The sequence below is a fragment of the Notamacropus eugenii genome, chromosome 7 (genome assembly GCF_028372415.1).
Source record: "Notamacropus eugenii isolate mMacEug1 chromosome 7, mMacEug1.pri_v2, whole genome shotgun sequence".
In the NCBI taxonomy this organism is placed as follows: domain Eukaryota; kingdom Metazoa; phylum Chordata; class Mammalia; order Diprotodontia; family Macropodidae; genus Notamacropus; species Notamacropus eugenii.
In genome coordinates this window covers 151,612,820-151,734,715 of record NC_092878.1, presented here as the reverse complement: position 1 = coordinate 151,734,715, position 121,896 = coordinate 151,612,820, and the positions used below count along the sequence as shown (strand labels likewise).

The window sequence follows — 121,896 nt, the reverse complement described above, 5'->3', positions numbered from 1 at the left end:
GGAAGCAGAAGTGTAAGTGGGGAGAGAGGGGGAGGGGAGAGCGAAGAGAGGGAAAACGGAGGAGAGGCCTTCTGTCTGTCAGGGTCCCTCCGAGCTAAGAGCGCCTTCAGGCTTTCCTGATCCTAATTAAGCTCTCTGGCCGCATAGTTTGCACCTGAATACCGTGCCTGTTAGATAACAATAGGTGTGCCCAGATCCAGGACAGTCTCGAGGGGGATGCTCCTCCCATCACGTTTCTCACGGGAAGAGGTGGAAATACACGAGATTGCTCAGTTTCACTCCTCGATTCCCTGCTGTTTTCTGGGGGGCCTCATGAGAACTCTAAGATTTAGAAGTTCCCACCTTTACCTGCCCGAGACTGTCCACATGGAATTGAGCTTCCACCCCCAACAGCTAGCCTCATTTCCAAAGGTATTTCTTCTCCTCTTTCCCTGGCCCATGAAGGGCCTTTTGTACAATCCCTTCAGGCTCCTGGATTTCTTCACAAATTCGTGATCTAGACCTGTATGATGGAGGAGTAGTGGGAGGAGGAGATTCCTTCTTCATACTAAGTTTTTGTGTGATGCACTCCATCAGGTCTTCCTCCTCTCTCTCATAAGTTGTTTTAATACCCTGTCATAAGATGCCTTGTCTCTGTCCTTAAAATGTGTCTGTCCTATTTTTAACCTTACATTTGCTATTTACCTGCCAGCTCTGATCTCTTATGAACAGAATCTGCTTTTTGATTCTGTAACACTGTGAGTTCTTCCCCGTATAAGTCTGCAAATTGCTGAAGTCCCATTGTGTCTGTGTAAATGCTCAGATAAAGTGAAATGCCACCAAAGAGGCTCTCAAGCCTTCCCCTACCTTATGTTGCTTTGGTACAACACAGAGCTCCTTCTAGGGGGCCACTATCACCAAAGGACAAGTCCCATTCCTAGGTCAGGTCCCTGTTTGAGGTGCCAGATGTAGGGGATGGCCAGCATCCCCAAGTGGCTTGGTAAAATGGTGATGAAGAAAGATATGGGCAGGCGGGAAAAGATAAGACAACTCTGTTTATTGATCTGAGGGTCAGAGTCTTTAAAGACAAAGACTACAAGTATACATGACAAGTTGCTCATCCTCAGTCCTAGTCTTCTGGCTAGTTCATTCTTCTCAGGAAGTTATCCTAGAGGGCATCCATTGATTTTATATATCTCCTCGTACCTGGTAGTTCTCTGTTTATCTCAAGGAGACAGCAATATCCAGGGGATATAGAGAGCAAAACTGGATGATAATGAGCACAGTCTCAGAGAACAGGTTTCCCCAGACTTCTAGCCTGGACTTGATACCTCACTCCATCCTTGCCCTCAACATTATATAATAGATAATTTTGATTACATGATGTTCAAAATGTTTTGCATATACAAAACTAATGCACCCAAACCTAGAAGGAAAGCAGGAAAGTGGATGAAATTTTTACAGCAAGTTTCTATAATAAAGGCCTTATTTCTCAAACATATAGGAAACTGAGTCAAATTTATAAATATGTAAGTCATTCCCCAATTGATAAATGGTCAATAATTGACTGATAATTGATAAATGAGAAAGCAATCTTCAAAAGAAGAAATCAAAGCTATACTCATATAAAAATTTTCTAAATCACTCTTGATTAGAAAAATGTAAGTTAAAACAACTCTGAAGTACTACCTCACATTTATCAGACTGACTAACATGACAGAAAACGAAACTGACAAATTCTGGAGGAGGTATGAAAAAATAGGGACACCAATACACTATTTGTGGAGTTTGAAATTGTTCCAGCAATTCTGGAGAACAATTTGGAAATATGCCTGAAGGGCTATGAAACTGTACATACCCTTTGACCCAGCAATACCACTACTAAGTTTGTATCCCAAAACCATCAAAGGAAAAGGAAAAGGGCATATAGGTACAAAAATATTTATAGCACCTCTTTTCATAGAGTCAAAGAATTAGAAATTGAGGGGATGTCCATCAATTGGGGAATGTCTGAACAAGTGGAGGTATATGATTGTGAGGGTGCACTGTTGTGCTATTATAGAAATGATGAGAGGGATAGTTTCAGAAAAACCTGAGAAGAACTACAGGAATTGATATAAAGGGAAGTGAGCAGAACCAGATCACTGGACACAGTAACAGCAACGTTGTAACAATGATCAATTGTAAAAGCCTTGCTACTATTAGGACTCATGATAAAAAGTGCTATTCACCTCCTAAGATAAAAATGATAAACCATGAGTGCAGACTGAAGAATAGTGGGGATTTTTTTTTTAACTTTCTTTGTTTTCCTTGGGTTTTTTTACAACATGGCTAATATGGAAATATATTTTTCATGATTTTGTATGTCAGGTCTTGACACATACTTAGTATTTCTTAAGTGTTTATTGGCTAACTGAATACCCGATATGGGCAGAATCTAAGGTTCCAGTGGGAGGGGGCTGAGGAGGAGGGCTGAAATGAAGGCACAAAGTGGTCATCGAAGGGCCGGGAAGTCCTACTCAAGGCATGCCTGGAAGTAACTGATGCTGTACTGGCTTCTAGGGAGGTATTTCATAGGTAGATGTCTGTGTTTTGATTGACTTCATGGGTATAATGGGTACCATATTTCTTGCCTTCTCAATGGGTGGGGAAGAGGGAGAGGGAGAGAGAATTTGACTCTGAATTAAAATTTAAAATAAAATTTTTAAAATAATAAATTAAAAACATAGATAGGTATGTTTTGCATAACTTCATATGCATAATGGGAATCATATTCCTTATCTTCTCAAAGGGTGGAGAAGGGGTAGAAAGAGGGAGAGAATTTGGCACTGAAAATTAAAATTTAAAATAAAATTTAAAAAATAATTAATTAAAAATAGATAGGTTATGTTATTATTTTTCATGGACTTATTTGTTTGACCTGAAAATAAAGCTTTTGTGACAGTCACCACCACCCTCACACACACACACACACACACACACACACACACACACACACACACACACTCACACACCAACACACTCCAACAGCTAGATTCTGGGTCCTCTGGCTTCTTCTCAACGCTCTCTCTTTCCATGCAGAGACTACTGGCAGCACAAAACAATGTCAGATATCTATATCTGTCAGTACTTTGTTTTAATTGATTGCTCACTAAAGCAGATATTTTTGTGGGAAGAAAGCATTAGGATATAAAACCATATGTCTCAAGGTCCCATAGCAAGAAAGGGCACCCCCAGTCTCTCCTTGTTCCAGTAGGCACTTTTTTCTGCTCCCATAACAGATATGGATTGTGTAATAGAACTCCCTACGTGTAAGAAAGGTTAATAGATTCGTAATGACCCATCCTAGCGACACTAATTTTCACCTTTGTGGTTACCAGTTACACCTCTATCATGACTGGGTGATCACACAATCACTCTCCTGTCTTGAGAAGTATTAGATTAGAATTGTATTACTTGGAATCTATGGGTATGATTATTTAGGGATAGGAAAGGCTTAGGATAAAAACCACTTTGCCTGGTTGCTTGAAGGGAAGTACTTTTTCCACAGACCTGGAAAGAAACAATTAACTTAAATCTCAATCATTTTAGATCAACCAAGAAGAAAACCATCTCACCTAAGACGTGCCAAGGAACCAAACTGTTGTTTGTTGTGGTGCTGTATTTTCCTCACATACGTTCAACTCTGGATGTCCTGTTTTCATCATTCAAAGCCCACACTTTGCCTCATCTTGCCCTCTCTCTTTTCCCTTCTCTGTCCCTGTCTCTCTGTTTCTCTTTCTCCATATGTGTGTCTCTCTCTGTCTCTGTCTTTCTGTCTGTGTCTCCAGTCGTCCTGACCTACATCTTGCCACTGGATTCCAATGACTAGAGGACAGGGTGAGGTTGATGATGACTTTGTACAGCTCTGCCTCACTTAAATCCAATTCACTTGCAAGTCAAGACATCACCTCCTGGTGCCACTGATTCTCTTCAAGAACAAAGGATGAACGACTCTGTTGTTAGTGCTCCCCTCCCTCTTCCAAATGACTTTGGATTACTTTGGCTAATTGTTATATATTTAACTAGATGCATACTTTTGCCCCTAAGTAGAACTTAGTTCCTTAAGGGTAAAGACTTTAATTTTTGTTTTTGTAGCCCTAGTACCTAGCAAGGTATAGATGGCACCAGTGTCCTGTGGATTCTTTATATTGTGATTTATTTGGATAATTCTGGAACATTTTCTTGAATGATGGCTTGAGAAATAGGGTTCAGATTCCTTTGTTTAAATAAATGATTGCTTAACTGAATTGAATTTTACAAGGGTCACATAAGTTATATGTATTCCAACAGATCTATTCTCCCCTCTCCCTCCCCTACACCTTCAGCTAGGTGAATAGTGCCAAAAGATCTGAGTTCAACAGAATGAAGCAGACTGTTTTCTCTTATTTTATGTTTCGTTTTGTTTTGATTTTGCTCTTGGTGTCTCCCATTCATTTTAATTCGTTTATGCAGTATGACTAATGTGAAAATGTGTTTAATAAGAATGTATGTGTAAAATCCATATAAAATTGCATGGAGGGGAGGGGATGGGGAACGTTAAAACTGATGGAAGTGACTGTTGAAAACTGAAGTTAATTAAATATTTTTTTAAAAAGAACATCTGAGTTCAAATCTAGCCCCAGACATTTATTGGCTATGTGACTGTGTTAACTTCTTCCTCAGTTTCCTCAGCTATAAAATGGGGGTGATAATAATAGCATTGACCTCTCAAGGTTGTTGTAAGGATCAAATGAGATAATAATCGTAAAGCACTTAGCACAGTGCCAGACATAAGTGGATATTTTCTCTTCCTCTCCACATCTCCTTTCTTTTTGGAAAACTCAAAAAAAAAAAAAATGTCCACCCTTCCCACACACAAAACAAAAACAGCTATGGACCAGATTGCTCTATCAACGTGCCAAACATACTGTATTATAAAGGTTCTTACCTTGGGGTCCCTGAATCAATTTGCTAGTTTTAAGTTTTGACTACTGCATTTCCATAAAATTGGTTGCCTTTGAAATTCTATATATTCTGTATCAAACATTACAAACATTAGACTTCATCAGATCTCCCAAGGTGTGTATGACACAACAAAGTTCAAGAACAACTGACTTCTGATGATACTGGTAGCATCATCGGAAGAATGGATTGATGTTTTCTAAATAGTCCCAGCGGGTTGGGGGTGGGGTGGTGAAAGCTGGAGAAAAGAATTTCTGATTTCAGGTAGCTGAGCAGGGCTATTTTTTCCCTATGAAATTGTCTGACTTATCCTGGGAATCTAATCCTTAGTTCTTTGAGTTTTGTGAATCACCTTCTTGCAAGGGGAGTTGGTGACAACACACTTATCAAAATATTACATAAGGATGATTCCAGATTCCAGGAGCAATGAACTAGGGGAGTAAAAAACCCCCAGAAGTCCACTTAGGCCTTTGGTGTTGTGTAAGATACAGCGGCTATGCCTGATTAGGGTCCCTCACTCCCTCACTTCTACTTGTAGCTTTCAGGATTTTTTCTTGCTATTTTAGTATTTGTTTCTCACACTAACACTTCAGGAAGATGTACTTTTTGAAATTTGTCCATTTGGTTGAGAGAAATAATTATTAGCAACCAATGATTGGGAAGAGTCAGAGTTCCCCCTTTTACTAACTCTCAGTTTCTGAACGTTGAATTAACTTTCTCCTCAATCTTGGTCAGATCCCACTCAACCTTACAAGGAATTTAATCTAAGGTGGGAAAGCCCATTGTGTTCTACAAATTCTTTGATTCGATTGCCCAAGGCTGGGAAATTCACTAGCCTCTCATTAGAATAGGTCCAGACCCTCATTGTAATATTCATTTTCTCTCATTACTCGTTAACCAGAGTTGATTGGCAACCTCAGAAAACTGCACTCTACCAAGGGCATGTAAACTGTGAGCCCACCACCATGATTTATCCTTGTCATTCTAGAGTGTCACTGACCCATTTTATTGATATAATTCTAGCACTGTTAATAAAATAATTAATTATCCAGAAATAATGTCTCTTGAACTTTTTGAATGTCCCATATGTTTTGCGGATTCTTCATATTTTTATCTATTTGAGTAATCCTGGAATATTTTCCCAAATGATGTCCTGAAAAGTAAGGCTCAGATTCTTTTGTTTCAATATTCTGGGATTAATGAAATAACAAATACTTTTTAAGTACCTGTTCTGTGCCAGGTACTGTGTTGGTACTGGAGGAGATACAAATATAAAAAGTAAAAACATATTGTCCTGAAGGAGCTTACCTTCCATGGAGGAAGAAACAAAATGTTTGTATAAAAGTAAATAGAAAATATACTTAAATAACAAAGTCACTTTTTAGGGAGGATTGTTGAAAGATATTTCTTTCAGTGGAGATGATGGAGATGAAAGAAACTGGAATACTTTGTTGTATCAACTCACCTCACAACAGCTCTGTGAGAAAGTCAGACAGTACCTCGAAGCCTACAGTGAACTAAAGGGAGCTGAACAAAGTCATCACATGTCCATCACTACAGCTGCTCCTGATGAATGACATAGGGTTATTGACCTTGCTACTGCTTTTTCCTCTATTCTCGCAGCAGAGACTAGTTAGAAACAGTGAACTTTCACCTGGGAAGAGATCCAATAGCTCTTTGCCATCCTTCTCCAGGGCTGTCTGAACTTTCCCTTATACTACTACATTATGCTGGACAGAGAACTAAAAGAGGTCCCCTTCATAAAGGCATTGATGTATACCACTACATTAATGACATAATATTGACCAGGATAGATGACGTTACAGTGATAGAGGCTCTAGATCAGACAGTGGCCCATATGAAGGACAAGGGGTGAGAAACCAACTCTAAGAAAATCCAGAGTCCAGCCCACTCAGCTAATTTGGGAGGAATACAGTAGGTAGGAAAAACTCAGAGGATCCCAGCCACAGTCCAGAATAAGCTTAGATACTAGTATGTGTCCCATAGGGCTAAAGACAAGACAGCTATTTCTTCCCAACTGGGCTGCTTGTGCCAGTTGGAGTACCCACCTAAACCAACTAGCCCCTCAACTTGTCCCCATCTGTCAAAATGCCCCTCTCTCATCTCGGGGCAAAAAGTAAACAGATTCATTGTTTGCATCTGACTGCCTGGGTCTGATGTCCTACATCCCAGAAGCCATGTCTATGATAAATCAATGCCACCTTGGGAAAGATAAGGGCTCTCAGATCCAATGATTTCTGAGATCTAGTTTCCAGGAAGACACCTGATAAGAAGAGATTTATTTTTTTTGGACATAGCTCGAGCTGACCCTCACCAGCCCTTCCTTATTTCTTTCCTAGTACAGAGTCGCTTTGATCTCACAGTCCTTGTCTCGGGGGAGAGGGCTCTTCACACCTTGGAGAAGTAGCTCAGATTCTCAATTGGCAATTAGCAGGCTTCCTTACCTCTGTGATAGTTCACACAACTTCCCAGAAAGGGCTTGGGGGAACAAAGGGTGGTATTGTTGGCACGCACCTTGTATTCCTGCATGAGGCAGATAAAACGGTCACCATACACCTATTTATTTATTCGGAAGAAAAGAGTTCCCTTAGCTGATTGAGTGGTAATTCTGAGTCACTAGATGGGGTGAAGGAGAGTCCCTTTACAGCCTTCAAAAGTCTCTCAGGGGGCAAAGACGTTATATCATACCCTCGATCCAGCTCTCTCAGAAGGAGGTGTGAACTTAGATCCTGGGGCCAGTTATGTGCAAAGGCTGACGATATCTTGGCCACTTTCCTCCCGATGACTTGATGTATGGTGTCTGTTATCTGTGTCAGAAGTGCCCCTGCTAGAGCCCTGGCATCCATGGAGCTTTTCTTGCTCATCACCATCACCTTACACCACAAAGAATCTGCGATTGCACCAAATATGCTATTTGTGCAGTGGCTCTGATCTTCCTGGGGCTGCTCCTGTTCATCTTCTCCACCCTGCTTTAGGAGACCCACCATGAACTGCAGCAATTTGGAATTATCCAACACATGAACCAGACTGCTGAGAATTAAAACTTGCTCTTTCCAAAGACAGGAGGAAAAGTCAAGGATCTCTGGTTTTTGTTCTCTGCATTTTTTTTTCTTTCTCATTGTGGTGAATTCAGGAGTAAGAGGGGGATGCAATGTTTTTTCTCTTTTCCTCTTAATATTTCTCAAGATGGGAGTCCTTGCCACCAGGAGGTGGGATGTGACAAGAGCTTTTGTCCACCCACTCCCTAGCTATAACAAGGTGAATCCTCTTCTTCCCTGTCTTTCCCTGAAAGAAGACAAAGTTAATTCAGGGACCCACTTCCCCAATATAGTTTCCTGGTGATCAAAGGACATAAAAAGTCCCCAGCCACTTGGAGTCCAGGCCCCTTCAATTTAACAGATTTCTGAACACCACACAAGTCACCCTATCCTTCACTATATTCTGCCCTAATGATCAGATAAATTTCCATACAGAGAGGTTGAGAGCCACATCTAGAGACACCAAGTGTCACTGAATCCTCATTGCATATCCTTCCTGTGTTTGGGCTGTTCTGTTAACTGTTGATTGACTTGTTGAGTGACTTATTTCACACCAATATTGAACCTAAACTAAACAAGTGCTATTAGAATTACACACAGTATTTCCAAAAAGTTGTACCAACATTTATTCTTTGGTTTTCTTATTTCCTTTATGATAGTCATGTATATTTTTAATTTTTTTCTTTGGTTCTTAACCCATTTTCTTTCCCTTAGTCTTTTTTCCATTTTTTTTGGAGGGACATGCTATGGTAACCAAAGGGTCAAAATGATAACAAGATAGGCCCAGAAAAGAACTGCCTCATCTCCAGAAATATGAAGTGTAATAACACAACTGGTGGGTCTGAGAGCTACTCTTTTTCACCCTGCCTAATCCTTGCTTGGTAGGGAATGTAGCTCTAAGGTGTGATGACTGATTATCTGGGAACTGAAGTGGATGGTTTGAGAAAGAGAAAGGTAGAAAATCAAGAATTATAGTTACTGCTAAAAGAGAGGGTGAAATAAAGGGAGGAAGGGGGACTTTTAAACAGACTGTGGGCAGATCCAAGATGGCAGAGTAGAAAGACGTATATACTCTAGCACTTCCCCCACAGCCCACAATATACCTGTAAAAAATGACTCCCAACAAATTCTAGAGCAGCAGAAGCCACAGAACAACAGAATGAAAGAAGTTTTCAGCCAAAGGTAAACTGGAAGGCTGACAGGAAAGGTCTAATATCTCATGGGATGCTGAGCAGAGCAGAGCCCAGCCCTGGCCTCATGGCACTGAGAGGAACAGGACCTGAATAGATTTCTAGGGCAGAATTCTCAGCAGGGAGGGTTCCAGATCCCTCAACCCACAGGCGACAAAGAAACCTCCAAAGGTCAGTGTGGGAGGGCTTTCCCAGTTGGACAAGAGAGAAGTGGGGTCCCCCCAGCACTGACCCCAGGTGGCGGCAGAGGCAGTGGCAGAGGCAGCAGCAGTAGCAACACGAAGCTATGGTGACTGCAGAAGCAGCCTGGGTCCATTGTCCAGGCAGCTCAGCTTAAAGCCTCTGGGGGAATTGAACAGCTGATCTGAATCTCAACTTTGAGCACAGTACTGGGGGGAGGAGAAGCACTAGGACCCTCCTTTTGACAAAGGATTCAGAAGTCAAGTAACTAGCTGGGAAAATGCCCAAAAAAGGGAAAAAAATAAGACTATAGAAGGTTATTTTCTTGGTGAACAGGTGTCTCCTTCCATCCTTTCAGATGAGGAAGAACAAGGCATACTGCAGAGGAAGTCAAGGCTTCTGCCTCCAGTACCTCCAAAATGAATATGAAATGGGTTCAAGACATAAAAGAGCTTGAAAAGTGAGTCAGCAGCTTTCTAAAGGAGAACCAAAAAAATGCTGAGGAAAATAACACCTTTAAAAATAGGCTAACTCAATTGGAAAAAAGAAGTCCAAAAAGCCAATGAGGAGAAGGAGGCTTTAAAAAAAGCAGAATTAGCCAAATGGAAAAGAAGGTTCAAAAGCTCACTGAACAAAATAGTTCTTTAACACTAATTCATTGTTGGTGGAGCTGCGAGCGCATCCAACCATTCTGGAGAGCAATTTGGAACTATGCCCAAAGGGCTACAAAAATGTGCATACCCTTTGACCCAGCAATATCGCTACTAGGACTATAACCCCAAGAGATCATAAAAATGGGAAAGGGTCTCACATGTACAAAAATATTTATAGCAGCACTCTATGTAGTTGCCAAAAACTGGAAGTCAAGGGGATGTCCATCAATTGGGGAATGGCTGAATAAATTATGGTATATGAATGTAATGGAGTACTATTGTGCCATAAGAAATGATGAACAAGAAGACTTCAGAGAGGCCTGGAAGGACTTATATGACCTGATGCAGAGTGAAAGGAGCAGAACCAGGAGAACTTTGTGGACAGCAATGACCACAGTGTGTGAGAGTTTTTTCTGGTAGACTTGGATTTTTGTAATAACGCAAAAACTTCTTATAAAAAAAAAATCCCAAAGGTGGTTCTCAAGGCAAGATGCCTTCCACACTCAGAGAAAGAAATATGGAAGTCACTCACAAAATGTAGCAGATCATGCTTGTGTATGTGTATGTGTTTGTGTATCATGTTCTGATTTGTTATACGATTTCTTTCATTTATTTTAGTCTGACTACATAGCATGACTATAGTGAAAATATACTCAATAGGAAAGTATATGTAGAATCTATACAGAATTGTATGCAGTCGCGGGGAGGGAGGGAGGTAGTGGGGGGTAGGTGGGGGGGGATAAAATCTCAATTGTATGGCAGTGATTGTTAAACATTAAAAAATAAAAATAAAATTAAAAAAAAATAGTTCTTTAAAAGAGAGACTGGAGTTCAGGGAAGCTAATGACTATGAGATAAACCAAGAAGTTCAAAAACAAAACCAAAAGATTGAAAAAAATAGAAGATAATGTGAACATCTCACTGGAAAAACAACTGACCTGGAAAATAGATACAGGAGAGACAATTTAAAAATTATGGGACTACCTGAAAGCCATGATCAAAAAAAAAAAAAAAGCCTACACATTATCTTTCATGAAATTATCAAGGAAAACTGCCCTGACATTCTAGAACCAGAGGGCAAAATAAATACTGAAAGAATCTACTGATCACCTCCTGAAAGAGACCCAAAAAGAGAAACTCCTAGGAATATTGTGGCCAAATTTCAGAGTTCCCAGGTCAAGGAGAAAATATTACAAGTAGCCAGAAAGAAATAATTCAAGTATTGTGGAAATACAATCAGGATAACACAAAATCTAGCAGCTTCTACATTAAGAAGGGCTTGGGATAGGATATTCCAGAAGTTAAAGGAACTGGGATTAAAACCAAGAATCACCTACCCAGCAACACTGAGTATAGTACTTCAAGGAAATAAATTGCCATTCAGTGATGTAGAGGACTTTCAAGCATTCATGATGAAAAGACCAGAAATGAATAGCAAATTTGACTTTCAAACATAAGAACCAAGAGAAGCATGAAAAGGTAAACAGGAAAGAGAAATCATAAAGGACTTTCTAAAGCTGAACTGTTTACATTCCTACATGGAAAGATAATATTTGTGACTCTTTAGACTTTTCTCAGTATTTGGGTAAGTGGAGGGATTATACACACACACACATATATAGACAGAGAGTACAGGTTGAGTTGAATCAGAAGTGATGATATCCATAAAATAAATTAAATTAAATTAAGGGGTGAGAGAGGAAAATATTGGGAGGAGAATGAGAGAAACGGAATGGGGCAGGCTATCACTCATAAAAGAGATAAGAAAAATCTTGCTCAATGGAAGAGAAAAGGGAGGAGGTGAGAGGGGAAAAGTGAAGCTTACTCTCTTCACATATGGCTTAAGGAGGAAATAACATGCTCACTAAATTTGGTATGAAAATCTATCTTAGACTACAGGAAAATAGGGGAGAAGGGGACAAGTGGGGTGAGGGGGATGATAGAAGGGAGGGCAAATGGGAGAAGGGAGTAATTAGAAGTAAACACTTTTGGGAAGGGACAAGGTCAAATGAGAGAATAGAAAAAAAGGGGAGGGACAGGGTAGGATAGATGGCAATATACTTAGTCTTACACAACATGACTATTATGGAAGTCTTTTGCAAAATGACACATATATAGCCTGTATTGAATTGTTTGCCTTCTCAGTGGGGATGGGTAGGAAGTGAGAGGGAGAGAGAAGTTGGAATTCAAAGTATTAGAAACAAATGTTGAGAATTATTATTGCATATAACTGAGAAATAAGAAATACAGGTAATGGGGTATAGAAATTTATCTTGCCCTACAAGAAAAGAGAGAAGATGGGGATAAGGGAAAGGTGGGGTGTGATAGAAGGGAGGATACATTGAGGGAAAAGGTAATCAGAATGCAAGGTATTATGGGGTGGGGGGAGGGGAGAGATAGGGAGAAAAATTGGAACTCAAAATTCTGTGGAAATGAATGTCGAAATCCAAAAATAAATAAAGAAAAAAAAAGAAACAGACTGTGGAAACATAACTATTGAGGTCTTCTCCCATCCCTCCTCCCTCTTTAAGCTACATATTACACAACAGCATTAGGACAATACTTTAGTCCCACCTGTAAGAAAAAAATATATATAATCTGTTTATGAGAAACCTTTTCAGTCTCACTTTAATTATCAATTCAGAAATTATGTCCTGACCTAAAATGTCTTTCATATTATTTTTTATCAAAAGTCTAACAGATTTTTAAAGGACTTCATCAGCCCTGATGTGACAAGGGTGGTAATTGGACAAAGACATAATCCCCTTTCATCCAATCCATTTAAGAACAGTCCTCATGTTCCATATTCCTTGACTGAATTAGTGAAAAGATTCTCCAAAGTGCATTCCAAGGAAGGGAGATATCCAGTACAAAAGCTGATAGATGAGAGATGGAACAGAGAGAAGGTCTTTTTGTCTAAACTGCAGAGCATGACAACGGAGGAATATCCAGTGAGTCAGGAAATACAGGTCAGGGTGGAGTTTGGAAGGGTTGTTTTGAAAGTGAAACAGATTATATTCTATTATTTTCATGTATCTTTGAGCTAAGAATGGTTTTTCCATTTTTAAATGCAATAAACTTTCTTTAAAATGGAAAAATCATCCTTAGCTCTCCGGACACACAAAGCAGGTGACGGACTGGGTTTGGCCCAAATTCTGTAGTTTGCCCGCGTCTGTTCTACAAGGACGATGTATATATGGGTCTCCTTCCTGGAATCTCTATATGAGGAGAGGCTCTTGCCAATCAAGCTCCTTGCTAATCCAGTTCTCTTCCAACGCCTCCTCGTAGTTACCCCGGGGAGGAGGAGGAAGCGAGGAGCTGCAGTGAAGGATTCGGGCAGTGCCCTGGGGCTCGGAGTCAGCTGCGCTGCCCACAATACTGGCAGCGGCGGTTCTCACCCTACCACGTGGGACAGACCTTTGACTGTCGCTCACGGGTCTTTCCCCATGCCAACAGCATGCAGGGTGGTGAGATGGGGGAGAGGAAGGATGGGATCTCAGAAGGAACACAACTTCAGTCATCTTCAGCACATCCCAACTACCGCCCACAATATCGAAGGGGCCCTTCTCGACCACGCCCTGTCCTAGCTATCGGAGAGGCAGAAGACAAGGAGAACCAGTATGGGGCCGATGGCCCACAAAAGCCAGCAGCTCAGCATGGTTACCAGTGCGGATCTCGTCCTCCAAATGCTTCTTCACAAGACAGCAAAGAGGTGGCTGAAGCACCAACTGAAAACCCTGCTCCAACCACTCAGCAGAGCGGTGCTGAGTGAGGTCTGACTCTCTAGAGGCACCTTTACCATTGCAGGTGTACTAAAACAGCGACAAAAAAATGAAACCTTAAACGCTTTACCAACACCAAATTAACATCCCAGCAATAAAATGGAAGAAAAAACTAACCAAGATGTTTGAGAAGATTAAAACTTTTTTATTCTTAAACATATGAAAAAAAAAAACCAACCTTACCAGCAAGCTGAGATCCCAGAAACATCTGCACAAAAGATAAAAGGAACAGCCTCCTCAATTTTAGCAGCAACTGCGGTTTTTTCTGGCTTTACCATTTTGCATTGAAAGAGAAAATTTTGTCACCAACTCTAAAGGGAAGGACCCCAACGAAAGAAGTTATAGTAAATGCTTTGTTTTTATTTTTATTTTTATGCTGGTGCTAAACCTTTGCAGGTGTGGTTTAATTTTTTTCCTTTGCCAATCCTGTTTTCTAAGGATGTGGGGAGAAGTTTCCTGCTCTATACTAAGAGACAGTTATTGAAAAATGGGCAGCATGAGTGACCTTCCTCAGAAATAAAATGATTTCACTCTCTGAGAGGAAAAAAAAAAGAGTGAGGTAGAGGAAGAGATAGGAGACAGAATAAAACAGTGGAAAAGAATCAGATGTTCTGGCGTCAAAGGATCTGGGTTGCAGTCCTACCTCTGGTGGTTACTATTTAGATGACCTTGGGCAAGCCTTTCACCTTCTCCTGGACTTTTATTTCCCATTTGTAAAATAAGTAGGTCGGACTATATGACTTCTGAGGTCTAGCTCTTATGATCCTATGACAGAGATATTTGAGAACCCAAGAGCATGCAAGGTGGCACATTATGGCTAATGGTGAAGCCTGAAGTATGACAACATTAAGAGCAGTTAAGGTAAAGATGTAGGTCATGGGAGGTGAAGAAGTTAAGGAACTGAGAAAGCAGAGTGCTTGAGTGGACATTAATTTATATACTAAAATTTCAAGTAGAAGGGCAGGCACTGGGATGGAGGTGAAAGCTACAAGGGCCAGGTTTCAACTCTTAGAGAAAGCAGAGAGTGACCTGGAGGCTGGCAAGATGACAGCAAGTAGTTGATGCAGCTGGATGGAGTGAACCTCAAAAAAGGGAGAGATCACAGAGCACAGGTGACAATGGGAATATTTGGGATCACAGTTGGAAGTAAGGAGTATGTGGACTCCAGTGTGCTGGAGACAGTGGCCAGAGATGCAGAATCTTCTGAAGAGAATCAGTTTCCATGAAGGTTAGAATGTGTGTGGGGGGGGGAGGGGGGGAGGGGGAAGGAGTATTTAAAAGTATGAGGAGCAAAGATCTAGGGATCTATGATTGATAATACAAGTTCTAAAGGACATCATGAAGAGGCCAAATAGGACTTGAGAAGAGGCAAGCCTGAGATTGATAGAGAATATGAAGAAATAGGGCAAGATAAGAGTGTTTTTGGCTCTGAATCACAGGGATTATGAAAGAGGAAAGTAGGAGTTTACTAATTGTAGGGCAAGAGATTCTGCATTAAGAAATCCATTCCCTCAAAGAACGGGAGAAGGGACAGTAGCTTTGTCCCCTTGTAAATGTGAGATGTGAGAATTTTTAATATTTTAATGGAAGAAAATGGGAGTTTCTCAAGACAACATAGTAAGTCTTTAATAAGCTTCAATCAAAGGATTTCTAAGGTGTCTGAAGGGAAGACATTGTTAAGATGCTGTTAATCCAGGCCTGGGCAGGTAGAGAACAGAATCTTGGTTGTCTGATCCTGAATTGTATTATGTAGTTAAGGTAGCTTTTAGATCGTAAAAAATAAGGTCCCCCAAGACTCTGCCCCACAGTAGAGGTTGAGCTCCATCCACATTATGCAACGATCAATTTTGATAAAACTTATTTCTTCTCAGCAATACAATGATCGAGGACAATGCCAAAAGATTCCTGTTGGAAAATGCTAATCACGTCCAGAGAAAGAACTATGGAGCCTAAATGCAGATCGATGCATACTATTTTCACTTTTTGTTTTTTTATGATTTTTTTGTTCTGTTTCTTCTTTCCCAATCTATCTAATCTAGAAATATGTTTTACATAGTTGTACATGTATAACCTCTATCAGATTGCTTGCTGTCTTGGGAGAGGAGGGAGGGGAAGACAGGAAGGGAAAAAAATTTCGAACTCAAAACTTTACAAAAATGAATACTGAAAACTATCTTCACATATAATTGGGGAAAAAATAAAATACTATTAAGGAGAAGAAAGGATGCTGGGTGGTCCAGGCCACAGAGGAACCTGTGACATGAGAGTTTCAACAGCAATGGACTATTCAACTAGGAATGGGGGTGGGGGAACCAACAGTAACAGTTTTGAGAGGCTCAAGACCAGACAAATGTCCAAAGGCATCTGGGACAATAAGCAGAGTAGTTGGACCAGGATGTATCTGTTTGAGTAGGGAAATGAGCCTGAGAGTTTGCTCCAGGTCCTGGATCCCAAGACCACTCTGCCTTAAAGCCAGGACAACACCACTAAGAAGAATGTGGCTAATCCCAAACTTGCTAAACTCTACAAATTTATTAATAGTATTAGAGCCTTGGCTATGTCCTTGGTAATTTGTGAGATTCCCTTCACTTGAGCAGACCAGATCTGACACCAATGGGGAGACCTTCATGTAGAAAAGCAGAGAAGTCAACATGGAGGAGAGCAAATCTGTGTTCAAAAGTGCCTCAATTTTTATTTCCAAGATGAACTACTTCAGAAAAGACTGGAGGGATCAAGATTAGACCAAAGGCTGGGAGAGGGTGGGGAGTCCCAACCATATTATGAGCCTCTGATGCCCCTACCTGAATGACCCCTACCTGAATGACCCCATTGGCATGACTGTTCAGAACAGATAATGATACTGAAAGGAAGCAGATCTGGGAGATTATAGGGATCAACAAGGTTCCAGTGAACCCCTCACAGCTGTAATTCTGTACAACTATAAGCATGTAGGCTAGCAGGGGCAAATCATCTACAACTGGCAGGGGCTTGATTCCAGCCAGGATAAGCAAAAATCTTCAAGGGACAGCTGAAAGAAAGCTTCAGCCCATCAGATGAGTCTGGTTGGTGCTAAGTCCATTATAAAGGAGACAGGCACTTCCAGAGAGTGCGCAAAGAGTTCCTACCAGCACCTGTTTTTTAGTTCCCCTTAAAGCAGCTCTTCAACTACCTAGGTCACCGACATAAATCTGGCTTTCTTAATCTCCCACAGAATTTAATTTACATAATAAAATTAAGACATTTACAAAATTTTAATCAATATTTATATCCTTTTGTAATTTTTTGAGGAGGAGGGAGGTATAAGTAATGTCTCCTCAGAAACGACCATCAATTTCTTGGAGCAGAAATATTCATCTTTAATAACATTCATAGCATCCAGCACTTGTATGTTGGGTCCCCCAATAAGTATTCACTAAATAAAACACTTGTTGAGGTGAATTCAACTGAACTGTTAAAGAAAATTCTGGTAAAATAGAGAACATGATTCATGGTCAATGAGAGTGGAATAAAACAAGAGGGAAAAATAGCAGTTTCAGGAATGTTTTTGCTGTTCACTAAATTTACTGGTGAAGGATTCTCCACTGAAGCGTGACAGCCAATAGTATAATTTGTTTAACCGCTGCAGGATGTACTCTTTCTCAGATTCTTGCTTACTTTAGAAAACTAGAAAATCCACTCTCTCTCCACTCTCTATATAAAGAGGACTATGGATCTGGTACAAAAGGCCCAAACTGAAGGGGCACAGATAAATGTGGTGGAGAGGAAAGAACATAGATGAGCAAGTTAGCTCGGTGGCTCAGTCACCCATCAACCAATGTCCCTGGCAAGTCATTTAACATTTGAGCACAATGCAATGGCTTCATTTGTAACATGGTGGGCGTGGAAGGTGAGGCCCTCTTACATGAACCTTTCCAAATCTAAAATCCTATGATTATAACTGAATGAGATACTCAAAGAAGAAAGGACAATACGAAAAGACCAGGTGGCCCTGTCAGAAAGCTACTTTAAGGGATCTCATCAACTCCCATGAGTCTAATCATCATTCCTTTGCAGATGATTCCCACATCTATACAGTCAGCCTCAGACCTTCTCCCTAGCACTATCTCTCCATTTACTTAAGTTCATAACTTTTTTCACAATCTCCAACTCCTCACTGCCACTCACCCTGCAACCTAATCAGTGACCAAAACTCATCATTTTTATATTTATATACAAGAGATCTGTATAAATCTTTTCTCCAATAAGTGACCACCCTAGTTCACATCCTCCTCACTTCTCACTTGGTCTATTGCAATATCTTTCTAATTGGTCTTCTTGCCTCAGGATTCTTCCATATCCAATCCGTTGTGCACTCCCAAAAGGAATGCCTTAATGCATAAGTCTGACCATGTAATACCACGACTCAGTAAAATCCTGTGGTTTCCTATTGCCCTTCAGGATCCAGAATACTCTCTAGTTCTTCATAATGTGGCTAGTTAGTATTTTTATGGTCTTTTCATTAATCCCCATTCACAATCCAGCCATACTGGTCTATTTGCTCGTCCCAACATGTACACTATCTACCCTCTGTATTTTTGCACTGTCTGCCCCAATGCCTGGAATGCTCTCCCTCCTTAAAATTCATGGCTTCCTTTAAGATTCAACTCAGAACATTCTGTTGGCAGGGACATCAGAGACCATCTAGTCCAACCTAAACCTGAATATGAATCCGTCTTCTGACACGACCAGCAAGTGGTCATTCTTTATCTGAAGACCTCCAGTAAAGGAGATCATATTATTTCCCAAGATAGACAACTGCAATTATGGATTGTTTCTGAGTTTTGTGTGAATCATTACTCCCTGACCTGCTCAATTCATGGTGAAGAAGCATTTCTGAGTGTCAGACCCTAGAACCATCATAACCCTAACATATGACCTGGGTTCAAATGTTGACTTGGCTCCTATATGACCTCACGATATATCCATAAAATCAGAGCAAGTTAGATGATCTCTAAGCTCTCTTTCAACCCTAAAACTCAATCTTACAACTCAGCCATCTAATTCATTCCCTATATTCAGGCTTTATCAATGCCATTTCAATCAATACCAAGGTAGCTCATTCTTCTCTTGCCATCCCAACTACCTCCACTCTAGGTTTCTTCACATATGTATGCTGTCTTTGATTCCAGTCTCTAACCCAGCCTATATTAGTCTGTCATTGTTAAATTGGACTTTCCTTAAACACCGTTTGCAGTCTCTTCTCAAGAGTCCACTGTATCAAGTTCGAGTTTTCAGTTGGCTTTTCAAGGCCCTCCTCATTAATTCTGTCCTATTTTCCAATACCAGCCTTTTCCCTCTAGTCGAATCACTTATCATGCTCAGAGCACACTATTCTCCTTAGAGTTAATTTCATTTACTACTGATGGAGTCTCCAACCCTATGAAGGCAAGGAATATTTCTTCAACTCTAATATCCTTTAGTGGCTAGTATTTAGTACTGGGGTGCAGAAAGCTCACATTTGCTGTCCATGATTTTGCCCCCCCCCCCTTCTCATGACTTATTTAAAACCATGCCCAGGAAGCACATTAAAACATTTCTTCCATTTTTGAAAAAAGCTTGGAGGATAATTTCTGCCTTTTAAGTAGAGTACGAATACAAAGTAAAATTTTAATAACAGACACTTATATGGTACTTCGAACTTTGAGGAATGTTTAACATGATTCCACCTCACAGTCATAGAGACTGACTCTGGCCAGCCCTGCTTCTAGATCTACAGATAGACGCTGGGGTCAGGAGGGTCACTTTCTAATCTTTATAGTCAAAAGGCAGCACTCACTTATTGACTCAACTAGGATTTATTGAACGCCTATGCAGATTCTCAGATCTATTTATCCAGCCCTATTCTCTCTTACGAACTTCAGTCTCACTCCAACTGCCTATTTGGATCCATTATGCCACATCAACCCTGTTAGCATGCCTCTCCCTCAAAATCACAGATCATACCACTGTAGATCTAGAACCAAAAGAAGAACCAGAAGCTACTAAGGTCAGACTCATTTTATAGATAAGGAAACCAAGGCCCTGCTGGGGAACTCAGGTGGTATGGGATGCAAAATTTAAACCAAGGGTCTCTGACTCTAAAATCACTCATTACCTGAATTTAAATAGACATGTTGTGCGCCTCTCTGATGCAGTATAGAGTTAGCGCTACTTGAAATGAGAGATGGCCATATCACAGACCAAGGCCACGAAAGCAAATTAGTAACAGTTAGGACTAGCTAAAATACTCATCTCTATTTTCTATATCTTTTCAATTTAAAAAGAAATGGGGTTTTTGAAAAGCTTTTTTTAAAAAGAAAAAAAAGCTCTTTTAGAACTGATTAACTTGATCATAAACATGTCCAGAGGACTGAAGATGAATCATGCCAGCCACCTGCTGCTGAGAAATGAATTGGGAAATGAGACATGCATTTTTAATATGGACCATGTGAGAATTTGGTTCACTGGGCTTTGAATGTTACATGTTTCTTCTTTTTATTGTTCAGTGAAAAATTGGGGGAAATTGGGAAAAGAAATGGGAGTAAATTTCATTATTGTAGGTCCTCTACTTAAAAGAATTTTTAATTTTTTGAAATGAATTTTTTGTGGACATGTACTTTACACAGTCTCTTTCTAGTCTCCTCTAACTTGGTTTCATCCTATCATAACCAACAGGTATTAAAACTTGATAATAAAATCCTCTTACGGGCTGAAACTGTGCAAACCCCAAGTAAATCACATCTAGGTTGTCCTCAATAGGACAATGTTACTTTTCTAATAATTCAAGAATTGTACTTTTAAAACTCACAGGAAAACATTTTATAAAGGAATTGTCTAATCTGTTAATTTTAATTGCCCCAAATCATAATTTATCATCTTTTGACAGTACCCTATTTATTTATTCCTACTTTTCCATATCATTCTTCCAAATAATAAAAAAATTATCTTCTAATTAAAAATCCATGTTTACCCTTAATAATATAAATATATCCCAGAACTTCAAAGTGTCTATTCTCAAAAACAAATCACAGTATTCCATACTTAAATTTAGAACTCCATTCAGTAATTCCATTTTAGTATTAGAAAATCCTTAGGGTCACGGTAACTGCATGACACTTTATCCAGGGCATTACCTGCATATTAACACAAAAAGTGGCTAAATACAACTCTCCCATTTTAAAATATTTTAAAGAATAACCCCATGTCCTATTTCACTGTGCTTTTTTGAAATTTTGTTAAACATCAACTCTCATATGCATCATCAAAGGTTTAAGAAAACAATGCCAGTGAATAGCATGATTGAAATCCATTAATTTGCCAGAAATAGTAAGAACACCCACACTAACCAGGAAGAAGGTTAGTCTCTGTTTCTAGTCTTCTGGGACTGGAAAAGTCAGTAATTTATGTTACTCAATAACTTGATCCTCCACAACTTCTCACAACAAATTGGTGTGGTCCTTCCCAGTCCATATACATATTTTCTTCCTTCCCCAAAATCATGTTCTTGAAAACCATTCAATCTAGGTACAGCAAAAGATTACTATCTTTTAAAATGAAAGTAAATTCAACATATTAATAAAAAATGACAACCTAACAAACAGGCCCAAGATTAAGGTAGTCCTCTCTATTTGGCTTTTCTACCACAATTTTGTCAAAGGTAATACAAGTAACTGCTCTGGTTCTTTTACTGAACTGAAAATAAACTGTCAGGAATATGTGATCCATGAAAAGATATTTCACTACATCTTTAAAAGAAAAAATACATCTTAAAATAGCTATAAAAGTACACAAAAATCATACATGCCAGTAATTCTCATACGATTTGAAATAAGGGATCTAGACAACCCACAGAATGGCTACAGGGAAGTAACTCACGGCGAATTCTGCACCCAGAGGCCACGGAATATTGGAGCGAGGGAGATTTCTGTTCCGGAGAGACCTGCAAACCTCTCGCGGGGGGTCCTTCGCACTGCGGACTGGGCGCCGGGACTGGGAGCTGAGCGCAGCCCTGCCGCGGCCGAGGCACCGAGAGGAAAAGATCCGAGCGGGCTTCAGGGATGGGATCTCCAGTGGCCACGCGGGTCCCTCCACCCACAGAGGGACCTGCAAACCTCTCGCAAAAGGTCCATCACGCTGCAGACGCAGAGCCCAGCCCAGACCTGCTGCGGCCGCAGCCACGGCACCGAGAGATACAGATCCGAGCAGGCTTCAGGGACGGGATCCACAGCGGCCGCACAAGTCCCTCCACCCACAAGTGATGGGGGTCGGTGAGAGAGTCTCTTTGGCGGGTCGAGAGGGGAGTGGGGTGCCCCCATAATTCAGGCCCCCCCGGGAGGTAGAAGCTGAGAGGCGGCTGCAGACAGGGGCTCCCCAAGCGGGCAGGAGCCTGGATCCATTGTGGAAGGTCTGTGCATAAACCCCCTGAGGGAACTGAGCCTGAGAGGCGGCCCTGCCCCAACCTGACCACCTGAACTTAATTTCACACTGAATAGCAGCCCTGCCCCCGCCAAAAGCCCTAAGGCTGGAAGCAGCATTTGAATCTCAGACCCCAAACGCTGGCTGGGAGGATCAGGAGGGGAGGTGGGTGTGAGGAGAATATTCAGAGGTCAAGTCACTGGCTGGGAAAATGCCCAGAAAAGGGAAAAGAAATAAGACTATAGAAGGCTACTTTCTTGGAGAACAGGCATTTCCTCCCTTCCTTTCTGATGAGGAAGAACAATGCTTACCATCAGGCAAAGACACAGAAATCAAGGCTTCTGTGTCCCAGCCCACCCAATGGGCTCAGGCCATGGAAGAGCTCAAAAAGAATTTTGAACATCAAGTTAGAGAGGTAGAGGAAAAGCTGGGAAGAGAAATGAGAGACATGAAGTCAAAGCATGAACAGCAGATCAGCTCCCTGCTAAAGGAGACCCAAAAAAATGTTGAAGAAATTAACACCTTGAAAACTAGCCTAACTCAAATGGCAAAAGAGGTTCAAAAAGCCAATGAGGAGAAGAATGCTTTCAAAAGCAGAATTAGCCAAATGGAAAAGGAGATTCAAAAGCTCACTGAAGAAAATAGTTCTTTCAAAATTAGAATGGCACAGATGGAGGCTAATGACTTTATGCAAAACCAAGAAATCACAAAACAAAGACAGAAGAATGGAAAAATGGAAGATAATGTGAAATATCTCATTGGAAAAACAACTGACCTGGAAAATAGATCCAGGAGAGACAATTTAAAAATTATGGGACTACCTGAAAGCCATGATCAAAAGAAGAGCCTAGACATCATCTTTCATGAAATTATCAAGGAAAACTGCCCTGAGATTCTAGAACCAGAGTGCAAAATAAATATTCAAGGAATCCACAGAACACCGCCTGAAAGAGATCCAAAAAGAGAAACTCCTAGGAACATTGTGGCCAAATTCCAGAGTTCCCAGGTCAAGGAGAAAATATTGCAAGCAGCTAGAAAGAAACAATTCAAGTACTGTGGAAATACAATCAGGATAACACAAGATCTAGCAGCCTCTACATTAAGGGATCGAAGGGCATGGAATAGGATATTCCAGAAGTCAAAGGAACTAGGACTAAAACCAAGAATCACCTACCCAGCAAAACTGAGTATAATACTTCAGGGGAAAAATTGGTCTTTCAATGAAATAGAGGATTTTCAAGCATTCTTGATGAAAAGACCAGAGCTGAAAAGAAAATTTGACTTTCAAACACAAGAATGAAGAGAACCATGAAAAGGTGAACAGCAAAGAGAAGTCATAAAGGACTTACTAAAGCTGAACTGTTTACATTCCTACATGGAAAGACAATATTTGTAACTCTTGAAACATTTCAGTATCTGGGTACTGGGTGGGATTACACACACACACATGCACACACACACACATACATAGAGGCAGAGTGCACAGAGTGAATTGAAGAGAATGGGATCATATCTTAAAAAAAAAAATGAAATCAAGCAGTGAGAGAGAAATATATTGGGAGGAGAAAGGGAGAAATTGAATGGGGCAAATTATCTCTCATAAAAGAGGCAAGCAAAAGACTCATCAGTGGAGGGATAATGAGGGGAGGTGAGAGAAAAACATGAAGTCTACTCTCATCACATTCCACTAAAGGAAAGAATAAAATGCACACTCATTTTGGTAGGAAAACCTATCTCACAATACAGGAAAGTGGGGGATAAGGGGACAAGCAGGGTGGGGGGGATGATAGAAGGGAGGGCATGGGGAGGAGAGTGCAATTCGAGGTCGACACTCATGGGGAGAGATAGGATCAAAAGAGAATAGAAGTAATGGGGGACAGGATAGGATGGAGGGAAATATAGTTAGTCCTATACAACATAGCTATTATGGAAGTCATTTGCAAAACTACACAGATTTGGCCTATATTGAATTGCTTGCCTTCCAAAGGGAAGGGGTGGAGAGGGAGGGAGGTAAAGAAGTTGGAACTCAAAGTGTTAGGATCAACTGTTCTTGCCACTGGGAAATAAGAAATACAGGTAAAGGGGTATAGAAAGCTATCTGGCCCTACAGGATAAAAGAGAAGATGGAGACAAGGGCAGAGAGGGATGATAGAAGAGAGAGCAGATTGGTCATAGGGGCAATTAGAATGCTTGGTGTTTGGGGGGGGAGGGGATAAAAGGGGAGAAAATTTGTAACCCAAAATTTTGTGAAAATGAATGTTAAAAGTTAAATAAATAAATTTAATTTAAAAAAAAAAAAGAAATAAGGGATCTAAATTATGTATCCATATCAGATTTTACAAATGTCAAATTATCATCTATGCCAAGAGACTTACGTAACTCTCCCTTTTGATTCTCCAGTGCCTCTTGAAAGACAGTCTAGTTTGGCTCTCGAAGTTGAACTCAGTAGGTAAACTAGAGAATCCGGGATTCTGGGTTTCCTCCTCTAATAGATGAAGGAGTTCTTCTGATATTTCTTATTATTTCTTCTATTCAACATTCTTAAACTTTTACCCCAGACCACTTTTTCTCCTTCTGAGCAATTTTTTAAAAATTTCCTTTTTCATATGTAATCCAGAAGCTATCGGTCTTTGAAAACAAGCTAAACTGAAGGCGATTCCTTCTTTTCACTTTAAACAAGGCTATGTGAAATGCAACTTGGAGAAATATAGTTCTTAAAAACAAAAATCTACAGATTAAATTAAGGACATAGATAAATGCTGCAGACATCAGTAGTTTATTGTATGTTTAGTCAAAACACATTCAAAATGGAAACTCAAAGAATACTTTCCACCGGAAACAATTAACTAGCTTCTACGAGCATATAATGCTTAACACATTACAGCAATAAAGATGGTAATCCACTGTCTTCTATACCTAACTCAAGCCCAAATGGTAAAGCCAGTTGTGTTGAAATGGGATCAGAATAATGGAAAACTACCATTAACAAATCAGCAATTAACAGTCATGGTAGATGAGTCTTTGCTTTTGCTGAAAAAAAGGGGGACAAGAATGTTAAAGTCCACAGTACAGTAGGTGAGCAGTCACCATGTAAACTTCTGTTGGATATTTTCATTAATGATTTAACCATGGTTCTCAAAGAAGCAATACTGAAGCGGAATGGCTCTTTGCTGTTCTAGGTTTCTACACTTCTGTTTGTAATTACTCCTGGTGCCAGAAAGAGTTTATATGGTGGCCGGGTGATGATCAGGCATTAGGAATAACCAAAGGAAGAAAGAGAAGGAGAATGTGGGGTACAAAGGGAGGGGGTGGGGAAGGGCATGAGATATGGGCTAACAGGCTTGAAAGGAAACATGGGTAATAAACTACTTTGAAAAACAGTTTGAAGCAAGGCTTCAAAACTCAAGACCAAAGTCATGTTTTCTGGTGAGGACTTCAAGTACTATACTGAGCTTCTGAAACTGTGAAACAGCTTCAAACAAAAAAAAAAAATCCTTAAACTAGAAATGGAAACCATGAAATGTGTCCCCAAAAAACATATTGAAATAGTGCAAGACTTCCCATCAAACATGGAAGACCTCAGTTTTGGAAAGAAAAATACTAGACAGATATAATTTCACTCACATTACTTAGTACAGGAAAAACAAAAGATGTGCATCATCTGCCAGTTTACTGCAGAGCAAACAGTTGTATAATTCAGAAACAAATTGCTACTCTACCATATGCATTAAAAAAAAAAAGATTTACAATGTAATGAGGTCTTCCATGTTTAAAAGCAGCTTTAAGTGGTCCATTACACTTATCCACTCCACTCCACTCTTAACCTGAAGCATCAGATACTGGAGTTTGCGAAATACCACTGCATACAACTGGGTAATATCCTTTGCTGCTTTGCAGTTTCATTAAACTTTCTATGAAGGCAGGATAGCAAGTAATTCAGTAGTTGCGAACCTTCCTCACAGAATTGCTTAAGATCCATGTAAAAATAAAAAAGGACGTTGCCCCAGCCCTAAATTCTGAGCCACATGGGTACTAGTTCAAGAATTGTGCAAAATGGACAGTTCCCCTCCCAAAACAAGATGCAAACCATTATAGCTGCCCTCTGCTCTGAAAATTGCAGTATCCTCATTTTATTTTAATTGCCACATATAGATCTGATCACTTAAAAAATTATTAGAAATGTACATTAAGTGGATTGACTTTTCAAAAGCACCTCCAAATGCTAAAAGTCAACATTCATTCATCTTCATGCTTTTCGAGTGAAGAGGCAGACCTGGGGACTACTTGTATGTCACCCTCGTCTCCCACCCCTCCCTTATGCCACCGCACCTCCCTCCCACAAAAAGCATCACAGCTGTTAACTGAAGCAAGGGAAAGAACATGCTAGTCACTTTTACTGATTGAAAGATACTGCAATTTTTATACATTTCAATGATTTCTTTGAACATTTTGCAGCTGTTTGGCTTTGCAGCACAGCAAACCATACACTCTACTGTACAGAATCACCAGCGAGACTGGAATGATGTATTAAGAGAAGGCACCATCATGCTTATTACATTACCAGAGAACTAAAAATACAGTAAGGACAATTTTCACTGTACACAGCTTAAAGAAAGGACGAAGGGGAGGAGGAGTGTGTTGAGCAGCCAACCATCCCTGGACTGAAGAGGGGCAGGTAGAAAAATCTTAGATGAGCTACTGCACTGGTCTAATATTCAAGACCAGAGCAATAGAGTTCTGGACCACATTATTTAATTCACACCTAAATGATTTCCCTCTGGAATATACTTAGAGTCTTGTTAAGGTTTACACGTGCAGCAGACCGAATGCCTGCATCCATTTCAGAATCTATTCTCTATCTAGAGAAGAAGTAGGAGGACTCTGTTTTCCTGCTGCCTCCTCCTGCAGATGTCAACAGAACTGCGTTCAGAGTACCCATTAGTGCATTCTGATAAGTGCATAACACGAGTTTGTCTTTGTTTTTTCTTTTGTTGTTGGTGGTGGGTTTTGTGTATTTTTTTAGCCAAGTGTTCTTTAAAAAAAAAAAAAAAGGCAATTCTCCAATTGCACAAATTGCACTATTGATGTTTCCAACAGTAATAGGCAGAAACAGTCACACTTAAACAAAATGTGCAGCAGAGGATTTCTGACTGAAAAGGACCCGAATTCAGTTGGGCATGTCTTTTAGGTTCACTTTTGATGCAGGTCATTTAAGATACTGGTCATTTCTCAGTCCTTAATTCTCCAAGTCTAGATTTATAAATTAACAATGTGAATCCTGCTGTGAAATTGGGGAAAGAATGTCCACCTCAATTTAACTGGTAACCAAAGGATGCTTTTCACATCAAAGAAATGATCAAAAAGGCTGTGTCACATTCCAAAGCCAAAAAAATTAACAAGAATGCAAACACGACGAATAATGTACCACTGCCAAGACTGTCTGCCAACAGTGGGATTTCAGCGACGCTGTCCTGTGAAACGGCCTTCCATCTGCCCAGTGCCTCTTCCAGAGCCAAGTTTCTGTGCCATGCCGCCTCTTGGAGGAGGTCCTCTTCCATCCCGGTCACGCATCATTCCACCGCCCACCAGGCCACGAGGACCTCCAGGACCCCGATCATTGCGCCGAAGATCTCTACGGTCATCACCTCCACCTCTAGTTTCTCGCTCTCTTGCTGCTCTTGTTTTTTTCTCTTCTACATTCAAGCGGACTTCCCCACGGAACATAATTGGCTTTAAAAAGGAGAGAAGATTTAAGTAGTTCAATCAGATACTCAGTCACTAACTTCCACAGAAAAAGGAAAATTCTTTAATAAAAAAAAAAAAAAAAACAGCAACAGCCAAACACCAAGGCCCAATCAACCTTCCCACTTCCCTTGTTAGCAATCCTGAGGTTCTACCTCCCACCCTCTCCAAGTACTAAAATACAGATAATTATGTAGCCTCCTCACTAATGGCAAGCTATGAAAAACACATTGATATTTGATAACTTATTATTCACATAATTACCAAGGAATGCACTGATTTGTCATAGGATTGTAGTATTTAGAGTTGAAGAAGTTCATAAAGTTTTGAAATTATGCTCAAGATTACATAGATAATAAGGAACAGAAATGGATAATTCAGCATCTTAATTCCAAATCCACTGCTTTTACCTCTCCACCCCAAAGATGTCTACAGTAACAACCTCAGAGGAGTTCCTTCCAACTCTTTATCTATGAAACTATGAAACTAACAAATTTCATCAGTGCTGTAAGACAGAACAGAAAGATCACACTACTTCAGATAAACGTGAGATAACTTACTTTTGCAACTAAGATTCTCTGAACTGGCTCAGAGTCATCAAAAACCACAAATCCAAAATTTGGTAGCTTTCCACCAACTCCTTTAGTATTAATGCGAAGTTCCACTACATTTCCGAAACCTACAAAAACAGAATAGCGCATAGGAAGCCTAAGTCTTCAATCCTTAAAAAAGAAGAGTTTTTAACACTTCTCAAAAGTTTTCATTGTACAACTTAAACATTTTAATAGTTTTATTCTAAACTGAAACAAAAGATAGTTTTAGACAAGGAAACACGGTTATCCACCTAACTGGGGACAACTGAAGTTCAATCCCTACTTTTAATGCTGAAGAGAAGACTCCTAGAACCAGCTCAATTGTGGAAGGAGGTGGCAGCAACTAATAACAGTCAGTATCTGCACCTTACTGTTGACTGCAGTCAGGAATTCCTGTCTTTCCCTCTAAGTCCCTGCATGTCTGCAGAAAGTCCATACTCCTGATTCTAGTCCCACTCCCCTGGCCCATCTGCATATACTGAACTACTTTACTCAACTCCAAGGTCTATATTCTTTCTCCATGCTCCCCTATCTTAGCACATGTCACAGAAGGTAGCCAGAATGGTGTGTCATGTTCTTATGATTTTTTGAAAAATTGCCAGAAACTGGCAACTTTCTGAAGAAATAGTAATGGGCAAGTGACAAAATATGAAAAGGAAGCAAGAACTCTGCCTCACTCCATGGCCAAGAAAAGTCAGTACTTCAGCTCTTCCTGGAGTGCCTGTGCTTACTTTAAAAATAAAATAAGTTGTTTAAAAAGAAAACATTTAAAAAAAAGAAGAAAACTTACTCATGAAGAATTCCTTCAACTCGTTTTCATCAATGTCGTGGGGCAAGTTACCCACAAAGAGCTGGTGACTGTCTGGGTAACGGATTATTCTCCGATTATCTGACTCGTTCTGCTCCATATCTCCTCGGCCTACGAACAAAGAGGGCACAATTCTTAGGAGTTCAAAAATTGTCACTGTCGTGCCATTTATTTCTGAATGTATCCCTCTCTTCGCTATTCAACAAGCTATTGAACAGGTTAAAAAAAAGTGCAACAAAACAAGCCAACAGGTCAAGAGTCTGACATGACAGAGTATACAACATTCCCTATTCTAAAGTTCCTCATCTCTGCAAAGGAGGGGAGAAGGGACATTTTCTTTCTCTCTTCTCCTACATCAAGCTCAGTCATAAATTCCAGTATTCCAGTTTTCTTTTCCTTCTTTTGTTTCATTTACTTTTTTAAAATTCCTCAATCAAGATATGCTTTCGATTTCTTCAGAACAGGAAAAGTCCTCACAGAAGAAACAAAAATTTCTAAATGGAATTTTACCAAATTATATTGACTGTGTTTGGTATCTAATTAAACATCACACTCAGATGAAAAATGTAAAAAGAGCACTCAACTTGGAATAAGAAAGACCTGGATTCCAATTCTGCTGTTCAGCCTTACAAGCTGGGTGATCCTGGGTAGGTCTCTTCCCTTCTCTGTGCCTGTTTCCTCATCTATAAAATGGGGGAATCAGACTGCATGATGTCAAAGGCTCCTTCCAGGTTTGAAGAGATGACCCTGGGACAGCTCTAGAACTCTTTACACTTCTCAAAGTATCATAACACAACATAACCTCCAAAAGGTGCCCAGAGGTTCTAGCATATTCTGACGCCTGCTCTACTGATTACTTAGGAAAAAGTCATGGAGGCCATCAAGAAAGGAAAAAGAGGTTCTTGGCAGCCACGTCTGAATTTTCACAATCAAATTTTAAAGAGTCTGTCAACAATTTTCTAGACCAGTCCACTGAAGGGGTGGGGAACCTGCAGACTCAAAGACACAAGTGGCCCTCTAGGTCCTTAAGTGCAGCCCTCTGACTGAACTCAAACTTCACAGAACAAATTCAGCTATTTATGAAGAGTTAAGTGGTTACGAGCTTTGGTCCCAGAGCTGAGGAGACAGAGCAAAGGCACCAGAGAGAGAACATGAATCCATTCATTAGGTGCAGTGACCGCCTCGCATGATGCTCCTTAGCCATTTCTCTGTTTCAAGGAAGCATGCAGGGAGAATGGGAAATGGGGGTACAGTCAAACAGCTGATATAAAAACAAAAGCCAGCAGTGGAATATTCCTTGCAGGGGAGGGTCTGGACCTGTGATTCAGTCAATGCAGGGAACTTCTCTACATTTTACTATCCACAGTAAAACCTTTTTTTGGTCAACTCGTTGTCATAGTATGTGCTTGCTTTCAGCAGATTTTGCTGACCACAAAGTACCAAGCATTCTCAATTAAGAATGATTTTTACTGAAAATGCTTTAAATGCTGCTTGCCAAAACCAACAAAAGAGGCTTACCTGGCCTTGGTCCCCTGGGTGGGAAGCCAGGTCTCTCTCTCGGACGCTGTTCACGCACACGAGGCGGCTGAGATTGAGCTTCAGATTTAGTTTCAATTCTTGGCTGAAATGGGAGAAAAAAGTACTATTACACAATATGCTAACATAGCACCTGAGATACAGCAGGTACTTGTAAAATTTAAATAATTATAAACAGCTCACAAGTATCTGTAATGATAATTGAGGGAAGAATTCAATATAAAGACCTATCAATGTGAAAAATAATCTTTTTCAGGTATTCTGTACCAATCTAGGACTGTAGGGTAGTCTCTCTATTCTTCACGGAAGCCAATTAAAAATGAATTCTGATTTATTATGGCTGGATCAAGGACAGATCCAATAACAAATTAAAGAAATTCTTATGCAGACAAATTTATACAAAGTAATGGGCTTCCAACCAGATTGGTAAGAAAAACATGCAGAAGATAACATGGAATTGCACCATCAGTCATAGTCCATTAAGAATTAACTAAGTAGCAAAGGAAAAGAAATCCAAACAGTTGTTCTACTTTCCCAATCACAAATCATCAGATAATACCAGAAGATAGCAAAAAAAAAAAAGGTACATCTAGAAATACTCTCAAACAAGCTTAAATACCCATTCCACGGAAAGATATTTTTAAAACTTATACACCCCCTATTCTTTTAAAATTAAAAGCAGACCACTAATTCCTTCTGAAGCCTAAATACTACAGGTTTTAAGTCTGCAGGTAAAGGCAGAAGCCCAATAATTTTGTTATGACATCTCATTTGGTCAAAGAGAAGTTCCTTGATATTGTTAAATTACTAAGACTGATTTCCCCCTCAACTATTTCCTTACTGTTCTTTCTTACACAAACTGATAACTATTCAACTGTTGACTCTGCTTTGCTTAAAATGTCCAGAAGAAAGTTGGAAGGCACCTTAGGTCATTTAATCCAACTCCTGCTCCATTTTACAAATGAGGGAACAATGTTATTCTAGTCTTTGAATTAAACAAATAATGACTATGAGTGATTCTTGCCTCTGAACAGAGTTAACAGATCTAGTCTTCTTATTCCTGCTGCATAGTGACATGGAGGACCTTCTGCTCTCCATTAAAAAAGCCACCACTGGGATCATGACTCAATTGTAAGGTCTCTTTCAAAGAAACAAACTGCAATTGACTGCTCTAGGCTTTCAGAATACCACTACTATAAAAAGCACATCATTCTTTAGCGTTATGGAACAAAAACCCACAAACCAGTCTGGAAGCCAGCGTTCAAACCTAGTTTCTATTGCATCAACTGGACAAAATTCAGCCAAGTCACTGTACATCTAACCTCAGTTTCTTCAATTCAAGGACAGCTGAAAATTTATGATAATAACTTTTTGAAATCTAACAAATCAGAGATGCTAAAATCTGTGTAATCTAAAATCAGAGAAACTGCAAAGAATCATAACTGAAGATTTTAAATAAAACTATGTCAAAGTAGTATTCTGCTTTTGGATAGTAAATACAGAGCTGGTCTTTGTATCAATAAGAGCTGAACTCAGGTCCTCCCTTTGCCATGTTCTAGCTATTGGACCATGAATAACTCACTCACTTGGCCTCTGAGGGCCTCAGGCAACCCTCTGTGACTTTTCAGTTATAGGTGAGTTGCTTATCTGCATCTGAATCAATGCAGTTTACCTTTCAGGAGCTCCATGAAATACCAGAGTTTGAGTTCTAGCTCCTCGACTTTAATTAGCTTTATAACTCAGGGCAAATGACTAACTTTTCTGAATTTCATTTTGAGCAAATCCTAACAGCCTCCAGACAAGCCTATTGTGAGGATCAAACAAGATCATATGCAATAAGAAACACTACACAACAATCATAGGATTTCACTAAGAACTGTTGCTACACATCAAAACAGGTTTTTGTTTAAAAATGATTAAAACAGCATCTTAATGAAATTGTCATTTGAAACTCACATGAGAAAACTAAATTTCTTTATATTTCTTAAATGCACCTTTTTCAAGTTTTATCTTTAAAAACAGGACTATAGAACCCTTAGCTGATACTTTCTCTTCTGTGTTCAAAATGAACTAAGTAAAAAGAATTACAAGTAAAACTAAAAAGATCACAGTGTGTATGGACACACTCAACCCTCTAAAGGGGGAGAAGCCTCAAGCCACTATCCAAAATCTGCAAATAAATTCCAAACCTCATCATCACTGATGTTTCATTACTACATCCATGCATACTGATGCCCTGAATAAGGAGGGGAAAAATAAGCCAGAAGGTGAACAAGGTTTCTTTTAGTGATCTTATAGAAGTGCTAATGCTGTCCATTCTCACTCATTTTGGTTTGATAATTCAATGAAAATTGGCTGACAGTGAGCTTAATAATATAACTTCAAACTCTGGAGTATTACTGGAAAAGGTGGGGAGGAAGTCATGTGGTGGAAGGTGGGAAACACTAAACATTTTGCCTGAGTGTTTGTAAAAGTGCCAAGTCCTACAAATAGAGGTCACTATCAAAAATGACTATTTAGAGAGCTTCAGGAAAGATAGAGATGGTAACCAGTTACTAGTCATTAAAAAACAGCTGAACATATACTATTTTATATGAACTAGTCGATTTCCAGTAAATTCTCTCATCACCACATTAACTTGCTGATTTGTATATTTATACTTCAAGTACCCTAGAATTTTGTATCATTTGATATGACCATACACACACACACACACACACACACACACACACACACACATATGCATTACATTAGAATCTTATTCAGAGTTTCTGAATAAAACAACAGCTTTTTAGAAGACAAATATCCATTATCTTGGAAAAGGTGACTGACAGCAATCCACTTGTGTCACTGGCAAGGACATATTTTTCATTTGCTCCCAGTCCTGGGAAAACTAACGTTATGTCCATGACATCAGACTATATAAGGACAAGAAAATCCTTTTAAATCACTATATATGCTACAGCTAAACAAGTGCCTTTAGAAACCAAATGAGGTATTTTAAAAACATAAAGAGAACATAAAAATTTTAATAGAAAAATATTAGCAAATATGAAGTTAATTTCCCTTTTCAGTTAGCTGAGAAACCTAGAAAATCCATGAACACACACACACACACAAACACACAAATAAAATTGACAAAAAGAAAGGTTCTATGAAAACTGAGCAACACCACAACAAGTTTAATGGCAGTACATTATCACAAGGAGTATGGGGAAAAAAAACCACACACAATGGTTTTAAAGACCCAAAGGTCACATTATTTCAAAGAGTTCTTGCTGAAAAAATGTCAGAAATCATTCAGGAGAACTTTAAAGACTGAATTTTAAAAAATCACAGGAAATTAGGCTAGTTATTTCAAAACTAAAAACCAATTTTGATGCTTGATCTAAAATTCTGCCTGGATGGAAAGCTCAATTATCTATTTGGAAAATACTTCCTTAGCATAAATGTGACCATCGATTCTGATATGACCTAAGACAATGCCTCCAGAAACTTTGTAATGAGTTACATTACCAGTATTTTTCAAAGGTCTGACACTAGTCTGCAAAATACTTGAGCAGTAAATGAACACTACAGTCATAAGTTGGTACAGGCTCCATTTTATAAGATGTGAACCACACATGACTGACAAAATAAAAGAAATTTTCTATTTTGACAATTTGTGCTTTTCCAAAGTAATTAAATTCCTCACAGGCTGAATAATTAGAAGACCCAAAACTCCTTGCTATAAATTTTTTAAAATGAAAATTAGCACCTCTAGATATTTTCTGAAAAAGCCTTTAAGTTATAATATATACTCTGGAGGCCAACTTAATCTGCATTCTCAACACTCATACCTCAAATACCACCTATTCGTATATAATGGAGATTCAGCATTTAAAGTGAGTGCATAAACATGTAAGACAAGTTGGTTTTTTTGTATGCTTAAGCAAATGACAATTTCTGAGTGACTTATAAAAAAGTAAGCAATTGGCAATGTAACAAGGATACAATCCAATGTGTTCACAGATTGGTTACCTGTGAGACTGGTGCTTTAACATGGGGTGGAATTCCAGAGGAAGAAACAGTACCACTAGGAGGCAGGTTTTTACTGGTCACTGAAGCCCAGGAGAAAGCCTGCAGGAAATGCAACAAACCTAGACTACTAATCATGGAAAACCACCAACATTTCTATAGGGAAACTTCCAAACACATATTTTCTGTTCATTTCTAAACTATTTAGTTATGAAGACAACTCAGTACAGGCATACACATGCCAGCCTATGTGCCCACTTTCAAAAGCTCCTCAATTACAAGAGCCCACTTATTAAATAATGAATGATTCCAAATGTTTAGATTACAACAAGCTCCTCCACGTGGCACACCACAAAAAAAATACTATGGAGGAGTGAGCGGCCAACAAAACCATACTACTGCTCTTGTAGGAAAATCCTGACCCTAGTGATTCAAGTAGTGCCCCCCACTCCACCTCCACCTCACCTTTTATCCCTTCAGAGAGAGATAGGTGGGGTGGAAGGGACAGAGTAACTCACTGGAAAGACTGGCAGACATTCCCCAATCCCTTATATGATGTACTTCCTCCAAGAGTAGCACACTTTCCCATTACCCAGAATAAATCTTAGTCTTCCAAAAATCTCAAGAAATAATTTCACTACTAGTTTTGTTGAATATAAATCACATTCAGAAAAAGGGATTAAAGTAGATTTAAATAATAATCTATGAATGTGAAATCTGTCCAGACATTTTTATCAACTTGAATATAATCTTCATTAACTAAATGCCTAATCCAGACTAACTGGTACCATAAGAACAAAAAGAACCTCATTTAAAAATGGAAACAAGACTTATTTCCAAAATTTTCTAGTAAACTCCTTTGTTTAGGAAGGGTCTGTGTTATAACTTCAACTTCTCAGTTCAAATTTTCGTCTGTGTCCAAAGGATGCTACAGTATACAGTGAAAGAGCCATTTCGTCTTAACTGCAGAATATCCAGATACTGTATTAGATGCAGCACGTTTGTGACTGAGCATCATTAAATCAATCATTACAACACTGTCTAGGGACCTTTTAAGAAAAAACAAACACAAATATGAAAATCTATGTTCAGGTATTTAAGATCAAAAGCTCAAACAGCAACTTTCCAATATAAAAATGAATATCCATGAATTCCTGTATGCATCTTAATATATTCACTTCTTTAAAGTAAGCTGAACGTATGTACTGCACTGTGGAGGAACACTCAGTGCTATCGATCTACAAAGAGACCACTTTGATCTCACCTTTGGCGGTTCCTGGGGCAGAGAAACAGGCTCGGCAGGAGGTGGAGAAGTCGACTTCTCCTCTAGTTCTTCCAAGTTCTTCTCCTCCACTGAAGGTTTAAGCTCCTCAGTCTTTGTCTCCGATTCTGGCTCCGGTTCAGGATCATGAGAAGATTCTTCCAAAGGCTCCTCTATTCCATTACTATGACAAGATATTTTGTTCACTCGCAAACGTCTAATTGAAACTACTGGTTGAAATTAAAGAGCAATCCAATTTCCAATCTTCAGTTTCATGGGTGTTTAACTACGCATAAATGGGTTTTGTAATTCTTTTGGAAGAAAATGACGAACAGCAAGGGCCAAAGAATAAATGATTGGCAACATTGCTCCACCCCAATCAGCTAAGAAAGGAGAGTGATCCCCTACTCGTCAGCGTCTAATTACTAGTGGATTTACACTGTTTTCAGTCCAGAGTGTCAACTGTCAATTCCTCAACTTTACAAACATAGTAAATTCAGAGTCCATGATACTTTTTTCTGAAGCTTAATAAAAGTTTTATATGATTGTGCATTAAATTAATGACCCCAGCTCCTCTAAGAAGGGGGACAGAAGAAGACATGTTGCACTTAGCACATAGTAGGTACTTCAATGACATCTGATTGATAAAGTTCAACAACTGATGTATTAATTTACCTCTCCCACCTCCATGGTACTTCTACAAAAACAAATGCCCTTTGGCACAATGTAACAATGTCAGAGCCATTCTTACGTTACAGGGTGACTTTCATAGTAAGCGCTGCTGGCGTTTTCTTGCACTGGTTCAGGGGTCGGCTGACGTTCTTCCTGTTCCTCTTCTACTTCCTCTTCTGACTCTGACAAACATTATATAAAACATAGCATCTCTCTCTCCAGGAAACAGAAGACCAAATTTTTGAAAAACATATATTTTTAATCTCCTTAGGAGACTGATGTGAATATTAAAAAGACTGCTTTTGTAATACCTGCCAATCAACCTGCCAATATCGCAAAATTTTTCATCTTTCCACAAAGGTAAATTGTGAGCTCAGAACATATGGCTTTCAAATTGTACCCCACACTCTCTGCCAGCTGGCAAAGTGAATCATTTTTGTCATCAAGGTTGTGTTTCAGAAGATTTTTAACAGAATAAAATTGTGAGTGTGCAAAGGTAAAAAAAAATTTCAATTTTAAAAAAGTGGGACCCAATAAGGATTTAAGTTTTAACTCAGAATCTTGGATGCTTACTTATTAATTACCCTTACCCTCATCAAGTTCAGGTTCAGAATCACAGAACACTTCATCCTCATAACGGAACATGTCATTATGAACATAAAATTTATTTGGAACAGATCCCTGCAGGAAAAGGATAAAAAATCCATCAGTAACCATGTACAACATTGAAATTCAAATATATATTTTGAAACCACATATATACATAACTGAGCTTTCATATACAATTACCAAATTTTTTCTTAAATTTCAATAGGCAATTATTTCTACTATATAATACAAAACATTACCTAACATGCTGAACCACTAAAACTTCTGCTTTTGAGTTCTACATGGTGCAAGCATATCCCATATCATTTGTCCCAATCAAGTTTCACCACTGTGACACTTAGCCATTATAACCAGACCCTACTGAAACACTACCACCTAATAATTTGAGACAGCACTTGGATACCCAAGCATCAGTATGCAGTCCTATGATTTACTGCATATTGTCTTTTGCATTTTTTTTTTTTGCCTATTTCATGTTTTCATAGAACTGAGGACACTGGGTTGGGAGTTATCACTTATGGAGCACTTTTTAATCTGGTAGATGGAGACCTTTAAAAATAAATAAAAGAAGAAAGTAATTGAATTCAAGGACTTTGAGTAAAAAAAAAACATCAGGAAGGAGTAGCTTACTGGACAATGTAATCATTTAAAAACATAACCTGTTATAGATATAGCAGAAGAGTCACTGGATTATTTTCTGAAAACTTAAAATGATCTATTTAATTATTTCTAAAATAATGCTTACTTTTCAATTTCCAATAACAATTACAAATTGATAGATGCCATGAATTATACTAACAGGCTCCAAATATATCTTTTAAAATTAGCAATATATTTACTACCTGTATGACCTTGGACAAGTTACTTCATCTCCTAAAGGCCTCTGTTTCCTCATCTGTAAAATGAGAGGATTGGAATAGGTGGCTTCTACAGTCATCCATTCCATTAAGGCTTCCAACTCTAAATCTATGAGCCTATGACTTTAATATAGAAATTGAAACAAGTGGAGGAGATATTTTTTGCATGCTTAACCAGCATTCAGTTAGAACCGGGGGCACCGACAAAAATGAAAACTCAAGGAACTTACTTCAGGAGCCAGGACAAAGGTTTGCATAAACTTCCTGTCTGGTTGTCCACTATTGGAAAGCAAACCCATGACCTGAACAACTACTCCATCACTCAAGGTTGCATGAGCATCCACATGACGAATCTTAGTATGACACTCACTGAACTTCAGAGACAATACCTTATGGTGAATATCCTTTTAAAAAGAGAAACAAAAAAGCCAAGACTTAGGAGAGAGTTCAGGGGGAAAAATACATTCATATATTGCAACTCAAATCATTTTGCACAGCAGTCTGGTAACATAGGGAACATTTTTTTTTTTTAATTAAACCTTTTGATGCAATAATCCACTATTGGGAATGAAGTATTATCATTTGTAATGGCAAAAACCAAACAAAGCTGGAAACAATCTAAATGCTCAAGAAGAAGGCTGAATAAATTTTGGCTTATTAATGTAAAATTTGGAGGTATTTTGCTTCAGACTTGTGATTTCATCAATGTAAGGGGCTCTCTCTCATTGATGACAATCGCTCTACCAACACAAATCAACAAATACAGTGGAACAATTAAAATGGATATGTATGAAAAATATAAAGAAATCTGGAAAAACATATAAAAAGTAACAAACTCAAAGAAGAACACATTCCAGCTACGATTCTTTTAAAAATCAGAATAAATTTATAAGGATGAGCCAAAAACTTGAAGGAGATGGAATAACTGATATTTGAATAAAAAATAACTTCAAAATTTAATTTTGCTGATATTTGAATATAAAATTATAGTAAGATTTTAATACATTAGACATGAAAAACATAACACTGAACAATGCCCTTGTTTATTATTCCCTAATATAGCCCTTCATCACTTATGATCTAAATTACCCAACTCCCTTCCAACCAATTTACTTTTTGCATACCTCCCACTCACCCAAAATCAATCCCACCAGATAACTCTAAAATCATTGCTTTTATCTTGTTACTCAAGCTCAAAAACAGACAAACAAACAAATCCAAGGCCCCAAGTGAATTCCAAGCAAAGCTATTTATCTGATCTACTGCCTAATCTTACCAACCATTTCAGGATACTCCAGGCAGGCTCCCTCAGTACCTCTGACTCACCCAAGAGACACTGGCACATTCATATTCACTTTCATGACAGTATTCAATCAGTTCCTCTTTTTTCAATGCTAACTCTGACAGAGAATCTAAATCTTATCCTCCTCTCAGGGCCTGGGTGAAATCCCACTTCCTCAATAGCCTTTCTTCATTACAAAATGCAATAAGACATGTAAAGTGCTTTGTGACAGGGATAGTAGACTTTCACATGTTCTCATTTGAACCTAACAACCCCGAGAGGAAAGGGCTATTATTACCCCATTTTTAAATTGGGAAAACTGAGGTTGAAAAGAGGTCCAAGGGTCACACAGCGAAGTATCTGAGGCAAAATTTGAACTCAAAGTCTCCTGACTTCAAGTTTACCACTGTCTACTATGCCACCCAGCTACCCATCACCATTCACTACCCATTCACTTTTGCTTCTTTGATTCCTATAGCGCTACTGCCACTGCACAATTTGGCTATGAGGTACACAGTGTCACACACGGCTCTCAATTAAACTCATGTGACTGTCACTGTTTGTTCTGTTATTTGTACTCAAGAACAAGGATCACATCTGCTTTTGTATCTTCAAAGCACTTGGCACAGAACGGGGCACATTAAATACTTAAATAACTATATTCAACAAATACTTTTGAATGTTAAGTGTTACGCTAAGTTTTCATTTTGTCCAGCCATTCCAACCCACATCTCTTGGCAAGGAAGAAAATTCACCTACGTTTTGGCCATATACTGCTTCCTGGGGTTTCCCACTAGCATCCACTCCACCATGAACATAGGAAGAATTCCTACCATAAAACCTGTAAAGACAATGGAATGGTTATTACTGCATTCATCAAGTATTTTTTCAAACTATACTATGGCAATATTAACAGTTCATCAAAAAATTTAATGTATCATATAAACATGAGAAGCCCACCTTTTGCCAAAGAAAATTGAGAATATTTGCCTTGGGCTCACCCTTCTACCCTTCTTTGCATCACAAAACCCCTCACTCTCTCCTCTTTTCTTTCAGTATCTGATAATGGAGGCCCTTTTTGTTATGGGCCCTTGATCCAAACCTCGCTTGTCTTCTTCAACAGATTGCTACTCAACCTATCTGGTCCCCCCCATCCTGAATCTCTCCCATTTGTTCATTTCTTCCTTATTATATTCAAATATATCCACATCCAAATGTCCTCCATCTTAAAAGCTGTCTACACTTATGATTTCTACTTTTTCTCTTCTCACTTACTTTTCAATCTTTTGCAGTCTGTATTTTGACCTCATCAATTAACTGAAACTACTCTCTCCAAAACTGCCAACAATCTCTCCAGTGCCAACTCTGAGGGTCTCTTCTTAGTCTTCCTTCTTAGGTTGAATGACACTGTTCTCAAACTTCTTCTGGCCCTGCCCTCTTCTCTGAGCTTCTGTGACACTCTCCTCTCTCCTGGTTCTCTTTCTGAGTATCCTTTAATGGTGCAGCATCTATATTATGTCCCCACCAACAGTGGTTCTACTCCAAGGCTCTGTCCTGGGCCCTTTTCTCTTATACTCTTCAGCTTGGTGACCTCAGCTTCTATAAACTTAATTATCATTTCCATTCAGGTAACACACATCAGATTTTCTAGCATAAGGCTCTTTCCTAACCTTCAGGTCCACACCTCCAATTGTCAAATGTTTATTTCAAACTGGATGCCCCAGAAACATCTCAAATTCAACAAATCCAAAACAGAACTTATTATTCTTCCTACAAAGCCAAGCCATCTTCCAAACTTTCTCATTTACAAGGAAAAGGGCTTACCAGACTGATACTGGTTAAAAAAAAGATTAATCTGTGGAACAGATTAGATATGCAATATACCAGAAGCAAACAACATAACAAGAGTGCTTTATGAATCTAAAGAGACAAAATAATGAGTATAAAGATGCACTATTTGATTAAAAAAAAACTGTTGGGGAATGTAGAAAACAATACAGCAGAATTATCTCACACCACTTTACCAAGAAAAACTCCAAATGGATACATGACTCAGAAGTAAAAGATTACATAATAAACAAATTAGAGGAACAGGAAAGGAAATAAGCTTTTCTAAGTATGGATGGGGGAAGAGTTCATGACCAAATAAGGACTAGATAGGATCACAGAACATAAGATGGACCATTTGGGATTACATAAAATTCAAGATTTTGAACAAATAAAACAAATGAAGCTAAAATTAGACAGAAAACAGGTTAACAGGGAAAAAAATTTTTGCAAAGATCTCATGTACGAGATATGAAAAAAACAAGATTCATTCACCAAATAATCAGGATCAACAACTATATGAAAAAAATATTCCGAGTAACTAATAATTAATGAAAAGCAAAATAAAAGAATTATGAAGTTCTACCTCACATTTATCGGGATGGCAAAGATGACCAAAAAAATGGAAAACGACAATTTTTAGAGCCACACTAATGAATTATTGGCATAGCTGTGAATTGTTCCAGTCATTCTGCAAAGCAGTGTAGAACAATGTCCTGAAACTGTAAACTGGGCATACCCTCTGATCCAGTGATACCCCCAAAGAGATTAGAAAATGAAGAAAACGGTCCAATGCACAAAAACATGTCCAGTATGTCTTTTTGTAAAAGCAAAGAATTAAAAACTAAGAAGGTGCGTATCCACTGGAGAATAAAGAAATTATGGTATAGAAATGAAACTTGAGAAAAATCGCATGAACTCATGAAGACTAAATTGATCAAAACTCAGGAAAATGATTCATCCTACAAGAAAAACAATTCTGAAATAATTAAGAACCCTGATAAGGCAACGACCTGGGGAAGAATGTTACCCACCTCCTGACAGAGAGGTGATAGACGTATTACAGAAGGAAACATAATATTTCTGAATAGGATCAATGTGGGAATCTGTTTTATCTGACTATGCAGATTCGTTTCAAGGGATTTGCTCCCCCTCACCCACACCAATCTGAGGAAATGGCAGGGAGAAGGAGACTGGCAATACATCCAGGGAAAAGTGTCATTTATGCATTTTTTTTAACATATAGAGAAGTGATAATGAAAAGAAAAAGGCAAGTTGAAAGTTCTGTTGAATTAAAAGTGGTATGGTGGACAGAGCTGGCAGCAAAGCCAGGAAAACCTGGGACTGGGTCTTCCCTCTGACACTTACTTAACCATTAAGTGTTCTAACCAACTAAGACTCTAAGTTGATGAAAAGGTACAGACCTGCATTGCTAGGGAGAGTTCCTTACTGGAAGCACCTTACACCAGGTACTCTCCCTAGCCCTTAAAAGGAAAAATAAACTTCACTTTGCTAGTTTTACACAGTATTTGTTAATTTCACTATAAAAATTCTTAAAACTTCCCCATTTCTGTAAAAAAAACCCAAAACTATCATCTTCCTTACTGATTGCATTTTCCTACATTTATAGCCTCAACTCTTCTCCCTCACCTCCCACATCCAAATGCACTGCCAAATCTTTCTATGTTTACCTTTCTCCTATTTAACACCATCTCCCAACACAGTCAGCATCAGAGCTCAGGCCTCCATCATGTCTCACCTGGACAACTGCAGCAGTCATATTCTGTCAGTGTCTCTGTCTCTCCCTGCTCCAATCAATCCTCCACAGAGCTGCCAAAGTGATTTTAAGTGCCCCCAACTCAAATTCCGACAGCTTTTCTACTGATTCCGTGATAACACAAACTCTGTTCAGCTTTTAAAGCCCTTCTCAACCTGGTCCCAAGCTCTCTTTCTAACTTCATGATATACTCCTTCCTTTCCTGCCCTCTACAGTCCAGCCTAACTGGGCTTATCTCCTTCAACCAGCTAGACAAGACTTTTTATGACCTCCCATCTGCTGGCGCCCTCCATCCCTAATTATTCTGTATTCACTTTAGATGAACTTACTGATGTACATACATGTGGTCTCCTTAGACAAAAGGCAAGATCCTTAAGTAGGAATTGTTTCCTATTTGGTCTTTGTATCCCTGGCATTTAGTTCAATGCATTAGGAAAGACTTACTGATTAACTGAATCAAGTCTTTTGGGTTTTCCCCCTATATACAATAAACTCTATGAATCCAGAGAAGGTAGAAATAAAGCATTTGGATTAGTGTCAATATTCTGAAAAGAGATTCATAGAATTTAGAATAAAAAAATAAAACCAGGGGGCACAAGTTAAGGTACCACATTCAAGAGTGAGAGAAACTGATAGATAAAAACCGAAAGAAAGGAGGGCTGAATAGAAACGCTAACTATCCAAGGACTTGAGTAACTCAACGCAGTCTCATATGATACTGAGCACAACAACACTGTCTTTAATTTTGACTGTGTGTTTTCTCATTACCTGTGCAAGTATTCTGGAGCCTTATTCAACAGAGTGTAGTACTGCCTCACAAATTCCCGCCCAACGAGCAGGGGACTTGGCTTCTCCATCACCATTTCTTTGCTGCGCAATGTCGAATGCTGTAAGAGAAAAACAAGAAGCGTAACTGGACAAGCCATGACCTTGGCCATGAGACAAACACACAGGTGACATGATGTGGAGGAGCCAGACTCAGACAGGGAAATCATCAGAAGGGAGTAAGGGCCTAAATCAAGGGCAGCAATGAGTTCATCTTCACAAACTAAGACACAGTGCAGAGACTATTGCTGTGAACCAGTGTTTAAGCACATGTTCCTATGCTGCCTCAGGATCCTGTCTCCTCTCCAGGGCCTTCCCACAGAGCCACACGACAGCCAGGGATCTGACATGTCCATCTCTGCTCTGTCTTTCTCCAGGACCTTTCCAGCAAGCCCCCATCAGGTCTGTGTCAGCATGGGACTAATTACACATTTTTAAGATGTCCTTCCTGCAAAGCCTTATACCGGAATCCAGTCTTCCCCTTGTTACTTTCTCCAGGGCCATTTCCTCAACAGCCATTTCTAACTTCCACTGCTAGCTCCTTCCCTCTCGTTTGAACTGCTCCAGCTCTGCCTACTATGAAGTGGCCTTTGCACAACACAATATCACAAGCCATCCAGAGGCTAGATGTCAAGAAAGGATCCTGAACTTTCTAATCACCTGCATCCCTCAAGTCATTCCTCTCTCACTTTACCTCAGCAATACAAAAATGATTACAACCTTGGAACTTCTCATCACACACAAGTGTCCCAATATTCTGTTCAGGAAATCCAAACTTCCTTTATCTAATCATAATCTTTGAATTTCTTTTGCCTTTGTCTTACAATGTATTAAGCTGTTTTTGTCTTCCCCATATTGATCTCTGATCCCTCCACCCCTCAGGACTTTCCCAGACTGTCAACCCTACAGTGCATCACTGGCTTTCCTCTTCCCTAGCATCCCTGCCCTCTTGTTCTATCAATGATCACACCTTGCCAAATCCCACCGTGGATTATTCCCACCATCTACTTCTTTTATTCCTACTCATTTGCTGATGAAGAGAACTGTAGAAAAAGCACAAAATTATAGACTGGATCCACTACAAATTTATATGGAGTAATCTCAACTGGATTCTTATCTCCTATTTCATTTTAAAAATTGAGACCATTTGCCAAGAGGTTCCTTTTCTAAACTCCTACTCATCTCACAAACTTGGACACTTCCCCCACTATCTCCTCTCTTATACTTACATCGCTTGCAGTAGCGGCCTTTTTGCCAACACCATTCTCTCAACATGCGCTCCAGGATCCCCTCCCCTCACCTTCTCATATAGACTGACTCCTCTATTATCTTCACTTTCTCATTTTTAATCCCTCCCTATCTACCTGCTCCTCTCTGCTGCCTACAGACACAAGCATGTCTCTATTCTGAAAAAGCTGTCACTTGATTCTCTCTCCCTTAAGTCAAACAAGTCAGCCACCATGCTGAAATCGAGGAAGGTTACAGTCAACCTATGGACTACAAAAGTTCAAGTCTCGGTAAATTTAAAGAGGAAGCCTGAAAAAAGCACATTCAAAAGTTATCCCCTTAATGCCAAAAAGTTTGGAAACTATGTCACAGGAGAGGCAGATGAAGAAAGTGGGAATATTTAATATGGAGAAGAGAAGCATCAACAGGATACATCAGAATTCTCCTTAAACTTCTGGAGGGCCATCAGCTGACATTAAGTTTATTCTGTGTTACTCCAGAGGGTAGAACCAGGAACAATGACACAAAGGGACAGGGAGAATGTTAACAATTAGAACTTTCAAAAAATGCAACCAAATAGACACAAACACATGATCAAAATCAGTGCTTGCCTAATGATGCCCAGGATATGAATCATTTTCAAAAGAAGGAATTTCAGAATGTTAATAACCACATAAAAATACTCAAAATGACTAAAAGGGAAAAAAAAATACTTTACACCTAAGGAGGCAAAAGATTATAAAAGAGCAAATAGTTAATGTTGAGAGAGACTGTGGAAAGAGAGGCATAGGAAAATACTTGTTTGTAGAACCACAAATTGGTCCAATTGGTTTAGAAAATGATTTGGTATTGTGAGTGGGATCATTAACCACTCATATACTCTTTGACCCAGAAAATACACTACTCAGCAAAGACATACCAAAATACTCACAGTTCCACTTTTTGACTAAACAAATTGTGCAAATAATGAAACACAGTATTACTGCATGTAAGAAATGAATGAGTACTTCAAAGAAAAATGGGACCTTATAGGAAGTGATGCAGAGTAAAGTAAATAGAACCAAGAAAATACATACAATGTAAATTTAAAAAAAAAACAACCCTAAAGCGGTGTAGAACTCAAGAGTAGTTGAAGTAATCAGTCTCTATCAGGAAGAACATATGATAAAACACTTCCTTCTTCCCAACAGAGGTGGGGAATTTAAGGGTACCAATTCCATATGCTGTCAGACTGGTCACTGTGTTGATTGATTTTGCTTAGCTATTTGTCAAGAAGAGACAATTTGGTGAGGCGGTATTCGAAAAATTATTGTGGTCTGCAAACAACTAAATATGGCTAGGAAGTCATGCTAGAGAGTCATGTGGTGAGCCTTATACATCAAGCTAAGGAGTTGTATTTTATTCTATAGGGTAATGGGGAATGAATGAAAGATTTTGTATAAGAAAGTGACAGTAAGACCAATGTCATTAGGAAGATTATTTAGGAAGCTGTGTGAAAGATGGATTGGGAGAGAGAGACTAAATTTGCTTAGAAATGACTTAGAAGGTTTTTAATGATACTACATAAAAGGCAGGATGAGAGCTTTAATTAACTAGGGTGGTGGTAATGTGAATGGACAGGATGGGGCAGATTTGAGAAATACAGAGATACAAATAGAAGGTGCTTAATAAATACTTGTATTCAACTAAATTTTTAGCAGAAATAATTTTGCCACCAGAGCACACGGTGCAAAATATTAAAACAATCAGACGATAGGAACAGTGAAAGGAATAAAAGTATGCTAATTCTAAGCTAATGAAAGACAAGTGTTCACATTTCCACCTGTCCCCAGTCTCCAATCTGTAGCTACTAAGAAAGTCAAATTGTGTTGCAAGCCCCACACCCCACTCTCCTCTACTTCCCAATCCAACTATACTAATTATCATTTCTCAATTATAACCATCCTCCATTCTAAAAATTGTCAAACTCCCCTGCCCAGAAACTCCTTTTTCAAAGCCTACATTTTTAATAGTACTTTCCTTGCATCACAAAGCATAAAACAGCTACACACCTAGCTACCTTGCTCAGGTGCTGCTCCTTCTAAGTGGACTCTTTTTTTCTCTGTAACTATAAACCATCGCACAAACCACTGAAATCTAAAAAAAATGACTAAGTACCCAAGAAGAACCCTTTTTTCTGAAAGTATTGCTGGTTTGATAGCAGCAAAAGCTTTATTCATTGAAGCATATTTATTAACACACAAAAACAACAGCATTTCTGAAAACTATATACCGTACAATGATGGCCAATGTCCAAATGATGACCCCAATACTGTAATATTCTAGTTTGCCTTTTGGGGGGAAAAACTAGGTGCAAGATGAGTAAGACTTGAAATTTCAGTTTCATCTTGTGTGAAACTCACTGACACAACAGCAACTTCTTTAAATAATCTTCCACAGGTTAGAGCAAGAGGCAGAATCTAAGGACGTTCTATAGATGAATGCAAAGTCTTGCATAAGGTGGGAGAGATCTGGCTAGACAGTACTTCAGACCAATGTCTGGACTACAAGTTCGATGAGTCAGTGGTGTGATGCATTAGCCAAAAAGGCTTACACAAACCTGAGCACCACTAAGAGGGACACAGTTTCCAGGAAATAGAGGTGATACTGTATTCTGCCCTCTAAATGAATAACAATCATTTAGAACGTTATATTCAATACTTGCTCCACACCATGGTTTACAGATATCATTAAGCTTCCAGAGGAGAGTAACCAACATAGCAAAGGGTCGTTAGTACAAGTTACATGAGGATCTTGGTTAAAGAAACCAAGCATATTTAGTCTGGAGAAAACACAGAGCATGCGTGACATATCTTCAAGTATCTGAAGGGCTGTGACATGGAAGAAAACAAGGGAGGAGGGGAGAGAAGAAAATAAGTATTGATCCAGCAGCTACCATGTGCCAAGTACTGTGCTGAGCGCCTTTAAAATTTCATCTCATTGGATCCCAACAGTCCTGGAAGGTAGATGCTATTATTATCCTCCCTTACAGTGGAGGAAGTGACTTGCCCAGGGTCATACAGTTAGTTAAATGTCCAAAACCAGCTCTGAACTCAGATCTTCCTGACTCGAGGCCCCGCACTCTATGCATTGTGCCACCTAGCTGCCCAGGGATCTGATCTGAAGGCAGAATGAGAAAGAATGGGTGAAAATAGCAAAGAGGTCAATGGAAGCTTGATGCCAAGAAAAACTTCCTGCCCACTAAAGCTATCCAAAATCAGGACGGGGCTGCCCTGAGTTAGCGAGTCCCTGCTTCTGGCAGGTCTTCAAGCAGAAGTTACCTGACTACTTCCTGGGTCCAGTCCAGTGGGGATTCCTTTTCAGGTACAGACTAGACTAAATGGTCTATAAGGCCTCTTTCAACTATCAAGTTCTGTGATGGTCTATTGTCCTGTGTGTAAACTGCAACTTTAATTCCTTGGGAATTATGGTATTCTGTGTTTTGAAGAAGTATAACATCACAAGAAGAAAATTAGTACTAAAAAAGATGGGCCTGTACTTTTTTGTGATAGTACAAAAACTGGAAACAAAGAAGGTTCCCAATTTTGATTTCTGAATGACTAAAAAAAAGCAGCACGTAACAAAATACTACTGTGCAGCAAGAAATAACAAATATAAATGTAGAGAATTATGTGAAGATTTATATGAACTGAGAGTGAAATAAACAGAACAAGTACAAACAAGCTATACAATATCAATGTAAACGTAAAGGATAAAAAGGAAGTTAAATGCTCTTGAAGTACAATAATTAAGGTTGATCCACGAGAAGAATTAAGATGGCTCTTTGTTTTCCAGAAAAACTTGCCATCATTCAAGAGGACTCCCCAAAGCCAATTCAGCTAACTCTCTTCTGCCGATTCAATTCTGGACCAAATGCAATCTGTCTAGGATAAATATACTTGGGGGACAAAATCTCCCTGTGTGTCCATTAGACCACACAGATGGTATATAGGTCAATAAGACCTCTTTTCCTATTTGGTTTTCCTCTATGGCAAGTTAGGACTAATTCCTTCAAGAGATCGAGCTTGACAATACTTGGGAGTTTAATGCAGCGAGCACAACGGAAGCATCTGAAAGATCTCACTGTCTACATAGCTTCCTCTCCAAAATGCCTTCTACAAAGACACGAGAACAATGAACACATCAAATAATTCCTTAATGAAAGCGTGAAAGAGAAACAGGTTTTTGCTAACTAATTATATTTTAAAGCAAACCATCCTTAGTGACACACAACTGCCTGAAAGAGAAAATACGATACTACTGTGTTTATTTGCTGAATGTAAAAAATGCATCTGAAATAGTCTATACACCAGCTCTCTTCCACACATGTTAAAATCATACAAGATTCAGAGATAACTGTTTCACTACCCAATTATACATATCAACCAAAGTATAAAACAGAGTACCAAAGGCAAGATCACAACACTAAATATACAGGAATATTAATGATTGTGACCAGAATGAAAAACATGGTTCCAACTACATTTGAAATACTGTTTCTAGAGTTAAGTTCCATGTTTCTGGGAGGATGCTAACCATCAGGAACACATCCAAGAAGGTCCCAGAAAGGCAAGAAAACCCAAAACTCCTAAGGCTTACAGGGATAAATGATCACCCTTTTGCTGAAATATTTGAAGTGTTCTGTAGAACAGGGATTAAGATTAGCCTTATTATGCTTGCTTTAAAGGGGAAATTAAGCAAATTTTGGCTCAATGTAAGGAGTAACTTTCCAATAGCTGGCAAGTTCTACTTGAATGTCCCAGAGACATTTGAAATTCAACATATGCAATAGAAAGTATTAGCTTTCCCCCACCAAACTCATGTTTCTTCCTAACTCCCTATTTCTGTCCAAGGCACTACTACCATCCTTCAAGTCAACCAGGTTTGCAGTCTACAAGTCATTTTCACCACTTTCCTCACTCTCACAATCCCTAACAATCAGTGGCCAAATCTCTTTACCCATATCACAGGATGTTGGGCCCTAACACCTCTCTACTAGACTGCTGACTGGTCTTCCTATCTACATTCCTGTTCTTCTCCAATTCAATCTTGACAAAGTTGATGTTTCATTTCTATAGCATATATATATAGATATAGATATAGGTATCTATATCTATAGATCTACAGATATATATATATAGTATAGCCAAATGTCACCCCTAAACTCAAGAAGTTCCAGTGGGCCTTCTATTGCCTTCAAGATAAAATACAAACCCCAATTAGACATTGAAGTCCTTTCACAATATTGTTCCAATCTATCTTTCTAGACTTCTTTCTTATTATTCACTTACTGTGCATTCCAGCCAAAATGATTTCCATTCAATATTCCACCCCAACCCTTTTTGCAAAAGGTTTCTCCCGACCTGGAATGGGCTCCCCTTCTCCTATCCCCTAGACTCCCTACTTCCCTTCAAAGCTCAGCTCAAGGACCACCTGCAACAAAAATTTTGGGCCTCTGTAATTGTTAGCAGTGCTCCCACTCTGCCCCCAATATTATTTTGCATATAATTTGTACTTATTATTTAACTATTCACATGTTTCTGACCAACAAAATATAAGCTTCCTGAAGGTAAAGACTAGCTTCCTTCTTGTCTTTGCATTTCCAATACCTAGCACAATTTAGGCACACAGCAAGCACTTGTTTTCCCTTTGGAGTCAAGTATAAGGTGCCTAATCCATCTTCCTTAGAACATTTCAGTTATTTCAGCAGTAGGGTGGTCATTTGCCTCTGGAAGCCTCCAAACCTCATTTACAGGGTTCTGAGTTTTCTCACCCCTCACCTTCACAGATGCTTTCCTGCTTGCCAACATCTTTCCCACTTAGCTACAGAAACAATATTACTGGAAATACTCAAGTAGAGGCTGAATGACTCCCTGACTTGGATTTTGTGCCACAGTTCAGTTATGCTGCCATTCATGCCCATTCTAACTCAAAGATTATTTCATTTTTTTATACCTGCGTACTCACAAAAGCCAATACGTCTATACACACTCTGGAGAACCAAATTTAGGATAGATCAATGGGGCATACACTTATCAAGGTCTCAATGAACTCTCATTTGTTAAAAAAAAAAATAGGCAAAGTCTTGTCTACCAGTCAGTACCATAATGCGGATGCAATTTTCCCTGAAATCTGGCTTTTATAAAGCCCGAGAGTGGCTTATGCTCATATTGAATTGTAGTGAAGATGACCGATAGCAAAACAAAAAACCACAAAAGTAGGAAAGATATTTTTTTCAAAGCTCATTTGAAGTCAAATCTCCCCTAAAAAAATTCCAAGAGCTGCTAATGAATATTGTATTTCTCTTTTGCCACTCCTGCTCTTGGAATCACAGAATGGTAAAGCTGTGTCAACCCAAATAATTTAATCCAAACCTCTTATTTGCAGATGAAGAAACTCAGGCAAAGTCACTTACCCAAGATAACACAGCAAGAAAATAGAACTTGAACCCGTCTTTCAGCTCAAGGTCAATGTTCTACACCTAGAGTAAGTACCATATTTTGTGTAGAAGTGCTGAAGGTAAAATACCCAAAGCTATGGCAATGAGAGGAAGAAATCAATGAGTTAATTTTTGTCACTAAAAGTCAAGTTCACATATATCCTTAGCAATATTTAGCTGTACAATTTCCAAAGAATTAGAATAAAGTCACTGATTCTTTGTAAAGCACAGATCATCTAAAGAACTGCTCCTCAAACTACCTCAGATCTGCTTTGTAGGAGTCACACTGCCTTTCATACATAATTGAGTATTTGCTAAGCTGTACAGACATGAGACAGGAAGAAGAGTGCACAATGTTCACTGTTAGACAATAAGAAAGATAAGAGGACATTTTTTAAAAAACCAAATTTACAGATTGTACATACTTTAGAAAAGTGCTCAGTATACATACTCTTACATAATGTTTCTGAGCACTTCTCTTATTCTCCATGCTACAGGTAATTTTCCCCATCTATTTAGGTGAGATATCTTTCCCAAAGGCTTTCTGGAGAGTCAGAAGACCTTGATTCAAATCACAACTTTGTGTGTCTGTTTCCTCATACTTGTAAAGTAAAGGAGTGAGAGTAACTGATCACTAAGGTTCTCACCTACATAAAGTGATGGAAACATCTACAGACATTAATGGGATAGCTGATTTCAGGAAAAACAAAAAATTTCTTATAATTTCTTCTTAGCAAATGTGATATAAAAGTTAAGATTTTTCAAAGACAGCAATAAACAAAACAAATACATACACATAAGACTAATATATAAACAGGGTTTAGCTAATTTTTTAAAAAATGAAATATTGCCCATATTCCTACATAGCTGGCTATAAGTACAATGAAATGACAAGCTGGTAAGAGGTCAAAAAAAAAGAGAAGACAGGAAGACAAGAATGATCAGACTGAAGAGATGACAAAAAATACACAGATGCTAATAATAAATGATTTAAATAATGGTTCCAGGAACATAAAGTGCTTTACATTTATCATATATACTTCCTCTAACAATTTTCTTGGACTACAATAAAGACTTGAGGGAATATGAATATCCTGAAAGGTCCACCAAAACAACAACAAACAAATTAAAATGGTCAGTGACTTGGTTGTGGTTCAGAATGTAAATGTCTTCACAGCCCACTGACCAACTGCTGTCTGATGGCATGTAACATAAAACTGGTACAGCATCAAAGAAACATCTTCCCTCTCTCATTTACAGAGTTGCAACTATAGAAAATTTTCATTCTCTATCCTGTAGGAACATTGAACACATCTATAAAATCTATGCACTGAAGCCTTTAAAGTAAAGTACCAGCACGCAAGTTTTTTACACAAACAAAATCAATGCAGCTAGGATAAGAGAAGAACTTAAATTAGATTCTTTAGTCATGGAGGGCAGGATTCCATTTTTTTTGGTCTCTAGTTTAGTAAAGTACCTGGCACAGAGCAACCTTGTTGAATTTAGTGAAAATGTCAATAATAATAATAATAGTAACTTTGAAATCACTTATCTCGGATAAAGGTCTAATAGTCAAGATGAAGGTATATGATTGTCAAGACCTTCAAATAAGATCTAACAGCCAGGAAGCTGACACAAATAAGTAAGATCAAGATCCATTTCCCAACAGCCAAAGGAGATGAACAAATGATTATCAAAACAATTGCAAACTATTAACCATCACATAAAAGGCTGCTACAAGTCACTGGTTAGAAAAAAAAAAAACAACTGAAAAAAATGGGGATACACTGTGGAACTGAGAATTAGTCCAATCATTCTGGAAAGCAGTATGGAATTCTTTTTTTTTTTAAGGAGACAAGTGTCCATACCCTTTGATCCTAAGATACCACTACTTGGTAAAGAACCTTAAGGACTTCCAAGATGGAAATATTCCATATATTCCAAATAATTAAAAGCACTTTTATTTCAGGAAGAAAAAAATGGAAACAAAAGTCAATTAGATTACCAATCAACTTGAGAATGGCTGAACCACATGTAGTACAGGCATGTGGGGCAATATTATTGAAGTATAAGAAACAAATTATTAAGAATTTGCAGTATATTTTCCCCCTCCATATGCCTTTAAATTTTTTAACTAATTTTTTTGGTTTTATAGTACCTTCCTTTCAAAATATCTCTCTCCTTCCTACCCCAACAAAGTCATTTCTTAGAACGAGAATTTTTTTAAATGAGAGGAAGAAAAGCAGTTGAGTGAAACACATCAAATCTGAGAGTATACCTTGCAATATCACTTCCGCAAAGGAGAGATGCATATTGTCATCTCTTTTTAGGGACAAACTTGGTTGTTTTAACAACACAGCACAGAGTTTCTTTTATGGTTCTTCCGTTAATATTGTTTTAATAATTTTGCATATGGTCTTTCTGGATCTACTTATAATTTCACAGAAGGCTGCACTTAGGAAGTGAAATGAGTGAAATGAGCAGAATCCAGAAAACATACACAATGATACCAACATGATAAATGGAAAACATACCCAAAAAATGAAACTGAATGCTGTGTCAATCATATTGACCAAACTTGGCTCCTGAGAAGAGATGAAAAAGCAACTCCCTTTCCTTTCATGGGAGAAGTGGTGAACTGAGGATGGTGGTGAGGTGAAGAAATCTACCTAGGAGATCAGACAGTTGGTTTTGTTGAATTGCTTGTTTTCTTTATAAATCTCTGTCATAAGGAAAGGATGACTGGGGAGCAATACATTTGGAAATGAATGTGATTTTAAAACAAAAGGCCTCAAAAAAAATACAAATTCAAAATAAAGTGCTAGGATCTCTTTCGGCTTAAACAGATTTTACTGTCTGAGTAACTGGCCAACATGGGAACGAGACGTGGGAATCAGAGTCAGGGGCTACAAACTAAAATACTACTACAGAACTAAGGGTGCAGAGATCTTCCTACTCCCAAATGAGTAGTTAGGAGTTAAGGAAACCACTTCTGTAAGAAATAGGGAGGGGAGGGCAGGGAGAGAATAACCCTGAGTGGCTAGTTACATAAAAGCAAACATCTGGCTACACACACACACACACACACACACACACACGCGCGCGCGTGCGCACGCACTACAAAGAATTGGAAAATCATGTTCATATATGGAAACATACACACATAAACATACATACCCATATCATAATACCAAATGATTGTAATGTGTGGCTGAGAATTGAGATATGATCATGGGGGGGCAGGGAAGAAGAATGGGGGATGGATCAAGAAGAGAATAAGATACTTATAACTTAAAACGCAATCCAACCTATATCTAACATAATGTTAACTTACCCACAAATGTAATATAAACAGATATTAGCAAATAACCAAAGGTTACTCTTATTTGTTTAGCTATAACAAATACCACACAGGCTCAAGGTAGTGTGCTACCTTGAGTGGTCAACATCCTGAGCAAGCAAGAGTACAAAGTGCTATGTGGGATTTATTTTGGGGGGGGAGGGATGAGGGGGGAAGAGAGATAATATGAGAACATACCTTGAACAAACAAAACAAAAAACCTACCAATTTAGTCTACTTAAGTTTGGCTCTATGTGCTTTCCTTTATCTAGGTGCATATCATGTTTTCATTTTAAAAGTTAAGCATATACAGATTCTATCTTAGCTCACTTGGAGCCCCAAAGGTTGCTTTCTAACTCATGATAAACCCTGCTCCACAGCATTCCCAGGGGCAACTATTCCAACCCCCTCATTTCTCTTCCAGCACCCAGCCCCTTCTCTGCCCTTCCTCTCATTCTCAGTAGGATCCTGCACTTTTTAATTTCCTGGGAAACCAGTCACATGATGCACCCTCAGATCCACAATTCATCTACACCTTCACCCAGTCTCACAATTTGCTCCATTTGCTGAGGAATAAATGGACGTCATCTGTGCCAAAGCTAAACTCATCCTGTGCTCATCAGTACCCTCCCCTGCTCCTTTCTCTCTTGCAGCCTCAATCTCTCCTTTTCCATCAGATTAAAAAAATCTTTATTCTCAAGTCTCCACCATCATTAAAAAACAAACTCTTTCCCTGCTCCCCAGATGCAGCAATCACCTCTTATGTGAATGAATCCAAAATGTCTCTCGCCACAGCCTCCAGGCCTAGATTTACAAGTGCTGAATGGTTATTTCTACTTGCATATCCTCACTTCCACAAACTCAATATCAAAAAGCAAATTCATCCCCTCTCCCCTAAATCAGTCTCTGTTCCTCCATTTAATTTGCCTGTTTCTCTTAATAGTACTGACTAGGCTCAAAATAAATTATCTTTACTACCCAACTTCCATTCCAACCCCAGAAACAGCCAGTTTAGCTGGAAGATACAGCAGCTTAAGGAAAATAAAGTAATGTGAAATAAATATAGAAAGATATGCTGAAGCCAGATTGTAGAGTTTTAAAAGAGTTTGTATTTTATCCTAGAGGCAAGAAGGAGACCTCTGAAAATTCTCGAACAAAGGAGTAACATGGTTAGACAAGTGCTTTAGGAATCTTGATTTGGCAGCTGCAACGAACCAGAGACGAAAGGGTCTGGATAACTGCTATAGTGTCCAAGTGAGAGTTGATGTGGGCAAGACGGGTAATGGCTTTGGAACTAGAGTAAAGGAGAATCTTTAAAACCTTGCCTTCTATAATTCCTTTACCCCATCTCTTTAACTGTCCACTCCCCTTAGAGTTCCTGGGATAGCTTTCTATAGTTCCTAGCTTCATTCTTTAGCCTCTCCACAGGTTCCTTGCCAGCTTCCTTCGAACATGCTCAGGTTCCTCTACTCTTGAACAAATAATCTTCACTTAACCCTGCCTGACCTACTCCCAAACTGTCCTCCTTTCCTGTGGTTTACACCCACATCCATTTCATATCACAGTCATTCCTCAAACCCTGCAATCTTTCCCCCAAGCATTTACTCAAAACTTGTTTCTTAAAAGCAACCAAATGAACTCTGCCAAATGAATGGCATTTTTTTAGTTCTCATCTTTCTCCATCAGCAGAAACCTCTTGTTCTTCCATTCGTGATGTAACCATGAAACTTTTCAGGCCAATACTTGTCACTTCTGTTAGAACCTCTCTGATCCCTCACCCATAAGCATCCTCCTGAAGCTAAGCTTAGACCCCTATCATGACTTTAAAGGTCACCTCCAAATAAATGACTCAAACCTCTCATCTTCACTCTGGCTCTGAAATGTCAGTTGCCTCAAGGATCTCTTCTGCTTTCATGTTGCAGTGTCACACGTCACCAAGCCCTGACTGTTTCAGTTCTCCCAACTCACCCTCTCAGCTATCATTTCTGTCCACAGTTAACACAGTGCTAATCAAGCTGGAAACTTTGCAATCATCTTTTCCTTCTCCTTCTCTTTCATGTCCAACCTGCCACCCTATGACCACTCCTATTACGCTAATCCAAGTCCTGCTGTTATCTCAATTTGTCCTGTTCTCACAGAGGACCATGACATCAGGGAGGTAATGCCATGACATGCAGGTGAAATGAATTTAAGGGAGGGCTGTGCAAAGTCACCAGCCTCACTTTCTCCTCCAAATCAGGACTGGAGATGGTCTTGGATGCAGTGGGAGACCTTGGGCTTTTTAAGTTAAGGTCTTTAACAGGTCTCAATTTAACTGAGGCAGTGCCCATTCAGTGATTATGGCTAGAAAATGGCCTATTTTACCTAGTCAAAAAAAAAAAAAAATCAATCTGTGAGACAGAGACCCTCAGAGTTTCTGGCCAAAACAGAAACAATTGCTATTTACATACACTCTGAACCAATCAGGGCCCCAAAAATGACTAAGCAGGAGTTGGTCAAGGATCTACTGTTGGCCACTCAATTAGAGCCAGAGTGATTTGGGTTTAAGGCATGGTCCTTAAGAAATCTTAAATATATGCAATGAGATGATGGAGAAGACATAGACAGAGAAAACATAGATGGGGATGCTCAAATTTATAACTATTACAGCCCTAATTACAGGTCAGTAAAATCATCTTTTTTCAAAATATTAACCCTAATCAGCATCTAGATGACACAGTGGATAAAGTGCCAGACCTGGAGTCAGGAAGACTTGAGTTCAAATCTGGCCTCATGTAGGTGCCTAGGCAAGGCACTTAACTGTTTACCTCAGTTTCCTCATCTGTAAAATGAGCTCAAGAAGGAAATGGCAAACCACTCCAGTATCTTTGTCAAGAAAACCCCAAGTGTGGTCATGAAGAATCAGACATGACTGAAAAGACTGAACAACATCAACATGCTCAGCATTCCATGCCGATGGATATAAAAGTCTTTCAGAAGTGAGTTAGATGGCTGGGGAATAAATTGAACTGGGATTAAAACGTTGCTGCAGATCATCCTAGGAGTTGATAGTTACAGCTAACTGCAAACACGTGCAAACTGTATGCACAAAGACATGCTGAGGCGATTCAATGAGGAGAATAATTCTACGCATTGTATCACTGTTTCCATTTCTATCTCTGAATTGGTGAAATCTCCTCCTTAATTTACCCAATAGTTGTAACATCTCCCCTTATCATCCACTCTCCAAAAATAAAAAAATCTGAAGATGGGAAGTGAAAGGTGATTTCTGAAGAAAATTAGCAAAGGCAACTGATTTTAGACTTTTGTCTCCTTTCCCCATCCTTGCCCACCCTTCTGGGAGATTTGAAGGAGTCCTTAAATGACCAAAAGTGGGTGGAAAGAGAAACAAAGGAAAATCATTATGTGGTCCTGAAAATACAAGTTATTTAGATTTATAAAATCAAGACCTTAATGACCTCCTCAGGAGAAATTTAAGAATAGTCATCTCTAAATAAATATAGCTTCTACCAAAAATACAAAAAAACTAAAGATTTTCTTGGCAACAATCTCCTTCCATATATTAGGGAAAGCTGCCCAACATTTGGCATAAATGGAAGATGCTAAATCAAATGACACATAACAGACCATTTTTTAAAAGCACTTACTAGAGTAGGAAGTATGTCTGTATTATGTTGAGGAGGGTGTGGGGACAGTGCAGTAATATCCCTCTTAACAGAATACACATTTTGCTTCCAGAAACTTGGTACCCCTGATACAAAAGGGATGCATTCCTGGATATTGTCTTTTTTTTCTCACCCTGGAAGAATGGAAAGAGAAATTCCTATCTCCCTTTTGGCAGTATATAGCCAAGGTACTCCTCAGAGCCTACCTCTTCTTCCAGCAGCTCAGATCTGAGAAAGAGCCGCTTTGTCAGGATGGAGGTTTCCCCAATTCCCTCTGTACCCAGGCTTTGTGTATAGATACATCATTACAGAATCTAGTTAGAGATGGAAGGGAATTTAGGATTAACATTCATAAGTTTTGCAAAGTTCTTTACATATATTATCTCTTTTTGATCTCACTGAGGCAGGTGCTATTATTATCCCCATTTTAAAGGTAAAGAAACTGACACAAAGATAAGATGGACGTCCAGGATCCTACAGCTTCAAGTAAGTGTCTGAGACAGGATTCAAAGACTAAAGGTCTTCCTAACTCAGCTCTAGTGCCATCTACCCGCCAGCTATGCTAACTCCCCTCATATTACACTGGAAAAAAGGGAAGTAATATTATAATCTGTTAAGTTCTAGTTGAACTAAAAAGAAGACTCTGAATGGTTCCACAGATCCAAAATATCACATGACCTGTCCAAGTCACACAACTATTGGCAGAATGGAACTAGAACAATAAGGATGATAAGGACGATGCTAAAATGTGCCAAGTTCTTCACAAAACCCTGTAAAGTGGGTGTTGTTATTATTCTTATTTTATTGAGCTTAACTGAATGGTTCAGGGTCACAAAGCCAGTGAGTGTGAGGTGGGATTTGAACTCAGTCCTTGCTGACTCCAAGTCCAAATACTTTGAGCAGCACAACTGTCTCTCTAAATACGCTTTGGAGCAGCACCTTCCAAAGGCTGCCTCTTTCTCTATAATCTGGAGCCTTCAAAAAAGGCCTCTGAGGCTCTCTACGCCAAATCACACTTAACCCAGAATACCTTCCACAACACCACCAACTAGCTGAAAAACTGCAGTAAGGGGAACCTATTGTGATCCTGGAGGCAACTAGGGTATGAAGTGGATAGAGTGCCAAGTCTGGGGTCAAGAAGACTCATCATCCTGAGCTCAAATCTGGCCTCACACTTCCAAGCTGTGTGACCTTGGGAAAGTCACGTAACCCTGTTTGCCTCAGTTTCCTCATTGGTAAAATGAACTGGAAAAGGAAATGGCAAACCACTCCAATATCATTGCCAAGAAATCCCCAAACAGGGTCATGAAAAGTCAGACATGACTGAAAATGATCAAACAACAAATTTATGATCCTTCTTTCCACTAACACAGCCACTACTCTGGTTCTACCAAGTTCTTCACTCAAGTCTTAGAACCACTAACTCATTCTTATGTTCAAACATTCCATTATCAACAAGCTCTTCTCAGTACTCAATGAATACCTCCTCCAAACTTAAAAAACAAAACCCCCAAATCTATTATGCCCCCCCTTTCCTGACGTACTTGAAAAAAATCATGCATACTTCAGTACCTCCACTTTCTTTTTAATCTCTCCTAAACCCTCTGCAGTCTGATTTCATATCTGACCTCATCATTCAACTGAACCAGCAATCTCCAGTTACCACAACCCCTTAACGACCAACTCTACTTCTTTCGGTCCTCATCTTTCTTGATTTCTGACAGCCTTGGACCCTGTTGATCACCTTCTTCTCCCAGGTATTTTTTCTTCTCTGGGTTTCATGGCATTTCTCTCCTCCTGGTTCTCCTACTTGTCTTGACCCCTTCTCAGTTTCCTCTGCCTAATCTTTACCCAGATCATATCCACTAACCTTGGGTGTCTCCCAAGGCTCCATCTCAGGTCTTCTTTTGTATCTCTACACTCTCACTTGGAATCATGGCTTCAATTCTCATCTCTACGCAGATCACTCTGAGATCTATAAGTCCAGCACTATTCTCTCTCCAGCCTTTCAGTCTCACGTTACCAACTGTCTTTTGGACAGAGGTCATTATCCTCTGGAGAAGGAAATAGCTTGGTAAATTTGCCAAGAAAACCCCATGGACAGTATGGTCCATGACTGAATGACACGTTCAGGCATGACTGAACAATATTATCTTTTACCCAAACCTTCCCTCTCCCATTCTATTATTATTAAGGACCTCAAGATTCCCAGTTACTCAGGCTAGAGCCATGGCTGGAGATCAGGCGTTATCATCTAATTGCTCTTCTTGCCTCAAGTTTCTCCTTAGTTCAGCTGCCAAGGTGATTTTCCTAAAGCCTCAGTCTACCTACAGTCATTTCTTATTCAAATTCCAATGGTTGCTCATTACAAAGGCCTCTTACTGGCATTTAAAACAAAAACAAAAACTACAACTTGTCATAACCTGGCCCCTTCCTACTTCTCCAGTGGTTTTTAACGCTTTACTTCCTTCCATGCACTCTTGGCTCACTGGCCTATTATGGTGCTCCTTACACCTGACATTTCCTATTCTGCCACCCTTGCACAAGCTAACTATCTCCCCTACGCCTGGAATGCTCTCCATCTTCACATTTTTGTCTGGATTCCTTCCTTTACTTCAACACTCATCTCAGATCCCACCTTCTGCAGGAAACTTTTCTTAGTCCTCAAAACTAGTACCTTCCCATGAGATCACTAGGATTACATGAGTAGGTCTGTGTCCACTGTCATATCGAGGAGGTACCTACATTATTTCTGTCTCCTTCATTAGAATGGGCTCTCGGAGAACAGGGACTGCTGTGGCTTAGTGCAATATCTGACAGTAAGGACTTAATAAATGCTTCTTAACTGACTTCAAATCTCTCCCCACTCCAATCCATCCTTCATATGACTGCCAAAGTAATTTTCCAATAGTGCAGGTCTGACCATGTCAGTCTGTCTCTCTCGAACTCCAGTGAATTTCTATTACCTCTAGGATACAATATAAACAGCTCTATTTGACATTCAAAGCTTTTCATGACCTGGCCCTTCCCACATTGTTCACTCCTTTACACATGGATTCTTGCCTAGGCGCACTGGCACTACTTCTGTTTGCTCCTCTAGTAGGAGACTTATCCCCTAGCTGTTCCTCTTCCTTGGAATTCTCTTCTCATCTGACTCCTGGAAGCCTTAGTTCAAGTGCCCCTTTTCACAGGAGGTTTTTCCCTAGATCCCCCAGCTACTCAGGCCTTCCCCATTTATTCTGCATGTATAGATACATGTCTTTCCAACTCCCACTCTCCCCTCAGAAAAAGTGTGCTCCTTGAGGGCAGTGACCTTGAGTTTTATGCCTGAGACACACAGTACCTCCCCAATAAATGCTTGCTGACTGATTGAGGCAGCCCATTCCAATTTTTGCACTGCCGTGTAAGCAAGTTATTTCTTACCTGGAGATGAAAAAATCTCCTCTGGGAAACTCAAAACAACCAGAGCTTCACAAATAATACCTAAGTCCTAGAGTCCCAGGTAAAAAAAGGATTTTGTGGAATAGTCTCCTGCTTATTCCAAGCCCCAAATTTCTCAGCCATAATCAAAGTTGATAAGCAGACTCTGAAATTTTACAATGAGAGCAATATATCAAGAGTAGTAAAGTATCATACATCAGGTAAAACATCAGGTAAAATTCAAGACCACATTCAAAGGTCTAGGATTCTATCAATAGCACTAGAAGAATAATGCCACAATACAACCATGTAACACTTATGGCCTGTGTCCAAAGTGCTTTCCCATCTCTTACTTAATTATCTTAACAACCCTGGGAGGAAGGCAAGGCTTCTTTCCCAGTTTACCGAGGCAACAGATATTTGAGGTTTTGCCTGGTTAAAGTTGCAAGAACTTCACTGGAGCCCAGGCCATCTACAGTAAGTTTCTTCCAAGCTACTAAGCAAACTCAGAAAAGCAGAGACTATTCCAGGATTCTATATCACACCCTATGTCACAGGACCCAAATCAAACAAAAGACATGGAAATTAAGTGAGATCAATAAAAATCATGGAGGGAGGGGGGAGGAGTGGCGCAACACAGATTAAAAGATCCAAAAAGAAACAAAAATCAGTAAATACCATTTTGCAGGCCAGTGCTGGCATCATGGGGTAGAACCAAGTTTTCAGCTAGTAGACTAAAAAAAAAATTTATTGACCTAATAATAGAAAACAGGTTAAGAGCTGGCAATTAAGCCTTGATTTTAAGGGATGTAAATGCAATATAAAAAGATATCCATCTTCAAGTCTTTAAAACACTCCACCTTTAACTCAATGGAGCTGTAAATGGCAAAAAAAACTTTTTAAAATGGCAAGAGCAGTTATTTTGCACAGCAAGAAGTTCCTTGCAGGCAGTTTTTGAATCCTCAAAGTCTTTCAGGGCAATTGGATCTAAGAGGCATTTTTAAATGCTTGCTGAAGAAAAAAGAAGTCAATGGAAGGATGGATTTGAAAATCCCAGAGAAACCAAAACTCAAGCATATTCTTTAATGAGTTTACAAAATGCTTGCTTGTGTGACAACCCTATGGGTAAGTCAAAACCCATTAAGTCTCAGTTTAATCACATGAAAAATGAAGAATAATATCAAAAAATTCAAAAGGTTTTGTGAAAAGAGGTTTCTAAGGCATGAATGCTATATTTGAGTAGAGATATAAAATTTAAATATTCAAAGGCTAATGATAAAACTTGAGTTAGCTGCATTAATAAAATGCTAAAAAAAAAAAAAAGCAACATTCTGAATTTTGTATAGTATATAAAATGCTGGCCACAATGAGAAAAAGATTTGAAACACAGATTGGATGTTACATGATGATAGGAATGTATTATTCAGTAGCTCAAACTGCCAAAAGAATCCTAATCTACATTTGAGATTAGGGTTGGCCTTTCCCCACACCTTTTCTACCAAGGATACCTGATATCAGTTATAAAAATCTCTTCTCTGCTCCCTACCATAATAATTTTTTTCAGTTGTAAACCTTAATGTTGATGGCATTAATAATTCTTTAAAACAGTTTCTCAACTTATATACTTCCACTTGAACCATGATAGACGTCAGATAGGCATACATACTGGACAACGAACTACAAAGGTTCTTAATGAAGCATTTCCAAAGTAAATCATCAAGGGAAATCAGGAAGACCACATATGGCCATCCTAGAAATAAAATGTTATTATATTAAAAGATTATTTCATCTGGAGAATCATCATCCTTCCGGGTTCAAATCCAGGTTACCTGTCAGAATTCAATTAAAAACAGCAGCTTTATTAGATGCCCAAAGGCCCACAGAATATTTAGCTAGGTCATTTTCTTCACATAATGAAGTTTAAATTAAGAGGCAAATATAGACTTGGGCAGGAATTTCCATACTCTTTCGGGAAAGCAAACTGTAAGGCCGTTCTCCCTTCAAAAGTATAGCATTACAAAGGTCCAAGTATATGCAATTCTTGCACTTTGATGAACAACTGTAGGAGGACGCTTCTGGTCATCCATCCGCGTTATATTATGCAACAGCATATACCATAATACCCATCCACTGAAATCCACTTTAACAGACACTTATTGAACATCTATTTCCATGCAAGGCCCTAGAGAGACAAAGATGAAGAACCTCCAGCAGTTGCTGCGCCGCCACCATCTCCGTTGTCGTCTCCTGTCGTCCTCCCACCCCCACCCCCACCCCCATCGAGGCCACAAGACGTAAGCTTCAGACGTTTACAATCTAGGAGAGGTTTAGATAAAACAAACACGGAAATAAAAAAAATGAAAAGTTACAACGTGATACAAGTTAGAACAGTGTAACATACATGGGTAAGAGAGGCAGAGAGGCAATACAGATTACTGCAAGAAATCATTTCCAGCTGGGGGCGGGGGGAGAGAGCAGGGGATATTTCTGAAGGTGATGCTTGATCTGGCCCTAAAGGATGTATGGAAGGAGCCTATTAGAGGCAGGGTGGAAAGAAACAGGATCTGGAATGGCTAGCACTGAGGTTTAGCTAGGGATGGAATACAGAACCCACGACGTGTATCATAAAACATGGCCGCAAAGGTAGATTGGAGGCAGACAGTGGTGGGCTCTAAAGTGAACGTGCCCATCACATAACAAAACCAAGAGAGCCTGGATATCACGATTAAAGGGAATCAGCACAAAATATATCACTCAAAAAAGGCAAAACAAAACATCCTCCCCCCCTAAAAACCCATTAAAAATTAGGTTTCACTATTTTTTATCTAAATAGAAACAGCCAAAAGGATGGCCTACCTATTTCCCCTACCCCCTAAATTAATTCTTCCCTGCAAATGTGCGGAGGAGAAACGCATCCTGAGCGAGTCCTGGGGAGCAAGTCCCTTCAGGTCCGTTTCCGGGTGTGGGGAAGGAGGGATGAGCTTCCAGCAGTGAGGGGCTGCGGAAAGGGAGGAAAGGCCTCCCACCTGCAAAGAGAGGCCGCGGAGGGGCAGGAGCAGGAGGAGGAGGGGGAGGGAGAGGGGGAGGGGGGAGGACCTTCCCCCTCCCCCACTCGGGGAAGGACGGATGCAGGAGGGGGTGACGCCGGCGCCCCCAGCCCGGCCGGCTCGGGGGCTGGCTGGCAGCAATGGTGCCCGGAGGCCGCGACTCTCGCCTGGCCCCCCCACCCCGGGCAGGGCGGCGCCGGCCGCAGCCGCTGCCCCCCCTCCCCCGCCCCGGGGCCGGGTCTACGCTCCCCGCTTTCTCCCCGGAGGCCCGCGGCGCCGGCCAGAACAATGTCCCGCGCGGCTCGCGCCAGACGGTTGCCTCGAGCCGGGGTGCGCCAGCAGTTAGTGCCCTCCCGGCCAACACACCAGCCCCCCCCCAGCTCACACACACATTTACACACGCACACACACACACCTCCAACCAACAGCGGCGGAGGCCAGCCGAGGAACAGACTCAGTTCACGGAAGAGGCTGCGGCGGCTGCTCCGCGTTCGCTCCGCTCGGCCCGGCCTCCCCGACGCAACAAAAACCCCCGGAGCGAGTCTCGGGCGCTGTCCTGCGGGGCGCGCGCACGCGTGGCTCTCTCGCTCCCTCTCTCCCCGACTCCCCTCCTTCCTCCGCGCCGGGCTCTGGCATTGAGCGACAGAGAACCCTGGGGTCCCGCCCCCTTTACCACCGCCCACTCTTATTGTTTTACCCCTGCCAGACCGGCTGGGGAGCCCCGTTGGTGCGGCCTCGGCCAACCACCGAGCCTCTCCTCGCGGGCCCGCCTTTCCTCTCCCCCCGCCCTGTCCCTTTTCTGAGCACGCGCACATCGCCGCGACCCTGGCGCCTGTTCTCGAGCTCCCTCTTGCTCGCGGCCGGGACTGGAGAAAACCGGAACCGGCCTCTGGAACGCCGCCCCTCCCTCCCCCGGCCCGCGCGCTCCCGCGACTTTGACGTCATTGGAGACTAGAAGCCGGGAGATGGGAGAAGGGACCCGGGTAGCTGGTCCTCGCCTAAAACCGGGCGGGCGCAGGAGGCCCTCCTACTGCAACATTGTAATCTTGGCAGATTCAAGGATACCATATTTTGTGCCAAGGGAAAGAAAGATGTAGCAATTTTGTCTACAAAGTTATTTACACGTTGCTGCAGTTACAGTTTGCAGGCAAGTGGTTACAGTTTCAGTCTAGTGTGGACCTTGGAGTTGTAGCGCAAAGAACCCTGGACTGGAGAGTTCTAGACCTAGTCTAGCACCTGGGTCCTAGTCTCAACTCTACCAGTAAGCTAACAAGCTTTTGTTAAATGCTTTGTGTTGGGTAGACAAAGAAAGACCAAAGTCCTTGCTCTCAAGAAGGTCATATTCTAGCAACGAAATATCCAACTGCTCGTTTTACAAAAACAAGTTACAAATGACATATATATAATTAAAATAGAAACAGAGTAGATGAAAGAACCTCAGAGGGGGAAGATACTAGGGAGGATTTGAGTTAAATTTTGAAAGAAGTCAGAGTAACTAAGATAACGAGGAACAGAATTCCATGGCTTGGGCCCATGCCGCCAATCCAAAGGCAGAGAGAGGGAGATGGAGTCCTGTGAAGAGTTACAAATAAATAGTCCAATGTAGCTGGATCATAGAGCATGGAAGGTTGTAAAGTGTAAAAATAAAAAGGCAGGAAGGTGCTAAGTTACAAAGGGCTTTGAATGCCAATCAGAGGACTTTGTATTGATTCTGGAAGTAATGGGGAACTACTAGAGTTTATGGAATAATGACTAGGCAGATGTAGGCTATAGGAAAATGGCAGATGAGTGGAGGATCAATTGGAGGGAAACACTCGAAGTAATAGTCCAGGTGGAAGGTGATCAGGGCCTGAAGTAGAGTGGTGGCTGGATGAATGGAGAAATGGGAATATATGGGAGAAATCCACTGAAGGTAGGAAAGCCTGGCAAAAAATTGGACATGTTGGTGAGTTAGAGTGAGGAATCTAAAATGCACTTTAGCCTGAGAGGCTGATAAGAACAACAGCAAAAATAATGAAATGGACAAAGGGAGGTTGGCAAGGGAAATAATGAGTTCTTTCCAAAGACAACTGTCTTTTGTGTCTTAATTAATTCTGTCTTAGTGTGGGATTGGAAATCTAGAGAAAGAAAAGTGCTGGATGAATAGATTTGGGTGTCATCTGCAGAGACAGCGGTTGAATCCTTGGGAGTTCATAAGAGGGAAACTCTTGGAAAAGGATTTAAAGGGAAAAGAGAGAAGATGCCAGGGCTGAACTTTGAGATACACTCAACGTTATTATTGGGTGTGAATAGGAGGATGATCAAGCAAAGAAAACTAAAGAGGAATAGTCTAACACGGATAGAAGAAGCTGGAGAAAGCAATGTCATGAAACCCAGAGACAAAACAATATCCAGGAAAAGGGGATCGACAATGTCAAAGGTTGCAGAGAGATCAAGAATGAAGAGGATTGAGAAAAGGCATTAGAGCTGGCAATTAAGAGGTCAGTGGTAACTTTGGAGAGAGCTGTTTCAGTTGAATGATGGAGTCTGGTCTGAAGCCTGGTTGCAAAGGGTTTAAGAGAGGTTTAAATGAGGGGTAAGGAAAGGAGTTTAGCCTAGAGGGAAAGGAGGACCAAATGAGGGTTTTAAAGAATGTTGGAGAAGTGAGTGGATTTGTAGGCTGGGGGAATGGAGCCAGTAGATAGGGCGTGACTGAAGATAAAAGAGAAAGAGGGAATAAGAATGATAAAAGAAGCCTTTTGCTTGAGTATAGAAGAGGGAATATGGGTTCAAGGATGCATGTCAGGGGTGGGGAACCTGTGTCCTCAAAGTCATGTATGGCCTTCTAGGTCCTTGGGTGCAGCCTTTTGACTGATTCCAAGTTTTACAGAACAAATCCTTTTATTAAGGGGGGGAGGGATTTTTCTGTGAAGTTTGGATTTTGTCTTTGCGAAGAGAAGGGAAGCCTTTTCATCAAAGATAGAAAGAAGTTAAAGCAATGATAATAGGGAAGGGTGTCTGAGGGATGGGAGATGAGAAGAGAAGATGGAGCTCATAGCAAATGACCTCAGTTTTTTCAGTGAAATATGAGGACAGGTTCCTAGCTGTAAAGGTGAAGGGATTACTGTAGAAACTTGAGATAGGATGATGTTTGTAGCAGCAACTGTGGAGAGTAAGAAAATGGCCTGTGGATGGATAGGCAATAGGTGATAAATCTGGATTGAATGTACCTCAAAGGAGGCAGAGGTTGCTGAGTGACAGCGGTAGATGGAGAGTCTCGAAATGGTAAAAAGGAAACATAGAATATTTGGATTCTCTCTCTTGACCAGTCAGAGTTTCCCCCTTTCCTTGTCTTGATCAATCTGCCTCTCAAGTAGCAGTGAATGTCAATGTTCAGAATAAATACTGGTCTTATGACTTTTTTCCCCAAAAAATTTCTTTATAGCCAGACTTTACCATAGTATAGTCAGTCACCCAAGACATGAGTGGTAAAGCGGGCAACTGTAAGCTAGCAGCCTTAAGTCCCCCAAGCCATACTGCTATGTTCATAAACATTATTACTATGGGCATGTAATAATATTTATGAACATAGCCTATGGGACACAGTAGTAGAAATGTCCAATAGGCAAATGTCCATGTCAGATGGGTAGTCAAGAAAATGATAAGGACTGAAGAATTATTGCAGTCTTTATATTGATTTCCTTAGTGCCTAACACAGTACTTGGTCCACAGCAGATTTCTCATAAATGCCTGTTGATGGAAGAATTGACCAGATATATAGATCTTGGAGTTATCTGACCAGAGATGAGAATTTAATCCATGGGAGCTAGTGAGATCACCAAGAATGAGAGTGTAAAGAGAGAATAAAAGAGGGCCTAGGATGGAGCCTTAAATTCTGTGATGTATGATCATCCATATGATGAAATACAATATGACACTCACTTAATTTTCACCTAGAACTATAAAATAAGAGGTTATCACTCTGGGCAGAGATTGAAAAAATTCACCAAATGAATCAATTTGTAACAACCATGACAAAAAAAGAGGCCTGCTAAGCAGAAAAGCAGTAAGCAGACTAGAAAGAGATGAAATCAATTGGGGGTAAAGAGATGAGGTTCTGTGCCTAAGGGATAGGGGCCTCTCAGTATCCAGGGGTCAGAGGGCTGGGCAGTGAACATTTTAGAGACGTTGGCAAGACTATTGTGGGTGGGTTCATCCAATAGCCATCCCTGTAAGAAGATGACTCCTAGCTCTGACTCCTCAGATGAACATCCCAAAGAGCTACTATGGTTGCAGTGAGTAGAATGTGATTTGAGGAGAAATGAAGGATAATCTTTTTCCAATGACTTATGGGAGTTTTAGTCACCTTGGAAAAGTGAGATGGTGAATTCCAACTTCCCACAGGGGTGGTCGCTGTTACCCCAAAGAGTAAATAACATGTAGCCACTTAGAGTGTTTAATACGGTCTTTTCGATTCTAATTTCTTTTAGTAAAACTACTCAAAACTATAATGGGAATATATTTCCCCTACATGAAGTAGGGAAGAAGATATAAAGTTTGTTGAGAAATGAGGCATGAGCTATATTTAGAGATTTTCCCGGAGTCCTTGAGGGAGGCAGAGTAACAAGCCAATTTGAGATAAATTTATGAAATATTATATGCAAATGATTTTACATTTTTAACCCTAGACTAGGCTGAGGGGAACCTGGCCAAGGAGTGAAGCAGTGTTTCTGCTCTAGCTACAGCATCGGTCCATTACCTGAGGAAGATCCTTAAATATTCTCCCCATTCTGGGTATCCTTTCTACTATAGGGTATACTTTGTCCTACCTTTATATATGTATCATTTGTGCTCTGGAATTCTCTCATGCTGCAGTCAAAATTAATTTGGTTTAGCACAAGGATATTCTCCCACTCACATATGGGGACCCCAGAATAACTCATGTAAGGTTCAAGTTACTCTGCAGGGATATATTCACTCAAATGATTGCACAGAAGCCCCCACAAATATATACATTTTTGCTCTATTCAAAGGATATAATTAGTTCAAAGAAAAGGTATTTAATGAGGTATATGATATAGTAAGAAGATCTGAAATGGAACATCTTTCCCATAAACTTGGGGCCCTCTTTCCCAATTCATACTTCCAATGATGTCTTCTGGTGATCTTACCATGTAACTCTCACTGGGCCTAATCTTCTATGGTTGCAGTTCTCTGCTTTTTCTTACTGCTCACAGTTGAGTGATACGTGGTCATGGGGGCAGCATTTAGTCTCTGCTAGGCATTGTTATCTGCTACTATCTCCTATCCACTCATCTGTTCAGGACCAGCCAAGCCATCTTAGCTTCAGCAGCTAGGGCATAGTACTTAGAACTTGCCTTGATAAGAGCTGCCTAGTCCCTCTTTAGCCACAGATGCTACATTCTGCCAGGCAGAGTGCCTTCAGGGTAAGATTAAATCTGTCCTTTTATCGCCAGTGTTTGGACAGAGATATTAGCCTTCTATTAAAGATAAATATCTTTCTTTGAGTTAGATATTCCTAGATAATCCCAGGATCCTCTCTGGTTTAGCTGCAAGTGAATTTGAGCCAGAGCAAAGATAAAGTAAGGAACCAAAGTCAGTGTTTTCAACCTAACCAGTCTGCATTCCTGTCTTTATTACAAAAGTCTATTGGCAGCAAAGTCTTACTGTTTTGTTGTTGTCATGCCAGATTTACTAACCCCTTTCATAGAAACTGTAGATACTGTTGCCATTTCTTTAGAAAGAAATGAAATCTTGAACAGTGATAGTTTAATGGCCATTCCTTGAGGAGCTTGGAAGGAAATCAGAAACTGAATTTAATTGTCATTCTATGTAGAGTTTGTGAAAAGATTGAATTGAACTGTCATTCTAAAGAGATTCCTGTCATAGCCAGAAAGAGGCTGTGAAAAGAAGAGAAAAAGAACATTCTTTGAGAGAACCAAGTTTAACCCTTATATTATGAATAAATAAAAGGGTTTGGGGTGGGGCTGGAGATTTGATTATGATTCTGAGAAATGAATGGTGGAACCATTTTCCAGAAGTGAGAAACCAAGAGTAAGAGTGATGGTTAGAAGTGACTCTAGCTATGATCTTCCTCACAGATAGAACAGTGTAAATAATGATTTATGTCTTAGTTTTATTATTGGTTATACTGTTAATAAATTATATTGCCAATTTTCTTAGATGGGTATGAATCTATATGCACATATGTAGCAAGGTCTTTTCTAGGATTTGGTGGTTGTTACTGAATATTTGTTGTTTTTTTGAAGTCATTGATAGGTGACTAGGCTGCCACCTATGTAGCTAGGCTGTCCTCCATTTGGCGTATGGTAGTATCATTGTGTGGCTCAGAGAGAGGCAGAATAGATATCTTTAGCTTCTACTCTCCACACCTTTATCCAAGGGAGAGTTTAATTCCTTCCAGGAGGGGAAGCAGAAGCTTGGGGTCAAAAGCTCGGTCTCTGTGCTCTCCTCAAAGAGAGGGGGCATCAGGCTAAATTTATATCCATCTGCTTTCTTAAATATTATTAATCTAGGAGATTTAGATTTAAAATAAACGTCTGATCACTATTCCTTAATGGAGAAAGGAGGACTCGAACTTTATGTACAAGATGACTCACTTCCCACCAAATAATCAGTTCCACTAATGAACAAACATAACAAGTGGCAAAGAAACCCATTTATCCAAGCTGGTAACAAACCAGAAACCAGAGAAAGGAAACATAGGAGAAAATATATGAGACAGCACAGAGTGAAGGAGCTCTCCTGTTGGAAGCGAGGTAACTCAGCTCAACCAAAAAGGAGTCCCAGATCTCACCCAAATGGAAAATCCCCCAGATCTCTAGTGTAGCAAGCAGGGGACAGGGACATGATAGGGACTGCCAGCTCCTCTCCTTATTCTCCCTTTAGCAAGATGAAGTGACATTGGCATTTTATAATCATAATGCCTGGCGCGTAGTATATTTTATATGTTAGTTATCATTATCATTATTTTGTCTCTTGAAGCTAGAAACCAAAAGAGTTCAAATACACTCACATGACTGAGAGAATGAAGAGACCAGACCTCTCTTCTGTATTGTCAGCTCTGCCCCATCATGTTCAGGGCACTGATCTTCACCAATGAGGAGAGAGTCCTATAATGGTGAAAGAGGTCAGTTTCATTCATTAATAAGGAAGTACTAGGAACTAACACTCATGTCATGCTTAAAGATTTTCAAAGCATTTTACATATATTATTTTAAGCAGGTGCTGCTCTCATTTTTTGAGGCAGAGAGGTTAATTGATTTGCCTAGGATCACAAAGTTGATGTCTGAGGCAGGATTTGAACTCAGGTTTTCTTGACTGGGAGTCTGACACTCTATCTGCTATGCCACATGTCTCTGGATTTCTTTAGGATTTGGGATTATGAGAGTGAATATGGTAATGAGTCAAGCAGCAGGCTTATAGATGACCACCTCATATAAACTGCACATGGGTTTGGTGCATCCAAAACCCTACTATGCTGTATTTTTTTTCTGACAAATAAAGCCTTAATATTCCTGAATGTGCATTTCAATTGATGATGTTTGTAACTGCAATGAATAGAATAAAAGAAGTAGAAAGTAGAAGGAGCAGATGAACCCAATATTACAGTCTTTGGGGGAAATTTTGCATCCCATCTTTTTTTATATCCAGGTGATGAGAACAGAAAGTTAAGTGGAAACCGGGGATGAACTGGAACCTTGCTGGGAGCACCTTCTGTTTGTGGAAGTTAGAGGTGCCTTCAGCCCCACCTGTACTTTAAGTTTGGACCCACTCTCTCTAAGGATTGTATATGTAAGAGAAGGATGTGACCCCAAGTTTAGGGGTATGATCTTGATCTTCTTTATTAATAAATGTCCTTTTCTAAAAGCTAATAGAGTTCCATTAGCTGAATAATATTAGGAAACACACCACTTGGAGGCTGGTGAGGAATCATAATAGAAACTACAAGCCCTTGGGGCTACCCCCTAGAACTCTGAGGGAAGAACTGGTCAGCCCTCCTTTGGGGACCCAACCTGCCAATATACATGTGGACTGAGAGAGTAAGACCAAGAAGGGGCTAATTACAGATGACTGGGGGTTTACTAACAAAAGATTTTTTGCAATTAGAGTAAACTTAAAAGCAAAACTTAATTCTCTTTTATATATCCATGTCCATAAACTTATGATAGAGATTACAAAATGTATTTGCACACTTAAGCAGGTACATTTTAGTTCATCTCCATCTATTGTTTTCCCTCTCTTACGGGCCCATCCTTCATTTCTTCATCTTATACTCTTTCCTTTACTCTGTGGACCAGATGAAGTCTTTTCTCTACTTTCCAAAAAAGAAAAATCCGAGGTAACCATAGAAAAATAAGTAGCTACATTTAGGATATATACAGAATAGATGGAAAAATATTCTCACAAGGTAAGGCTCTAGCAACTTCAGGGGCAACTGGGAAAGGTCTCCTGCAAAAGGTGGCATCTGAACTGTCTTGAAGGAAGTCAGGGATTGTCCAAGGCAGAAATGAGGAGACAGAACATTCTAGGCATGTGAGATATCCACTGTAGAGACATAGAGATGGAAGATGGAGCATCTTGTGTACAGAATAAGTAGGCCAGTATGGCTAGATTTTTAGCATGTGTGGAGGGGGATAAGATATAAGAAAATTAGAAATGGAGGAAGAAGTTGCTCAGTGGTGAAGAACTTTAAATGCCAAACCTTTATATTGATCCTGGAGGTAACAGGGAAGCACTAGCGTTTATTGACTATAGGACTGACAAGAGAAATGATTATTTATTCTTATATTGATAACCCATTATTAGTTAAGATCCAGGTTTTTTTTCCCCATTCAAGGACCAGCTCCTATAGGTCAGTCAGTCTCAGAAGGACATGGCTGATAAATGAGATTGCTGTAGTCCATGGGGTACATACTTTGTGATCTTGGGCAGGACCCTACCCAACTAGGAACCCTTACTTCCATTTAGAGTTTAAACAATTTAATCTAGTTGAATTCCTGCTCCAAAGCAATAAGCCCTTGCCCTTGGACCCCTCCTTTGGAGTTGAGGGAGTTGTCGTTCTTGTGTTCATCCTTCGTTGCCAAAAAAGACCATGCCATCAGAGAAATGATGACATGACTTGCACTTGACTTTGTTTTGAGTGAGGGAGGACAGTTGAGCGTGACTCAGCTCATGAAGGAAAAAACCAACCAGAGTGGTCTGGGTGGAAATAGCAGCTGAGTCTCACAATCAAGCCATGTTCTCAGCAGGAGGAGCTAAAACCTCCTAACTCACCTCCACATTAATTGTTCACCAGTCACCTGTCAGGGGTACCCCTCCCCCCTTTTTCAAAAAGTATATTAAAGTTTCCAGGCTCTTCATGCCTTTATCTTTGGTTACCAAGAGAAACCACTGACCATCAGTTTATTGCTTATTAGCTAGTCTAATGAATAAACTGATCATTAGTTACACAGAAACTCTGTCTTTCAGATTTTTCACTCTTTATAGTGACACAGTCAAATCTGTGCTTTAGGAAAATCATTATTGGCAGTTAAGTGGAGGCTGAACTGGAGGCAGAAGAGATTTCAGATAGGGAGACCAACTAGAAATCTATTGCAGTAGTCTAAGAGAGAGATGATGGATGCTTGGGCTAAAGAAGTGAATGTTTGAGTGGTAAGAAGGTAATATACATGACAGAAGTGAAGATAGAAGTAACAAGATGAGACAACTGAGTGGATGTACGGGGTGAGAGTGCAGGATGACATAAGGTTGAAAACCTGGGCCTGTGATGATGGTACAAGTATCTTGCAGAGTAACAAGGAGGTCTAGAAGAGGAGTGAGTTTTGGGGAAAAGGTAAAGAGCATTTTAGACTTGGTGAGTTTGATCCTCTCAAATTCTATCAAATCCCTAGGTATTTTCCTCTGTTTCCTCCCCTTGTATGCTAAACTCCTTGACAAAACCATCTACACTTGGTGCCTCTAATTCCTCTCAACTCACTGTCCTTAAAACCCTCTATAATCTAGTTTCTAACCTCATTATTCAAATGAACCTGTTCTTTGCAAACCAATAGATTCTTAATTACCAAATCTAATGGCCTTTTGTCACCTCATCCTTTTTGACATCTCTGTAGAGTTCATCTTTGTATCCTCTGAGCTGTTCAGTTCAAAATATCCAATAGGCAGAGGGTAATGTGAGAATGGAGTTCAAGAGAGAGACTAAAGTTGGGTATATAGTTCTACCTGGGAATCATTTGCATAGAAATGATCATTGAACCCATGAAAATTGATGAGCTCACCAAGCATGACAGTATTGGTTGGTTGTTGTCCTTCATTTTCGAAGAGGACCAAAATGACATCACCATTGTAAAGTGAAGTTCCAGTGTGTCTGACTGTGGCTGACCAGACCAATACGATCTCAGAATGCTCTACCACTGGTTAGGCACAGATAGTCCATTTGGGGTAGATATCCCAAATTTGCTCATCCTGCATTTACTTTGTGCTGCCTCAATTCTGCTTTGCTCAAAGAGCATAGCACCTTTTCTCATGCGGGCATGCCATGCTGAGAGGTCCTGTGCCAGTGTCTCCCATGTTACACAGTCCAATCCAAAGTTCTTGAGAGAACCCTTGAGAGTGTCCTTGTATCATTTCTTCTGGCCACCATGTGATCACCTGCCCCATGCAAGCTCTCCATAAAATAGTCTTTTTGGCAAGCGTACATTTGGCATTCAAACAATGCGGCCAGCCCATCAGAGTTGCACTCTCTGAAGCATTGTTTGAATACTTGGCAGTTCAGCTCAAGTAAGAACTTCAGTGTCTGGTACCTTATCATGTCAGGTGATCCTCAGAATCTTCCTAAGACAGTTCAAATGGAAGCGATTCAGTTTCCTGGCATGGCACTGGTAGACTGTCTGCGTTTCACAGGCATACAACAATGAGGTCGGCACAACAGCTTGTAGACCTTCAGTTTGGTAGTCAGTCTAATAACTCTTCTCTCCCAAACCAGAGTTAGCATAATAGTGTATGGAAAGAACAGAAGAATAATTAGACCAGACTCTTGGGAGATACCTACAGTTAGTGGGTGCAGCATAAGTAGAGGTTCAGCAAAGGACACTGAGAAGGCAAAGTTAGCCAGGTAGAAGGAGAACCAAGAGAGAATGATGTCTTAAATATCCAATGAGGAAAGAGTATACAGGAGGAGAATGTGGTCAATAGTGTCAAATGTTACAAAAAGCTAGGGGCTATGACTGGATAGGATCAAATGAGGGGTTTTTATCGATGGAGGAGACATGGGGGAGGGGGAATATTTGTAAACTGCCTCAAAGAGCCAGGACCTAGGAAGAGACTGATGATTAGAGAAAGAGTGAGAGTGATAATTGGGGCAATTTACCGAAGAAGACAAAAGGGGATGGAATCAAATGTACATGTAGGTAGAAGTGTTGGTTTTAATGCAAAGTGAAGAAAGCAGAACCAGGAAAATGATATAAATAATTACTGCAAAAATATAAGCGGACAAGTAGGTGGCACAGTGCCAAGTTCAGAGTCAGGAAGACCTAAGTTCAAATCCAGCCTCAGACATTTACTTGCCATGTGACCCTAAGCAAGGGACTTAACTCTCTTTACCTCAGTTTCCTCATCTGTAAAATGAACTGGAGAAGAAAATGGCAAACCACTCCAGTATCTTTGCCAAGAAAACCCCAAATGGGTCAAAAAGTCAGATACAACTGAAACAAATCAGCAACAAAATGGAAAGAACAACAAAAATTATTACTGTGAAATTATAACCAAGTTTGGGCCAAGAAGGAGTGTGAGAAGGTATCCTGGCAGAAATGGGGAACTATATGGTGCACTGCAAATAATCCCACACATTTTTTCTTGAACTTTTCTTTCCTTTAAAAAAAATATTTTTTTACTGAAAAGGATAGTTATTTTTGATGTGGAGGAGGGAAACATACACTGGAAAATTTCAATGATGTAAAAATAAAAATTATCAATAAAAATTTATTGAAAAAATAATGAGATTGGGTCAAATAACTAATAAAAGACAAATGCAAAACTTCTTGCATTAAAATATACACAGTGAGGCAAAACAAATTGTCATATTGGCTATGTCAAAAAATGTTTCTCAATCAGCGTATTTTGTCTCTCATCCCTTGTAATGAGAGTTAAAGATCTTCCCCTGCCCATTAATAAGCCTCTGGTGGAGCCTATTAAGGGAAGCTGGATTAGGGGAGGCTTGTTTGGTGGGAAGGTCCACACCTTTCATTAATTTCTAATGAGGCACTGGATCACAAGAGTCATGATACCCTCTGGCTCTGGATAGTGTATATATACTCTGAGGTGAGGTTTTGCTTTGGGAGCTTACTCTTTGGAAGAAGGTTCATGTGGCAGATGAGACTCTGGATAGCTGTTAAAGAGTTTTGAAAATCCATACGTTAGTGCTTCTCTCTCTGGTAACTATGTATGTATGTAATGGTTAGACAGCTAGAGCTGTCTATCTGTGATGTATGTATTGCTTATGATCAGACAGGAGCCCTGTCTGTTGGTCTTTTTTTTCTCTCCTTGTATTTTCTCTGTTGGTATATGTGATTAAAGAAGATTGTTGACCTCTCAAAAGTTGCTTTCCTTTTAGAAAAGCAGATCTAAGAACCTGTGCTAGCAGGCCATGCTGGATGTGTCAGGGTGCTTGCTGCTTACATCCCTCTGTCAGGATGTGGTTAGCATGCTTCCTTACTGCTCCTCTAGACTTGTTGGTCATTGTGTTGATCAGAGTTCTCAGAGTGGTTTTTACAATGTTGTTGTTACAATGTAAATAGTTCTCCTAGTTCTATTTGCTTCACTTTATATTTGTTCTTACTGTTTTTTTGTTGTCATTTTTTTATGGCACAATGTTACATTGTATCAATATGCATTTCAGTGTGAAAAATTGTTCTTGTTGTTTGTCCTTTGTTCTTGAAGAGGACCGTAACATGCAGGTGAATTGGAAACCACATTTTACTCAACCATTCCCCAGTTGATGGGCACCCTGTTAGTTTCCAGCTGTTTGTCATCACAAACAGAGCTGCTACAAATATTTTTGCACATATAGTTCCTTTTCCTCTTTTTTTTGTATTTTTGGGGTGCAGATCTAGTAGGGACATTGCTAGATAAAACGGCGTGCACAGTGTAGCAACTTATGGGGGCATGATTCCACAATGCTTTCCAGAATGACTGAACCAATTCACAGCTCCACCAAGAGTGCTGCATTTCAGTTCCTGTTTTCTTGAAGTCCTTGATATTGGAGGATCTTATCAAGATCTTTGTAGAATAATTCCTTTTTCGTCCTTTCCAACAAGTGTGTTGGTGTATTAGCAGCGGTGACTTTAATGGTGGTCTTTTTGTGAATATTTATCGTGAACATGGCAATTAGAAACAACCAGACATCTCTTAAAATTGTTTCTTGTTGCTTTTAGACACACAACAAAAACCGATTTTATGAAATCCTTTATTTGACTTTCCAAGGAGAACGTATGAGCCATCCATGTATTTAAGACCTAGCTTCCTTTTTTCCTTGGTTTTCATTTATTATTTTTTAAAATGTAAAGATTCCCATCAATTGGGGAATGGCTGAATAAATTATGGTATATGAATGTAATGGAGTACTATTGTGCCATAAGAAATGATAAACAAGAAGACTTCAGAGAGGCCTGGAAGGACTTATATGACCTGATGCTGAGTGAAAGGAGCAGAACCAGGAGAACTTTGTGCACAGCAACGACCACAGTGTGCGAGAGTTTTTTCTGGTAGACTTGGAATTTTGTAATAACGCAAGAACTTCTTATAAAAAAAAAAAATCCCAATGGTGGTTCTCAAGGCAAAATGCCTTCCACACTCAGAGAAAGAAATATGGAAGTCGCTCACAAAATGTAGCAGATCATGTTTGTGTATGTGTATGTGTTTGTGTATCATGTTCTGATTTGTTATACGATTTCTTTCATTTATTTTAGTCTGACTACATAGCATGACTATAGTGAAAATATACTCAATAGGAAAGTATATGTAGAACCTATACAGAATTGTATGCAGTCGTGGGGAGGGAGGGGGGTAGTGGGGGGTAGGTGTGGGGGGGATAAAATCTCAATTGTATGGCAGTGATTGTTAAACATTAAAAAATAATAAAAAATAAAAAATAATAAGTTTTATATCAAAAAAAATAAAATAAAATAAAATGTAAAGATTCATTTCCTCCAGTAGTATGTCTGGTCGCTGGGCAAGGATCTCACATTTACAATGACAGCTAATTCAGCATTTTGTTGATCATCTAAAAACTTTGTGATTCTTTGTACCCTCTGCCCACTTTGCCCTCACTCTGGTACAATCATTACAGAAGCAGTAAATGGCTGCGCAGACCTGAGAGCAGTTTTGTATTTTTCTTTGTTTCCTGGGTTTCTGGCACTGAAGAATTAATCACCAAGAGGCCAGCTCACAGCTGCTGCTTTTGCTGCTGAGCAAGGTTGGTCCTTGGAATACAGACATGGTATGTTGTTAGGTCTATACTTGGAATCTCTCTGACTTGATACACCTTTCAGGAACCCCTGTCATTTCCTTGCCATAATGAAGCAAATAAGGACTTTATTTGTGTGACTGTGCGTATATGTGTATGTATATGTGTATGTGTAAATGTCTGTGTATTTGAAATAGTGAAAAATTATGCTACCCTTAATTTTTATATTTTAAAATTATATTTTTGGCCCCTGCTCTATGGTTAAAACATGAAACAGAACTATATAACAAAATAGGATCAAATATAATGCAACATAATTTATATTATGTTATATTGCATTACATTATATTATATCCTACATACATATAATCGAACATTGCAGAACATAACACAACATGATATGATAGGATATATTATATGGCTTACTTCAAGCCTCAGCTCAAATCTTACATTCGGCAGGCTGCCTTTTTCAATCTCCACCTCCTTCCCATTACTGCTATCTGAGATTACCTTCTGTGTATTCTGTATATAATTTACGTGTATAGTTTTCTGCTTGTTGTTTCCCCATTAAAATGTGATACTTCTGAGGGTAAGGCACTGTGTTTTTGCCTTCTTTGGGAGGGGAGTATACCTTGTACTTAGCATAGTACCTGGAATGTAGTAAACTTTAATAAATGCTTAGCAACTTGATAGAATATGATATATTGTGATGTGTTGTGATGTGATATAATGTGACATAATATAATTAATATAACATAGTATAGCATAATATGATATAACAATATAATGTAATATAATATACTCAGACATATCTAACACAAAGGATTACAACTCACTTAGCTCTGCTGCTTGATCATCTACCAATCAGTGTTTTAAGTCTGAACCTAGTGCTAACTAGACCTTACTATTTATAGTCCAAGAGAATCAGAGTTGCTTCTCTCAGCAGGTTTGCCAGGGGGACTGTTAGATGGATCTGAGAGAGTGGGAAGAGGCATGTTGAATGGCTAACATTAATGTACCCCATACAGAGGCAGGCTGCATGCTGACAGGGTTAGTCAAAAGGCAGAGAATAGCAATAATAGTGACTAGGAAAGGGGTGGGGAACCTGCAGCCTCGACGCCACATTTGGCCCTCTAGGTCCTTGAGTGTGGCTTTTTGACTGAGTCCAGGTTTTGTAGAACAAATCCTTTTATTTGATTCAGTCACAGGGCTGTACTTGAGGAACTAGAGGGCCACATGTGGCCTTGAGGCCACAGGCTCCCCACCCCTGGACTAGGGAAACCCCTTCTTTATCCTCCATTGCTTTTTCTTTATTCTGAATACTCTGAAAAGCAGTATTTTAAAATAATTCATATTCCGAAACAGTATATTATGCAACAGAAGAATGTACAACCTAGAAAAATGTATTGACTATCCTCTGGTGTTAAAAAAGCTACAAATTTCATCTAACTTTGCATTTATTTCTAGGTTGTTTGCTAAAGGCAATTCCAATTACAGGTGGGATTATTACAAAGAATTCCTGACAGTGTACATTCAGGAAGAATATTAATCGTCAGGCTCTCATATTATCTCCCCATAAATCCCTTCAGAATCCATCAAACCCATCATTATTGAGTGAGTGGGTCTGGAAAATGTTCTCTGCTTGGTGTTCCATGGGAAACCTCAAAAGAAGGGCTAAAACTCATCCTTCTTCCCTATTGCTTACAATCTTGCTGGAGAGATTTGACATAGATACAATTTTACAAAATAAAATAATGAGTGAGTGACTGATAGGGTGAAACACTGTGCCCAAGAAAAGGAATCTTCTTGGGCTCTGCCTACACAGAGTTGACTCAATATATTCCTTTGGGCAACATTTTTATTTTGGAACATTAACATAAAATTCATGCACCTCACACAGAGAAGATTGCTCACATTTATACATAGGCCTTAAGGTTTGGAAAGCACCATATACTGTATCTCAATTTATCCTTACAACAAACCTGTGAAGTAGGTAATCCAATGAGCCTTCACTTTACAGATGTAGAGTCCATGGACAGCTTCCAACTCACACACAGGTCCATCATGTATTTTTCTCAAATTCAGGGTACTGTTTAGGGCTGTATCCACTTCAAACCATAATACATGATCCTCTTTACCCATGTGCTTATGTTTACTAGTTAGCAAGAGGTTCCAATTAGGCCATGTTGGTAAATGTTTTAACAACCAGCTTTCTGGGGGAGGTAATGTACACAAAATAGACTTTGAAGTTTTATCTGCATTAGTAACATTTTCTCCATCACTTTTTTAAGTTTCCACAATCAACAAAATAAACAAATAAATAAGTAAATCAAGCTCTGATTTGTTTGTCTGTTTCCAAGGTATAAAATGTTCACACTGAAAATTTAATACTCAGGTCCGGTGAGTTCATTTGAGTTCGTTCCAACACATTCTTGCAATTAGCTCACTTGATTGTAAAGAGTAGACTCTGGCATGTTCTTTCAGCTTAAATCCCAAACACCTTTTCTGCTAGATCTCTTTCAGAGAAAAAGACAGACTACTCTGCCCTACCCCTAAAGAAAACATTCAAGGTATATTAGAGTAAGAAGAATAAGCCTTCCTATTGGGGAAAACTTTTCCAGGCTTTTTATTTTTTATAATAGGATCATCTGCCTTTTCTCTCAGTCTTGGCTAGAGGAGACATAAATCCCTAGAAAGAGACTCTTTGCCCCCAGACACCAAACTTCAGAACACAGAACACTGCTCTACCCAGCTGGGAAGGCCTTTACATTGGATTCAATGTTCTTGAACTGTATGTCCTTCTTTATCACTCATATTCCCAAAGGAAACTATTTTTCTACCTTAGAGACAAAAAAATTGGAATAGGCCCTGACTTAATTTCCATTTGAGGATTCTGTGCCTTCAAACTCATTTCAGGTCAGTTCTGTCATGATCCCCAGCTTGACCCTCTGCTTACCCCAGCCTAGAGCTGTGGGTCTGACCTTTTACAGTATTTGGGGGAATCCAACAGGTCTTAGGTAAGCTATGTAAATGATTCTGTAACTCAACCTTTGAGCACAGAATAGTTTGCCTAATATGGAGCCCATTGCATCCCTGACCACATGGATATAGGAGCCTCCTTTGATTGGTTGCCTCCATCTTCACAACTGGTGATACTAAGGTGATTGCTCTTTTTCCATCACCTTTTTGGCTGCACTCTGATCAGTGACTATACCAGAGTAGATATCATGGACTGAACCAGTGAGAGGGGATGGACTTTGCCTTCCCCTGCTTTCTTTCTTTCTTTTACTTGGACTCCAAGAAATGGGTATGGGAGTATTTGTTTCTGTTCTGTGTTGTTTGCTCTTGGGTACAGATGCCAGAGATGATGATCCTCACAAAAACTGGGAATTGGAGCCATGGTGACTTTAGAGCCAGGATTATAGGTGAGATAGTGCAGCCAGCCCAGCATGGGAGCCCTAAGGAGCCAGAGTGCTTGGCACTCATGCCCAAGGTGGATTTGGGGCATGGACCTGGCGCTAGGCTCTACGGGAACCAACATAAACTATGAACCCAATTCCTTCCCCTCCTCAGAGACTGAGGTGGTATATGAAGGGGGGAAAGGGAGAGGGTTATGCCTCCAAAGTGTTGGGGGAGGGGGAAGTAAGTTTCTCTATTTGTGACCTTTGAAAGTAAACATTCTCTGTGTAAAAGCTCCACTGTGTTACAACTCTAAGCAAGAAAATTACTCAAAAACTTAACCCCAGATCATTGTGTATCTCATGCCTAATAATCGTCATGATCATTCATATGCATATACTCCAACAAAGCTTTTTCAGGCTGAGTTCATCCTAGCAAAGAAGGAAAAATGTCAGAGAGAAGTGTTATAGTTTTCCTAGATCACATAGCAAGTCAACATCAGAGGCAGAGCCTAAAGCCAGGTCTTCTGAAACTGAGTAAAACGTTCTTTCAATTGTACTACAGAGTGTATTTGCTATCAGAGAGCCATGCTCAAAGTGTGTGTTGCAATATTCCTTGTTTGAGTTGACTAAATAATCAGAAAGATTTCACTTAGTGAGCAGAACCGAGAGAACATCATACCAGTAATAGTAACACTGTGTAATGAGCAACCATGACTGACATCTCTTCTCAGCAATACAGTGATCCAAGACAATTCCAAAAGACTCATGATGGAAAATGCTATCCACATCCAGAGAAAGAACTGATGAAGCCTGAATGCAGATCGAAGCATCCTATTTCCAATTTTGTTTCTTTTTAAATTTTTTCCTTTTTATTCTGCTTCTTCTTTTATAACATGACTAATATGGAAATGTGTTTTATGTTACTGTACATGTATAGTATATGTCAAATTGCTTGCCATTTTGGGGAGGGGGGGAGAAGAGGAGGAAGGGAGAAATTTGGAACTCAAAATATTTCCAAAAAATGGATGTTGAAAATTGTCTTCACATGTAATTGGAAAAAACAAAATATTATTTTTTAAAAGAAAGATTTCACTCAAATAGTGAAGAATTAAGAAAATGGAAATGCAAATCAACTCCTGAACAAGGTTGGATCTCTTCCTGAGTATCATAGTCATATATTTTGAACTGGAAGGGTCCTTACAGGTCATGTAGTTTGTTTCGTTTTTACAATAACAGTAAGTTTCAGTTGGTCTATTGGGACCATCTTGTGGAATATGCTGGTTTTATTCAACTTCATGGGAGTTAGAGGGCGTGATTCTGAGTAAATCTAACTCAAGGACAAAGGACTTGCATCTGAAATGACAAAAAGTCCCTCTATTGGCTCCACAGCTGAAAGAATGACTCAATGAACAGAGAAAAAGGAGCAACCTAACTGGAACCCACTTTTCCATCCCAGCTGTGTGGGAATCATGTCAGAAATATTTTGAGCTGCTTTACAAAATGGGGATGTGAGAAGGGGAAGCTTTACTCTAGCTCCCACCCTGACCTCCATGTTGCCATGTGCACAAGGCATTTGAAGTGTATTCTACCTAGGCAAGCAAGAGCCCAGTCTTAGGCTGCTGCCTTTTGGGTTGTTCTTCCCTTCCAGACAGAGGAATAGCTATCCCACAGTGGCTGTGTACAAGCTTAGAGTTCTAGTTCTAGTTCTAGAGGTCTGGAGATGCGGAAATCAAAGTAGGAGGAAAATGGAACTAAAGAAAATGGGGTGATAAGGTAGTGAGAAGGAGGGCAGATTAAGGTTGGCAAATGGTAAGAAGCAAATACAATCTTGAGGGGAAGGGAATGAGGTAGAAAAGAAAACAATAAGTTTACGAAAACAGGATGAAAGGAAATACACAGTTAATAGTCATAACTGTGAATATGAATGGAATGAACTTATCCATTGGTAGGTTGGTAGGACAGAAGTTTTCTGAGGCAACTTCCCATATCTTGAGGCAGTTTTCTCCACACACAACCCCTAAACTTCCTTAAGCCCTAGCTTCCCTGGTGAAGCTATAAACCTCTCCCCAACCCAGGAAAAATGATTGGCCCCAGTGTTTCCAATATAGCTTCCTGGCCTTGGGATAATGATGGCCCAAGCCTTTAGGACTCAGGGCCTCTCAGACTTTATGGGTGCCTGAAACCATGAGAGTCTCTTGTTTGTCCTTCATTCTTGAAGGGAACTATGATGTTGGGAAGGTGATGTCATGACTTGATAGTGAATTGGATTTAAGTGAGGCAGGACTGTGCAAAGTCACCAGCCTCACTTTCTTCCTCAGAGGCTTCTGGGCCCAGTGGCCAGATATAGATCAGGATGACTAGAGATGGCCTTGGATGCAATAGGAGACCTTGGCCTTTTTAAGCTAAGGTCTTTCCCAGGTCTCAGTTTGTCTGAGACTACACCAATTTAGTGATTAATGAGGCAAAAAAATAATCACTTTTTTACCTAGTCAAAAAAAAAAATCAATCTGTGAGGGGAAGACCCTCAATTTTTTGGTCAGAACAGGAACAATTGCTATTTACACTCACTCTGAGCCATCAAAAGCAATGCACAGACCTTTGTTATGGTATTTGCAATTTTTTTTATTTTTGTTTTTTTCCCACCACTTTCCCTTCTTTTTCCTACATCAGTCTTCCCCTTGACAGGAGAACTGTCTAGTTATATAAAGGGTGGAAGGTCCTTTAAGAAGATCAGGAGGAGCTTGCCACCAAAGGGCAGTATGTTATAGAACAGAAGTTTCTTGAAAGAGCTCCCCTTGTTCTGACACAGTTATCTCCCCACACTACTTTCTTTAGCCCCAGTATCCATAGTAGCTTCTGTTGTAGTCTTTGAAGCTTCCTACCCCTAGGAAACCTGATTGACCTCAGCTTCTCTGATGTAGCTTTCTGGACTAGGGTCAATAAAAAACCCAAGCCCTGTGGACATGGGGGGTGCCCAGGATCATATGAATCATTATATCCTGATGACTCACTGACCAGACACCTTTCCAGATAGAGATGAAGATGTACATGTCCAGAGAAGCTAAGTGCCACTATATCCTCTTTGAATATCTTCACTCTGCCAGGGCAAAGCAAACATCCTTTGTTAAATGTTCAATGAATTGAATGCTTCTTTTTGTCCAGACATTAAACCTGAACTGAGAAGGTGCTAACTTTAGATACATGCCTACAACATTATTCATAAAACAGAAGAGCATCAGAGAATGGATTAGAAATCAGAATCCAGCAATACGTTGCTTACAAGAAATATACATGAAACAAAAAAATATACATAGAGTTAAAATAAGGGGCTGGAGCAGAATCATATATGTTTCAGCTGAAGTAAAAAAGGCAGAGGCTACAATCATGATCCAGAAAAGGCAAAAACAGAAATAAACCTAACTAAAAGAAATAATTAAGGAAACTATATTTCGCTAAAAGGTACCATATATAATGAATTAATATCAATACTGAATATATATGTGCCAAATGGAATAGCATCAAATTGTTTAAAGGAATGGTTAAGTGAGTTATTCGGGAGAAATAGTAAAACTAAATTAATGAGGAACCTCAATTTACCCCCTCTTGGTTCTAGATAAATTTAACCATAAAATAGAAAGAAGTTAAGGAGATGGATGGAATTTTAGAAAAGTTAGATATGATAGACCACTGGTGAATACTAAATAGGAATAGAAAAGGGTATATCTGTTTCTCAGCTTTTCATGACACTTTCACAAAAATTGATCATGTACTAGAACATGACAACCAAATGCAGAAAAGCAAAAACATAAAATGCATCTTTTCTGACAATAACATAATAAAAATTGCATTCAATAAAGGGCATTGAAGCACAGATTAAAAATTAATTGGAAACTAAATAGCCCAATCTTGAAGAAAGGGTGGGTCAAGGAACAAATCATAGAAAAAAATCAATAATTTCATTAAGATAATGCCAACAATGAGACAACATACCAAAATCTGTGGAATGCAGCCAAAGCAGTACTTAGGAGAAATTTTATATCTATAAATGCTTTTATCAGTAAAAGAGAAAAAGAGTAGCTCAATGAGTTGGACATGCAACTAAAAAGAACTATAAAAATAATGAATTCAAAACCCCAAATTAAACTCCAAGAATAGAAAATGTGAAAATCAAAGGCAAAATTAACAAAATTAAGTTTTTTTAAAAAAATCATTGAAATAGTAAAACTAAGACCTGTTTCAAAAAGCACACAATAAAATACATAAACCGTTGGCTAATTTGATCTTTAAAGAGAAACCCAAATTACCAGTATCAAAAATGAGAAAGGTAAATTCACAATGAAGAGAAAATAAAAGCAATTATTAGCAATCATAATAATTTCTTCACCCAACCATATGCCAATAAAACTGACAATCTAAATTAATTGGATGAATATTTACACAAGTATAAATTGCCCGATTTATCAGATCAGGATGTAGAATACTTAAACAACTCTATCTTAGAAAAAGATATTGAACAAGTCATAAATGAACTCCCTAAGAAAAAGCTAGATGGATATACAAGCAAATTAACATTTAAACATGTAATGAACAATTCGTTCCAATATTATATAAGCAGATTGAAAAAATAGGTAAAGAAGGAATTTTACTAAGTTCTTTCTGTTACACCAGGGTAAGTCAAAACAGAGAAAGAAAACTATAGAGCAATTTCCCCCATTGAATATTTATGCATAAAAATATTTAAACCCAGAAGAAAGAGATAGAAAGAGAAATTTCACTTAAGATAACTACAAATGGTATAAAATACTTGAGAGTGTAACTATCGAGACACACATTCATACACAGGAACCATATGAACACAATTACCAAACACTCTTCTCACAAATAATTACAGAAACTAAAATTAGAGAAACATTAATTATTCCTGGGTAGTCCAAGCCCCTATTATAAATATTACAATTCTAATTTACTTATTCAGTGTCATACCAATCAAACTACCAAAGAATTACTTCATATACCTAGAAAAAATAATATAATTCATCTGGAGGAACAAGAGGTCAAGAATTTCAAGAGAGTCAGTGAAAAAAGTGCCAAGAAAGGTGGCCTAGTTGCACCAGATATCAACCATTAAAACAATCTGGTACTGACTGTTGTGGATCAGTGGGATAGATTCAGTATACCATACACAATAGTAAATGACAATAGGGATCTAGTGTTTGACAAACTTGAAGACCCAAGATTTTGGGACAAGAAATCATTATTTGACCAAAATTGCTGAGAAAACTAGAAAGCAGATTGGCAGAAGCTAGGATCTATATTTGTGTTTCACTTTCATTCCCTTTCCAGAGACAGTGAATTATAAAACTCATACTGTAAAATGATACTAATACTAATAAAAACTAGACAGCTCCCTGACTGTTGACACATAAGTAAGTTATAATCTCAGCAAGAACTAAAAGAGACTACTTCTTAATCATTCTATTTCACTTCCATTTCCTTGTTTCTCTGTTGCTTTTTCTTAATAATAACAGCTAGTATTTATATAGGTCTTTAAGGTTTACAAAGTATTTTACAAATATCTTATCCAATCTTCTCCACAACTCCAGGGAGGTAGGTGCCATTAATTATCTCCATTTTTCAAATGAGGAAACTCAGGCAGACTGAAGCTAAGTGACTTGCCCAGGGTTGCTCAACAAATAGGTGTCTAAGGCTAGATTTGAATTCAGGTCTTCCTGACTCCATCGTCAGTCTCCATGGCCTAACTCCATGGCCTAGTGAACTCTATCTACTGTATCATCTAGCTGCTCCTAATCATGCTCCATTTTGCTATTTCCTTACTCCTGTTAAAAAAAGAAAGTGAAACTTTTAATAAGGTTTTAACTTCCCTGTGTTTGATAATTTACTCAGAGCTCAATTAATCATTTCCTAATGGCAGTAGAACCATATTACTTTGGATCCACTTATCATATAGTCTGTATGGTACAATAGAGAATGCTATCAAACATGAATATATTTCATTCATTTTAAAAATTTATGAAGCCTAATAATATATATAAAAAACTCAGGGACATAAGAAAAATAAGACATTGTCCCTATCCCTACATAGCTTGCTCTCTAGTAGGGAACATGACATGTACACAAATAACAATTTTTAAAAATTTGGGAAGTATGAACCCCTAGAAACTTGAAAATTACACAGGCAGTTCCTCAGGAGTCTTGATGATAGGTGGCTCCATTATATTGGGTATTACAAATAAGAGTACTCCTAGTTGCATTCATTGAGTAGTCACTACTATAGCTGGAACCATGTGAGAGACCTTTTGTTCAAGCTAGCTTTCAGTATAAAGTCTTCCATAAATTCTCTTTCTCCTACGCAAGGCCATAACACTATTTAGTGAATATGAGAGTTTTCTTTTGCTATTACATATCTTGCCTTATATCTTACAAGGAACAGCATTACAGAAATAACCAAGAGCCAAGGAGGTGGAAAATAGTTTGCCAACTAGATAACCCTGAAATATTCATGAATTGGTTTTTTATTCATAGTGGTTTATTTTGGTTAATAAATATTGAAGCAGCAAATACTATCTTAAAAGCATTAGCTTTTCCAAACTCAATCACTACTTTGTATTTACAATATTCATTCAACTTTCCATTTAAAATATTTTATTAATGGCTTTTGTTTTCCAATCATCGTAATTTCCAAAAATATTCCTTATCTTTCCCTACCTCAGAAATTTAATAAAGAAGGAAAAAGAAAGAAAGGGGGGGAAGATCAGCAAAAACTCAGTCTCACAATATATGCAATGCTCCCTGCCTATTGTCCCCCATGTCTGCAAAGAAAGGAGAAAGAGAGGTTATTTTCTTCTCTTCTTTAGGGCAAAGCTTGATCATTAGAATCACAAAATATTGGGTCTCGGTTTTTTTGTTCTGTCCATTTGCCTTGTTGTAGTCATGTGCATTGTCTTCCTGATTCTATTTACTTCACTGAAAATCAATTCATTTAACTCTTCCCTTGTTTTGCAGGGATTATAATTGCCCAATACGCAAGAAAAGCTCTGAGCCAAAGGCACTTTATTAAAGGGTCCATGGCCCCCTCTAATGAAGTGGACCTCAGATCTCTGTTATGATCTGAGATGCCCCTGATCTCCAGGACTGTGTTTTTATAGGGATTGACACCCAAATAGGCAAAAGAGACATGTAAAATACAGATTCTCATGGGTTGATAGACGTTGCTCTTGAGGACCAAAAATGATGTATAGGGAGGGGGGTGTCACAGGTTGGGTGAAGCATGGGGCCTCTCCACTGACTAGGTGGACATAAGGTGGTCAACTTCTCATGTTGGACAAGAAACAATGGTCTGGAGATACAAAAACAAGTTGGAGACTTTCCAAAGAATCAAGACATCCCACCCATGCTGAGTTTGGACATGGAATTTGGGTAAACCAAGATGCAGATACCTTTGTTGGCACTCTTGTGGTTATATAAGTGAGCTTCCTAACTGGTAAACAAGTGAACATTACATTAAAGTTTGAGGCCCATTATAAAGGTCAACTATAAGAACCTGTCCTATCTATTTATCCCTTTATGATTTATGGAAAATGTCAAACTGATTAATGCTGATTGGAATAGAGGAGGGATCCAAATGAATCATTTCTCAGAGTTTCTCTATAGTCCTCATATTCGTCATTTCTTAAGCTGTCATTTCATTACATTTTTGTACCCAACTTGTTTCATCATTCTCCAATTGATTAGTTAGTTACTTTGATTCTAGTTTTTGCTACCAGAAAAACTATTCCCATTTCCTATCCATAATTCATCTAGTTTGTTTTTATATATGTGTTTCCCTGAAAGAAATTATTATTATATTATATTCGTAACCAATTATTCATTTGTGATCCAAGCTTTTTTCCTGTTTCCTCCTCTTATTAAAGTCAGTCTCTGAAGGATGTGACTGATGGATGAGATTACTCCCAGCTCTCAAGAACATGCTCTTCATTCTTGGGTGACCTTTGTTTTGTCACTTTAGGTGAAGGACATTGGAGACAGAGGTCCAGAAGTGGAGCCCATGAGAGGTTTGGAGTGAGGAACAAGCTCATGAACCCAGCCTATCAGTTACTGAAGCAGGGAATCATAAGTGGTATTGTTACATTTAGACATGAATTTAGTGTCTGAGTTTCAAGGAGTAGAGGGGCTCCCTTGCCCCAGATGTTGGGGTGGGGGGTAGTAGAATGTTTGTACTTCTTGTCATATTTTCAAAGTAAAAGTTTAGAAAAGTTAATTTATGTTAATTGTTTAAAGGGACCTAGGGTGCTAGTCAATGGCACCTAACAGTAGAGGAAAGGAGGAAGGGCACGCACCAGAATGGGACTTAAGTCAAGCATTAAAGACAACCCCATTGTCTCCTCTCCCAATAACCTTGAGGGAGAGATAGAACTGCCCTAGCTCTGGGAGAGTAAGATTAGAATGCTCACTACACAAAGAAGAAATTGTTTAGCAAAACTAACCAGTGCATGGGAAAAGTACAACCTGTCTTCAGTGTTCCACAATCATTGCCTGCTATCTCTGCAAAGAAGGAAGGGCAGAGCCTTTTCATATCTATTTCTTAGGATCCAGCTTGGTCACTGCCATTTCCTTGTAAGCCTTCAGTTTTGATTGCTCTGTTATAATTAATATAATTAATTTTCATTTACATTGTTATGGTCGTTATGTATATTATATTCCCGATTCTGCCTCACTTATTTTATATCAATTCACGTCTTCCAATGTTTTTCCAATGTATTCATCACATTCATTGTTTGTTGAGCCACAGTAATGTTCCATTACATTCATATACCACCATTTGTTTAACCATTCTCCAAATGACAAGCATCTACTTTGTTTCCAGTTCTTTGCTACTATTTTAAAAAAGGGTTACTATACATTTTTGTGGTGCTTTTCTTTTTATTAGGTAGCTAGATGATAGTTAGGGTCAGAGAGACCTGAGTTTGAATTCACCCTGAGACACACACCAGCTTTGTCACCGTGGGCAAATCAATCTCTCACCTTTCTTCATCTATAAAATGAGGGTAATCATAATACCTACCTCACAAGGTTGTTTTGAGGATCAAAGGAGATTACATATGGCCTAGGTAGATGGTAGCTGCGGCTTTTACTACTGTTTCCACTATTGCTGCTGTTTGCTTTACCCCTACTACTTCCACTACTACTATTGCTTCTACTGCTACTACGATTTTCACTATTACTGTTGCTACTGCTACTTTACTCCTGTTTCCACTACTACTGCTGCTACTTCTACTCTGCTTCTACTACTATTTCCACGTTCCTGCCGCTTCTACTACTACTGCTACTACTACTACTACTACTTGTACTGCTGCCGCTGCTTCTACTACTACTACTACTACTACTACTACTACTACTACTACTACTACTACTACTACTTCTACTACTACTGCTACTTCTACTGCTGCTGTTGCTTCTACTGCTATTGTTTCTACTACAACTACTACTGCTGCTTCTTCTACTACTACTACTTTCATTATTACTACTACTGCTGCTTCTTCTACTACTACTACTTTCATTATTACTACTACTGCTGCTGCTTGTACTACTACTACTTCTAGTAGTAATCAGCCTGCTGCTCCTGCTTCTACTACTTACACTACTATTGCTGCCGCTTCTACTACTGCTTTCACTACTGCTGCTCCTGTTTCTACTACTGCCGCTGCTACTGCTTCTTCTTCTTCTACTACCACTACCCTCAGTTTCACTATTATCCTCCCTGGAGCTGAGAAGGGAATTTATAATTTTCATATTAATTGATATGGTATATATAATGAATTCTGTTTTCTCAGGAGCTGCCTCTCTGGCTTGGGAGTCAGAGCTCACAATGCAACTTAAACTGATTGATCAAAACTCTGACAACACTCACAATCTAAGTGAATCAAAGACTGTAGAACCTGTTCTTGTCGCAGAGTTTTAGCTTAGGGGAGGTGCTCATAACCTACAAAGACTTGACTTGTCGTATTGTGAAACTTGTAGGTTTCTCATGGGAAACCTCTAAATGATTACTTGTAATCCACCCCCTTCCCTCCTTTCCCAGTTGTGATTTAAGTATATAACCTGTGCTTTTACTTCAGCCAGGAGAAAATTCCTCACTCTGAAACCTGATTACTGGCACTCCCCTCTCTAGGCCTGCTTTGTGTGCATTAGAGAAGGCACAGAGGCAACTCTTGAGAAAATGAAGTATTGGTATATTAGTCTATTCATTATACAAATCATATTGATTAATATGAAAATTATAACCTGTGAGAGTGAGAGGATGAGATATATAAGAAGAGCAAAGAAAGAGGACATAATCATATATGTACAAACATATTAAAATCTCTCTCATAATAGGCAAAAATTGAACACTAAGGTGGTGCCCTACTATTGGGGAATGACTAGACACATTATAGAATAGGAATGTAATTGAATATCATTGTGTCATAAGAAATGACAGTTTCAGAGGAACCTTGAAGAACCTGTATGAATGATACAGGTGAGAAGTGAGAATTAAGACAGTAATTTATACAATAATAAATTAGAGGAAAACAACCATGTCTTCATTGACATGGGTCCATGGCAGGCAACAGGATAAAGCATTTTTCTTACCTCATGATGAGAGCTGATAGAAATGTGGTGCAGAAAAAAGACATGCATTTTTTTCAACCAGGCTGCTGTATGGATTCATTTTTCTTGGCTATGTTTATTTGAGGTTCCCCCTCTTTCTCTTGGTTTTTATTTGTGGGAGTAGAATTGGAGAGAAGAAGATTAACAAAAGTGATGGGGGGAAAAGGAGGTCAGGGAAACATTTTTTTCAGTGCACAGAAGAGAACAGAAGGGAACACAGATAAAGAGGGTTGTTTTGAAAATAACACGTAGAATTTATTATGGCTTTAAAAAAGCAATCAGTATGAAATGGAGATTTAGAAAGTGTCATATAAAACCTTTTTTTTGTATTCTGCTGAGTATGAAAATGCTTTTTTGAGCTTAAGTTCAGAATTTTTAAGAAGAGGAAGGTACTTGCTTAAATTACATAGTAAGTCACAGAACCAAAACAAGAATATAAGTCTCCTGACCCCTAGTTTATTATAGTATATTCCTTTAATTCTTTCTGGATGCATTTCAAATTAAAATTATTTTTGCTAATTTAAAGTCAATTCTTAATTTTTTAAAATATCCTTTTATAAAGAATGTAAGTGACATGGAAGAATATTTACAAAAATATTAACTGCCTAAATTATCAGAAGAAATAGAATATCTAAATAGACCTATTTTAGGAAAAGAAATTAAACAGGTTGTAAATGAGCTTTCTAAAAAAAAAAAGCACCAGAACCAGAGAGATTTACAGGTAAATTCTATCAAACACTTAGAAACCAACTAATATCAATATTAAAAAATTATTTGAAATAATAGGCAAAGAAGAGGTCCTACAAGATCCCTTTTAGGAAACAAATATGATGTCAACACTTTAATCAGGGAGAGTAAAAACAGAAAAAGAAAATTATAGATCAAATTCATTAATGAATATAGATGCAAAAATCCCTCATAAGATTCTAGCTTGGAGATTACAATAGCATATTGCAAAGACTGTACATGTGGCCAAGTGGGATTTATACCAGGAATACAGGAATGGTTTAATATAAGGAAAACTATTAATATGATTAACATCAATAATAAAAGTAACAAAATCACATGATTATATCAATAGATGCAGAAAAAGCTTTTTGATAAAGTACAATAATCATTTCTATTAAAAACACTTAAAAGTGTAGATATAAATGGATTTTTCCTTAAATTGATAAGAAGCATTTACTAAAAACATTCAGAAAATATTATTTATAATAAAGATATCATTCCTTCCCAGTAAGATCAGGTACGAAAGAAAGATGTCCACTGTCATCAATATTATTCAATATTGTATTTAAAACCCCAGCAATAGCAATAAAAGAAGAAAAAAGAAACAGAAGGAATCAGAATGGATAATGAGGTAATAAAACTATCTCATTTTGTAGATTATGTAATAGGCTTGGAAAATACTAAAGAATCAATTAATAATCAATTGATAATTTTAGCAAAGTAGCAGAATATAAAGTAAACCCACATAAATCATCAGCATTCCTATATATCACCACAAAATCCTGCAAGAAAAGATAGTAAGAGATATACTATTTAAAATAACTTCAGACAGTATAAAATACCTGGGAGTATGCCTGCCAAAACAAACCCAGGAACTATATGAACAAAATTATTCTTATATATTTTTATACAAATAAAATCAGATTCAAATAATTGGAGAAATATTAATAATTCATGGGTAAACAGGGCCAATATAATAAAATGACAATTTTACCTAAATTAATCTATTTATTCAGTGCTGTCCAAATTTAGTTACAAAAATTACAAAAAAAAAAAACTTACTGAGTTAGAAAAACTAATAGCAAAATTAATTTGGAAGAACAAAAATCCAAGTATATCAAAGGAACTATTGAAAACAAAAGGCAAAGGAAGGAGGTTTAGTAGTATCAGATCTTAAGCTACATCATAAGGCAGTAATTATCAAAATTATCTGGTACTGGCTAAGAAATAGGTAGATCAGTGGAACAGAGTAGATATGTGATCTACAACAGCAAATAATTACAGTAATTTTGTTTGACAAGTATAAAAATTTAAATTTGAGGGACAAGAATTCGTTATTTGGTAAAAAAAAATTGTTGGCAAAGCAGCAAAGTAGTTTGGCAGAAATTGGACACAGACTAATATCTTACCCATTTACCAAGATAAAGTCAAAATGAATACATGACCTAGTTATAAACGAAGATATAACAAGAAAATTATGGAGCATACTAATTATCAGATCTATGGATAGGTGAATAATTCATGAATTGTAAAAGAGAGAGAGAGCATTGTCAGGCAGATAATTTCAAATATATTAAATTAAAAAGGTTTTGTACAAATAAAATCAACGTAGGCCCTAGAGCAGAGGAAAAGCAGCCAATTGGAGGGAAATCTTATAGATAGTTTCTCAGATAAAGATTTCGTATCACAAACATACAAAGAACTCTGTCAAATCTAAAAGAATATTAATCATTTCCCAATTTATAAGTGATCAAAGAATATGAATCAGAAAACTACTGATGAAGAAAGGAAAACAATTTAGGACTATATGAAAAAATGCTCTCGAGGGACAGAGCCAACATGACTGAGTAGAAGGACAGACCGTCTCTAGCGCTACCCTCATAGCCCATAAATACCTGTAAAAATTGACTCTAAACAAATTCTAGAGCAGCATAAGTCACAAAGTGACAGAGTAAAAGAGATTTCCAGGCCAAGACAGGCTGGAAGGCCAACAGGAAATTGCACGAGGTTCAGAACAGAGCACAGCCCAGCTTTGGCCACACAGCACAGATGGGACTAGAGCAGGCTTCAGGGCTCAGAATCATGGGTAGCAGTTGTGGTCCCCAGATTTCTCAACCCACAAACACCAAAGACAGCTTCAAAGGTCAGTAAGAAAGCTCTTTGACCTAGGTGAGAGGGGACGTGGGTCCTGCCCCAGCCCCAGGGCAGTGTCCGTCACTGTGGCAACATCTACTTTTGGAACCCTTGGCTTAAAGACCCTGGGAATCGAGCCGCTCATCTGGATCTCAGTTCTAAGTGTCAGTCCTAGGGTGAGAAGGAGTGCTGGCATGGTGGAGATGGTGGTGGCTGTGGAGAGGGAATCCTACTCACAAATCCAGAGCAGAAAAGAATGCTTATGGTTGCTCACAGACCAGAGAGCAGGACAAGAGAGGAGTAAACTCCTCTCCCCTGATTGTGCCACCTTGGAGGAACTGAGAACTTACAGGTCCTTCGAGTATATCCTCCACTTGACAAAGGACTTAAAAGTCAAGTAACTGGCTGAGAAAATGCCCAAAAAAGGGGGAAAAATAAGACTATAGAAGGTTACTTTCTTGGTAAACAGGTATTATCTTTCATCCTTTTGAATGAGGGAGAACAAAGCATACCATCAAGGGAAGACATCAAAGTCAAGGCTTCTGCATCCAAAACCTCCAAAATAAATATGCAATGGTCTCAGGCCATGGAAGAGCTCAAAAAGGATTTTGAAAATCAAGTAATAGAGGTGGAGGAAAAACTGGGAAGAGAAATGAGAGCAATGCAATAAAATCATGAAAAGTGAGTCAATAGCTTACTAAAGGAGATCCAAAAAAATGCTAAAGAAAACAACATTTTTCGAAATAGGCTGATCCAAATGGCAAAAGAGGTCCAAAAAGTCAATGAGGAGAAGAATGCTTTATAAAGCAGAACTGGTCAAATGGAAAAGGACTTTCAAAAGCTCACTGAAGAAAATAGTTCTTTAAAAAGTAGAATGGAGCAGATAGAAGCTAATGACTTTAAGAGAAACCAAGAAATTATAAAACAAAACCAAAAGAATGAAAAAATAGAAGACAATGTGAAACATCTTATTGGAAAAGCATCTGACCTGAAAAATAGATCCAGGAGAGATCATTTAAAAATTATTGGTCTACCTGAAAACCATGATCAAAAAGAACCTAGACATCATCTTCCAAGAAATGATCAAGGAAAACTGCCCTGATATTCTAAAGCCAGAGGGCAAAATAGAAATGGAAAGAATTCATCAATCACATCCTGAAAGAGATCCCAAAAGGAAAACTCCTAGGAATATTATAGCCAAATTCCAGAGTTTCTAGGTCAAGGAGAAAATATTACAAGCAGTCAGAAAGAAACAATTCATGTATTGTGGAAATCAGGATAACACAGGATTTAATAGCTTCTACACTAAGGGACTGAAGGACTTGGAATATGATATTCCACAGGTCCAAGGAGATAGGATTAAAACCAAGAATCACTTACCCAGCAAAACTGAGTATAATGCTTCAGGGGAAAAAAAGGAATTTCAATGAAATAGAGGACTTCCAAGCATTCTTGTTGAAAAGACCGAAGCTGAATAGAAAATTTGACTTTCAAATAAAAGATCAAGAGAAACATGGAAAGGTAAACAGGAAAGAGAAGCCTTATGGAACTCATTAAAGTTGAACTATTTACATTCCTATATGGAAAGATATTATTTGAAACTCATGAAACCTTTTTTAGTAAGGGTAGTTAGAGGGAATATATACCTATGTAGGTGTGTATGGGTATATATGTATGTGTATATTATATATGTGAAGATATGTTATGTACATGTGTGTATGTGTGTATAGACAGAGGGCACAGGGTGAGCTGAATATGAAAGGAGAATACCTAAAAAGAATAAAATTTACTATTGAATGGAATGTACTAGGAGTAAGAGAAATGGAGAGGCAGAATGTAGCAAATCATCTCACATAAAAGAAGGAAGAAAGAGCTTTTACAATGGAGGGGAAGAGGGGGGAGATGAAAGGAAATAATTGAACCTTACTCTCATGGGATTTGGCTTAAGGAGGGAATGACACACTCAATTGGATATGGAAATCTATTTTACCCTGCAGGATGGCAAGGAGGAAGGGAATACGAGAGGGAACATAATAGAAGGGACAGCATATTGGGGAAAGGGATAATCAGAAGCAAACACCATTGTGGGAGGACAGGTCAAGGGAGAGAATGGAATAAATGAAGGGCAGGATAGAACAGAGGAGAATGTGGTTAGTCTTTTTCAACATAACTATTATGGAAGTGCTTTGCATTGTTACACTTGTATTACGTATATTGAATTGCTTGTTTTCTCGATGAGGGTGGTTGGGGAGGGAGGGAGAGAATATGGAACTCAAAACTTTAAGAATGAACGTTAAAAATTATTTTAGCATACAGCTGGAAATTAAGCTACATAGGCAATGAAGTATAGAAATCTATCTAGCCCTACAGGAAAATAGAAGGAAAGGAGGATGGAAGAAGGGTGGGTAATAGAAGGGTAGACAGACTGGAGAAAGGGGTCGATGGGGTGCATGCTGTCCTGGGGTGGGGGTGGGGAGAGATGGGGAGAAAATTTTGAATTCAAATTCTTGTGGAAGTGAATGTTAAGAACTGAAAAATAAATAATGTATTGGAAAAAAAGCAAAAATGCTCTAAACCTTTATTGATTAGAGAAATACAAATTAAAACAACCTTTAGGTATCATTTTTACACCTATCACATTGGCTAAAATGATAGAGAAAGCCACAGGTGTTGGAGGGGATATGGAAAAATTGGGATGCTAATTCGCTGTTGGTGCAGACTGCACAAAATAATGAAGAGGGAAATAAGCAGAACCAAGAGAACATTGTATACAGTAACAGCAATGTTGTTTGAAGAACAACTTTGAGTGACCAAGTCATTTTGACTATTATAAATACCCAAATTAACTACGAAAGACCTATCAAGTTAGATGCTATGTACATCTAGAGAAAGAACTAATAAATAGACATATGCAGAGCATGGATTTACATACATGCATATATATACACATATATGTGTATACATACATGCATATATATATATGTTTAATGGTAGCCATTTCTGAGTGAGGGGTGGGGAGTAGAGGGATGGGAAAATAAAAAGGTATATCATAACTGATATATTTAAAAGGAAAAGCTAATTCTACATAATAGATTTCCAGTTTCATATGCAATCTTCTTTTTTTCTATTCTACTTCTTTATGGACATGCTTGTTTTATTTCTTAAGTTCAGAATTTTTAAAAAATAATTTTTAACAAGAAAAAAATAGTTTTTAACAAGGAAAAAAAGATCTAATCCAACTTTTTGTTCCTTAGCATCAGTTCTAGAATTGACCCATCTACCATTCTTGTCCCATATTTTTGACTGACATTTCTTTATACTTTCTAATTTCGATGACCTGTCCCTAATTGATTTATACTTCATGACATAATCCACAGAGTTTGCACATGGGGATAAAATGCTTCAACTTATCTACAACTTTGTGCCCTACAGTGAATGTGACACAATCACCGTGGGGAGGGAGAGGTGGTTGAAAGTATGTCAATATTGACACATTTGGCCTTCTGGATCCACATGCAGAAAAGAAAACCCAGGCAGAGCTAGGGAAGTGACTAAAAAAAGGGGGAATAAATCATACCTGGTGTTCAATGTCTGTCAGCTTCCCTTGGCAAGAATCCAGAACATGATGAGGCTGATGGAGAAATAAAACCTAACAAACCATTCAAGGACATGGTCAAGCAGATGATCTCATCCCCTACTGGAAAAAACTATTTGTTGACCTTGGTTAGGAGATACTTGTAACTTTCTCTAAGTGATTTCTTCAACTCTGCTGTTTTAGAGCAAATAACTTTCTCTAATCATTGTAGAAATACGTGGTCACCTTGTCTTTCCTGCCCTTGACCAAAGAATTTTTTTTCTCATCCCATAATAAATCTTGCCAATTACGTAGCAAATATTCTTTTTTTAGCAACACCCCTCCTTCTAATATCCCCAACTCTATTCCTCTCTCTGCTGTGAAAGTGTTGCATATCTACCCTAAATTGTTACAGAATGCTGCTGGCTGACTGTGTCCACGAAGCAGGTCTGCAAAGTTTTAAAATTCAAACCCACGACAAAAGAAATTAAATTGCTACCAGAAAGCAGCCTTCTTTAGCAAGTTGTTTTTTAAAAAAAACCAAACATCTTTTTACTTTCAGTTTTGCTGCTTAAATTATTTGACTCTAGTCAGAAGATCCAACTGGTATCTCAGGTTTGATTGTCCCTGAGCTTTCCAGGAATCCATGCTGAGAAATTCCCCAACAGTGAACAGTCAGGCAGGGGAGCAAATTAGCGCTGGGTAAGAAGCCATGTTGTGTTATATTGAAGACAAGCCAAGGTCAGAGTTGCAAGGATCCCAGAGACTTTGCCAATGTGGATCTAGGCACAGGACTTGAGGACAGGGTATGGACCTAGTGGAAGAGGTATAAGTTAGATTAACTTATTTCTGAGGTCCCATTAATCATGACATTTGTGAACAAATAACAAAAAGAATTTGCTTCAGGCAGATCACCTAGAATGGAGGAGTTATGTTGAGATAAGAGAGGAAGCATCTTCTAGAGACCAAAGTATAGAGAGCTCCACATCGGCCAGGAAAATATCAAAACTCAAAATCTAAGAGGAGATAGGTACTGGATCCACTTAGAAAAGAAAATTTGTTGAAAGTTGAGAGGTGTGCTAATTTAACCCTCTCCTCCATGCAGATTAAACTAGTGTTTCCTTCAAACAGGGTGAGATATTCCTTGAAGTTTGATTGACTCAGGGGACTGATGTTGACTTCAACATGTTGACTTCATTTCTTCATCACTTGAACATGGAAGATTCATTCCCCTGAATCAACTCTAGTTGCCCTTAGTACCTGTCCTTGAGGAATACTCTACTCTTATTTGGGCTAAGCAAATCTTTTGTTAACTGTTTAATGAATGACCTATGACTATCTCTCTTTGTTCCAATGTCCAACTGAAACTACCAGAAGATTGGTCTAAGTCAGATCCAGCTCAGAGCAGAGGGTTACTGGGAAGGTTACTAGGAGGGTTACTACCATGGCCAGTGGTTATAAGGTAAAATATCTCAAAACTGTCTAAATGGGGGCAGGAAATATACCTGCTTAGATGTAGATTCTTCCCCCCTTAACTGAGGGCCAGAAAAGCAAATTTCAGAGGTCTGAGACATACTAGTCTGGCCAATCAAATCCATAATAGAAAAATATGAATTGATTTTACATAAAGTTGGAAAAAAGCCAAGTAGGAGGAATCTAGTTGTTTGTCCCTGTTCTTAGGAATGGGACAAACTGTAACAACTACATTTCCAGGTTTCAAATGAAATTTTAAAAATCAGAAATGAAGAGAGTAAAGATCTCACATCAGGGGTATATTGGAGCCAGATCCAACCAGTTTGGGATAGCTTATTGTTAAATTTTCAGTGTGAACATCAGAAATCAGCGAATGCCACAAATGAGGGATTGATTTATTGTTTTGTTAATTATCTAGGCTTAATAAAGTGATGGAAAAAATCTCAATAATGCAGATTATACTGGATAAAATGTTAATAATGAAGATTATACTTCAAAATGTGTTGTGGATTTTTTTCAGAGAGCTGGTTATTAAATATTTATCAGCATATTTCTACCTCAAGTCATATTGCAGATGAATAATCAATGAATAATAAAGTGAAACTTTTTGGTATTGGCTAAAAAAACCCAAATAGACTAGATAAACAAGAACCAGAGCCATCAAAAATAGCAATAATTGGTCAATTCGAGAATATAAATTATGAGAGGTAAGGACTCCTTTTATAGCCAGCAACATACAGAAAACAAGAAAGTAATTTGGTAGAAATTTGGATCAATCCTGTTTCCTATATCAAATTCAAAATAAACACTAAGTGAATATGCAATATGAATGTAAAATATCCCATTTTTACATTAAAAATTTTTTTGTTGTTATTTTGATATAACCACTATCCCAAAGCACAAGGAGTCTCATACAAATGTGCTTTGGAACAGGAGCTATCCTGAGGCTGACAGACATCCACAAAGATAATCAATCCAATACACAGAGGAAAGAAGACTGCATAGAAAATCATGAATCTCTTTCACATATAACTTGTTTTTTTAATTCATGTAATAAAACCAACTTTTTAGTTCCAAAATCATCTCATGCTGAATTCCTTCTATTGTCTTCCAGTTATGTCCTTGTATGCCTCATATAACTAGCAGCCTTCCCTTCCCCATTGTTCTCTCCTTGCCAAAATAAATTAATTAATTAACCCTTTTTTGTAACAAACATGTGTAGTCAAGCAAAACCAAGCTCAGACATTGCACTGACCATGTGTGAAAAATGGATGCCTCATTCTGTACGTTTAGTCCATTATTTCTCTGTCAGGGGTAAAGATCACATGTTTAAAAAAAATTAGAGGAACAACTCCATTGGGAGGAAAAAGTGTGTGTGCTTGTGTGTATGTGTGTGCATGCACATAAGAGTTAAAATGTTTGCTAAGGAACTTCTGGTACATGTAACCAATAAGATGGAGGAGTAGGCCTGTTCTATGATGGTCACAACCTCTCCAAAAAAGAAATTATTTGACAAAGATGAAGCAAGTTCAGCTATTATCATCATCTGGAACATCTAGAACAACAACTCATGATCTTGTGCCTACCTAGAGCTCTCTCAGCACCCACACTGGCCACTATACTCCCAATTACAAAGCTGTACTAGCCAACACAAAGACCCAAAATGCATGGCCTTGTGACAAAACCCAAGGATTTGACATGAGCTTGCAACAAAACCCAGTCCTACAACTTGGTCCGTCTTCCTTCTCTCCAGTACTATGGAGATCCTGGCCCCAGGCTGCAAATGTTTATTTGGGCCACAAAGACAGCCAGCATTGCTACAGAAGCTTGCTAGGGTTGTGAAAAACAGCCAGCATTGTGGGGGCAATATTCTGGGCTGCAAAATATCTCTATAGGAGATTCTTAGAGCAGAAGGAAAGGGATAGGACTCATGTCTGGTCTTGAAATACAGTTCAATCTCACACCCCACCACACTGCACCCTTCTTCCCAGGGCCTTGGAGACTCAAATTATGGAAACCAATCCAATAGTACCCAGTACTGAAGCTGTCTGAGCTGCTGTTGCTGGGTCCGAAAAATGAAGAACAGAGACAGTGGGACAGGACATCAGGACAGGACACCATGTAGATAAGTACAGCATCCATGTAGGGCTAGTTCTATCCTTCCAAAAGTCACTTAAGGACGGAGACTAAGGCTGGCGAGCAAATGGAAGCTAATGGCTTTATAAGAAATCAAGAAACAATAAAACAAAGCCAAAAGAATGAAAAAGTGGAAGAAAACAGGAACTACTTCATTGAAAAAAGCCAACAGACTTGGAAAATATACCTGGGAGAGATAATTTAAAAATTATTGGACTACCTGAAAGCAATGATCAAAAAAAGAACCTAAACATCATCTCTCAAGAAATTATTAAGGAAAACTGTTCTGATATTCTACAACCACAGGATAAGATAGAAATTGAAAGAATCTACTAATCACTTCCTGAAAGAGATCCCAAAATGAAAACTCCAAGGAATATTATAGCCAAATTCCAGAGCTCACAGGTCAAGGAGAAAATATAGCAAACAGCAAGAAAGAAGCAATTCAAACATCATGAAGTCACAGTCAGGATAACATAAGATTTAGTAGCTTCTACATTAAAAGATTAGAGGGCTTGAAATGTAATATTCCAGAGGGTAAAAGAGTTAGGGTTACAACCAAGGATCACCTACCCAACAAAACTGAGCATAATCCTTCAGGGGGGAACAATGGATATTCAATGAAATAGAGGACTTTCAAACACTCTTGATGAAAAGACTAGAGCTGAACAGAAAATTTGACTTTCAAATTCAAACTCAAAAACAGCATAAAAAGGTAAATAGGAAAGGGAAATCATAAGGGACTTAACAAGGTTAAACTGTTTAAATTCCTACATAGGAAGATGATACTTATAACTCGTAAATGCTTTCATATTATTAGGGCAGTTAAGATTACATATATATATATATATATATATATATATATATATATATATATATATATATATACACACATACATATGGACAGAGGGCACAGTTATGAGTTGAATATGAAGGTATGATATCTTAAAAAATAAAATTAAGGGGTAAGAAAGAAGAATGAGAAAGGGAAAGGGAGGGGTAGAATGGGGAAATCATCTCACATAAAAGAGGCAAGAAAAAGCTTTTTATAGTGGAGGGAAAGATAGGGAAGCTTGTGGAGTTGTGTGAGTGCACCCGACCCTCATCAGAATTGACTCAAAGAGGGAATAACATAGACACTCCATTGGATGTAGAAATCTGTCATATCCTACAAGAAAGTAGGAGGAGAAGAGGATAAGGGAAGTGGGGGTGCTGATAGAAAGGAGGGCAGATTGGGGGGAGGTGATAGAAGAAAAACACTTTTGAAGAGGGACAGAGTGAAATGAGAGAGAGAATAAAATAAATGGGGGTGAGGGGAATAGGATGGAGGAAAATACAGTTAACAATCATAAATGTGGAAAAAAATTTTGAAGCAAGTTTCTCTGATAAAGGCCTCATTTCTCAAATATATAGAGAACTGAGTCAAATATATAAAAATAGGAACCATTCCCCAATTGATGAATGATCAAAAGACATGAAGTTTTCAGATGAAGTAATTAAAGCTCTCTATGGCCATATGTGAAAGTGCTTGAAAGTGCTGTTGATTGAAGGAATACAAACTGAAACAATTCTGAGGTACTAACTCATACCTGTTATATTGGCTAATAGGGCAAGAAAAGGGGAATGGCAAATGTCAGAGGGGATATGGGGAAAATGAGACATTAATGCACTGTTGGTGGAATGGTGAACCGATCCACCCATTCTTTAGAGCAATTTGGAGCGATGTCCAAGGGGCTATGGAATTGTGCGTACCCTTTGACCTAGCTAGCAGTACCACTACTTGTCTATATCTGAAAAGAGATAAAAAACAAAGGGGAAAAGGACCTATACATACAGAAATATTTCTAGCAGCTCTTTTCTGGTGGTAGGAAATTGGAAACTGGGGGAATGCCCATCAATTGGGGAATGGCTGAACAAATAGTGCGTGTAATTGTGATGGAACACTGTTGTGCTGTAAGAAACAACGAGCAGGATGCACTAAAAAAAAAAAAAAACAAACCTGGAAAGACCTGCATGGGTTGATGTGAAGTGAAATGTAATAGTATTCTAAGACAGGGTTAGGGAACTTGCAGGTCTGAGGCCACATGAGACCCTTTGACTGAATCCAAACTTCACAGAACAAATCCTCTTAATAAAAGGATTTGTTCCGTAAAACTTGGACTCAGTCAAAAAGCCACACCCAGGACTTAGAAGACTACATTTGACCTTACGGCCACAGGTTCCCCACCCCCGCTCTAAGATGATCAGCTGTGAATGACTTAGTTATTCTTAGCAACACAATGATCCAAGACAACTCTGAAGAAGGAAAACTGCCATCTATCCCCAGAGAAAGAACGGATGGTGTCTGAATATAGATTGAAGCATCCTTTTTTTTTATACTTCATTTTTCTTGAGGGTTTTCTCTTCTTGGTCTGTATTCTTTCATAACATGACTAGTATGGAAATATGTTTTACATGACTTCACATGTATAATCTGTATTGAATTGTTTGCCTTCTAATGAGGAGGGTGGAGAAGGAGGTAGGGAGAGAATTTGGAATTCAAAGTTTTAAAAACAAATCTTAAAAAAATTATTTTACATTTAATTGGGGAAATATAAAATGGTAAGAACTCAAAAAAAAAGGAAAGAAAAATCTTAGTATGTAACCACGGTTTAATAGTGTAAGAGTTTGGGAGACTGGAGATGCTTAGGTAAGCAGAAAACTATATACTCCTTAGCTGACCTCCATTTTCTTATGGGTCCTGGGATTGATTCAACGACCAACTATAAATTCAGGGGAGCAATGATGAAATGTTCTTCCTACCTCTTGAAAGCAAAGTAATAGAGTAGAGGTATACAATATAGACCAGAGGTATAGTTATTTTGGACATGGCCAATGTGTATATTAGTTTTTCCTGACTGTGCTCATTGATTACAAGGGATGATTGTTTTCTTTTAATTGGTTGTGTGGGGGATAGGGGGAGGGAAGTATTAGAGAAAAGAAATGGATGGTGATGCTGTAAGAAAAAAGATAAAGTGTCAGTTAAATATTTTAAAAATGCAAAAAAAAAAAGGAACAAAAGGCAGTCCAGAGGGAAACATGGACAAATGAAACAGTTTTGAAACTAATCTGCTGAATCTAAAAATCTATATATAATGGAGATTATTGATAATCCCCTTTATTCATCTTTACATACAAAAATGTTTGCGTCCACTGGTGTTTTCTAGGTCAAGATACCAAAAAAAAAATTTTTAAAGGAAGTTCCAATATTTCCTAGGTGATATGAGTGGGAAGGAGACTGCACAAACCATTCCAGATGAGCCGGTCTTTATTTAGAAGTCTTTCATTTCTCACTAACCATTGGAAGAAATGCTATAGAGCAAGCAATTTTACTGTAGAGAGCACAACTCCAATGGTGGAGGTCAGAAGAAATGATAGGATATTCCTAAGGTCTTTCTGAAGAACGCTGGAATCAACTGTGACATGGGAGATACTGGCAAAGGACCACCCAGGTTGGCGTGCCCCCATTTAAGGCACTGTGATCTACATACAAAGCAGAATTAAAGTAACTCAAAAGAAATGTGAGATGCACAAATTTAGAGACATCTCCACTCTAAATGTTCATGTGGATATTTGTACCCAATCTATGGGAGAGCATTCCAAGCTCATATTAGTCTGATCAACCACAGTCAGACACACTGTATGTTGTGTCAGACTCCAACATAGTGATGTCATTTTGGTCATCTTTGAGAATGAAGGACAACAACCAGCCCAACAAAGACTGTCATCTGGAAGGCCTTCTCATTCTTGTGTGCTTTATTGATTTACAATGCACCTCTTTTTAGACAATGATGGTAAAAGTCTTTCTTGGAAACAGAGAGCATTCACCAGTCAGCTCTTGAAAGAAATTCCTATATGAAAACACTAAATATACCAAAATATTTATAGCAGCATTTTTTGTGATAGTTAAGAATTGGAAACAAAATAGATGCCCATCAGTTGGAGAATGGCTAAACACATTGTGTCATATGAATGTAATGGAATATTACAGTGCTTTAAGAAATAATGTGTGTGATAAATACAGAGATGCATGGGAAGAACTATATGATTGCAGAGTAAAGTAAGCCAAGCTAAGAAAACAATTTACTCAGTTTACAACAATATAAATGGAAAGACCAACACACTAAAAAGAGTAAATATGGCAAAATTATAAAGATAGGAAGACTTGAGTGAAGAGATATGAGAAGACCCCCCCCCCCAAACTACCCCTCTATGGAGGTGGGAGATCCACAGGTTTTACATACTGCAAATGATTTTTGACTTTTTCAATGTATTGATCAATTGTGCTGATTCTTGCCCCACTTTCCCTCTCTAAAAACCACTATATGTTACAAGACCAGTTCCTAGTTCCCATTTCATCCTGGAGCCATACCCAGTCATCCTGAGGAATATCTGGCCCCTGGACCCAGATGGCTCTGGAGAAGAAAGTGAGGCTAGTGACCATGCACAGCCATCCCTCACTCAAATCAAAGTTGAAGGCAAGTCATGCCATCATCTCCCTGATGTCATGGTCCTCTTCAAGGACACGCAAAATCTTATACAGGATGCCTCTCTGGAAGGGGATAGAGGAGGGACATCTGGGATAACTATAATGATATAAGAAACAGAAGCTATCAATAGAAATTTATTTTTAAAAATGAAAAATATATTTTATAATACAACTGATGCTTTAGGATCATGTGCTTCCTTAGCTGAAGGACAATCCAACCTTCTAATTTTCCAGATGAGGAAACTGAAGTCAAGAAGGTTAAATGATTTGTCTTTGGTCCTAGAAATAGCAAGTGTCTGAGGCAGGATTTGAAGTCCATTCCTCTCATTCCAGAGCTAGTTATCTTTTTACTCTACCAGGCTGCTTCCTCAATTTTATAATCTGTAATCTGACTTTCTAATATATAATTATATTTTAATATTATACACATTATTAATACTTAGAAAATACAAAACATATTTTAATATTTATTATTTGAATTCCTATGCTTTTGTAAGAGTGTGTGTGCCCATGTAAGAAATATAATTCCATAACAGTTGTCTAAATGAAGCTCAGGGAAGACATTGATAGATATCTGGAATCTTCCATGTCCCTTTCCAAGGGAGACTGAAAGTTCTATCCTAATAGGATCAGGAGAAGGACCATGAGACTGAGTAGTCTTTCCTAATTCGCATGAACATTATATCCCATAAAGTGGCTGTAGGTGTATTCAAATTCAAAATTAGCATCATTGGAAGTTATAATTATGTAAAATATGGTAATTGCTTTTATCCCAATGGAAATATGCAGTGTGAATTTGAATGAAGTGGTTACTTCGTGGGGAATCATTTTATACACTAATCAGGATCTATCTAACTAATTATATTAAGTTAGAATTATACCTAACTTCAAATATTGCTGGTCTAGGGGTGTGATTTTTGGGGGTTCTAAACAGAAGTTATTCCCCTAGATATACTCACTGACTTGATTCCTTTCTACCAGATGCAGATTACACAAAAGAATTTCACAAATAGTGATGAATGAGAAAACCCATTTATCCAAGCAAATAAAAACAAAAATGTAGATTATACAGATTAACCTATATCAGAAAACAGACAAGCAAATGATTTCTTTGTATGGGAGTGACAAAAGATCTCAGCTCAATTAAGATAAAAGGCCCTGACCTTCTCCAAGGAGAAATTCCCTGAAGTTTCTATGGAAGAAAGTGGGAAATCACAGACATGTTCAAGAACTGGATTCCCCTACAAGCCTGCTGCAAACACAGTATTTCTCTTTCTCTCCACATATCTGAAGAGAATCTATCACCATATATGACTCTTGAAGAAAAAAAATCTCTTCTCCAAACTGTTGCAACAAGTTCATCCTTTCCCCAGCCTTTTGTAAGCATTCTTTCCATAAATCCAGAGTCACATCAAAGTGGTAGCACCTAAAACTCCCAGGCTTGGAAAGAATTTTTTTTTTCCATTGCTTTATTCCAATACATAAGTATGCAAAATAAATAAACAAACAAACCCAAGACTTAATATAGCTTTAGAGCTATCAGTTTTGTTCCTTTTGCAATCTTTTCAAATTGTAGTCTTCAGTTTTGATTAGTTCTATATAAAAACCAGCAGTGTCATGTCTAAAATAAACAATACTATGCTTGTTTTGGCTTCTAGTAGATAAAAGTGAAATGCCTAAAATATAAGGAAATATGTTTCAAATTCCTGCTTCCTACAGGAGGACTCATTTTTGAATGATTAACGGGATCGTTCAGCAAACAAATCTTCAGAGCAGTCACTTTTCAGACAAGCAGATGAATATACCTAAGAAAGAGTCTGAAGAATATTGATAAACTGTAATAAAGAAAGGCACAAGGTCCCAGGATCTAAAGTCCCGATACCAATACTAGTTGTATAACCTTTAGCCAATCAGTTAAGCCATTTTGAATCTCAGTTTTCTCTGTAAAATTAGGATAATATTTGTGCCATTAAAATGTGCATTGAAATTGTCATGCAGCTGAGAGAAAACTGGAAACTTCAAGGCTAAAAGAAACAAGATGATAAAAAGGCCATAGGCTCAATGCCAAGATACTATCTGGCTTTTTAATCCAGTAAATGTAGTTCTGAAAAGTTGCAGCGAAAATCAATTTCCAAGTGAAATTCTATCTTACCACCAGATGGCATTGGCAAGCAAGCAAAGCTAAGCTAGTCCATCATGCCCTGACCTAGAAGACTTGTCTGAAGATGCTCAGAAACTCCCTTCCCTGCCCATATAAGGTGTGGCTTTCCTTTCAGACTCCTCAGGACATGGCTGCCCTTACCATTTTTGTTTCCATTATTTTCTAAATCAACTCAAATGTAACTTGAATTCTGTTAGACTAAGTTGTTTAAAGTATTGTCAGATCTACTTTGCCCTAACAGTTCTAAATTAGCTTCATGCCTCTAGATCAGCTTCTCTTGACCAAGTTGTTTCTAATCTCTGAATAAGAAATCATCTCTCTCTAGAACTGGAAATTCCCTTGATCTTTTCCTTTTTTCTTTTTTCTTTTTTAAATTTATATATTTAACTTTTAACATTCATTTTCACAAAATTTTGAGTTCCAAATTTTCTCCCCATTTATTCCCTCCCCCCACCCCAAAACACCAAGCATTCTAATTGCCCCTATCACCAATCTGCCCTCTCTTCTATCATCCCTCCCTTCCCTTGTCCCCATCTTCTCTTTTGTCCTGTACGGCCAGATAACTTTCTATACCCCATTACCTGTATTTCTTATTTCCTAGTAGCAAGAACAGTACTCGACAGTTGTTCCTAACACTTTGAGTTCCAATTTCTCTTCATCCCTTGCTCCCCACCTTCCCTTTGGGAAGGCAAGCAATTCAATGTAGGCCATGTCTGTGTAGTTTTGCAAATGACTTCCATGATAGTCGTGTTGTGTAAGACTAACTATATTTCCCTCCATCCTATCCTGTCCCCCATTGCTGCTATTGTCTCTTTTGATCCTGTCCCTCCCCTAGAGTGTTGACTTCAAATTGCTCCCTCCTCCCACTGCCTTACCTTCCATCATCCCCCCTACCTTGCTTATCCCCTTCTCCCCCACTTTCCTGTACTGTTAGATAGGTTTTCATACCAAAATGAGTGTGCATTTTATTCCTTCCTTTAGTGGAATGTGATGAGAGTAAACTTCATGCTTTTCTCTCACCTCCCCTCTCTCCCTCCACTAAAAAGTCTTTTGCTTTCCTCTTTTATGACAGATAATTTGCCCCATTCCATTTCTCCCTTTCTCCTCCTAATATATTTCTCTCACCCCTTAATTTCATTTTTTTAAGATATGATCCCATCCTATTCAATTCACTCTGTGCTCTCTGTCTGTGTGTGTGTGTGTGTGTGTGTGTGTGTAATCCCACCAACTACCCAGATACTGAAAAGTTTCAAGAGTTACAAATATTGTCTTTCCATGTAGGAATGTAAACAGTTCAACTTTAGTAAGTCCCTTATGACTTCTCTTTGCTGTTTACCTTTTCATGCTTCTCTTCATTCTTCTGTTTGAAAGTCAAATTTTCTTTTCAGCCCTGGTCTTTTCATCAAGAATGCTTGAAAGTCCTCTATTTCATTGAAAGACCATTTTTTTTCCCATGAAGTATTATACTCAGTTTTGCTGAGTAGGTGATTCTTGGTTTTAGTCCTAGTTCCTTTGACTTCTGGAATATCATATTCCACGCCCTTCGATCCCTTAATGTAGAAGCTGCTAGATCTTGTGTTATCCTGATTGTATTTCCATAATACTTGAATTGTTTCTTTCTAGCTGCTTGCAATATTTTCTCCTTGACCAGGGAACTCTGGAATTTGGCCACAATGTTCCTAGGAGTTTCTCTTTTTGAATCTCTTCCAGGTGGTGATCAGTGGATTCCTTGAATATTTATTTTGCCCTCTGGTTCTAGAATCTCAGGGCAGTTTTCCTTGATAATTTCATGAAAGATGATGTTTAGGCTCTTTTTTTGATCATGGCTTTCAGGTAGTCCCATAATTTTTAAATTGTCTCTCCTGTATCTATTTTCCAGGTCAGTTGTTTTTCCAATGCGATATTTCACATTATCTTCCATTTTTTTCATTCTTTTGGTTTTGTTTTGTGATTTCTTGGTTTCTCATAAAGTCATTAGCCTCCATCTGTTCCATTCTAATTTTGAAAGAACTATTTTCTTCAGTGAGCTTTTGAACCTTCTTTTCCATTTGGCTAATTCTGCTTTTGAAAGCATTCTTCTCCTCATCGGCTTTTTGAATCTCTTTTGCCAATTGAGTTAGCCTATTTTTCAAGGTGTTATTTTCTTCAGCATTTTTTTGGGTCTCCTTTAGCAAGGTGTTGACCTGCTTTTCATGCTTTTCTTGCATCTCTCTCGTTCCTCTTCCCAATTTTTCCTCCACTTCTCTAACTTGATTTTCAAAATCCTTTTTGAGCTCTTCCATGGCCTGAGCCCATTGAATATTTATTTTGGATGTTTGGGATACAGAAGCCTTGACTTCTATGTCTTTCCCTGATGGTAAGCATTGTTCTTCCTCATCTGAAAGGATGGAAGGAGATATCTGTTCACCAAGAAAATAACCTTCTATGGTCTTATTTTTTTTCCCTTTTCTGGGCATTTTCCCAGCCAGTTATTTGACTTCTGAGTTTCCTCTCCACACTCACCTTGCCTCCAGATCCGCCCAGCTAGTGCTTGGGGACTGAGATTCAAATGCTGCTTCCCAGTCTCAGGGCTTTTGGGTGGGGTGGGACTGCTATTCAGTGTGAGATTAAGTTCAGGTGCTCAGGTAGGGGCAGGGCTGCCACATGGGGCTTAGTTCCCTCAGGGGGTTTACGTGGAAACCTTCAACAATGGATCCAAGCTCCTGCCTGGTTTGGGAGCCCTTGTCCTCTGCTGCCTCCACTGCTGTCTCCTGAGGGGGCCTGAGTTATGGAGACACCTTGCTCCCCTCTCGGCCAGCCAAAAACACTTTCTTACTGACCTTTGGCACCTGTGGGTGGAGGGACCTGCGCTGCTGCTGGATATTCTGTTCCTGAAGCCTGCTTGGATCTGCTCCTTTCAGTGCTGCGTGACCAAGGCAGGGCTGGGCTCTGCTCCAGGTCCGGTGCACAATGGACCTTTCGTGTCAGTTTTTCAGGTCTCTCTGGAACAGAAATCTCCTGTACTCCATTGTTCTGTGGCTTCTGCTACTCCAGAATTTGTTGGGAGTTCTTCTTTACAGATATTTTATGGGCTGTGGGTTAGGATCTAGCATATGTGTATCTTTCTACTCCGCCATCTTGGCTCCTCCCCCCTTGATCTTTTTCTTTCTTCATTTGTACCAATATATGAATAATACCAATTATTTGTACCAATATCTGAATAATAAACAAACTAAGGTAAACAATACATATTCATGTTGGCCAACATCTTTATTACAGTTTAGAAGTATTAGAAATAAAAGCAAAATTTAAGGGAGTGAGGCAGAGTAGAATTGAGAAAATTAAGTAGCAACAAGAAGATTTGCTTTCCCAGAGGTGGAAAAGGCAGACAAAGGAAGGAGCTGGAAGGGAAGAGGATTCACCATCTTTCTCCATGCTTGCTTGGGTCAGCAATGGATTAGTCTGTCACATTTCTTGGTCTTGATTGTCACCAAACAATCTGAATGTTAATCTAATATCTTCTCTAACCAAGAATGGTGTCTTTGTGCTATCCAAAAGTACTACTTTCCATCCTTTTATTTGCTTGTCTTTCTGTTTCCCTTACCTGTAAGTCCCACTACCAAAGGTTGGAAAAGGTAGGTGAAAATCTGAATACTGCCTGACCATCTGATCAAATCCCTCCTGCAAGTATTTCTGCCATCTTTGTGGGCATGGCTAAGTTGGGGCTATAGTCTACTCTTGGACCACAAAATTTTGTAGTTTCTTGCAAAGTCAGCCACACTTTACTTGACATCTGTAACTATGTATCAAAAGCATGAAAACAAATATCAGTACTTAAAAGAACAATAATGATTATACCAGTCTGAGGAAATAATATCAAAGTTCCATTCACAGCAAATACATATTAACAGTACATGCAGTTATTTTTAGAGGAAAAACCTCAAACCAAAAGCCATTAACAAAAATTGTCTAAATCACTAATACTTAGAGAAATGCAAATCAAAGCAACTCTAAGGTTGTGTCCCAGAACATAGTTAGCTGCTTTTCCTTTCAGTGTTCTAGAGGGTAATTCTGAGAGACTGGGAGGGTTTCTAATAGTATAATTCATGAGTCTACACCAGTGTATTCATGATTAATTATCCAGTTATTATAAATTATTCAGTCAGAATAATTAGCTTTTAGCTAGAAGTTTTTGCTAAGATGGCATGAGAACAGTTAATAATAACAATTATATATGTATATATCTTCCTTAAAATTCTGGGACATACTACCCCAAAAGTATATATGGAATCATGGATGATGTGGGCTCAAGCTTGGACAGCACATTTGGCCAAAAGGTAACTCATGACTGTTTCTGGAATCCCTTTTCTCTCCTTTGTGGGGTGTTCATGAAGTTTTCCTGAGGTATGTGTAACTTTCTGGGCTCTGAGAGTTTGGGGTCCTTGTACATTCCTGAAACTGCCATTAAAGCTTCCCTGAAGAGGCTCTTTCTAAAGCTTCCTTTCCTTAATGTAAATAAATTTGTCCTATCTCAGTTTCTAGTTGGGTGCAATGTTTGTTATTGGACCAGTGTCTCCGATGACATGATCAGTGGGGTTGGGGGAGAAGGGATTGTGTATCACTGCCTCTCATAAGCTCCCTCCTTCTATTCCCTCTTACTGTCCTTTGGTGGTCAAAATTAGATGGACCAGATACAACGGTCTGGCTTTTCAAAGTGCTCCTGGAATTTAACTCTTCTTTAAAAAAGATTTTTAGTACAGATGTTATTCATTTTTATTTTTTCTCGATTACATATAAACAAATTTTTTAAACATTTTTTTAAATTTTGATTTTCAAATTCTCTCCCCCTCACTCTTCCCTTCCTCCTTGAGAAGGCAAACAATTGGATATAGATTATATATACATGCATAGTCATGTAAAACATTTTCACATTAACCATTTTACAAAAGAAAACACAGACCAACCCTCTTCCCCCAAAACCAAGAATAAAGAAAGCAAAAACAAAAAGGGATTCTTCAATCTGCATTTAGCTTCCATCAGTTCTTTCCCTGGAGGTGAATAGCATTTTTAATCATAAGTCTTTTGGATCATTGCATTTCTGAGAATAGCTGTCATTCACAGTGGATCATCTTTGTAATATTGCTTTAACCGTCTATAATGTTCCCCTGGTTCTGCTCATTTCACTTTGCACCAGTTCATGTGTGTCTTTCTAGGTTTTTTTGAAATTATCCTGAATTTATCTGAAATTATCCTCTCCTGTGGTCACAGGTCCCTCTTACTTTGGGCATTCTAAATCAGTTTAGTGAACAATTCACTGGACAGAAAACTGGGCCTGGCATCAGGAAGACCTGAGTTCAAGATCAGCATCAGATGCTTACTAGCTCTATAACTTTGGGCAAGTCATTTCACTTCTGCCTGTTTCAGTTTCCTCAACTGTAAATTGATGAAACTAACAGCATCTGCTTCCCAGTGTTATAAGAATCATATGAAATAATGTTTGTAAAATACTTAGAACAATGCCCGGCACTTAGTAGACTCTTAATAAATGGTTTTTTTTCTCTCCCTCCCAAAAATTTCTTTGGGATACAGTTCTAGTAGTGGTATTGCTGAATCAAAGGGTATGCACAGTTTTACAGCCCTTTGGGTATAGTTTCAAATTGTTCTCCAGAATGGTTGGATCAGTTCACAATAGGAGGTTTCTTTTTTGAGAATAGTAGTTACTACAGGAGAAAAAAAGAAATAAAATATTATTTGAAAAAAGACAATATTTCATCCAATATAGGAAGAATTTGGTTTGCCTGGCTACAGTGGGCTTTCTTTAATTATTTGGCATAAATGTAACCTCCCAGCAAATTAAAAGCAAAGTCACCTAATAGGATTTAGTATCTACCATACAGTTGTAAGATCTTAAGTAAGAAAAAGAGAAACTTTTTCAACCTGGAAGTTTTGTCTCTGATCAAATGTTATGCAATGGATTTGTAAGAGAATTGTGCTCGTTTGGGAAAGAGACATTCATTAGAGAAAAGGGAAACTAGATCTGAAAATACAACTGGAAGCATAAATTGAAAGTAAAGAAGTGTAAGTGTAAGAAAATAATAGTATTTTAAAAAGTAAAATATTGAATCAATATGAAAAGAAATACAGTGTTATTTGCAACAAATGTTCTGAGTTGATCAATTACAAGCTAAAAAGGAACAAATTAGAGATATACACTTGGCATTTAAATGATAATTTTGGTGATAATTCCATAGAAATCTAAACCTTATAACTTCCATCTTTAAGACCATTCAGTCTGTATCACTGATTTTTACAGAAGATCTAGTAAAACCCCTACACAATTGCCTGCAGACTCCTCTTTGAGGTGAGTCATTTAAAAAAAAAAATTTATTTTAGACTCAAATGCCAGAATACAAACACTGAATAGAGAAAAGAAACAAAAACATGTCATAAACTTAAATATTAGAACTTAAATACAAAGAAGGGAAAAACAAGCATGGCATGTGCATAGCAGAACATAAGAGAGAATTCAAAACATCTAACAATAAATTTTCATTTCAAGAAAGCCTGTATGATAAATAATACACATTATGTTGAGAACTGTCCATCTTTTCTTTGCTTCCTTGTAAGCTTTCTTTTGTCCTCTGCTCTGTACTTTTTTTATTTTATTCTTTTTTTCTCTTCTTCCCTCTGCCCCCCAGACCACAATTAAGTTTAGATATGTTTCTCCATAGCTATAGATATATACATAGACATACACATGTAAATGCACATATATGGACATAAACTTTTCCAAACAAATTCTACTCCTGATCTTTGTTTTCATGTTTGTGTATATCTCTTGCTTCCTATCCCTCCTGCCTCCTCTACTTTACTTCTACCTGCTACCTTGACCTCCTATTACTTGTTTACCCCCCTCCAAGGATCCCTTCTCTATCCTCCCATTCCCATAAATCTAAACACCCTTTTATACTCCCCATTTACCTATTCCCTCAGTCTCCCCTCTAAAGATCCCTCCCTTGTCCTCTCCCTGCTCCCTAGGCCTCTACTGTTTTATTTCTTCTGAATTTAGAAGATGTTTATACTCTTCTGAATATATATGTATTATTCCCTTTTAAACCCATTCCCACGAAAGTAGGGTACCAGAAGTACCAACCCTTCTCCCCATCTAAATCCTCTGTATAGATTCTTACTCTTGCACCACATTTATATAAATAATTACTCTTTTTAGCTGTTTCTAAATGGTTTTACTTTTAAAATTCAAAAATTCATATCTACTCAGGTTTACCCCAATCTTTCTTATGAGCTACAATTATTAATAAAAATCTTAGACATTTGTTTTACATTTTACATATATAAAAAGTAAGCAGTCTGTCCTTATTGAATCCCTTTTAATAAGTCTTTGATGTGTACCTTTTATTTCTCTTGGCTGTTGTATGTCAAATCTTCTATTAAGTTCAGGTGTGTGTTTTTTTTAACAGTCTTCAGACTCTGAGAGTTGATCAAATGTCCATTTTTTTTTCATTCAGGATTATGCCTAACTTTGCTGGAGATGATATTTTCTGCCAGAAGTACCAGTTTTTTTGTTCTTCAACATATAGTGTTCCAAGACCTGCAGTCTTTTCATGTCTCTGCTGCTAGGTCTTACGTGATTCTAATTGTGTCACCATCATATTTAAATTGTTTTATTCTTGTTGCTTTTAATATTTTATCCTTGAGCTGGGGGTTTAGGATTGACTATGATATTCCTATGAATTTTCCTCATAGGATCTCTTGTAACTGGTAATTGATGGATTTTTTCTATTTCTACTTTCCCCCTTGTTCTAATGCTTCAGGAAATTTTTCTTGAATTATTCCTTGTATTGTTGTAGCAAGATTCTTTTTTTGATCATAACTTTCAGTTAGTCTGATTATTTTTATGTTTTCTCTTTTTGATCTATTCTCCAAATCTGTTGTTTTTCTTATAAGATGTTTCACTTTTCTTCTACTTTTCATTATTCATGTTTTGTTTAATTATTTCTTGATCTCTTATAATATCACTGGCTTTACTTTGCCCAATACTAATTTTCAAGGTGTCATTTTCTTCCTTAAGATTTTGAATCTCCTTTTCTGGTTGGTTGTCTTTCCTTTCATTATCTTGTTTTTCTTGGTATTATTCCTTTTTTTTTTTTTTTTTTAGTTTTTCCTCCATCTCTGTCATTTGATTTTTAAAGTCTTTTTTAAAGATCTTCTATGAATTCTTTTTGGGCAGCTGACCATTCAACATTAGTCTTTGGGGTTTCTTTGCTCCAAAGCATAGTTGGGTCTGGTGTTCTTTGAGTTGACCTGAAAGTTTGGTTAAAAAAAGCAAACAGGTTAAATGCATATTGTTTATTCCCTTAAAGCTAGCAGTTACATGATCATGGAGCCAGAAGAAACCTCTGACTGTCTGATACAGAAGGACGAGGCTTAAATCTGTTTTATGATAATCCCAGATGTCTGTGTCCCTCAGATTTATGGTCTCTATAGGTGTTTAACTATACCATGAGAAAGAAATTTTCTTAGTGAGACAAGACAATTAACAAAGTAGTGTCAGTTGGAATTTATGATTCCAGGATGTCTGAATTTCCACTATATAGTCTGTCTCTGTGATACAAGATAAGGAAAAAATCCCACCACTCTGGTTTCAGGCATCCTGTCATAAACAGGTCTTTGAAGCTGCTGATACAGAAAAGGACATTTTTAGAACAAAGCAAAGCAGTCTGATTGATTAGTTCAGGCTTGGGCCCTTATTAAAGTCCAAAATTTGTATTAAATGATTATGACTTGTTAGCAGAAGTTTTCTTGATTTTCCCCAGGTCAGATGCCCAACTCCCCTCACTGTCACCGTGGTAAAAGTTCCTGTGGCTGGGTCTCCTAACCAGTTACCCCCAGAGATTGCCACTAGTTGTTAAAGCAGACCTTAACCTGGAGGTATTTACTCTTCACAGGGACCAAACCTCAGGGATTTTTCTTCTAATCTTCTCAAACTGTCCCAGGAAGACCCCTGTGGTGCCTCATTCTTATTTATTTCTACCTGCACTTTTTCTCCTTAAGGTGCTATTTTATGTCTTTTGCCAGGGAAAATCTTAAGAGCTTGGAAGTTTCTGTCCTACTCTACTTCCCAGAATCCTCTCCTGAGGTGAGTTATTCTTAAAAACCTCAGCCAAAGTGAATAGGAGATGAATTTAGAAGAGTGAAAACTGAAATGAAAAATTCAGGCCTTGAAACACCATCTTTGTTTTTGTAGATTACAGGAAGCCTGTGAAGAGGAAAGTTTTAGAAACACAGTCCAACACCATTTTCTTCTAAGTCTCCGGGAAATTTAGAAAGTGATCTAAGGCTATAGCCTTTTCTTTTTCACCCCTCCCTCAAGCAAAACAATTCTTACTTTATCTTATTTCTTCCTCAGCTTCTAATTAGCCATTCTAGAAGATCGTGCTCTCCTGTACCCAAGGGGAGGAAATAACAGACACTTCACTCACAGTATGGTGAGGCTCCATGTCAGAACAGACCTCCCCAGCCTCTTCTCCCCTCACCTCCAGGGGAGATTAACTCCTGCCCCTAGGAAGAGCAGGAAGTCATTCTAGTTTCCTTAGAGTGAGTCCTAGACTAAAATTCCATCTATCTGCTTCCTTAAATATTGTTAATCTACACTAGGATATGATGAGGTTCACTCTAACCTCTGACCACTGTTTTTGATTATCAGGGGGAAGCAGGATCCCAAGCTCTAAGTCAAAGCCTTGACCCCTTTCCTACCTAATACCAGTTTCACAGTGAACACATAGTAAGTGTTGAGGTATGGGGTGGTGGGGACCACAAAATACTGACATGCCAAGTCCTACTCAAATGAATTCGACACAAGCTCTCTTAAAGCCAAAGAAAAACAAAGTTTATTAAAGATTCGCCATTCTGGGCTGACTCTTAAGGAGCCTAACCATTTGTAACGCTTGTATTAACAAGCAGGCCAGATACAACATCAGACAATAGAGTCTGAGCTGGATTGAATCTGAGTGTCTCCGTGGAGATGAGATGGAAACAGAAAAAAGACTGAGGGAAGAATCCAGGTGTCACCAAGTAGTCTGGGGGCACCAGAGATGGTCTTGATAGGGGAAAGTCAGCCTGGAATGTCAATCAAGTCCAGGGAGGATCCTGATGGGATGGCCAGTAGTCCAGACAATAGGACCCTGATAAGATCTAGGATCAAAGGCAGGGAGCACCAGGCTGGGAGACCTGGACCTCTAGAGAAAGCTAAATCAAATAAGAGGAATCCAAGGAGCGCCCCCTCCCCCCAAGGCCAGGCTTTCCGGGGGCCCTTCAGACAAATGGGACCAAAACCCTGCCAGTCCAAAGGACAAAGGTCTCTGCTTGGGCTCATACCCCATCAGTAAGTAACAAAGAAACCCAGTATTAGCAAAAGAGAAATCGGAGGAGTACATGGGAGGATATTTAGCAGATGATACAAAATGAAGGAACTCTTCCATTGGGAGCAAGACAACTCAGCTCAACCAAGGGAATGTCCTGGATCTTACCCAAGGAGAAACTCCCCAAAGTCTCTAGAATAGCAAACTGGGAACAGGGACATGACCGAGATTGCTGAGTCCTCTCTTTCTTCCCAGAGACTTTTCTTTTAGCAACTTGAAGTGGGGTTGGCCTCTTCCATCTTCTCCCTTGAAGTTGGAAGCCAGGAGTGCCCGAAGCAACCTTCTGCTTGAGGAAGTCCTGCTGCCTCACTAGTCCCAAGGGGGCCTGTCCTTGAAGAGTCTGGAAGAGGGACCGGTGAGGGTTAGAGAGCTCTGGCCTCTCACCAACCCTATTTCATCCCTCAAACAGGGCCGGGCATTCATCTCAGTCAATAATGAGAGAGTCCCATACCAGTGGACTTCGGGACCAGAGATTACACAGGTGGGATGCTGCAACCAGTCAGCCCTGAGAAGCCAACACTTATCCCAAAGGGAGTTTGGGACTTGGCATTTGGGCCTGTATTCTATGGGAATTGAGCTAAACTATCAACCTAATCCACAGAGAATGAGGTGGCATGGGTGTGGGTGTGGGTGGAATTATACCTCCTACATGATGGGGAAGTAAACTTGTATATTTGTGATTATACCTTTTGAAGTAAATATTCCTTTGCAAAAGCTAATCCAACTGTTAGAGGCTGAATGCAACTGAGATGCAAGCATTACTCCTTACTCTAGGGGGAAAACCATCCATTGGCAGCCAGGGAAGTCAGTGTTACATAAAGTCAGTACTGCAATTTCAGTCTGGAATGCATATAAAGGTCAAGGAAAAGACTTAGTCAATATAATTAGAAAAAACCATTGTTCTTAAGACAGGAGCCTAACTGAATCAGCTCCAAGTAGATTGATTCTTCT

General features: G+C 38.8%; 1 protein-coding gene and 1 pseudogene across 2 annotated transcripts; one reads left to right on the top strand and one right to left on the bottom strand.

The window, feature by feature from the left end:
- Positions 1 to 8,169: 8,169 nt before the first annotated feature.
- On the top strand, positions 8,170 to 13,853 carry LOC140514777 (Y-box-binding protein 3 pseudogene; annotated as a pseudogene).
- An 11,163-nt stretch (positions 13,854 to 25,016) lies between these two features.
- Positions 25,017 to 65,931, bottom strand: G3BP2 (G3BP stress granule assembly factor 2). 2 transcript variants are annotated; one of them, XM_072624232.1, is made up of 12 exons: positions 65,658 to 65,931; positions 44,009 to 44,127; positions 40,396 to 40,477; positions 38,585 to 38,758; positions 37,479 to 37,569; positions 36,968 to 37,070; positions 36,220 to 36,400; positions 34,959 to 35,057; positions 30,921 to 31,023; positions 29,385 to 29,513; positions 28,562 to 28,680; positions 25,017 to 27,989 (listed from the first exon to the last, which is right to left on the bottom strand). In XM_072624232.1, the coding sequence occupies exons 2-12, from the start codon at positions 44,101 to 44,103 to the stop codon at positions 27,717 to 27,719; spliced, it is 1,449 nt and encodes a 482-aa protein (XP_072480333.1). In that variant the 5' UTR covers positions 44,104 to 44,127; positions 65,658 to 65,931; the 3' UTR covers positions 25,017 to 27,716. The 2 variants fall into 2 exon arrangements, with proteins under 2 accessions (XP_072480333.1, XP_072480334.1); XM_072624233.1 differs by lacking the exon at positions 34,959 to 35,057 and having other exon boundaries at positions 65,658 to 65,905.
- Between the last annotated feature and the right edge of the window lie 55,965 nt (positions 65,932 to 121,896).

What these genes read in the sequence shown, in the direction of transcription:
- G3BP2 (XM_072624232.1), bottom strand. Translation starts at nt 44,103, where the DNA reads ATGGTGATGGAGAAGCCAAGTCCCCTGCTCGTTGGGCGGGAATTTGTG. An exon ending in AAGCAGTATATGGCCAAAAC is followed by an intron (nt 38,759 to 40,395) that starts GTAGGTGAATTT and finishes TCTTTTTAAAAG; the next exon opens with GATATTCACCATAAGGTATT. An exon ending in GTTGAAGGAATTCTTCATGA is followed by an intron (nt 28,681 to 29,384) that starts GTAAGTTTTCTT and finishes CTGTTTTTGTAG; the next exon opens with GTTTCGGAAATGTAGTGGAA.